We start from the raw sequence: 127,343 nt of genomic DNA on the forward strand, positions 1-127,343 counted from the left end.
GAATATTTAGAATATATAAATAGTTCTGTTACAGTTTAAGGGCCTGTCAAGTCTTTGCAATCAAAGCACATCTTCAATACATGCAAAATTTATATTAAAAAATTCACTTTTGAATACTGAGTGTAGACACTGAATGTTTACCATATTTGAACTTTCAAGTTGGAGTGAAAGAAACAATTATGGCTGTAATGAGGGACAGCAAGTGTTTTTGAACATTGAATAAAATTTTCCATACATGTAGTTCATGAAAAAGGACTGCATGTTGGACTAAATAATTATTTAGAAAAGCTAATCAAGTTTAAAATCTTGATTGAGAATTTATTTGAGATAACTCCATTTTTAAAAGTTGATTCCAGTGATGTGACACTTTCAATACAGATAAACTAGTAATGAAAACCGTTGTACAAATTATAAATAAGATCAATTTAAAATAGCTAAATCCATCAAGAAAAATACTTCATTGCATGAAGTTAGTTACCATAACTTGATACGAAAGAAACTGTGGAAAAAAAAGCAATGTTCGTTCCAGGTGGTCACAATTCCTAATTAATTTGGATAATCTTTTTGTAAAGTTAGAGTCTGTCAAATAAGCTAAGGCTGCCCGAAACAATTATTCAAGCAGGCTTCTAGAACTCTGAACCGAAGCTTTTCTTGTATTTAATTGCAGCATGCACACATTTTTCAAAAAAAAATACTTGGTTTCATTTCTTTAATATCCCAATCCTGCACATGTACACTGGTACATAGCAATACTTGTCTCTGCATTAACAGCACCGACCTCACAGATACAAAATCACTTTTGCTACTGCTCCACATCATAGAAGAAAATTCCAAATGGCACACATACCATAGTATACCAAAATAAATGTATAGCAGTCTGTAGAAATTTGCAATTTGAGCTTTGCAATGAGCTCCAAGCTCAATCAATTTCAGGCTTAGCAACAGTACTCAGAGGAAAGCTAACTTTTGGATTCCTCAACTTTTTGTCTTTTGGCTGCAGGTTCTTCAGATCTCTGTGATTCAGAAATATTGGCAACTGATTTCGTTCTGTCCATTGCAACCGTAATACCAGTAAGAATGTAGCCACCACCTCCACTCATTGTCAGCTTGGGATGAGTCCGATTTGGCAAAACCTGAAATATTTGGATAAATTAATTTTTATACATTGCTGTAAATTAGTGCTAGAAGTTTAGAATACTTTTCTTTAAACACACTATTTCTTCAGTTAATTATTCAAAGCTAATGGTAAAAAAAAGTGCAGGACCAGAGGGACTTAACACACACACACACACACACGAGTCATTCAAGGAGGCAGGACAGATTGAGAGCAAGGTTAATAAAGCAGACAGTGCCCTCAGCTTTATTAACACAAAGTACAAGAGAAAGGAGGGTATGTTGCATTTGTTCGAAACAAGGTGGCTTCAACTTGAGTCCTGTGCCCATTTCTGGGTGACACACCTTAAGGTTGTGAAGGCATTGGAATGTGCGCAGAAATTACGGTTACAAAGACAAATTGCAGATGTTTGGATTACTTTCTATGGAAAAACAAAAGGGCTGACAATAGTTTTGACAGAGGTATTCAAAATCATGAGAAGTGTGGACAGTCTGCAATAGATAGGGAGAAAATGCCACAGTTAATGGGAGGATCAATACTGATTGTACACGTTTAAAGTAATTGGCAAAAAAAAACTGTAAAAGATGAAAACAACATTGATGCAGTGAATGGTTAGGATCTGGAATGCCAACCTGAGGTGTGTGGTGGAGGCAGGTTTAAGCAAAGCATTCAAAAAGGAAATTAGCAAGTTATATAGAAAAGGAACAATGTGTAGGGTTATGGGGAATCTCTGGAGATTGTTTGTACTAGGGAGCTGGTACAAACAATGGGTGGAATGGCCTCCTGTAATGTAGGAGAAAAAGTGAGAACTGCAGATGCTGGAGATAGAGTTGAACTTGTGGTTCTGGAAAAGCACAGCAGGTCAGGCAGCATCAGAGGAGCAGGAAAATCAAGGTTTTAGGCATAAACTCTTCATCAGGATTCCTGATGAAGGGCTTATGCCCAAAATATCGATTCTCCTGCTCTTCAGATGCTGCCTGACCTGCTGTGCTTTTCCAGCACCACGCTCCCGACTCCTGTATTGTAACAACGCTGTGATTCCGTGGTGTTTATTAGGTCTCTCTTTGAAGACAATCTTCAGAAAAACTGAATTTGGGTGGACTAAAACTTAGTAGTTCCAGCATGTAAAATTAACCAAGTATTTTGTGCTGTTCTGTAGTATGGCCACAAACTTGTTGAATTTCTATGTTAAAATTAAAATGCAAGAATATTTCAGCAAAGTTACCATGGTAATCTGACTTTGAGAAACAAACAAGGTTTGATGGAATAAACATCTAATATAACTACATTGACAGAGCACATGCAACACATGGGGACCCTCTGGCGAGTTGAGTTAGCATGAAGAAAATTGGTTATATAACACCAAAACAAAACAGGAGAAAAATTTGTGGATCTGACCAAACAACAATTATTTGCATAAACTGAAGACAATCTTGGACAAATGAACATGGCTTGGCTCAGGAACACACAGCTAAAGAGAAACCACATGACTGAAAATGCCCACTGTATTAACAATGTATCTACCTAAGATAGGACATGCAGCAGCAGAGCTTAATAGGACACATTATTCTCAGTCAGATGATCATGGATGCCCAAAACCTGTTCTCTGAAGTCCTACATTAATGGTCAACTTGTTCAGAGTTTGGTTTAAGTTTACCTGATAGCCTCTCAGCCATGTTTCAGATAACCTCAGGTTAACAACTCCACCCCTTTCTCGTAGATTTGAATAGCACACAAGCAAAGGCTAGATGAAGGAAGAGAACAAGATAATGAACTGAACGGTGTTCTCAAATATTTAATCAAACCAACAATCCACTTTTATGTAGTTTATTTTACCTCTTTGTACTGGCAGTAGATGACAAATGGTCTAGATGGTGCCACAAACTCCAAAAGACAAAGTAATAAGGGGCTGGGATACAGGCGACTCGCTATAATTAGCCTTGAAGAAATAAAAACAAATTTAACTCCAAACAATTTCATTTACTTGACGTTAGCTAACTTTGAATTTCGAATAAAATGGCTGGACAGAAATATGGTATTATATTTAAAACTAAAGCTGGTTTATTCACAAATAAAATTTAGAGAGCACATTTATCACCATAAAAAAATCCTACAGTGTTACATAAAAATACAGTCTGACCAAAGTAAACTGAAGGATGCAATATTTGGCAGACATGTGGACTTTAGGGTCACATGGGGTCCCCATAACTAAGCCAGCACAGGAACACATCGGGGGTGTGGTGTGTCAGTAATACATCCCTTAGATCAGTGGGGCAAAGAATCCAGTTGTCTTTTCGAGGCTGCAGACAGCTTATCTTGCTCACAAATCTATTTTAGGGGATGGGGCATTTTACCCCGACGACCGTGCAGAATGGCACAGAGTTTCCACCTCTCATTAATTTCGGCCTCTGCACATGTTAATTGATTGGGCTACAGACAGCAAAATGCTGGTGAGCTGGTAATATTACTCCTCATGGGAGGCCTTATGTACACTGGTTGTTCATTTCCATTGTACAGGTGGCTAATCAGTTTTCCTGCTCAGCCTTGGGATCTTCAAAAGGGCCATGAAAGTGTGTTAGGCAGCTGTCCTGTCGTGGCTACCAGCTATTTTCCTGCAACGTTGTCTCCAAGCCGGTCACTCACTAAGGTGAAGAAAATTCAGATCATTTGGATGGTGACCAAAACAGATGGTTTTAAGGAGTTCACTGAAGTTAGAGGTTTCGGGTGTGAATTTCAGGATTTTGGACCAAGGCGATCGATAACATGTTAAAGAAGGTGAGACACGCTAAAGTTGGAGGATTACAGATTTCTGAGGGGACTGAAGGCTAAGGGGAATTTGAGCACAAGGATGTGAATTTTAGTAAAGGTGGCAGCCAAGGAAAAGAAGGTAACACAGATGAGCAAAAGCACAAGGACGATAGATGAATGCAACTTTGTGCAAGTCAGGATATGGGTAGAATTTTAGAAGAACTTAGTTTATGGAGGGTAGGAGCTGACTGGGGCAAATTTGGAATAGTTAAGCCCATAGGTAGCAAACAAAGAAACGTACAGAGACTTCAGGGGAAAGATAAATATTAAGAAATTGGTGCAAACCAAAAGGGAATATAACATGCACACTGCATGCAAATTTCCCAGGTCACTGTCTAGGAGGAAATACGACAATCGAGAGAGACTTGGAAATAGGAGTTTTTTTTAAAAAAAAAAGGCGATACAAGGAATGATCTGATAGAAGCAGTCCACTTTGAATGAGTCATACATACAAAATTATGTGTGCATGTAGAAGCAGAGAAACATGTTATTTTTATTACAAAGAAAGTTTTGAGACCGTGAAATGCACGCTCAGAAACTTCATGTCGCAAAGCTTAAGAATGGTTGACATAAGCATTTGAAGCAAAGGAAGATAACAGGAATAGGAGAACTGTCAGGCACATGGTGATAAGACTCCAGTTTATGCAGAGGATGTACATGTAGAATGGAATGGTTGGGTTGAAAGGCTTATTTACTTTTGCAATTTCTACAAATTTTAATTCATGCTGGATAAATGTTGATTACTATTGTACATATATTTTTATATGTCAGGGGCATTCAAACTATCACAGTTGCCACTTATAAAAATGATGTGCAACAGAATTATAATGGAGTTCATTTGTTACATCAGCTCACCCATCTGCATTTCTCTCTTGCAGCACAGCAGCAGCAGCCTGCAATTTCTTTAGTCTATCTTCTTGTTTACTCTTCCTCTCTTCAACCTGCGAAGAAACATGTCACCAAAGATGGAGTCCAGTTTGACTTTGGAAGACTGGAATTTGCACAAGAACAAGCATAAAACTAGATTAGAAACCTGGACTATACTGGGAAAGGAGAGAATTAAATAAAGGCTTGGTTTCAGATCCAGAGTTGCTTTAAAGTTTGAGAATTTTAAAACAATTGTTTTCCTACCAGAAGTATGTTAAAAAAAAAGTCATAGAGAGAAAGCAGTCAGAGCACAGTAACAAATATAGAGTCCCAAGTGAAAGGAGGGCATGATCAGAAAAGAATAGTATTTTGGTGCTTTTAAAAAAAAAATTGTATCTGTAGGTCTAGAAAGTACACAATAATAGGAGCTACTGGCTACTCATGTAGATGCAGATGGAGCTCAAAATTAATCAAATTTATGAAAGCAACATTTCAAAAAGTTAAATTTTGATATTGTGCAATTTGGTTTAACTGAAACAAATTACACATTGAGATCTTACAACAGTATTTTTATGTGAATCTTGGACAGGGGGAGAAAATTTAAATTGCTCATTTTCTTAAATAAATGTACTTTAAAGACATTAAGCATAATAACCTAGAGAGATCCGATGACAAACTTACAAGATAATTCATGGTTTAGAAAGGATGGACACTGGGAAATTGTTTCCATCAGGCGGAGATACTAGGACCCGTGGGCACAGCCTTAGAATTAGAGGGGGGCCAATTTAGAATGGAAATGAGGGGACATCTCTTCAGCCAGAGAGTGGAGGGCCTGTGGAATTCATTGCCACTGAGCGCAGTGAAGACCAGGACATTAAATGTCTTCAAGGCAGAGATTGATAAATTCTTAATCTCGCAGGTAATTAAAGGCTATGGGAAGAATGCAGTTAAGTGGCATTGAAATGCCCATCAGAGTGGCTGATTGAATGGCTGAGTGGCCTTACTTCCACTCCTATTTCTTATGGTCAGAAGGACACTTACTGGGATCTATTTTTGCTTGACAAGGACTGAGCAAATTAGCAGCATCTTAAATAGAGCACAATATCTAGGAAAAATAGAAATTTGCTAGTTTGACTGAAGTACTTGATTAAAGCAGAGCACAATGTCGAAACTCTTAGTGACAAAATAGTGACTTCCCATACTAGCAGCATCAGTAAATGAGCCTAAGATGAGTTGAACGATGTAGTATAAACAAACTTTACAAAACATAAGACAACAACTGGAAAAGTGGTGTCTAAAACTAAAAATGGACAAGTTATTAGCACAAAAATGTTACAATACAGCTAGTGACTGAAGCAAAAGTTTAAGCACCTTTTTAATTTAAAAAATGCAATGGCAAAATTATGCAGCACAATGTTTAAATAAGTGCAATTGTTTAGCATTTTGCTAGGTCACAATATCATAAAACCCTGCCTTAGTGAATCAGTTTAGTTCGTGACCATTTTCCACACAAAAGAAAAGCAAAGCATTAAAATCAATGTGCTTTAAAACATTGAGTATTGTCACTATTTTAGTGTTGCTTTACATCAATTAACAGAACCAGCTACCAACAGATAAGTCTCAAAACCTGGAAAAATTTCTGCTCACATACAGTAACTGTTTAAAATACCTGAGCCCTTGAAATTGGTTACATTCGAATTTAACATTCCACATTACCTCCTACAGGAACAAATCTTACATTGGATTTTCTGTCTGAATTTTTTTCTTTATTTTCAGCCTCCTCACAAGCAACATCCATGGCCTCAGTTTCTTCAGATTTGTTGTTATCCATTACGGTCTCACCACAAGGCATTCCATCACCCTGGCATATGTTCAGCAGGCTCCCATTACCTTCTTCCACCATAGCTTCAGTTTGTTTTTGCAGCGTTTCTTTCTCAGCCAAGAAAACTCCAGAAAGAAGGCTGTTCAATTTGTTGATAGGGAAATCATACAGATGATTATAGAAGGATTTTGGAAACCCAAAATTCTCCATCGCTGCCCTGATAGGCAAGCTACCTGGATACATGTGGATAACAGAGCCAAAACCTGCAGAAAAAGGTTAAACAGGAGACATAGCATAGATAGTTTATTATTATTTAGACACTGATAGCTAAGTGGTCACTTTGCAAATGAAAGATAGTCAGTTGGAATCCTAATTTGTCATTCTTGAACCAAGGTTGGCTTGGTAAGGTGGGTAATGTAAAGAGTAGTAGTTAAACAGGAGGCTCTTATGATGGCAGAGAGGATAATGAGCACCTCAAACAATAAGGATGGTGACTGATCGATTGGACCACCACAGGGAGTGGGGTGGAAGTAGATAGCAGAGGAAGATGAGAGTTGAGCTTGAGGTAGTCTCACCCGACCTGGTAATGGCGATTTCAACGGGGGTTAAACACTAGACATGCTCAATGCTTTTCCATCTGTATTACAGTAAATATGGGACCATACCAGGAATGACAGATGGATAACGCAGGCAAGAGGTTGACTGAACAAATTGATGGCCGGGCTGGAATTGTGTGGAATTGAAGAATTTTCAAATACAAGTAGCAAGTTTTGAGAAGATTTGTAGCTCAGGTTGAGGTTCTGCATGGAGGTTTGCTTGCTGAGCTGGAAGGTTCATTTTCAAACATTTTGTGGCATTCCAACCAGAACTCTATCAACAAACACGTTGACCTGAACCAGATTTCCCACACCCCTGAGAAAAAGAACAGGAAGTGGCATCGCCACAGGAAGTGCCATCACCAACCCAAACATATAAATAGAAAGCAGGAATCATCGGTAGTGCTTCACCTGCAGGCTCACTGAAGATGTTACCTAGTATGGTGACAAAATGTCTGAAAATGAACCTTCCAGCTCAGCGAGCAAACCTACATCCACATCTAAGTAACTCAGAAGATATTCTTACAGGGCAAAATCAAACAATATTAGAAGACAGAATAATTAGAATTTGCAAATCACAACAAACCAATAATATTTAATGTGAGATTTAGAACTGGAAAGTTGTGGCTTTCTTGACACAGGTGTTAAATCTATTAGCAGAACTAACACTGTCTGATCTTTCTTAATAATACTTTTGCTTGGTTTTATGCACACTTAGATATCCAACTGCATTGCCAATGATTCATTTCTAATGTGTAAATCATGAAGCTTACGTAGCAAGTGCTATAAGGGAGGGAAGTTCAATTAGGAAATTAAAACTTTTAATTTGTTAACAAAAATAATCAACATTGCATCAACATCCCTAACCCAAACATGCAATTCTTTGAAGTGAACTCTTATTTCTCTCACCGATCCACTGTTCACTCTGTACTCAGCAATTAAACATGTGCTACAAAATTTGAATTTTTTTTTAAAAAAGGAAAGAAGTGATATCAGCAGATGAATGGACATGATAGCGAATCAAGAATACAGCATGGATTAAAGAAGATATTCTGAAGTCTTCGTAACATTTGTACTTTGAGGTCCATTTGCACAAATATCCATTGTAGATCATGTTTACATTTCTACAGTACAGGTAGACAATTCTTTGTCCGAAATCCTGAAATCTGAAAAGCTGCAAAATTTGAAGTTTTTTTTGTGAAGTTTTTAATCTTACTAACAAGGTTGTTTGGCGTGCAAACACTTAACCCACGTCAGTCAGATGCGACGTAGGGGGCATGGCAGGCCTCAATTCTGTTACTCAGTGAGTCTGCTGTTTGGTAAGTTTTTTTTAAAAAAAGTGTCACTGTTGAACCATCACTTAATCTAAAATTCAAAAAATTCCAAATTCCGAAAACTAGGTGGTCCCAAGGGTTTCTGATAAAGGATTGTGTATCTGTACAGCATTCAATTTTGAACATCATTCCCAACTAAGCTTCTCAAATTGAACTTCAGTACGATATACTGCAAATAGATTAAGCTTCACTCAGTTAAAAGGTCAATGCAAATGTGAACATTCTGCAATCAACCAGGTCAGCTAAACTCACTACAATTCAATTAAGTTACAATGCATTAGGAATTCTCAGGCGAATATGGTGCAAATTTAGATTTTATTACCTCCTAATCTCTCCATTACAGCACCAAGCACCAGACCAGCACAGGTTTCTGCTACAATTACTTTGGAGCCTGCATGGATGTTCCCAAGAGTTAACATCTGAGCCAGTGTGTCATACCTTAAGTAGCTGAAAAAAATGGTTAGTTAATAATGGTTTTAATTCTGGTGATCTATTGGGGATACAGCAACATTAACAATGCCATTTAAAGATGCTTATGCAAGCAAGCCAGTCTTTTTCTCCCCCCTCCACTCTTTTCACCTCATCACAAAGTAGTCAAAAAGTAACACCACATTCAGCAAGTAGTTTTAATGATAAAAATTGAAGTGTAATGTTTCATAAATTAGAACAAGTGATTTGAATAGAATATCGAGATTCCTTTCCTTATGCCCAAAAAGGAAAAGGATCAGACATGCCTATTCACTTCCGAAGAGTTGAACATGCATATGAATTAATATGGGACTGTGTTCAGCAGGTGCTCAATAAACCCATTTATTGGCTCTAAATTTACATATTTTAAGTCAACTGTTCATAAATCAGATTTCGAACCAGCTAATTTCAGTAAACCAAGCTATTGCATTTGTTTAGTCACAGACATAAGCTATTAATGAAGCAGATTCAAAACAAAACTTTAGACCAATTATTGAAGGACAGTCAGAAGAATGGATCTCTTTTAATTCTTACTGAATTAAAACACGATTGCCTCAGTAAGTAACTTCATCCATCTCAAATTATCCCAAATGGTTACAACTTTTATCTGAATAATCCACTGTGCTATTTTAACATTACCCAGATTTTTTGAAAAAAATTGAACTCAAACTTCACCATCTGCCATGGCAGGATTCAAACCAGGGTCCCCAGAACATTATCTGAGTCTCTGGATTAACAATGCAGCGAGAGTCCCACTAAACCATCACCTGTGACTATTCCAGATATTCAGAGCCTATGGTCTTGCCGTTGAACCTACAATCTCACTTGATTAATGATAAAGAACTTCACAATGATGTGACAACTACTAAAGTTGTCTGACAAGTGATATCTTTAGAACACAGGAAAAAAAGAGTGACAAAGAAAGCTTTGCCATTCTAGCTCATGACTGATCATCTACCTCAAAATGTATCTATCCCTGTAACACTCAAAGTCATTAGAATTTAGACAGTGATCAATGTCTGTCCTGAGCATGCTCAATGATCAAGCTACCATGGCTTTCCTGGTTAATGAATCCCTAAGATTCACTATCTTCCAATTTAAGACATCCCTCATCTCAGCACAAGTGGCTTGCCCCTTATTCTGATGGGCATGTCTATATGTAATAGCTATCCTCATCACAGTATAGCTTAATGGCCTGGTGACATAGATTTGTATTTCATTTATAATGCTTCGGGAGGTTTGACAACGCAACTTACTTCATTGGTACTTGACACAATGAAGAACCTACTTGATACACGCAGAGAGCATTCTGAACAATATTTTCTGAAAAACTATTTTAATTAAAAAGAAACGATCTTTCGACCAAGATCAAAAGAAGTTTTATTTGTAAAATTAATAAAAATGGATCAAATTCAGTAGTGTCAAAAGCAAGATATTGCAACTGGAGGAATAATTGGCAGAACAGAATCCAAGTAGCTAGAAAAGATGGTCAGATTCAAAAAGCCATCCTTGATTTAAATTGTCATTGTAGACAGTAAATAATTCTCTATGACACCTTAATGCCTTGCCCAGTTCCAACAAAGCAGGAGTTAAAATCCACCTGTCAGACAGAAACCAAAGAACTCCGCTAAAATTCAAAACAGCTACTAGTCTGAATCATGCCTCATATCAAAAAAACAAAAGAGAAAGTTCAACTTTATTTACTCACCAAATTTTACCTGGCTCACGGGAATGATACATCATGGCCATTATGCGAGTGGTAGGCTTTAGGATAGTTATAAATGCTTCGTACCTATCAACAAGATTTAACTAAATTAGAAGGTGTTGCGACTTATTTCTCTGCAAGGTCTAAGATTAACATTTATTTGAATTCTAAACAGTTACATAACTGAATTTGTTCTGATAATCTGTGATGTCAAAGTGCACATTAAATAGTCAATCCAGTTAAGCACATTGATCCTGAATTTTGGTTACACTAACAGTTAGATATTTCTTTGCAACTGCAGTGCCTCAGACTGACTCGATTAGGATTTCACAATAAAAAAAAACTATAAGCTATTTGCCTGAGTAAACTATTGTTTTTAAAGAGAGAAAAAAATCAATTTAACTGACATGCCAGGATATCTCAATCAGGAAAAGTCTCTTTCAACCAAAATGAGACTCTAGAACACCATAAGAACAGAATCTTACTTTTTCTTTTTCTTCTTGATGTACTTTTCTTGAGCAAATCCGGTTTTGTCTCTAAATGTTGTGCTATTCTCTATCAAATGTTGAACAATATCCTGTGTAAAATAAAATCTCAGCTTTAAGAAGTTAAATATTTGGGGACACAAACAACAATTTTTGTGGAGAAAATTATTAGTAAGTAGACGTCACCAGTATAAAAGTCATTCCTCAGGCATCGTGGCATTGGAAATGCCCCCATCTCTGGGCCAGAAGACCTGGGTTCAAGTCCAACCTGCTCCAGGTTTAAAATAACAACTGAACAGTGATTAAAAATATCAAAAAGTCATCCCTACCTGACCTTTTAATCCCTGCTCTTTCAGTGCCTCTATGTCATCTCTGCTGAGCTTTTGGGACTTGCCATCATCAATGATGTTTCGATTATCAACACCAGCTTCATTTATTTCTGGCAGAATTAAAAGAAAAACAAGTCATGGACTGCTTTAAAACAAACTAAAAAAACCACACAAATCCATTTAACTTGCATTAACCAAGATCAAATGTAGCTACAGTGCGAGGTTGAAGATGTAATCATTCCACGTGAAATAAATGGCAAGCTTCAACACAGACCTGAGTGGTGAAGAGCCCTCAATATTATATTCCCCCACCCTCCTCTCTGACCTCCATCCCCACCCCCATTCACCTATCGTACTCTATGCTACTTTCTCCCCACCCCCTTCTCATTTCTCTCTTCACTCTGCAGGCACCCTGCCTCTATTCCTGATGAAGGGCTTTTGCCCGAAGCGTCGATTTTCCTGCTCCTCGGATGCTGCTTGACCTGCTGCGCTTTTCCAGCATCACTCTAATCTAGACCCCCCCCCAATATTATACCCAAACCCCCATAATTTAGTATCCACAGTCATCACTGCTTTTCAAACACGAGTTAAGAAACCGTTTACTGAAAAAATTAAACGCAAACTATATTCTTAACCGTAACTTGCAGAAAGGACAACAAATAACAATTAATTTTGAAAGTAAATTTTATTTTACTGCTTCATTAGCTTTGATACATAACAAGGGGAATATACATTTGTCTTCTCTTTCAGTTCAATAAAGGCAAGCATAGAAAGTGATAAAACGTAAAATGGAAGCCCAAGTCACTAACCAAGATTTAAATTTCAAGTCAGAAATAATTTAGTCAATTCTGGAACTATAAATGTAAAAGGTGCATTTTATCCAATTAAATCCTGACTGAATCACCTGGCCATATTTTATCCTATGGCAGAGGATGGGACCATACAAAGGAGTAAGCATATTAACAATCACTATGGACAATATAGCTTTACACAGCATAAGAATACTGAATATTATCCTTGAAGAGGTTTACAAACCTGGCATTTGTCAAACCTGACAAAGATTTATTAGAACAAACAGTGTGCATATGTATATACACTATCTGGTGGAATATCTACCTTCAGACAATTGTTTTATTTTTCAGCAATGTTGATATTAAAATGTCCATGATGCAATTTACAGATACAGATACAATATTACCTTTGGCAACTTCTTTAGTTTTTACTTTAAGTGGTTGGAGTACTCCCCCACTGGAAACCTCAAAAGTGGTACCATACTGCTGTCCAATCGCATTGTCCAAGTAAAACCACTGTTTCTCAAAGGTGATTTTTCTAGAAAGCAAAGTTTGAGATCCATTTAGTTCTAAATAGAATATTAAGTTCATCCCCAGTTATAGCAAAAATCAGTGACATATGTACAAAGTATTCTTAAAAATTTCAGATCTTTAACAGATGTCATGTGAATAGCCATTTGGATACAGAACTGGCTCAAAGGTAGAAGACAGAGGGCGGTGGTGGGGAGTTGTTTTTTAGACTGGAGGCCTGTGACCAGTGGAGTGCTACAAGGATCAGTGCTGCGCCCTCTACTTTTTGTCATTTACATCAATGATTTGGATGCAAGCATAAGAGGTACAGTTTACAGATGACAGCAAAATTGGAGGTGCAGCGGACAGCGAAGAGGGTTACCTCAGATTACAACAGGATCTGGACCAGATGGGCCAATGGGCTGAGGAGTGGCAGATGGAGTTTAATTCAGATAAATGCGAGGTGCTGCATTTTGGGAAAGCAAATTTTAGCAGGACTTATACACTTAATGGTAAGGTCCTAGGGAGTGTCACTGAACAAAGAGAGCTTGGAGTGCAGGTTCATAGCTCCTTGAAAGTGGAGTTGCAGATAAATAGGATAGTGAAGGTGGTGTTTGGTATGCTTTCCTTTATTGGTCAGAGCACTGAGTACAGGAGTTGGGAGGTCATGTTGCAGCTGTAAGGGCATTGGTTCAGCCAATGTTGGAATATTGCATGCAATTTTGGCTTCCTTCATATTGGAAAGACGTTGTGAAACTTGAAAGGGTTCAGAAAAGATTTACAAGGATGTTGTCAGGGCTGGAGGATCTGAGCTACAGAGAGAGGCTGAACAGGCTGGGGCTGTTTTCCCTGGAGCATCGGAGGCTGAGGGGTGACCTTATAGAGGTTTACAAAATTATGAGGGGTATGGATAGGATAAATAGGCAAAGACCTTTCCCTGGGGTCAGGGAGTCCAGAACTAGAGGGCATAGGTTTAGGGTGAGGGGGGAAAGATATAAAAGAGATCTACGGGGCAACTTTTTCACGCAGAGGGTGGTATGTGTATGGAATGAATTACCAGCAGAAGTTGTGGAGGCTGGTACAATTGCAACATTTAAGAGGCATTTGGATGGGTATATGAATAGGAGGGGTTTGGAGGGATATGGTCCGGGTGCTGGCAGGTGGGATTAGATTGGGTTGGCATATCTGGTCGGCATGGACGGGTTGGACCAAAGGGTCTGTTTCCATGCTGTACATCTCTATGACTCTATGAATGGCTCTGGTCCACTTAAAAGTAACCATACTCAACATACTAAAAAAATGTTTAATTCACCAGGTTAAACAAAATGATCGTTTTAAGACAGTGGAAGTCAAATATTTACAATGAATTTTGAAAATGTAAATAAAAGATGTTTATGGGTTGGCATAAACTGAAACACAATGAAGCGCCCTAAAGTGTAATACTTTTCCTTCTACTCCAAGTTTCCAATTTCAGGCATACTGCTGTGGGGACACTGAGTATCTTTCATACTTCTGGGTTAAAGAGTGAAAATAAAGCAGAAATAACAGGAAAAAGTCAGAATGGGGCAATAATTGGACTGCTCCATTATCAATTTTTGTGGCCGTAGGAAGCAAATATTTTCAGTGTGAACAGAAGAAAATTTTTTTTAAACATGTATAACTCAAACTCTTGTAACTGTACTTTAAACAAAATTTCTTGTTATATCACACAAGCAAGTAGTTTTTTTTTGTCAGTCAAACTGTACTGATATTTACAGGGATATGCAGAAACAAAACAGGAGTTGCCATTCTGCCAATTGAGCCTGCTCCACCATTCAATATGATCATGGCAATGTCTAACTTCTTGCAAGAAAATCCAATATTCTGGCCTCATTGGTTTGTGGCAGAAAATTCCACAGGCTCACCACTGACTGGGTGAAGGCATTTCTCCTCTTCTCAGTTCTAAATGGCTGAACCTGTATCCTTAAGACTGTGACCCCGAGTTCTGGACTGTCCAGTCAACAGCAAGATCTTTTTTGCATTCACCTTGTCTCGTTCTGTTAACATTTTGTAGGTTTCTACAAGATGCACCTCATTCTCCTAAACTTCAGTAAATATAAACTTAACCAATCCAGTCTTTCATGATATCAATGATGGATAAGTTGTTGGAGGGGATTCTGAGGGACAGGATTTACATGCATTTGGAAAGACAAGGACTGATTAGCGATATTCAACATTGTTCTGTGCAAGGGAAATAGTGTCTCACTGTCACCTCCAAAAACAAAACCCAGTTAAGTCAAAGAAGACTGATGAAGGCAGAGTGTTAGACAGTCCCCCTATGGACTTCAGCAAAGCATTCGACAAGGTTCTGCATGGTAGATTGCTTATTAAGGTTAGATCAGGTGGAATCCGTTTTGGGGTTGGGGGGGAACAACTGGACAAAATTGCCTTGAAGGTAGGAGACAGTGTAGTGGTAAAGGGTTGCTTTTCAGATTGGAGGCCTGTGACCAGTGGTGTGCCACAAGGATCAGTGCTGTGTCCACTGCTTTTCGTCACTCAAATGATTGTGCAGTGGCAGGTGGATTTTAATTTAGGTAAATGTGAGGTGTTGCATTTTGGTCAGGCAAATCAGGGGAGGACATAACAGTTAATGGCAGGGCCCTGCAGAGTGCTGCCAAAGAGATCTAGTTCCTTGAAAATGAAGTCACAGGTGGACAGGGTGGTGAAGATGGTGTTGGGCATGCTCGTCTTCATTGGTCAGTGCACTGAGCACAGGAATTGGGACATCATGTTGTGACTGTTTAGGACACTGGTTAGGTCACTTTTACAAATCTGATCTCGCTGCTCTAAGTTGTTAAACTCAAAAGGGTGCAAAAAAGATTTACAAGGATGTTGCTGGGATCAGAGGGCTTGAACTTTGGGAAGAGGCTGGATTAGCTTGTGCTTTTTTGCCCCTGGATCATTAAAGGCGGAAGGGTGAATCTTAGGTTTATAAAATTAGGAGGGCCTTGGATAGGTTAAATAGCCAAGGTCTTGTTGCCCAGAGTAGGGGAGTCCAACAGTCCCTTTAAAGTTGAGAGGGGCAAGATTTAAAAGGGACCTGAAAGGCAGATTTATTTTTATGCAGAGGGTGGTGCATATATGGATGGAGGCGCCAAGTACAATTACATTTAAAAGGCATCTGGATGGATACACGAATAGCAAGGGTTTAGAGGGATATGGGCCAAATGGGACGATATCAATTTAGGATATCTGGTCAGCATGGATGAATTGGATTGAAGGATCTCTTTCCCTGCTGTATCACTATGATTTATCCATCGATCCAGCCATCCCAAGAATCAGTCTTGTAAATCTTCACTGCACTCCCTCCATAGCCAGGCCATTTTTCCTCAGATAAGGAGATCAAATGCTACACATAAAACTCTAGACTTTGCCTCATCAAAGCCCCGTGCAATTGCACCAAGATATCCCTGTTCCTGTACTGGAATCTGCTCATTATGAAGGCCAACATAGCATCTGCCTTCCTCATTGTTTGCTGACTTTGCACACTTACTTTTAGCAAGCAGTATACAAGGATACTCTGATCTCATTCCACCACCCACCTTCCCAATACATTGCCATTCAGATTATAATCTGTGTTCCTGCTTTTGCTACTGAAGTGGACAGGAGGAAGTGAGAACCATAAATACTGGAGAGTCAGAGTCAAACAGTGTAGTGCTGGATAAAGCACAGCTGGTCAGGCAGCATCTGAGGAGCAGAAAAGTCAACGTTTTGGGCGTAAGTCCTTCATTGGGAGCTTGAAGGGGAAGCTTAAAGATAAATAGGGGGGCAAGAAAGGTTGGTGGGATGGTTATGGATGGATCAGGTAAGAGGTGATTTTGATATGTCAGAGGGGAGGGTGAAGCGGATGATTGGGAAGGAAGATGGACAGGTAGGTCAGGTCCAGAGAGCAGTGCCAAGTTGGAGGTTGGATGTAGGGAGTTTTGGAAACTGAAGTCAATATTGATGCTGTGTGGTTATAGGATCCTGAGGCAGAAGGTTAATTGTTCTCCTTCCAGATGGCGGGTGGTTTTGATTTGGCAGTGGAGGCAGCCCAGGATTTGCATGTCCTTTGGGGGTGGTAGGGAAACTTGAAGTGGTTGACCACAGGGCATTAGTTGTTTGGTGCATGCGGACCAGAGATTTCCCTGAACGGCTCCCCTTACATTTATCCATCTTATACTTTTTCTGCCATGCACTTGCCCACAACTTGGATCAAATCACACAAACACATCTGCAATCTCCTAAGTTCAACCTTCCATCCAGCCTTTTGGCTGAAAACCTGGGAGATATTACCTTTAGTTCCTTCACCTAAATCATTTAATATTGTGAATTGCCAAGGGTGAAGCACTGATCGCTGTGGTACTGCACAAGCCACTGGCTGACACTTAGCAAAGACCCGTTTATTCCTATTGTTTCTTGTTGCCAGCAGTTTTTTTTGTCTATGTCAGCACATTACCTCCCATGCACTTTAATTTTACATGCTAATCTCAAACTGGACCTTATTGAAATATATATATTGTGATTTAAGGCATTATACCCATGAATGTACATGAAATCAATCATACCAAAAGTTAATGTAACTGCACTTTTGGGAAGTAAAATTAATGTGGTACTTTATGATTACTAGTCAAATAATATGAATGAGTAACAATTACATTTGATTGCAGGTAGGTACATTAGCTGAACATTTCTTCAGAGTTTCTGATTTGAGATTCTTACAATGACTAATGTAAGCTAATGACTGGAGATAAATGTTACCTGAAAAATTCTTGAACTGTAAGCTCCCACTTAATTTTCAAATACAAACCCTAAGATTAATGTTAAAAAAAAATCTGATGGTCCATCAGTTCAGCAGCAATTGATAAGTTTTAAACTATCCAACATTTTCATTCATCTCTGCCTGAGACAAAGTAATCTGTCACCTAACCCAGTCGTTTGCCACACACATTATTTGCAGCAAGGTGGGTAGGGAATTCCTCCACAGTTCTCCAACAATATTCAGGAACTGATCAGATGAACAAGTACCCAATCACAATACTCTCGCTCAAATAATGACATTCAGTTTATTACAATAACCTCTTCAGTGCTGTTGGCCCCCAAAAGCTGTGAGTAACACTTTCTATAGATCATGGTATAACTTGTACTCATGCTATTTAAGTTAATCAGGAAAGTAATTGTTAATCATAACAGATATTGTTATGATTTGGACCAGGATGCCAAATTTGTGCCAAATGCAGTGATCAGCAGCCTTCTTTTAAAAATGTAGGCATAGAGAGAGATCTATGGGTTATACTATTCAGATAAAGGCTTAAGATTCCATTGTTTTGAACTGTGCCATACAGTTTCTTCCTGCATTACAGATGGTATTTGAGTACCCAGAATGAATGTATGGTCAATATGGGCAATTGACTTACCAAACGTCAAACAGCACACAGCGAAGCCAATCAAAAGAAATCCCGCATGAATAAATGTGAACAATACTATAAATTACAAATCATTTTGCTTGTTTTCCTAATCCCTAGTTGTATTTATACAATCAAGTCAAGTTGCCATAGTCTTACCAGACATAGCGCTACTCTTTCATTAGAGAGCAATGACCGGTGGTGATTTAACCAGAAGATCACCATGCCTCAAGGGAGGGTAGAGGCTGAGAAGGAGAATCCTTTAGTGTAACCTCAGCTCCGGACACCACACTGCTTTGCAAACAATTCCTTCAGCCAATAACACTCTTCGATTAACATACCAAGACATCTGATCCTCCTGCAACTTCTCCTAATTCCTGTGAATGTTGAAGGTGGTGCATGGGATATCAAGCAAGCTGCTAAATTCAGGATCACGTCAAGCTTCTTAAAATGCTTGTTGGTGCTTCACCCACCCAGGTAAATGTAAATTATTCTATCATACTCCTGGTCCATATGGGAAGATTTGTAGCTGTAACAGCTGCCCCTTTTGAGGTATTTTAAGTGTTTGAGGCGGTTTCCTCGAATTCCAGGAGCAGCAATTACTGCTGTATAAGCTGTTGCATTGTTTTGGAACTTAGGAGGTAAAAAGAAATTAAAACAACAGCACTTTTTAAAAGAGAGAAAGACAGACAAAGGCAGCGAGAACATGGTCTGTGCCAGAGAAGGAGGTAGGCAGGTAGTGCAAAAGTCTTCTGTGGCTATTCCCATTTCAAACAAGTATGCCGTTTTGGAAAATGGAGGGAGTGATGGACTTTCAGGGGAATGTAGCATGAACAGCTAAGTTTCTGGTATCAAGGCAAGCTCTAATTTAATGAGGGGAACATCGGGTTCCAAGTGATCAATTGTGATAGGGGACTGTCTAGACAGAGGCACAGATAGATGTGCCTGCAGCCAGAGGTGAAAAATCAGAATAGCACGTTGCCTCCCTGGTGCCAAGATCAAGGATGTCTCAGAGAGGGTGCAGAATGTTCACAAAGGGGAGAGGGACCAGCAGGAGGTCATTGTACATATGACATAGGAAGGGAAAAGGATGAGATTCTGAGGGGAGAATATAGAAAGTTAGACAGAAATTTAAAAAGGAGGGCCTTGATGGTAGTAACTTCTAGATTACTCCTGGTGCTACAAGCCAATGAGGGGAGGAATAGGAGGATAGAGCAGATGAATGTGTGGCTGAGGAGCTGGTGTATTGGAGAAGGATTCACATTTTTGAATCACTGAAATCTCTTCTGTATAAGAATAGATTGCACCTGAGTTGGAAGGGGACTAACATTTGGGAGATTTGCTAGAGCTGTTTGGGAGGAGCAGGGGTGGGACCCAGCGAGATACTGAAGAGATCAATGTGAGACCAGTACAGTTGACAAAAGAAGAGAGTCAAACAGTGAGGGACAAAGCAGAGAATAAGGAAGGACTGAAATTAAACTGCATTTACTTCAATGCAAGAGGCGTAACAGGGAAGGTAGATGAAATCATGGCTTGGTTAGGAACATTGGACTGGGATATCATAGCATTTACAGGGATGGACAGGACTGGTAGCTTAATGTTCCAGGATACAAATGGTACAGGAAGGACAGAAGGGGAGGCAAGAGAGGAGGGGTGGGGGTGGAGGAGTGGCGTTTTTGATCAGGGATAGCATTACATCTGTACTGTGGGAGGATATTCCAGGAAATACATCCAGGGAAGTTCTTTGGGTGGAACTGAGAAATAAGAAAAGGGATGATCACCCCAGTGGGATTGTATTTATAGACCCTCTAATAGTCAATGAGAAATTGAGAAGCCAATTTGTAAGGAGATTTCAGTTATCTGTAAGAATAATAGGGTGGTTATGGCAGGGGATTTTAACGTTCCAAACATAGACTGGGACTGCTATAGTGTTAAGGATTTAGATGGAGAAGAATTTAAGTGTCCAAGAAAATGTTCTGATTCAATATAGGGATGTACCTACTACAGAAAGGTTCAAAACTTGAGCTACTCTTGGGTAATAAGGCAGGGCAGGTGACTGAGGTGTCAGTGAGAGAGCACTTTGGGGCCAGTCACCATAACTCTTAGTTTTAAAATAGTGATGGAAAAGGATAGACCCAGATTTAAAAGTTGAAGTTTAAATTGGAGGAAGGGTAATTTTGATTGTATTTGGCAAGAACTTTCAAAAGCTGATTGGGGGCAGATGTTCACAGGTAAAGGGACGACTGGAAAATGGGAAGCCTTCACAAATGAGATAATGAGTGTCCAGAGAGTATATTCCTGTTAGGATGAAACAAAAGTCTGGTCAGTGGAAGGAATGCTGGATGACTAGAGAAATTGAGGGTTTAATTAAGAAAAAGAAGTAAGCATATGTCAATATAGACAGTAGAGATCAAGTGAATGCTTAGAGTATAAATGCAGTAGGCATATACTTAAGAGGGAAATCAGGAGGGCAAAAAGGGGACGTAAGCTAGCTTTGGCAAACAGGATTAAGGAGAATCCAAAGGGTTTTTATTTATACATGAAGGACAAAAGGGTAACTAGGGAGCAAATAGGGCCCCTCAAAAGATCAGCAAGGCAGCCTTTGTGTGGAGCCACAGGAGATGGAAGTGATACTATGAGTATTTTGCATCAATGTTTACTGTGGAGAAGGACATGGAAGATATAAGTATGTGGGGAAATAGATGGCAACATCTTGATAAATGTCCATATTACAGCAGAGGTGGTGCTGGATGTCTTTAAAGGCATAGGTAGATAAATCCCCAGGACCTGATCAGGTGTACCTGGGTTCCTTGCTGAGATATTTGTATCATTGATAGTCACAGGTGAGGTGCCAGAAGACTGGAGGTTGGTTAATGTGGTACCATTATTTAAGAAAGTGGTAAGGAACAAGCCAGGGAACTATAGACTAATGTGCCTGACATCAGTGGTGGGCAGGTTGTTGGATGGAATCCTGAGAGACAGGATTTGCACATATTTGGAAAGGCAAGGACTGATTAGGGATAGTCAACATGGCTTGCTGCATGGAAAATCATGTCTCTCAAACTTGATTGAGATTTTTTGTAGTAGTAACAAAAAGGATTGATGAGGGCAGAGCAGTGGATGTGATCTATATGGACTTCAGTAAGGCATTAGACAAGGTTCCCCATGGGAGATTGGTTAGCAAGGTTAGATCTCAAAGGAGAACTAGCCATTTGGATACAGAACTGGCTTGAAGGTAGAAGACAGATGGTAGTGATGGAGGGTTTTTTTCAGACTGGAGGCTTGTGATGGGTCCACTACTTTTATTCATTTATATAAATGATTTGGATCTGAGCAGAAGTAGTATAGTTAGTAAGTTTGCAGATGACACCAAAATTGGTGGTGTAGTGGACAGTGAAGGAGGTTACCTCAGATTATAACAGGATCTTGATCAGATGGGCCAATGGGCTGAGGAGTGGCAGGTGTAATTTAATTTAGATAAGTGAGAGGTGCTGCATTTTGGGAAAACTAAATCAGAACAGGACTTCTACACTTCACAGTAAGGTCCTAAGGAGTGTTATTGAACAGAGACCTTGGAATACAGGTTCATAGCTTCTTGAAAGTAGAGTCGCAGGTAGATAGGATAGCGAAGGTATGCTTCCTTTATTGGTCAGAGTATTGACTATAGGAAGTGGCAGGTCATTTTGCACCTGTGCAGGACATTGGTTAGGCCACGTTTGGAACATTGCATGCAAGTCTGGTCTCCTTCCTACTTGAAAGGGTTCAGAACAGATTTACAAGGAAGTTGCCAGGGTTGGAGGATTTGATCCAGAGGCTGGGGCTGTTTTCCCTGGAGCGTCAAAAGCGGAGCTGTGACCTCAGGTTTACAAAATCATGACGGGCATGGATTGGGTAAGTAGACCTGGGGTGGGAGACTCTGGAACTAGAGGGCATAGGTTTAGGGTGAGAGGGGAAAAATCTAAAAGGGACCCAAGGGACAACTTTTACACACAGAGTGGCGCGTGTATGGAATGAGCTGCCAGAGGAAGTGACGGAGACTAGTACAATTGCAACATTTAAAAGCTATCTAGATGTGTCTATGAATAGGAAGGGTTTAAGAGGGATATGGGCCAATTGCTGGCAAATGGGACTAGATTAGGTGGGGAGTTTTGGTCTCCATGGACAAGTTGGACTGAAGGTGCTGTACATCTGACTCTATTACAAGCATCAGAAAACAGGAAGTGATTTAAATGCTGTAGAATTACTAGCCTCTAATCTGCTCTTGTAGCCATAGTATGTGTGGGGTTGACTGGAAATTAGTATTGGCTAGGATGTTGACAGATGGGGATTTAGCAATGGTAATGTCATTGACATCTAGTGGGAGACAGTTTAATGCTTGATTACTGGAGTCAGTCATTTCCTGGCAGTTGTATGATGCCAGTTAGACAGCATCCAGGTTTGGGCTGATTAGTCTTTCTGCGAATTGACAGACTACTGCAGTTCTGAGTAGTGAATACATAGTGTTCCGAACCAATCAACAAACACTTGTATTTCCAGCCTAGTAATGAAGTTCATTAGTGACATAGCTGATGAGGATTGGGCCAAACGCATTACCATGAGGGACTCCCACAATGATGTCCTTAAACTGAAATGACTGACCTATATCTTTCGACTACTTCGTGTGAATAGCTACCTATTGACTTGAGTTTTTTTTAAGGGTAGAGTGTGGGGTGCTGGAAGAGCACAAGTCAGGCAGCATCTGAGAAGCAGGAGAATTGACATTTCGGGTAGAGGCCCTTCATCAGGAATGCAGCTTGTGGGCCGTTGGGGGTGGGGGTGGAAGAGGTAGCTGAGAAAGCGATAGGTAGATGAAGATAAGGGACAAGGTAATAGGTCAGCGGGTTGAGTCAGAGCTGATAGATCGGAAAGGTGATGGACAGGTCTGGAGGGCAGTGCTCAGTTGGAGGCTTGGGACTGGGATAATGGTGGGGGGGGCGGGGTGGAAATGACCAGACTGTTGAAATCCACTTCATTCAGTGTGGTTGCAGGGTCCCAAGGCAGAATAGGAGGCGTTTGGTGGTAACAGTTTGGTGGAGGCGGCGGCCCAGGACCTGCATGTCCTCGAGTGAGTGGAAGGGGGAGGTGACATTTTCAGCCACAAGACGATGGGGTTGGTGGGTGCAGGTTTCGCAGAGATGTTCTGAAACGTTCTGCAAGGAAGCATCCTGTCTCAATGTAGAGCACCAGAGTGCAATGGATACAGTAGATGACAGGCAAACTTCTGTCAAAAGTGGAAGGATCCTTTGGGGCCTTGGACAGAGGTGAGGAGACTGGTGTGGGCACAGGTTTTGCAATTCCTATGGTGGCAGGGAAAGGTGCCAGGAGTGAGGTATGGGCTGTTCCCGGGGCAGTGGACCCGACGAGGGAGTTGCAGAGGGAATGGTCTCTCCAAAATGCCGATAGCGGTGGGGAGGGAAATATACCCCTGCTGGTAGGCTGTGTTTGGAGGGGGTGGATGATGCAATGTATACAGAGGTTGGTTGGAAGGGGAGGACTGGGTAGTTCTTTCCTTGTTGCACTGGGAGGGGTGGGGTTCAAGGGCAGTTAGTGCGGGGAGTGGAGGAGTGCACTGGAGAGCACCATCAACCATTTGGGAAGGGAAATTGAGATTTGGAAGGAGGCCATCTGGGATTTTCTATGGTGGAATTGGTCATCCTGGGAATAGATGAGGCAGAGGAATTGGGAATAAGGGATGACATTTTTACAGGAAGTAGGGTGGGAAGCGGTGTCTAGGTAGCTGTGGGAGTCTGTGGGCTTGTAGTAGATGTCAGTGGTTAGTTGGTCACTGGAGATGGTGATGGAGAGAATCCAGGAAGGGGAAGAAGTTGTCTGAGATGCTCCAGGTGAATTTGATGTCAGGGTGGAAAGTGTTAGTAAAGTTGAAGAACTGTTCAAACCTCTCGTGGGAACACGAGGTGGCGCCAATACAGTCATCAATGTTGTGTAGAAACAGGCGAGAGGGTGGTGCTGGTGTAACTGCGGAAGATGGACTGTTCCACGTACCCGACAAAGAGGCAGGCATAGCTGGGTCCTGTGCAAGGTGCCCTTGGTTACACCTTTGGTAAGGAGGATGTGGGAGGATTGGGAAAGATCAGTTCAGCCATGCGGATGAGGGGGTCAGTGGAAGGGTACTGGGTGAGACGGTGTGAGAGGAAGAAACTGTGCTTGGTGGCCTTCATCCTGGCGGATTGATGTGTACAGGAAGTGGATGTTCATGGTGAAGATGAGAGATTGGGAGCCGGGGTAATGAAAATCTTGAAGAAGGTGAATGGCATGGGTAGTGTCCCGAACATAGATGGGACGTTCCTGTACTCAGGGGGACAGGACAGTATCAAGGTAGGCAGAGACGAATTCAGTGCGACAGGCACAGGTTGAGACAATGGGTCGACCAGGGAAGTCAGCTTTGTGAATCTTTGGTAGGAGGTACAATCAGATGGTGTAGGCTTCCCAGACTAGGAGGTTGCACCTGATGTGGTCTCCTCTACATCAGGGAGACAGGATGCCTCCTTGCAGATTGTTTCAGAGAACATATCTGAGACACCCGCACCCACCAACCCCACTATCTCGAGGCTGAACACCAAACTCCCTCCCACTCCATCAAGGACATGCAAGTCCTGGGCCGCCTCCACTACCAAACCGTTACCACCCAAAGCCTGGAGGAAGAACACCTTATATTCTGTCTTGGGATCCTGCAACCACATGGGATGAATGCAGATTTATACAGTTTGGTCATTTCCCCTCCCCCCACAATATCCCAGTCCCAAGCCTCTAACTCTGCATCGCCCTCCTGACCTGTCCATCTCCTTTCCCATTTATCCACTCCACCCCCACCCTCAAACCTATCACCTTCATCTACCTATCGTTTTCTCAGCTACCTTCACCCCCCCCCCCCGCTTATTTCTCAGCCCTTTGGCCCACAAGCCTCATTCCTAATGAAGGGCGTATGCCCAAAACTTCAATTCTCTTCAGATGCTGCCTGACCAGCTGCGCTTTTCCAGCACCACATTCTCGACTGATCTCCAGCATCTGCAGTCCTCATCTTCTTTAGGGTTCATTGACACCATATTCAGTCAAATGGTACCTTTGTGTCAAGGGCTTTCACCTCCCTTCCGGAACTCAGCTGTTTAATCAGTGTTTAAACAGACTGAAATGAGGTCAGGATCCAAGTGGTTCTGTTAGAACCCAAATTAAGTGTTAGTAATCAGTGTGTTTGCTGAGCAAGTGCCAATTGATAGCATTGTCCATGTCCTCCTCCATCATACTGCAAAAGATTCAGAATAGACTAATAAGACAGTAATTAGACAGCTTGAATTGATTTTGCTTTTTGTGAAAAGGACATTATCGGCAAACTTCCACATTTCTGGGAGAAATATGTAATCATTATGAACAGCTTGGCTCAATCTCATTTGTTTAATTACCAGAGTATTCACTACCATTCACAGCTAGATGTGGTAGGTATGAAAGCTTACATCTGCTTCTCCTTGCAGTAAATTCAGTTGCAGCACTTTGTCAAATGACTTCTAGAAAGCCAAATACTGTACAACGACCAGCTCCCCTTTATCTATATTACTTGCTACTCCCTTAAAAAGAATAAATTAGTGAAACAGGATTCCTCTTTCACAAAATCTTGATTACTTAGTTACATCAAGATGTTCAAGTGTCTTACTATATCTTAAGTGATTCCATTATTTTCCTGACAACAGCTGATAGGCAACTGGCTTGCAGTTGCCAGCTTTCTTCCATATTCATTAAAAAAAACTTGCACTCTGTCATCTGCAACATTAGGACACCCAGTTAACTACTTTTCTGGAATACTGACAGCCAGTTTGTAGACAGGAACCCCATATGTAACAGATAAAATAACTAAATTACTTTTTGGCAATGTTGACCAAACATTAAACATAGGCCAGAACACTTGTCTCGGAATTGAACCTTGAGATTTTTAATGCCCATCATTCTCACAGGTACAGTAACAGCTATTGGACAGACTAGACATCAGTTTCACAATACAAACATTCACTAGACACTTAAAACAAACCTCATGTCAAATGCAAAAACTTTTCTTTTATGGTAATAAAAGTGGGCTGCATGGTGGCTCAGTGGTTAACACTGCTGCTCCATAGCGACAGGGACTCAGGTTCGATTCCAGCCTCGGGCGACTGTGTGGAGTTTGCACATTCTCCCAGTGTCTGGGTGGGTTTCCTCCAGGTGCTCCGGTTTCCTGCCACAACCCAAAGATGTGCAGGTCAGGTGAATTGGCCATTCTAAATCACCCATTGCGTTTGGTGCATTAATTGGAGGATAAATGCAGGGTAGGGGAATGGGCCTGGGTGGGTTACTCTTTGGATGGTCAGTGTGGACTTGGCCCAAAGGGCCTGTTGGGAATCCAATCTAAAACCTGCAGCCGTGATAGAAGAGAAGCAAATTGAGCACACACGTGATTTGTAAAACAAGCACAAAGTGCCAGATATACACACTGAATAAGTTGGGGGGGGGGGTAAGAGTGCACATCGCACAGCACTAACAACATTAGTTTTCCTGGTGTCAGCTCGGTGTAGCCAAACCAGAGGTTCTTCAGGCACCTTACATCTGTGGACCTTTGATGGTACGGCATTCTGCTAAGACTTCAAGGAGTTTGTGAAAGCATCCCAGGTGCTGCCAAAGTGATTACAGGGATTAATAACTTGAGTTACAAAGATACTTCGGAGAAATTTGGGTCATCTTCCTTGGAGAATTAGAAGGGAAATCTGAAACCAATGATTAAAATGCTTAAATATTATCACAGCAACCGTAACTTTTTTTGTGCTTTAATAAACCCCACTGTCCAAGATCTAACGCATCTCGAGCTGAGACTTTGGCTGAGAGTGTGTGCGCGCAATGTGCAGCTCTCCGCAAACGTGGGCGCTCTCCTCTCGCCGTTTGGTCCAGTGCCTTACCTTCCTCTGTGCACTTGCACGGCCTTAAACACCTCTTCCCGCTTGAGCACCACATGGTCACCCTCGCTGACAGGCTGGGCTCCACCACCACCACCACCGCCGCCGCCGCCGCCGCCGGGAGCCGGCACCTCCCCGGGCCCGGACATCAAAACCACCGTCTTCCGCACTCTCCACACGCAGGACAGGCGCCTTCAATCCATTTCCCTCCTCCCGGACCAAAATTAATGCTGCCGGCGTTCGAGTGACAGCAACGACTACAAGATACTGACCCCCAGACCACCGTTCACAGCACTGGACTACTCCTCGGACTGACGGTTGAAAGCGGACGCACGAGACGCCGGAAGTGGGGAGGCGACATGCGCGCCAATGCTGGCCGTCCCCCAACCTCCGTCAACGGCTGCACGCATGCGCCCTTGCACACTTAACCCCACCCCCTCCATTCTGCGCCCACGCGCACGCATCCCGTTCCCGGCGTCGCCACACGCTTGCGCTTGACCCAGGCCGCCCATCGTCAGGCGCGTCGCCGAGTGCCCGTATTGCCCCCACCACGCACGCATGCGTGCGTGCGCGTCACCGTTGGGTTCCATCGCCCCGATTCATTCAAAACAATCAACGCTCGCTTTCCGGCACAAGCGTGTCCGCCCCTCACGCCCCGCCTCTTTATGCCTGCCCTCCCCTTTGACCCCATACCTCACACGTCAGCGTCACGCAGACTCCGCCCCTAACACGTACCACTGATTCGACCACCCTCACGTGCAAACGCCCTATAGGGCCTGCCTCGATGCGTTAGCGCTATGCAGTCCACGCCCTATTATGCACGAACGTTTATCTCCCCGCCCATGCGTACTTCCGATCGCTGCATCTTGTTGCAGCACGCATGCGCGGTAGTGGTACCCCCCCTACTCCCCGCCGGGACGCGGGAACTGGGAACTTTCAAACGGTTTGGCGGTTGTGTACTGGCCGAATGGGTTACTGCCTTGAAAACACGATGTCTGCAAAATAGGTTGGAGAGTGGAGAAGGGCTGCCTGTAGTTTGATTTGGAGAGCCGTAGCCGTGAGCGTAGTACCTGCGGGAGTAGGGACAGCCTTCCCTCGCCACCCCTTTCCTCTTGGGCTATCGGCCGCAATGAGCTCCGACTGGAGAGGTGCCCGGAGCTGGAGAGGGCCCAGAGGGGGTCCGGCAGGCGGATGGAGGGGCAGACCCTGGAGAGGGAGAGGACACTGGGACAAGTCCAGAAGAGGTGCAGGAAGTAAGTCCAGTGAATGTTACCTTGGGAGTCAACGTACCAATTCCTCAAGTGGTTCAACACTGGTGTTTTGGCTCAACTTGCTCTGGGTGCTGATCTATCTCAGGTGCTGCTTCCACAGCCTGGTGTCTCTCCATGCCCAGAGCTAGTCTAATCATTGACCTTGCAAGCTACCATCGTGTTTCTATCCTATCTTTCAGTTCCAGCATCCCCCAAATGTTATCTTTCTAACATCGTCCTGGTTGGATTTTTTTTTTCCCCAACAGGTTTCTGTGCTTCTGGTTTTAATGGCCTTGACTAACATCATGTCTTCGTAGAATCGCTACAGCGTAGAAGCAGGCCATTCTGCCCATCAAGTCCAACCAGCCATTTGAAGAGCATCCCACCCAGACCCACTCCTACTCTGCCTGTAAATTTTAATTTCGCATCCCTAATTCATGTAGCCTGCATATCTATGGAGGCCTCAGGGCACTTTTGATGAACAGTCACCTGACTCAATGTTAACTCTGCTTTCTCCCCATAGCTGCTGCCAGACCTCCTGGGTTTTGCCAGCAATTTATTTTATTTTTCATGTCTTCACTTTGTCTGTGATGTTAGTACTTTTTATTTCAAGTTTTGACACTATGTCTCTCATACCACTGTGCAACATTGCATCTCCACAATTGCATTTTCTGATATGTTTACATTATCTGCAAGTTATCATTTTTGGTGATAGCTTCCAAAACTATGGGTCCAGCTTCTTTATTTCTTTTTATCTACATTTCCTGATCTCTCTACTGTCTTGCCAGGCTAATCATCAGATATAATTCTTATGTCCTTCAGCTTAAAAACTGGAAAGACCAAAGACCTTGTCCTATGTCCCCAGTAAAAACTTCCTAATACCTTATCTGAAGTTGAACTGATCCCAATCTATTCAACCTTGCCTCATGGGAATAATTGGAGATATAACACCTGTTAAGCAAGAGCAAAACTTTACAGTGGGAAAAAAATGGCAAAGCTGTGATCTGATAGAGGGCAGGGATGATTAAATAACAGGATTTTATAGTAATGCAAGAGGAGTGCTAGTAAAACAAAAAATCAAAAATTGAATTGGAACAACTGAACATAGTGTAAAATGGCAGATGTCAACATGTCACTTTAAAATTACTTTTAGTGCAGTTCTAAAGTTGCATTGAGGAACAGTGTATTTTTCAGACTGCAAGGTAACATATAGTATTTGGTGCTGTTCTTTGCATTTTGTCTGGTGTCTCTGGGCAAAAGTATGACTAAGACCCTGGAAGGAACTCCAGCCACTGGACAAAGGAAATTGAGGAGGATACTTGCAATGATTTTTCCTCTGGCAGACTACCTTCAATCTAAAACAAAGTCTTCCAAATCATTGCACTCCAATAGGCAGATGACATATGTGCGTCTATGTCGGTGCGTGCGCATGTTTGTGTGGTTTGCTCAGAACCTAAACTCCAGATAATCGTTGACTTGTTTTGTGCAACCAATAAGGATATAGACTTTTCATAAAAAGTACTAACAATAAAATATCACAGATAAAGCGACTGCTGAACATGCACATGGATAGCACTGAGTTGAGGGGTGTGTAGGTTAAGTTACTATATCTTACATTAGGATTAAATCTTGGCACAACATCGTGAGCCAAAGTTCTGTGCTGTACTGTTCTATGTTCTATAAAGTGAAAATTAAAGACTTCTTCCAAACCACTCTCACTATCCTATCACTCACCCTTGTTAAGACCAGTGATGAGACCCTGGAAAATGTAGATAATTTTCCATATTTTTGTGAGTTGCTTGTCAATGATTACAGACATAGACCACACAATTCATCATTGCTTCCAGTGTGCAAACTCATGTTTTTACCAGGATCTCTAACCCAAGGCTCTAAATCCAGTGACAAGAAAGTTGATCTAACAACAGCAATCTCTCCCAAACCAACATGCCCTGCTTGGAGGTGCCTGAAGCAGTTCTTCCACTCAGCAATTGCTCACAGCCAGAAACCCACTCCAGGACAGGAAAAATGTTTTGTGTGTGTCCTCAAAGCATCACTGAAAGTAAAACATCTTTGCTGATTAACGAGAGTCTGTGGAAGTGTTCAGGAAGGCATATAAACCTTGGCGGCATGGTGGCACAGTGGTTAGCACTGCTGCCTCACAGCGCCAGCAGAGCCGGGTTCAATTCCCGCCTCAGGCGACTGACTGTGTGGAGTTTGCACGTTCTCCCCGTGTCTGTGTGGGTTTCCTCCGGGTGCTCCGGTTTCCTCCCACAGTCCAAAGATGTGCAGGTCAGGTGAATTGGCCATGCTAAATTGCCTGTAGTGTTAGGTTAGGGGTATGGATGGGTTGCGTTTCGTCGGGGCGGTGTGGACTTGTTGGGCCGAAGGGCCTGTTTCCACACTGTAAGTAATCGAATCTAATCTAATCTAAAAACCTTGAAGGCGTTTGGGAAGATTTGAGGTAAGAGATTGGAGAAATCACACAAACCTCTGCACAGCTCATCTTCCCCGTCATCCAAGCACCACTTGACCTACTTTTGACAGATCATGCATTGGCCTTTTCAGCCATCTCAGAAACTGTAGATCAAGAGTGGAAACAAGTCACCCTTCACCCTGAGGGATTGCCTAAGGAGAGAAAATGAGACCATAAGTTGTTACATTCTCTACAGACAATTGGTGAAGTTTTGCAGTTGCTTGTTTTTGATTGTAATAGTGACTTGCTTAATTACACCTTTTTTTAAAATAAAATGTCGATCTAGGACAAGTGATCTCCTCCTCTGGTGTTGTTTGATTCTGTTGGCATATGTGTCTTTGACCCAAGCTCTGATAAATTCTGCACTATTTTGTTGCAATTATCCTGACAATTCTGTGGTTATTCATGCTATTGATCCACACTATGTCTTACAGCACTTTAAGTCCATCAAGCAAAATTACTTTTACTTTTCTTTTACTTATCATTTATGGGCAAATGTATTTCATCTTAAAAGGTAAGCATGGAAAAGTTCATGATAATTAGAAAACATATAGATCCAATTATATTTTAAGTTACACTGACTTTTGTTTCATTCCCCTCTGCCCATCCAGACAAGAAACATTTTTCAGAGTGGAGGCGTGAGTTCCATTTGAACCGTACAGTGCCAGTTCTCAAAAATTATTGAGAGATGTAGGAGCAGAAGTTGGCCATTCAGCTCCTTGAGCCTGCTCTGCTATTCTAGATGGTGGCTGACCATCTGCCTAAATGTGTGTTATTATTGACTAGAAATACATCAGTCTTTGTTTTGAACATGGAGTCGTAGAGATATCCAGCATGGAAACAGACCCTTTGGTCTAACCCATCTGTGCTGGCCAGGTATCCTAAATTAACTTAGTCCCATTCGCCAGCATTTGGCCCATATCACTCTTAAGTCCTTCCTGTTCGTATACCCATCCAGATGCCTTATAAATGTTGTAATTGGCCCAGCTTGCACCATTTCCTCTGGTAGCTCATTTCATACAGGCACCACCTCCTGCATGAAAATGTCCCTCCGGTCCCTTTTTATTATCTTTCCTCTCTCACCTTAAACCTGTGCCCTCTAGTTTTGGACTCTTTTTCACTTCGGGGAAAACACTTTGTTATTTTCCCTCTCCATGCCCCTCATGATTTTGTAAACCTTTGTAAGGCCACCCTTCTGCCTCTGATGCTGCAGGGAAAATAGCCCTAGCCTATTCAGCTTCTCCCTATAGCACAAACCTTTTTCTGAACCGTTCCAAGTTTCACAACATCCTTCCTATAGCCTGGAGACCAGAATTGAATGCAGTACTCCAAAAGTGGCCTAATCAATGTCCTGTACAGCTACAACATAACCTCCCAACTCTATACTCAATGCACTGACCAATAAAAGCAAGCATACCAAACACCGCTTTCACTATCCTGTCTACCTGCGACTTGACTTTCAAGCGACTTCAGTATGAATCTGTACTCCAAGGTCTCTGTTCAGCAATACTGGCCAGGCACTTACCGTTAAATGTATAAATCCTGCTGTAATTTGCTTTTCCAAAATGCAGCACATCACGTTTATCTAAATTAAGCTCCTTCTAGCAATCCTCGGCCCATTGGCCCAACTGATCCCATTACACTCTGAGGTAGCCTTCTTGGCTTTCCATTGCACCACAACTTTTGGTGTTATCTGTAAACTTATTAACCATACCTCCTATGTTCACATCCAAATCACTTGACCAAAAGCAGTTGGATCAGTACTGATTGGTGGCGCACTGCTTGTTACAGGCCTCCAATCTGAAAAACAACCCTCCGCCACCACCCTCTGTCTTCCAACTTCAAGCCAGATCTGTATCCAAATGGCAAGTTCTCCCTGCATTCCATGTGATCTAACCTTGCTCACCAGTTTACCATGTGTTACTTATTGAATGACTTACTGAAGTCCATATCAATCATGACCACTGTTCTGCCTTCTTCAATCTTTGTTGTTACTTATTCTAACAACTCAAGTTAGTGAGACACAAAGCCATGCTGACTATTCCTAATCAGTCCTTGCCTTTCCAAATACATGTCAATTCTAACCCTCAGAATCCCCTCCAACAACCTGTCCATCACTGATCTCTAGGTCACCGGCCTATAGTTCTCTAGCTTTTTCTTAGCATTTTTAAAAATAATGGCTTCATATTAGCCAACCTCAGGTCTTCCAGCACCTCACCTGTGGCTATTGATGATATAGATATCTCTGCAGGGGACTGTGTAATCACTTCCCTGTCTTCCCACAGAGTTCTGGGGTACACCTGATCAGGTCATGGGGATTTATCCATGTTGATGTGGGATAGTAACTGTTTTACGTATCCAGCTTCAACCAGGATTTCTGCAAAACTGAACTTAAAATGAAGGCTTTCTTCAAGCAATGCGCTTTACCCCTCACCCGTAAAAAGAAACACAAGTTTAGAACCTTAAAATTGAATTCTAGCACTGAACTGTTTATTCACTCATGAACTCTGACAACTGAACCAAAACCATTATATTTGAGGAATCATCTCTCCCATACGGATTTGAGAAATCGCCATGGGTGTGGAAATGTACAACATTATTTCGTGATTCAACTTCCACAGCACTTTATGGTGGAGAATTCTAAAGGTTCATCACCCACTGAGTAAAGAGATTCCCCATTTCATTCCGTAATGGCTTGTATTTTATTCTGAGGTTGTATCCCATGGTTTTAGATCATTCAGCCAAAGAAAACAAATATTCAACATTCTATTGTTTTAAAAATGTACATTTGTGTCATCACCTCCAATTCTAAAACTCAGAGAATATTGGCTCAGTCTCCTTACAGAATTGTTGCACATGCCCAGGAATCAATCTGGTGACCTCCACTGCCATCCCTCTGTGGCAGGTATGTAGTTTGGTGCGAGTACCAGAACTGTATGTAATACTGTAGGTGTTGTCTCACTGGTGTTCCATGTAATACCATTGCTACCTTGATACTACTGCAACAAACTGCCTTAGCCCTTCTCTCAGAAGGTTTTTTTTTATTTCTCAATGTGGCCTTTCTAAATTAGATTGCTAGAAGTAGCAATTAGTTTTGTGCATTCCCACTTGGACATCAATACAGACTTTTCAAGAGCATGTCAAAGCCCAAAAAGACTTTACTTCTCTTAGTCTGGATAAACTTTGAGATCAGGAAAATCCATGTCAAACCAGATTCAAACTGGTTTAATTGACTTGGGTCACATTCACTTGTTCTTACCGGTAAAATAAGTTTTCATTTGTTATTGGGTAAAAGTTATTTGGACAGAAATTACCTTTGTGTAAGAAATTTTATGCTCATTTGTAGCTTTCAAATATTCCCGAACTTTCTTCTGATAGAGTTGTATGTGTAAAATTGAATTGTTGTTTCATACTGTCTTGTCGATTTTAAAATTGCTACCGATGTTATTAGTGTTTAAAAGCTGTAATTTGCCGTAGGAATTGCAGATTAAATGGTTGCGAAGTGTGAATGAGCTATTTGAATTACTCGGCAATTCTGACTATTAATTGACACGTTATGTTCTAGCTTTTCAACAGATAACACCTCATCCACGCCTAATTCAAGGAACCTTGGATCAGTTTATACCATATAAAGGATGGAAGCTTTACTTTTCAGAAGGTGAGCCTTCCCTTTCAAACTACTCGTTTTGGAAATAACTTCAATTACTGTATATGCTTATGTAAAAGTTGAATTTTCCAAACAAACGCTTCAGGCTAAAAATCAGGAGGTTGACCTTTACACTGACTTTGAGAGGTATGGTCTCCTAACATGAGGAGGTATGTAGTTGTGTTAGAGGCAGTTCAGAGAAGATTCTGTAGTTTGATTCCAGAGATGAGGGATTTATCTTCTGAAGCAAGACTGAGAGTTTTGGCTTAGATTCTTTGAGGTTTATAAGAATGAGAGTGGATCTGATTGTAGTAAATAAGATGCGAATGGGAATTGACAAAGTAGATGTCAGAAGGGCTATTTCCCCCTGCGGAGCAATCTTGAATGCAAGATCACAGTTTTAGGATATTGAGTAGCAGATTTGCAATAGTAATGAGGACAAATTCCTTCTTTCAAAGAGTTATGAATCTGTAGAATTCACTACTGCAGTGTGTGTGGTGGATGCCAGTAAATAAGATATATTTACAGAGGAGATAGATTTTTAGTTAGTATTGGATTGTAGGGTTGTGGGGAGCAGACAGGAAAATGGATTTGAGGCCAAGATGAAATCAACCTTGATCATATTAAATGGCGTAGCAGACTTGAGGGACTGAATTGCCTACTCCTGTTCCTTGTTCTTATCATGCATGGTTGATTTGACCCCAGATGAAATCCAAAACTGACCATTGCAATCAAATATAAAAACACAATAACGTGAATTAGAAGCAGGTATATGCTCCTTGGCTCCTTGAGCCAGCCCAGCCATCAAATGAGGTTACGGCTGATTGAATTGTAACCTCGACCCCACATTTTTGTCTCTCTCTTGTTAATCTTTAACTGCTTGCTTATCAAGAAACTGTCCAACTCACCCATAAAAATATTCAAAGATTCTGCTTGCGCTATATTTTGAGGAAGACAATTCCAAAGAATCGCACCCCTCTGCGCGAAAGAGTTTCTCCTCATCTACTATTTAAATGAATAATCCTGATTTTGAAATGGTGAACCCCAGTTCTACTTTCTCCCTCAACAGGGCATGATTCCCGCATCTTTCAGAATCTGACATGTTTCAGTCAAGACACCTTCTATTCTTCAAAACAGCAAGGATTTAAGGCTAGCCTGTCTAATCCTGCTTCAGTGATCATGCTGTGCATATCAGGTGTTAGTCCAGTAAACATTACTGAACTACTTCTAACACTCTCATGTCCTTCCGTAAATAAGGGGATCAATACTGCACACCATCTTCCAGATGTGGTCTCACCAATGCCCTGTAAAATGCAAATTTAACCTCATGAGTTTTGATTTCAATTTCCCTTCAAATAAACAATAGCATTCTATTAGCTTTCCTAATTACTTGCTATACCTGTACAATAAACTTTTTACGATCCATGCATCAGTGCACCCAGATCCCATTGCATCTCAGAGTTGTGCAGACTCTCATCCATTTAGATAATAGAATTGTTTTTGAATTCTTCTGTTCAAATGGACAATGTCATATTCTCCCACATTATGCTCAATTTACCAGATCTTTATTTAATTTCAACTGTGTCCATCCCTTTGTGACCTCCTTTTGCTGTCTCCCTAACTTATTTTCTGACCTATTTTTGTATCTTCAATTTCAACCCCATAATTTTCAGAAATGTTTAAAGCTAATCCTTTGACTGATCCTTGTGACACAACATTTGTTACATCTTGCCAATCAGAAAATGACCCATTTATACCTACTGTTTGTTTTCTACCAGCTAACCAATCCTCTTTCCAACCTATTAAGTCACCCCCTATACCATACACTCTTATTTGAAGAATGACCATTAATGTTTCGTGTCAAATGTTGGACAAGTTTAAAACATGCGTAAGTACTGTTAATATTTCCACAGAACTAATCACCAGGCAATGAGCATCTCCATCTATTAATGCAACTTGCTCTGAAAAATTGTCCAAACAAAATATGTGACCTTGTTTGATTCAAATCACTGGGAAATTTGAACAATCACTAATGCTAAGTACAGTAGTCCTCCACACCCCCCTGCCCCCACTGTACCCGCAGGGGATAAGTTCCAAGACTTACCACAGAAGCCAGAAACTGTAGATAGGTGCGAACCCATTCATTTAAATGGGAAATGTACTTTCCTGGCAGCCTCCTGATCCCTGGTTCTGGAACATTCCCTCGAATATGTTTGGGCTGCGATGACCCATGAGTAACTGAAACTGCGCAAATCTGACCTGTGAATATGGGGGGGGTTGCCCTGTGTAACATTTCAGTAAAATTTGGATGATCAAGGAGCTCTGGGAAATTGAAAATCATATTCAGGTTTAATATAAAATGCTGTAGCGCCTGAGCAAATGAAGTTCCTGATGCAAATGAAGGTGATTGTCAGAAATCAGGTCATTGAAATCTCAGGATGTGGGTGGAAGGGTATCATAATGTGAGCAAACTTTGACAACTCTTTCAATGACCTTCCGTCTTTTGTATGTTTGGGAATGTGGACTGTTTACTGGTTATTCCATGATGGTCAGTTTCATTGGCAACATCAGCAATAACAATATATTTGGCAGCCTTAGAGCAGAGCATGAGCCTTCCAGGTATAAATGACGCAAATACTAGGCTATGACTACAATAAGTGAAAAATGAACCACCTTCACTTGACTTCAAGTGGCACTTCTAACTACCCAGCATCATGGGGCAGAAGCCATCGTTTACCAACTAATCATTTCAAAACTATGACTGAATGAGTGGGGCAGGTGCAGGTTAATTGTACAATATAGGTAACAATTGCAAAACTGCTATCTCTAATATCAATAAAAGAGGGACTCCTTTCAAAGGTATCCTCACAGGAGGTTTTAGGTCATAACATCATTTTAAAATCTGTATTTGGAAAATTGGGATGATGGAATGCTGTGCAAGTGGAAATTTATGAAAACAGCATTTAATCTTGTAATAATACAGAACTTAACTGCTTAGCGTTATCCGATGGAACCATAATGTTCTTGTGATCTTAAACAGATTAAAAATTCCTTACTTTTGTTTGTGAAAGAATTTTTGTGATTCCTTATAAAGTTGGTATGTAGTTCTTTCTTATTTGGGAATATGAAGCATTTGAAGTAATAAAAGCTAAGGTGCAAATATTCTAGGTGTACCTGAAGTCAGATATTTTGTTTGATGGCTAGAACCTCCCTGCAAATTACTTTTAAAGTCAGATAATTGGTTTCTTTCTCGCATATTGAGAGTGCAGATGCATTTGTGACTTTGTCGCTGTCGAGTTTGGTCTGATTGCATATAAGTAACAGAGCATTACAAATAGAATAATGATCATAGTCCATATATTTGTAAAGTGAATTGATTTGTTTATAGGCTTGTAACATTATCTTCTCACCTTCACTGTGGGAAATTAAAGAATAGCTTTGAATGATTTAGGCTATTTCTAACATCTGGTTTAGAATACTTTAGAAGGTAGCTCCGAGTCCCATCTCGAGGTTTGGATAGTAGACAGACTGGTTCATTTCCATGAACTGAATTCCTGAAGACAGAAATGCTCGACTTTCAGTAATCATAGCAGTTTTACTTGTGCTTGGACCAACTATGTGTTAAAGTATTAAGGGATTTGGAACAGAAATTGATCCTCTGACATTTTCTTTTAAAGCCTATGTCGGGAGCTCCCCTTTTGTACAGAAGATTAGTGCATTTGAAAAATTTTTCACAAATCATATTGATTTGTATGACAAGGTAAGAATCCTGGTGCTGTATTTTTGCTAATTTCAATATTTACTGTTTGTGAATTGCCTTTCTTAATTATGATGGTCAATTCCATTGGCAATGACAGTATGCTCCAGAACTTGAGCCATCCAAGCCAAGAGTGACAAATGCAGGTAACATCAATGCCACAAATACTGAATTACCATCACCTGCAATAGTGGAAAGGTGAACCATCTTTACCTGACTTTACATGGCACTTGTAAATACCTGGCATCATAGGGCAGGGGCCATCATTGCCCTAAAATTATCAAGTTAATCAGTTCAAATCTACGACTGTATGAGAATCAGTTTGGTTAACTAGTGGAGGCTGGTGCTAAGGAAATAACATTTATAAGGTGTTATTATTTATTGTGAACTAAGTTTTTTCTACGATGTGTTAATTTTAATTAATGAATTGAAGGTGAGCATTTGGTAGAATTAAGAATACAACTTGACTTTTGCCATACTGTTTAAATGTTTCGCAGTAGAAGAACAGATTAACTTCACTATTTTGTATCTTGAAATGTATAACAATGCTGCAACAGTCAGCATAGTTTCATCAATGATATGCAGCACTCTTTGATACTATAGGCATATTAAGAAAAAGAAAATCAGTTATCTTGATGCTAGTTGTTACACAAATAGCAATAAAAAAAGGATGTGCAATTAAATTGAAAATGTCAAATATTTCTCCCCAAAGGATGAAATAGAAAGAAAAGGAAGTATCCTGATTGACTTTAAGGAGCTTGTAAATGATGAAGAGTTGAAAGCTCTGATGCCAAATTTAGCCACTGAATTGAGGGAAATGCCAGAAAAACTGTTGGATTGCTTGGGATTGGCAGTTCATCAGGTTAAGTATTACAAGACCCTTTTCTATGTAAATATACATCTCAGACAACACTTAAATTTATTTTTACAATATCATTTGTACATTTTGTATTGCTTCACTTACTTGGAAAAAATGTAAAAAGTTGTATTTCTTTCTTTGTTATTTATCTTGCAGCAGTATGAACTGCTTTCCACTACTGCAAAGTACCATCTTGAAAATAAAGTATTATTACACAGTTTTATTGTAAGTGAATTGAACTTTAGGCTTAATTTATATTAATTATATTGCACACATTTAGGTAATAACTAGAGACCTTGAAAAACAGGCAGCTCAGTTGGAGCAAGGACTACCGAATGAAGATGTTCCAATTATAAATGTCCCTTTCATTCACGCAAGGTAAGTTTAAAAAAGACGTTTTTTTGGCTATTTGGGAATATTTTCCGAAACAGAATTTCCGAATCATCTGAGTGCCTATTTGTCTGTTAAGATAATTTTTCCTGGCATCGGAAATTCATTTGACACTGAACAATTATTAATGCAGGTACACAATCCGAAATCCAGCTGTCTTAAAAGCAGACAGTTTTTGTGGATGTTGCTTGACATTTACAACATTTATTTAATTTACCTGGTCTATTTTTGGACAGTGGGAACAGAGTGTACACTCAATAAGATGTACTGTAACAATACACCAAGAGTCTTCACAAGATGGACTACAGCGGTTCAGGAGTGTGGCTGGGGATGGGAATCAATGTAACGCTACTTTTCATGATCTTTAAACCAAATAGTATGTCATCTTAACAAATAACTTGCACCTTAAGTACTGGTATTCAGCATCTTACCTGGACTGTGCATTTTATATCTAACCTTTTATGGACTGATTGATGTGACCTTTCACTGACAATGCATAATTTAAATTCAGGCCTACATTGTGAACTTGCACAATGTTTATTTTCGTTGGGTAATCTAAAATCTGGGAAAATCTGAAATCAATCACCGTTTTCCTCTTGTTGGTGCTGGATTTCAGACATTGACCGTGCTTTATCCATTCCACCATGTTATTGTGCATTAAAAACATTTTTGTTCTGGAAATGTTTTGTTGGGTCTTGTGCAGTTTGCTTTGTCGTATGCACAAGTGATGGAAGTGTCAGTAGATTCTAAGAAATTATGGCTTTCTTTGGTCTTTTTATTGCGACTCTCCCTGCAGTGCTCCAGATTTTAAAAGTTTTGTCGTTTTCAAGAATTCCGACTAAGCTAGAATTTGCCATGAACCTGGGGTGGCGGGGTGGCACAGTAGTTAGCACTGATGCCTCACAGTACCAGGGATGCACGTTTGATTCCAGCCTCAGGTGACTGTCTGTGTGGAGTTTGCACTTTCTCCCCGTGTCTGTGTGGATTTCCTCCCACAATCCAAAGATGTGCAGGTTCGGTAAATTAGCCATGCCAAATTGTCCATAGTGTTTGTGGATGTGTAGGTTAGGTATAATTATCAGCGGTAAATATAGGATAACAGGGGAGGGGAATGGGCCTGCGTGGGTTACTCTTTGGAGGGTCGGTGTGGATTTGTTGGGCCAAAGGGCCTATTTCCGCACTGTGGGGATTCTATGATTCTAAGTCTAGAATCATCACATTTGTTCTCTAACTCAAGATTGTAGCTATAGTTGTAATTCTCTACTGGTCTGAAGTGCTTCAGTGATGTGTAGATTTAGAGTCTGAAGTTTAGTTCTATGTTTAAAGGATGACATTCTGTATAGGAAGGAGAAAATCTATTTCTATTTTGTAAATACTTTGTAATTTATTTATTCTTTCATGGGATGTGGGATGTCATTGGTAAGGTCAGTATTTACTGCCAGTCCCCATTTGCCCTTGAACTGAATGGTATGCTAGGCCATTTCCAGCCACACTGCTGTGGGTCTGGAGTTGCAATCGGCCAGATCAAATCAGGATCCTGGACAAGTAGCTGGGGGCAGTGAAGTCTTTGAAAAAACAGCAGAGTTGTCAATGAGGTTTTCGCCTGATGGCTCTGGAAGGGGTTTAAAGTTATAACAGAGTAAGTGGTAAGTTTTTTTTTGTGATTTGTCAAGGCATTCAGAACACAAATGTTTGAACTCCTTTGTCAGATTAATTTTGAGGTGCAACACAAATTTGAATGTGTGGGATACAAATTTGTGTTTTAGATTCATTATTTTTATAATACAGAAAACTTTGTTTTTATTTTTTGTTTGTTTTCAGCTTGGTGATTGATTTACATCCAATTTGTCACAAACTCAGGGTTATGTTAATAAAATATCTGCATGCAAGATCTAATATCAGTATGATAATATCCATTTTTTTCTTTAAATTTTGTTTACTTGATGAAAATAAATACTCAAATCCCATGTTATGCATGTAAATTTTTAGAGTTTTTAACTATGAGCCTTTGACATCGTTGAAACATTTGAGAGCTAACTGCTATGGAAAATATGTTTCCTTGCGTGGGACAGTTGTTCGTGTCAGCAACGTCAAGCCTTTCTGCACTAGAATGGCCTTCATTTGTAATACATGTGGAGATACTCAGAGCCTCCCTCTTCCTGATGGAAAATTCACGCTCCCTACAAAGGTATATTTTTGTGCTGATATGTCTGAGAAAAGAAAATTACTTGTGTTCAGAGTTATTTGAGGAAACTAAGTTCAAATTCTTTCTAAAGTGTTTAGCACCAGAATGTCGCAGTCGGTCATTCACCCCGAATAGAAGCTCTCCTTTAACAGTTACTGTGGACTGGCAATCTATCAAGTAAGTGAATCTTTGATTAAAGACACTTTAGTTTTTGTATTTTTTAGTTTGTATAAATAAATAATTATTCAATTTGAATGACCAGAATTTCCTGACCTTGGAATTGTGATTCTCTTTGGCACTTTCAGTAGCACGGTATATAACAGTATTTATTTAACACTTACACTCTGCTACTAACTGATGGAGAGTTTGCCAGGCAAGTTCATAGTCCAGAAGAAATAAAATATTTGACACACAAATGAAATGCAACATCCATCTCTGCTTCGTCCATGGTCGTGTACATTAGATATCTATCTTCAGTCAATTCAATTCACACCATGTGATACAAAGAAACTGCTGATTATATTGATAAAACAAAGGCTCTGGACCCCAACAACATTCCGATAGTGGTATTGAAGATTTGTGCCTCAGAACTTGTGTCCCTAATCAAACCTTTTCAGTTACATCACTGGCATCTACTTGACAATACGGAAAGTTGCTTTCTTATGTCTTGTCCACAAAAGCAGGGCACATTTAATCCAGTCAGTTACTGTATTATCAATCCACCCTTACACCTCAGGGGAATAATGGAAGGTGACTTTGGAAGTGCCATCCAGCAAAAGTAGCCTGCTCACTTTAACTTCTGGTAGGGCCACTCACTTCCTGACTTATTTACATCCTTGGTCAAAACATGGACAAAAGCCCTGAATTCAAGAGGTGAGAGTAACTGCACTTGGCATCAAGATGTACCTGACTGAGTATGGCATCAATGAACCTGAACATAACACCATCAATCAGTAGGAGGCAGGGAAAAATCTTTCACTGATTAGAGTCATATCTGGTTCAGCAAAGAGCTTGTTATTGGAGGTCAATCATCTTAGCCCCAAATCATCATTCTAGGTGTTCCTCAGGGCAGTGTCTAAGGCCTGACCATGTTCAGGTGCATCATCAATGACTTTGCTTCCATCATAAGGTTAGATGTGAGGATGTTTGCTGATGCGTAGTAGAGTATCTGTACTACTGTCTAGTATCATTTGTGACACCTTAGCTACTGAAACAGTCCATGTCCATATATAGAGTCAAGAGTGTTGTACTGGAAAAGCACAGCTGGTTGGGCTGATTCCTGATGAAGGGCTTATGCCCAAAACGTTGATTCTCCTGCTTCTTGGATGCTGCCTGACCAACTGTGCTTTTCCAGCACCACACTCTCGACTCTAATCTCCAGCATCTGCAGTCTTCACTTTCTCCTCCATGTCTATATGTAGCAAGACCAGGACTACATTCAATCTTGGACTGCTAAGTGGCAAGTAATATTCATATCACCCATTTCCCAAGTTATGACTATCTTCAATAAGAGAGAATTTAACCACACACATCATTTACTGCATCCGCTGCACGAGATGTGGCCTCCTCTACATTGGGGAGACAGGCCGCCTACTTGCGGAACATTTCAGAGAACACCTCTGGGACACCCGCACCAACCAACCCAACCGCCCCGTGGCTGAACACTTTAACTCCCCCTCCCACTCCGCCAAGGACATGCAGGTCCTTGGCCTCCTCCATCGCCAGACCATGGCAACACGACGCCTGGAGGAAGAGCACCTCATCTTCCGCCTCAGAACCCTCCAGCCACAGGGGATGAATGCGGATTTCTCCAGCTTCCTCATTTCCCCTCCCCCCACCTTTTCTCAGTCCCAGCCCTCAGACTCAGCACCGCCTTCTTGACCTGCAATCTTCTTCCCAAACTCTCCGCCCCCACCCCCTCTCCGGCCTATCACCCTCACCTTAACCTCCTTCCACCTATCGCATTCCCAATGCCCCTCCCTCAAGTCCCTCCTCCCTACCTTTTATCTTAGCCTGCTTGGCACATCCTCCTCATTCCTGAAGAAGGGCTTATGCCCGAAACGTCGATTCTCCATCATCTAGGGCAAAGCAAACTACTTGATTGGCACTCCATCCAATACTGTGAACTTTCTCTGCCTCTGCACACAACATCTGAAATGTGTACCATCCACAAGATGCACTGCAACAACTTTAAAGTTTGGTAGAAGATTTGTAGCTCGGGTGCTCGTTGTTGTGGTTCTGTTCGCTGAGCTGGGAATTTGTCTTGCAAACGTTTTGTCCCCTGTCTAGGTGACATCCTCAGTGCTTGGGAGCCTCCTGTGAAGCGCTTCTGTGCTGTTTCCTCCGGCATTTATAGCGGCCTGTCTCTGCCGCTTCCGGTTGTCAGTTCGAGCTGTCCGCTGTAGTGGCCGGTATATTGGGTCCAGGTCGATGTGTTTGTTGATAGAGTCTGTGGATGAGTGCCATGCCTCTAGGAATTCCCTGGCTGTTCTCTGTTTGGCTTGCCCTATAATGGTAGTGTTGTCCCAGTCGAATTCATGTTGCTTGTCGTCTGTGTGTGTGGCTACTAAGGATAGCTGGTCGTGTCATTTCGTGGCTAATTGGTGTTCGTGTATACGGATCGTTAGCTGTCTTCCTGTTTGTCCGATGTAGTGTTTTGTGCAGTCCTTGCATGGGATTTTGTACACTACATTAGTTTTGCTCATGTTGGGTATCGGGTCCTTTGTTCTGGTGAGTTGTTGTCTGAGCGTGGCTGTTGGTTTGTGTGCTGTAACGAATCCTAGTGGTCGCAGTAGTCTGGCTGTCAGTTCAGAAATGCTCCTGATATATGGTAGTGTGGCTAGTCCTTTGGGTTGCGGCATGTCCTCGTTCCGTTGTCTCTCCCTTAGGCATCTGTTGATGAATTTGCGAGGGTATCCGTTTTTGGCGAATACTTTGTATAGGTGTTCCTCTTCCTCTTTTTGTAGTTCTGGTGTGCTGCAGTGTGTTGTGGCCCTTTTGAATAGTGTCCTGATGCAACTTCGTTTGTGTGTGTTGGGGTGGTTGCTTTCATAGTTTAGGACTTGGTCTGTGTGTGTGGCTTTCCTGTAAACCTTTGTGGTGAATTCTCCGTTCGGTGTTCTCTGTACCATCACGTCTAGGAATGGGAGTTGGTTGTCCTTTTCTTCCTTTCTAGTGAATCGGATTCCTGAGAGTGTGGTGTTGATGATCTGGTGTGTGTTCTCTATTTCTGTGTTTTTAATTATTACAAAGGTGTCATCCACGTATCTGACCCAGAGTTCGGGTTGAAGTTGTGGTAAGACTGTTTGTTCTAACCTTTGCATTACTGCTTCTGCTATGAGTCCAGAGATCGGTGAGCCCATGGGTGTTCCGTTGATTTGTTCGTATATTTGGTTATTGAATGTGAAGTGTGTTGTGAGGCACAAGTCCAGTAGTTTAAGTTTGCCGTCTTTGTTGATAGGTTCAACGTCCTGTTGTCTGTTATGTCTGTCCAGCAAGTTGGCTATTGTTTCTTTGGCTAGGGTTTTGTCGATGGAGGTGAACAGTGCCGTTACATCGAATGAGACCATAGTTTCTTCCTTGTCTATGTGTATATTTCTGATGATGTCCAAGAATTCCTGTGTCGATTGCATAGATTGTCTGGATCTGCTGATCAGGTGTTTCTGTTTCTGCTGTAGTTCTTTGGCCAGTTTGTGTGATGGTGTCCCTGGTAGTGATACTATGGGTCTGAGTGGGATGTCTGGTTTGTGCACTTTGGGTAGTCCATAGAATCTGGGGGTGTTGTTGCTTTCAGGTTTCATTCTTTGTAGGTCAGACCTGGTTATCTGTCCGTTTTTTTGTAGATTCCTCAGTATGTTGTTTATCCTATTGGTGAGCTGTGGGGTGGGGTCAAACTCCCTCTTTTGGTAGGTGTTGGTATCTGCAAATAGTTGTTGTGCTTTTTGTATGTACTCTGCTTTGTCCAGGATGACCGTCATTCTGCCTTTGTCTGCTGGTAGTATAATTATGTTCTTATCGTTTCTTAGTGATTTTAGTGCTTCCCTCTCCTTGGTGTTTGTTTTTTTCTTGTTATCAGCGGTACAATACTTTGTCTCACAGTTTGTTGTGTCTCTTCTGTCAGTCCATTGTTCCATTGCAACAACTTCTAAACCTGTGACATCCTTCATCTAGAAAGACAAGGGCCTAGGCTTGTGGAAATACCACTGTCTGAAAGACCGCTCCCCCCCCCCCCCCCCCCAAATCATACAACATCTTGACTTGGAACTTTATCTCTATTCCTTCACTGTTGCTGAGTCAAAAACGTAGAACCCTCTTCTGAACAGCACTGTTGGAATACTTACACCAAGTGGACTGTAGAGGTTTAAAAACGTCTCACCACTATCTTCAGTTGGGAAGGATAACAGCTGCTGGTGCTGTGAGTGATGCTTGCATCCTTCAGCACATTTCCCAGTCCAGATCAAATGCACTTTTCAGATCAGTAAGTGTTAGTTTGTAGAGATAATTAAACTAAGACGAGGAGAGTTTGTTCATTCCTTGGGGGTGGAGGTGAGGGTGTGACGTGACCTCACTGTTGGGGGAAGGATTGATTGTTTCAGAGCAAGAAAGAGGTAGAATGCAAAATTCGCTTCAGATATGAGTATTTTAGAAGACAGCGTTTGCTTTGGAGAATGGGGTGCTGGTGGTATTGAGTATTGCTTTTTTTAGTTGACCATGTCATGTAATGGTGTGCTCATATCACCAGCAAGACATTAAGTATGTTGTGGCCATGAGCCATTTCGAATAAACGGTAGTTTAATGGCACATGTAGGTTCAAATATTCATCTTCCTACTTAATGATTGTTTCAGTGATGTAAAAAATCAGTGTTGGTACCTATGTCTGGAGCATTGTAGTTTGTAGCAGAGGTGCTGTAGAACTGATGGGTGCCCATGAATATATTTGTTTTGAATAAAGTTCAAATTTACTTCTGTGCATAAATAGCTAATTGTTTTAACGTTGAAATAGTTATTCCTCTGCTTGGGTAAAGTAGTATGTATACTTTTTTTTCCCAGATTGCAGGAGCTTGCATCAGATGACAAGAGAGAAGCTGGAAGAATCCCTCGCACTATAGAATGTGAGCTTATCCAGGACTTGGTAGACAGTTGTGTTCCAGGTGATATGGTAACTGTCGTAGGGATTGTAAAAGTGGCAAACAGCAGTGAAGGTATGACCAAAGTTGGCCTGAATTACAAACCTGTTTTGTTTGCTGTCCTAGATATTGCCATTAACCATCAAATGCCTGACCACTCTACGTTTGTCCACCATCCCCTTGCCTTGTGTTATATGATCTTGATCTCTTATTTCATCTTGGATATCCATAGAATAGACTTATGGAAATAGTTTAAAGGAATTTAAATTAATACATTGTGGAGTAAATGTTCTCATCCATGAAAATCTTTTCAATCTATCAAAATTCGGGATTTGTTATTTTTCAGAACTAATTTCTGTTTTTGTAAGAACTGCCAGTTTAAGCTTTACCTGGCATTCTTCTAATGATGGTGATTACTTGTGTGTCCTGGAGTAACAATGCTGGTTACCCAGAGCTAGCAATTTGAGGCATGTGACCTGGAGGCACAGTAGGTGCTGATAGTTTCCTATAGTTATGAAAATGATGCTCAAGATTGAGCTGCAGTGGGAGTGACCCTGCCTCAGGGTCAGAAGGCTTGGGTCCAAGACCCACTTGCTCCAGAGGTTAGTTATTAATTGCGTGTCTGAACAGTTGATTAAAATGATGTGTAAGACCCAATAACTATTGACAGTTTTGAATTAGGTATCCATTAGCAACATCTGTCAGTTATGTATCAGAAAATGGATCATATCAAATTTTCACTGACTGATTAAAGCCCTCAGAATTCAGTAATTCTCTGCATTTTGGCTGTATTGAATTTCTATATTCTATACATTCAGTATTCTGCTCTACTTGACTTTTTAGGGAAGACTAGAAACAAAGATGACAAGTGCATGTTTTTTTTGTACATTGAGGCCAACTCTATCAGTAACAGTAAAGGACGGAGAATTGTGAGTTCTGAAGAGGTACCTGGTGAAACAGCCTCAATGGAATTTACACTTAAAGAGCTTTACGCAATTCAAGAAATTCAAGCTGAAGAGAACCTTTTCAAGTTATTTGTTAAGTATGTTGTTTCTAGATTATTCAATTTTGATGTTTGGTATCATTCCGAAATACAACTACAGAACTTCATTTGTTTTGCAGCTCCTTGTGTCCTGCTATATATGGTCATGAGGTGAGTGTCATGATACAATAAGAAAGACACTTTTTAGTCTGTAAGTGAATAATGATTTTTCTTTTGTGCTCAAACAATTTGCTTACTTTGTCTGTCAAATTAAACTTTCCAACAAAGGATTGTTTTCTTTGTAGCTCGTCAAAGCAGGATTGGCATTGGCACTTTTTGGAGGCTGTCAAAAATATGTGGATGATAAAAATCGGATTCCAATCAGAGGTGATCCTCATGTGCTCATAGTTGGTGATCCTGGACTTGGAAAGAGTCAAATGTTACGGGCAAGTAAAGTTATCATGAAGGAAATGTTTCCTTCTAAAGGGACGATGTAAAGCTTTTAAAAATCCCGATAAATAATTATTTTAGTTTAGAAAATGCTTTATCCTCTTAAGATATGGGATGTTAATGAGGAACAGTTGAAGAGTGGCCTCTAATATTTTGTCCAAGTAGCCAAATAATTAGAGCAAGGGAGACATCTGACTGACCATTCAAATAGATTGGTATCTACAGCAGACAGTATCTGAAGCAGATTTCGTCCAGTCTCCTCCTGTGCCCCATTGTAATATCTTGATCCTTCTGTGCCTCACACTGCTTATTCTGGCAAATGAGGGAAATCTTGGTGCTTTCTACTCATCAGCTTAGTCCAGTTCAACAGTGCAACATTTCATTTTCCAAGCGAAGCAATTTCCAGCTGAAGCTGATCCTGATATTAGGTGTGGTGGGCAAACGAAAGCTGTGAGGCATAAAGAACACATCCTTACTCAGTGTTTTTTCGTTTGTTATATCCCTGAGTTATTGAACTTTCCTGTAAAATAAAATAATTCCTGCCGTTTGATGCTTTATATGAATTACTTTCACCACTCGAAAAGAAATAAAGGAAGATATTACATTTGAGTTGGTTAAATGCTCATAATTTGGGAGTAATATGTCGTGGATTAAAAAATATTTTATCCTAAGGGGTGAAAGACAATTATATTTTCAACAAAGAATATAAATGGATTTTTTGATTGGCATCACATCTACAAGCATTCACACCCTCCACCACAGATGCTCAGTAGTAGCAGTGTGTATGATCTAAAAGATGAATACAGAAATTCACTCAAGATGTTTAGACAGCACCTTCCTAACCCTTGACCACTTCATCTAGAAGGGCAAGGGCAGCAGATGTATATAGGAACATCACCAACTGCAAGTTTCCCTCCAACCCACTGCTTTCCTTCATTGTCGCTGGGTCAAAAGTCCTGTAATTCCCTCCCTAATAGCATTGTGGTTCGACCTACAGCACATGAGCTGTAGTGGCTCAAGAAGGCAGCTCACCACCACCACCTCAAGAACAACTCGGTATGGGTAATAAATGCTGGCCAGCCACTTCCATGTCCTAAGAGAGAATACAAAAGAAATTATTTACCAATTTTGTGGATTATCCCCAATATAAACTGATGGGATTTGTTGGTAACAGGAATATATAAATGTATATTACACATAATTCCTTTTACTCATTTCATGAATTGTTCCGTTTTTCGACAGATATTTCCTGTTGGATAAACTTCTCTTTGAAGTAATTATTGCTGGTGATTGTATTGGAATTGTTGTGTTGTCCATTAATTTAGCATGTTAGTTCAGAGATAACATGCTATAACATTTTAAAAATTATAATTAGTGCTCAGAGGTACTGTACTTTCCAACAAAAAATCTTTTACGCTTAAGTATCCATTTGCAATTTTGTTTTTAGGCAGTGTGTAATGTTGCTCCACGGGGAGTTTATGTCTGTGGTAACACCACCACCAGTTCGGGACTTACTGTAACTTTATCAAAGGACAGTGGATCAGGAGATTTTGCACTGGAAGCAGGGGCTCTTGTACTTGGCGATCAAGGTAATTAGCACTGAATATATTGGGATGGCAATAGCTATTTTGCAGTATCCAACCGCAAAGTACAGAACCTAGAAAATATCTAATTTTGGTACGTGGCTAGAGGTACTTTTTAAATTAATTGTCAAATTTATTCACTCTCATCAATTGGTCTGTGCAAGAGTATGTTTATTATGTGGCAATTATTGAAAGGTATTGATGCAATGTGCATGGAGTAGAGGATGAAGGTGCAGGCTCAGTAGCAAAACATGTCGCATTCTTGATCATAGTTGGTTTGTCACCAAGGGAAAGTGGGTACTATTTACATTCTGAGAAAATTGCAGCACTGGTATGTATATCGCTACAGCAAATGTATTTGTATTTGCAGTGAAAGATTTTAAGTGTGCGTTGAAGTATTGGGTATTAATTTGAATTTATGGCACTTTTGATTTTAAATGGTTCAAAGTCAGCCTTGCTTACATTTATTGTAGGTTCTCATAATTGAACTGCTCAAATCAGCCACTGGTGTTGGATTCTGAGACCTAACACCACCAAGCTATGTACTGTCATTGCATTCATTCTTATTCTTTGACTTTGATTTTAAATCCAAGGTAAATCTATAATACGTTTTTGTAGCTATTTAATTACTTGCAATTTGTGATCAAGTGAATCCTCTATATTGTGGAGTATGCATTGAACAAAGTATTTTCTGTTCTTGCCATATGATATCAAACTGAATTTTCAGTATAATTGGCCAAGGGATAGGAAGCAGTGTGATGATAGACAGGAGATTGTGGACTGGAGACATGTATGCATTGCATTGGTCCATTGCTCCTCTTCTTGTAAATAAATTACCTTGACCTGGCAGTATACGTTCTTGAAGCTTGTGGATGAAACAAAATTTGACACAGCAGTAAGTAACAAGTAGGACATTAGCAAGTTCAGAAAGGAATAAACTCGTATAATAGGCAGTCATATTCTAGATACAAGTTAATGTGGTTAAATGCAGACTTTAGGAAGAACAATGTGGAGAGGCATTGTAATCTAAATAGGATTGTATTGAAAGGGGTACAAGAACAATGAGTCCTGGTGGTATGTGTTTGCAAATTCATGAAGCTGTTGAGACAAGTTAATGAAGTTTAGAGGAATATGGGACATGTGCAGGCAAACAGGATGAATTTAGTTTGGGGAAACTTGGTCGGCATGGCCAAGTTGGACCGAAAAGTCTGTTTCCGTGCTGTATAGATCAGTGACTCAAAAGTGGTTCAGGAACAGCATTAAATACAGAATTGAGAAAGTCAAGCGAAGGTTTTTTTTTGAGATCACGAGTTCAGTCTGCTGTCCTTAGAGTAGGGGAGGTCTACTTGGAGGCATGCACAATTCTGAGGAATTTTGACAGAAGTGTACAGAGACATTGCGGCTTTTGCCCGAAACGTCGATTTCGAAGCTACTTGGATGCTGCCTGAACTGCTGTGCTCTTCCAACACCACTAATCCAGAATCTGGTTTCCAGCATCTGCAGTCATTGTTTTTACCACATTGCTTCCACTGACCAGTGAGCTGGTAACTAAAGGGCAGTAATTTAGAATAACTAGCAAAGAGAAAAGAAATAAGGACAATTTTCTTTCATAATAGCTTTGCTAATTCTGGCCTTGAAGCATCCTTGATTTTAGTTCTGTTCCATTGCTGGCTGTACCATCTGGTGTCAAAGTCTCAGGCTTTGGAGGTCACTTTTTGCCCCTCAGGGTACTTCTTGCCTCCCTTTCTTATTTTAAGATGCTCTTTAAAACCTTTAACTTCACGTAGGCTTTTGGTCATCTGCTAGAAAATGAGGACTGAAGATGCTGGAGAGTTAGAGTCAAGAAATGTGACACGGGAAAAGCAAAGCAGCTCAGGCAGCATCTGAGGAGCAGGAGAGTTGATGTTTCGGGCATCATCTTTTAGTCATCCACCACCATTAAAAGACTAAATCTTGCTCCTGTGAAGCATCTTGAGATGTTATACTAACATTGAAGTTGTGATGTGAATTGTGGCTGTTCAAACCCTGAATACGTAGAATCAAATTCTATAGGAGATTTGAAAAGGAAATTGGACATGAAGATAACTAATTTGCATCCTTGTCTAGAAATATCTGGATGTGGAAATTTCAAATTGAAAAACTTTTTAGCACAGGTGCTAAAGACTGAATGGCTTCTTTGGTGCTGGAAGATTCTATCTCTGCTCATCGTATATGTATAGGCGTGAAAACTTATCTCTTCTGAACCTGAGAAGTTGGTTGCTTTTTAATCAGGCTTATGACTGAGCTTGGTAATCAGGTTGGGTTTGATTATTACCCAAATTGTAATTAGAATAAGTGCTTTTTTCAGCATATTCCAAAGCAATGGCATCAGTATTATTTTGCAGTTGTGGTTTATTCAGAAACTGCTGAAATTACTGATTTGTTTTGGTAGAATTGACATTTCTGTTATAATTGTGAAACAATACTTTTTAATTCTCTGATCGGTTTCAGGCATTTGCTGCATTGATGAATTTGATAAAATGGGTAACCAGCACCAAGCCTTACTGGAAGCCATGGAACAACAGAGTATCAGTCTAGCTAAAGCTGGAATTGTTTGCAACCTGCCAGCTAGAACTTCAATTCTTGCAGCTGCTAATCCAGTCGGGGGCCATTATAGTAAAGCTAAAACAGTTTCTGAGAATTTGAAGTAAGTTGTGATTCTATAATTAACATTATGATTACCTGAAAAGTCAATGCAGAAAATAATGTTAAAACTCCAAAATTTATGGTTTAGTGTTAATTTACTCTCAAAGCTTGGCATTATTTAAAAGCAGAATGTGTATTTGTTTCGACAATTTGACCTGCAGTCTCTGTGTTATATCAGCTGTACTGTTAGAGGAACACATCACCTGGCGTTTGAAGGAAAGGGAATGTTAAAACTAGTAAATGTGAGTTACTTGATGTAAATCCTAAAAATTAAGAATAAAAGCTATTAAACTATTAGTTCAATATAAAATTGTCAAATCTCTCTGAAGTGCTGCATTATATTTGCTTGCAAATTTACCTATTGGAAATGGTCTTTCTCAGATGTAGTCAGCAATGTGTTGCTGATCAGTCTGAGTTATAGATTGTATAATGAATGCAAAAATACCTTTAGTAACAATAAATATTAATGTCTGAGGTAGCATTCATTATATTTGCTGTTTCAGAATGGGAAGTGCCTTACTTTCAAGATTTGATTTGGTATTTATTCTGCTTGATACTCCAAATGAAGATCATGACAACCTTCTTTCAGAGCATGTCATGGCTTTGCATGCTGGGAAGAAAGCAACCTTGAGCAGTGCCACAGCTTTACGTCAAAGCACACAAGACGCTAATACATCAATCCTTGAAATTGCCTCAGATAAACCATTATCAGAAAGATTGAAGGTACAGTAATGTTCAGTAATGGTGACATAGTGAGACAAGAAATGGTATGTTTGATTATATTATTAGTGTATTTCATAATATACAATAGTTATAACAAAGAGAGCATCTTGACAGTGGCTAAGCTTAAAGTATTAATCTCTGACTGTCCAATTGTCCAAATGAGTGATACGGATTCACCATTTGGTTGTGCCAAAGAATTCCTAAATCCCAAAATTCCTCTCAACAAATACAGTGAAAACATCAACATTTACAAGGGGGAGGAGAAAGAAAAGGTTACACTTAAACTCTTCTGATGTCTGTGCTTCACCAATGCACCAATGGCAGCATTGTAAAATAGCCTGCAACACTTCAAACCATCCTCATTGGCAAATTCAACAGCTGCTATCAAATATCGAGAGAGCTCAACAGCAACATTGCAGGAGAACAATTGTCGGATTGGACCTCTATATGATCGAAAAGTTGTGCAAACAGCTTGCCAAATTCAATTCTACTGTGTGAATAAAAGACTACTCACTTATACTTTGTTTCATGGCAGAGATGTATTGATAGGCCCCTGACAAATGCAGCTCATCTTTTCCCTCACCTAAAAACTCCCAACCCTGACATGGATTAATCTTAAATGCAAGGCCAAACGATGCTGGGGTCTGCACAGCAGCAACTATCTTGCTTGTAATAGATACTCAGAATTGTCACTAACGATCCACCTCACTCTGAGAGTGACAACCGTTTTGCCCAACTTCTCAAATTGGCAGTCACCAAATTTTATCCCGAAGGTTCCTTTTGGATTCCAGAATGTGAATTTCTCCTGAGGAATGCAGAAAGACCCTGATGTGGTACCAGCAATTGAATTCTTGAGTCCCTTAATGAAGGATGCCTCCTGGATGGCAGGAAGCAGCATAGGGGATTGACTCCCTGTACTTAAGCTGAGAAGTATGAAAACTCTTGGGTCGCTTGCAAGTAACCAAGCAACAAACACACCAAAGACCTAATATCAGTGCTGCTGCCAGTGCTTCAGAACTGCTCATAAACACAAAGGTGGCCATTGGTCGGCAAGAGCAATCAGCAGTAAAAATAGACCTGATGTAATCTCTTGACTTCCCTAGAGTGGTCAGTCTTCTCAAGTAGTTATACACCAGAGAAATTCCTGAAGAGCAACGGATAACAGGGAAGGAAGAAACTACTGAAATAGCACATCAGCTCAGACACCAATCCAAAATGGTATCTGTTGTCCCATAAGGGAACCTCCTCGACTTTTCTCACAGCTAATGCCCCATCACTCAATAGCATACATGTTGCTGGAATACTATTTGATAAACAGAGCACTTTGGACAGAGCAATGCTCCCCTAATAAAAAGATTTCTGCAATCTGCATACTCTAAAATTGCACCATGCAGGTCCTGACACTGAAAAACCTGAAGATAGGAAACACTTTTGTTGACTAATCCTGTGCTTTTGACACTGTATAACATGCAAGCACTCTGCTGAAACTCTATATAAATTAATCTGTTTTGTGAAAGCTTACAACTATCTTATTCATTGATTAGCAGTCAACAGTTCAGTTTGCACCTTGGAGTTACGCATAGCCAACTCCAGACTCCTACAGGAATTGGCCCTCTGACTGGCTCTGTTCAAAATATATGCCAGTGACATCTACTTCACACAATTGTGGCTCGTTGCATGTGCCAACTGTTTGGACCTGATTATAAAACTCTAGAACTCTGAATAATTCAATGAGGTAGATCATATCTCTATTATTGTATTAAAGGTGAGAGATGAGATGTTAATTTTATGTAAACTCAAATTACAAAGTCTCTGTCAATGCAGTGCTTCCATGGTTTTTAAAATTATCTGCTCATTTGCTTGTGAGGGCAAATGTCTTTAATTCGGAGCTGAATATCCACTGAGCAAAAATGATCTAACGTAGAAAAGCTGAACAAAAAATGTATTGAATATGTTAAAAAATACAAAACTTAGAATTGAGGAATAGTTGTTTGTAGTACGTAACTTGACCATGACTGGAAAAAAACACATCTTATCAAAGATTTTCCTCTTGCACTGATCAGGGAAAATTTTAAAGGTGACTGGTACAATCTCCATGGCAACTTCTACCAATCACAGTCCACATGCCAATCAATCAGTACTTTCCTCATACAGTATAAGTGTTGGTTTCCCTTGAATTAGTATTCTTGCTAATTGTCCTGAAGAGATCAATATAAACAAGCTCTGACAAAATCTGTCCTTTTTGAGGAAAACTGAGAATAACTCTGGAACGGGTATGAGGTTGGTTAAGAGTTTCCTTTCAGTCTTGGTGTGTGGGTTTAAAACAATCCCGTCATATCCTGATCCTATGGAGTGAGTTACTAAAGGATGAGGGTCCACAGTTTAAGTTTCCCTCAAGGATGAGATGGGAAAAAAATCTCATTGATACTTTGTTAAGCATTCTAAAATCAAGGTGAGGGTAGATAATCAGTAAAAGGATTGTTTGTATTTAACTGTGGCTCACTTCAGCTGGACTGCTTGCTGCCATCATTAAATGTAAGTGAAAATGTTTCTCTTCACAACTCTAACAATGCCGAAGTTGTCAGAAATACACAATTAGAAATGCAAATAATTGAATAGGAACATCTGTAATGTGTTTTTAATGTATTACTAGACTTTAGGTGAGAAAAATGTTGATCATGAAGCAAATACCTAGATGTCTTGATAATTTAAAACAATGCTTTCTCTGATTAGACGAACAAACACACATCAATCGTTTGTGCTCTCCACTGCATCTTAATTCTGATCCAAAGTATTTTGTGTTTAAAAGGTTTACCCTGGAGACCACTTTGATCCTATTCCTCATCAGTTACTAAGAAAATATGTAGGTTATGCGCGTCGATATGTTTGTCCAAAGTTATCTGCTGAAGCAGCTCAAGTACTCCAAGACTTTTACCTAGAGCTAAGGAGACAAAATCAAGGTCCAGATAGTACACCAATTACTACAAGACAGCTGGAGTCTCTTATAAGACTTACAGAGGTAAATATGAATGTATGGTTAAAAATACCTTGAGCATTGGCTGAGATATAATTTAAACTTGACTTAAGTGAGCATTTATAAAGCTTGTTCCAGAATTGTTTCATATTACTTTTTTTTGTTTTAAGAACGTTGCATGCTAATGGGCATTGTTCAAAGTAGGAATTAGTAACTCACTTGAGTAAATTCAGATATTTTGCACTTCTGACTGGAAGTCTTGCTCAAGGGGAGCACAGTCCTAAATATCTGTTTTTTTTAAAATCATTTTAGCCTTTTGAGTGAAGTTGCCAGCAGAGAGTGTGAGTGTGCTGATTTTATCTGAATAAATTCAATAATCATGCAGCATCCTTTCATCACACAGGCATCAAATATGTTTGTCATTCTTTATACTGAAAACAAGGTAACTCTATTCAGGAGAGTAAATGACCTTGATGGTCCAGTTTGTAGTAATCCCGGAAATTGCATTCTGTGGCCAAAAAGGTGGCAAATGATCTTGTTCCGTGAAGTTGCTGACAAGGTTTTGGGGTTTTCTCTTGCAGCAATCAGAGTTCAGCAACTTGCTGTCCTCTGGCCGAAGCTCTGGTGTCAACAATTTAGGCATGATGTTTAAGACTCATATCAAACACACATTTCTACCTTTGTTCTACCTTTACTCCATGGTAACTGTCTGAGATTATGTCAGTCTGTTTGCAACCTTAGTATTTTGATCTGAAATGTACTTCTGATTTGTGCCATCACTAAGATTGCCCATTCTCAGCATATCTACTGTTGAATCATTCATTTGTGCCTTTGTTACCTTTCGTCTTGTCTGTTTTAATGCTTTTAGTATTCTATCTTCCATAAACTTGAGATTACCTTAATTGGGAACAAGTCCTATTTTCCTCCTATATCACAACTGTGCTTGCTGCCTATATTAGCTCCTAGTCAAATAACATCTTTATTTTAAAATTAACTTCCTTGTTCTCAAATTCTTCCTTGGCCCTGACCCCGATTCCTCTATAATCTCCTCCTGTCCCACAATCGTCTATGATATCTGTAATTATGGTATCTTGGGTGTTGCAAGTATATTCACTGTACTATTGGTAGCTTTATCCCTGAGTTATGAGTCCCCCAAGCAGAAATACCCTCCCTACACTTCTGTGTCTCACTTTCCTCTTTGAAGATACTCCTCTAACTCTTTGGTTAGGCTTATGTGGTCATCTCTGCTCATATGGCTCAGCTTTGTTTCATAATGTTTCTGTGAAGTGTCTGGGATAGTTTGATATTTAAAGATATATAAATTATTCAGATAAAATTTCTGTTTTCTGTAATTTGAAAGGCAAGAGCAAAATTAGAACTCCGAGAAAATGCAACAAAAAGTGATGCAGAAGACGTTGTGGACATCATGAAACATAGGTAAAGAAGTTTTTCAAAATTATCTTAATATAGTTAATGCATAATGAGAACTGGCAAATAAAAAGCATAAAGAACAAAGCTTGCAAATCTACAACATAAGAACAAATAGTATACAATGAACACAGACTAAACACAGGAGGGTTGACAAGGAGGTAAGACATTTCAGTAGCATGCACATCATTTGGAGGGGAAAGGATACAAATCTTCATTTGATTACGATTAGTTATTTTATTTGTGTAGCACTTACTGCAAATAAGTTCATTCTTAAAATCTACTTCAGGAACTTTTCCCCAATAAGTTCATTCTTAAAATCTACTTCAGGAACTTTTCCCCAATATTATTACTGAAAGAGTTTATCAGATAAGGAGGTATCTACTTTTATGAAGTAAAGCATAAATTTCTTCTATTTTACAGGCCAAAATGTTTTCTGGTGCCATGGGTCCAACAGGAAATTGCATATTTGAAGCAATAGTATTTGGCAAAAACCAGCTCATAATTCTCAATTCAAAAGCTTGCATGGAGTGATTTTTGGCAAAATTTGTAGCTCGGGTTGAAGTTCAGTTTGTAAGTTTGCTTGCTGCGCTGGCAGGTTTGTTATCAGACATTTCGTCACCATGCGAAGCAACATCATCAGTGAGCCTCCGGTGAAGCACTGGCGTTCTGTCCCACTTTCTATTTATGTGTCTTGATCTCTTAAGGTAGGTGATTTCATTTCCAGAAATGATATCACCCACCTGAAGAGACCAAGACACACAAATTGCAAGCAGGACAGAACACCAGTGCTTCACCAGAGGCTTACTGATGACATTACCTAGCATGGTGACCAAATGTCTGACAACAAACCTGCCAGCTCAGCGAGCAAACTTACAACCTGCTTGCTTGGAGCTTCATGACAATTTGGAAAAGTCCGTCTGGATCATTATAATCCCAGTTGATGGTAATACTAGGAAAGTCTGATCCCGAAATAAAGTCTGATTCAATAAATCAAGTTTAATTTTGGCAATTCTTACCGTGATAGTGAGTCACTCAACATATCCGGTGTTCTTTAATAAATGAATGCAAGCTTATTATTCAGGAAAAAAAAGAGATTTTTAAATTGCCAAAAAAGAGAAATTTTAAATACATGTTTATTAGCATTAGGAGCAAAACAAAGTTTTGACTGGTTTCCCAGCAATCTCTCTTATAGATAATCAATTCTAGTGAAGTGTTTCACTTAACTTCACTCTTAATTTATTACTTAACTGACTCTTTGTAGTTTTGGTCACCTAACACTTATTTTCAGTTCTGATGACCTAAGCTTCTTTTCAATTCTGACAGCTCTAAAACTTTTGTATAATCTCTGAATTAATAAACTAAAATCCTTTTGTTATGGTGGAATTGTTCTCCTAAACTGAACTCAAATCACAGGGGATCATTGGTCTGCTTTCTGGCTGTCAAAAATGTTCAACTTTGTAAACACTTTGTCAATTAACATCACAGGTATCCTGTTGGGCACGAAATTGAAATCATATATTTTCTCAGAAATTATGTCTTTAGTTCACGGTTCCAAATGACTTCCCAATCTCTTTAAAAAGTTGCCAGAACTGAAATCCCAGATCTAGTTCACCTCTGCTATAAAAGCCATGTTCCAAATCATCATCAAATGTTTTATATGTGTATGCCTGTATCACTGTTAGTAATGGGATTTATCTGAATAGAGTCAGAGATGTATAGCATGGAAACAGACCCTTCGGTTCAACTTGTCTGTGCCGACTAGATATCCTAAATTAATTTAGTCCCATTTGCCAGTATTTGGCCCATATCCCTCGAAACCCTTCCTATTCATATACCCATTCAGATGCCTTTTAAGTGTTGTATTGTACCACCCTTTTCACCACTTCCTCTGGCAGTTCATTCCATACATGCACCACCCTCTGTGTCAAAAGGTTGTCCCTTAGAACCCTTTTAAATCTTCCCCCCCGACCCCTCACCTTAAACCTATGTTGTCTAGTTTACAACTCCCCTAAACTGAGGGAAAGACCTTAGTTATTCACTCTATCCATGTCCCTAATGATTTTATAAACTTCTGTAAGGACACCCCTCAACCTCCAAAATTCCAGTGAAAATAGCTCTAGCTTATTCAGCCTCTCCATATAATTCAAACTCTTCAATCTTGGCAACATCATTATAAATCTTTTTTGAACTGCCTCCAGTTTCACAGCATCTTTCCTATAGTAGGGAGATCACAATTTAATGCAGTATCCCAAAAGTGGGCCTAACCAATGTGCTGAACAGCTACAACATTATCTCCCAACTCCTATACTCAATGCACGAACCAATAAATCAAGTGTTGAAAAGTGTGGTGCTGGAAAAGTGCAGCAGGCCAGGCAGCATCCGAGAAGCAGGAGAATCGACGTTTCGGGCATAAGCCCTTCTTCAGGAATTCAACTCTGGTCTCCAGCATCTGCAGTCTTCAATTTCTCCTAATAAATCAAGTGTACCTAATGTCTCCTTCACTATCTTGTCTATCTGCGTCTCCACTTTCAAGGATCTATGAACCTACACTGCAAGGTCTGCCAAAGGTGGGAGACAGAGTGTGGTGGCGGAGGGTTGCTTTTCAGATTGGAGGCCTGTGACCAGCGGTATGCCACAAGGTAGTACTGGGTCCACAAATTTTTGTCTTTTATATAAATGATTCGGGTTTGAACATGCGAGGAACGGTTAGTAAGTTTGTAGATGACACCAAAATTGGTGGTGTAGTGGACAATGAAGGAGGTTACCTCAGAGTATAATGATCAGATGAGCCAAGGAGTGGCAGATGGAGTTTAATTTAAATAAATGGAAATGTCACATTTTGGTAAGGCAAATCAGGTCAGGACTTATACACTTAATGATAATGTTTTGAGGAGTGTTGTCAAACAAAGATACCTTGGAGTGCAGGTTCATGAGCCCTTGAATAATAGGGACAAGTTGAAAGGTTGCTGGAGCGGTATGAATGGTGCACAGATCATCACATTAAATCCAGTGAGAAGGTCGACTGGAAGATTAGAAAACATCATTCAATTGCTTCAGTTTTGTGAGTCATTTCGATAGTGAACACTTTTCAAGGAATAATTCTTTCATGGGATATGAGTGTCACTGGCAGGGCCATAACTTGTTGTTCATCCCTAATCACTCTTGAACAGTTAAGAGTGAACCATGTTGCTTTGGGTCTGGAGTTACATGCAGGCCAGACTGGGTAAGGATGGCAGGTTTCCTTCCTTAAATGACATGAGTGAACCAGATGAAATTTTATAACAGTTGATGGATAGTTGTCATGGTAACCATTACCAGCTTTCTATTCCAGATTTTAATTGAATGTTAATTGCATTGGCTGTCATGGTGAAATTTGAACCAGTGTTCCAGAGCATAAGTCTGGATCACTAATTCAGTGTCATCACACCATTCCCTCTGTGACTACCTGGTCAGGTCCACACCCCCCTACGACCCACCCTCCCATTCTGGCACTTTCCCTTGCCACCGCAGGAACTGTAAAACCTGTGCCCACACCTCCTCCCTCACCTCTATCCAAGGCCCTAAAGGAGCCTTCCACATCCATCAAAGTTTCACCTGCACATCCACTAATATCATTTATTGTATCCGTTGCTCCCGATGTGGTCTCCTCTACATTGGGGAGACTGGGCGCCTCCTAGCAGAGCGCTTTAGGGAACATCTCCGAGACACCCGCACCAATCAACCAAACAGCCCCGTGGCCCAACATTTCAACTCCCCCTCCCACTCTGCCGAGGACATGGAGGTCCTGGGCCTCCTTCACCGCCGCTCCCTCACCACCAGACGCCTGGATGAAGAACGCCTCATCTTCCGCCTTGGAACAATTCAACCCCAGGGCATCAATGTGGACTTCAACAGCTTCCTCATTTCCCCTTCCCCCACCTCATCCTAGTTTCAAACTTCCAGCTCAGTAACTGTCTCCTTGACTTGTCCGGACTTGTCCGACCTGCCTATCTTCTTTTCCACCTATCCACTCCACCCTCTCCTCCTTGACCTATCACCTTCATCTTCTCCCCCACTCACCCATTGTACTCTATGCTGCTTTCTCCCCACCCCCACCCTCCTCTAGCTTATCTCTCCACGCTCCAGGCTCACTGCCTTTATTCCTGATGAAGGGCTTTTGCCCGAAACATCGATTTCGCTGCTCGTTGGATGCTGCCTGAACTGCTGTGCTCTTCCAGCACCACTAATCCAGTATTTGGTTTTCAGCATCTGCAGTCATTGTTTTTACCATTATGCCATTGTTTAGCAGATATGGAAGCATTATGTTTCTTTTGCTGCAGGCGTTAAGATTGCTAAGCATTTTCTGGCTATCTTTTTACAATAATGGAATCTAATTCATTAGTATCCATTTCTACTGATACATTTCCTGTTGCAATTGTAATGACATAGCTTGTTTCCACACTTACTCTTTATGCTAATATGCTTTTGTTTAACTTATTTGCTTCTGGATTTTCAATTTGGTCTCCAGTGTAGGTGGTAATATTCTTGCTTTTTGACATCTTCTAGTTCCATCTCTAATCCAGTAACACTATGCATTTAAACTTTAAATGTTTTTGATTATTTCTGTTCTTTTAAAATAAGTAAAATGTAATATTTGAGTACTCCAGAATTGAAAATGGAGGTTGATTACATAGCCAATTAAAAGTAAGCAACAATCTTCTTCTTAACCTCCTTCTTTCTCTTTCTTTAACTTACCTTTAATTGCTTTCATAAAATAAATATATCGCTTTAACAGCTTATTGGATACTTTCTCTGATGAGTTTGGAAGATTGGATTTTCAACGCTCACAGCATGGTTCTGGGATGAGCAAACGGTCCCAGGCAAAAAGATTTGTGGCTGCTCTGAACAGGGTAGCAGAACAGACTTATAAGACTGTTTTTGAATTTCATCAGCTCAAGCAATTAGCAAGAGAAATACAGATACAGGTAATTTGGAGCTACTTCATTGCTAATTTAGAAGTACTTCATTGGCCACTAAGTGACTTTGAGTATTCTGAGATTGTGAATGTTATTTATGTAGATCCAAGTTTATCTAATTTTTCTTTCTTCCCTTTAATATTCTTGCTTTCTCTTGATTTCCCCTTCCATCAACCTCTATCCATAGAACCCTCCAATACTTGTGATCTCCTAACTTGGGTTCTTGTGTTTTCCCTGCTGCCTTGTCTCAAGTTGAATATCAAAGGTTTTGTAATTTTGGTCCAAGTCCAGAATGACCTCACTAAATTTCCCCAGTGCCCTTGTCCTCTTTAAAACAAAATCTCTAAGTCCATCTCTAAGGGCGGCATGGTGGCTCAGTGATAAGCACTGTTGCCTCATAGCACCAGGGACCAGGGTTCGATTCCCACCTTGGGTGACTGTCTCATGTCTCCCCATGTCTGTGTGGGTTTCCTCCGGGCACTCTGGTTTCCTCCCGTTAGGTGAATTGGCTATGCTAAATTGTCCATAGGTTAGGTGCAGTAGTCAGGGGAAATATAGGGTAGGGGAATGGGGTCTGGGTGGGTTAGTCTTCAGAGGGTCAGTGTAAACTTGTTGGGCCAAATAGCCCATTTCCACACTGGAGGTAATCTAATCTAATTAATCTTTTGTACCTAGTCTTCAGTCACCTCTCGATAACTGTCTGTAGGCTCTGCAAGTTTTTCTTTATAAAGTGCCTTGTACATTAAAGGTGTTATGTAATTGCACGTTGTTATAAGAATGCACCACACCACAGAAAATGTTTAAATTCAACTTTATTTCTGTGTTTAAATATGCAGGTGTCTGACTTCGAGGGATTTATCCATTCTTTGAATGACCAGGGCTACTTGTTAAAAAAGGGGCCAAGACTTTATCAGCTCCAGACTGTGTGATTGCAGATTGATCACAAAAATATCTTTGTACGGTTATGCTAACTCCCTTTAAAGGAGAGCAAAGGCAAGGAGAACTGCAATGAAATCTACCTTTGGTGATATTATCATTATGTTATAAATGTTTCAAGTCAGTAAAATAGTATGAGATTGTTGAGCCATTGAATAATAATCTCTGGATACAAAGTAGTGTTAACTTTTCAGGTTCAGGGAACTTTCTGATGTGAAGATTTGCTTTCTCTCCACAGATGCTGCTCGACGTAAGTTTATCCAAAAATTTCTGTTCTTATTTCAGATATCCAGTGTGCACAGTTATTTATTTTATTTTATTATAATGCTAGATTTGAAAAAAATACTCATTCTGGCTTTTAAAATGTAACTAGCCCAGTCAAGCAAGATAGATGCACAAATTCGCTTCATTTCATAAAGTTTAGAAAGTGTTGATAGAAATAGTTAGTCCTCATTATTTCTCCAACCACATAAATAAAAGTTACTGTTGTATTCTAAATTTGAGCTGGAGTAGGATGTTGATATTTTGCTGTATTTTCCAAAGATGGGCTTGAACCTACAGCCCGTGTATTGCACATAACAAGTTTTGGTGTTGGCTGTAGTTTTGAAGAAAGAATACAAATCAATTCAGAAACATCAGAAGGAAGAAACAAATTGCAGTACATTGTTTCTGTGTACTTTTCATCTTGTTGGTGCATTGCATCCCACTTGGAAAAGTGGAGAATAAAAAGCTGACAGTTGAATTGTATAATGCGTTGGATGGAGTTAATTGAACCAGTGTGTGTGGATGTACTGTAATTGTGATTTTAAAATTGCGCAATTCTGTCTTTATTTACTACTTGGTATTATCAAATTATTTTACTTAAGTTCTATGATGGAAACGTCTTATGTAAACTTGCGACTTTATAGCTGCACCCTCCCAGTGGTAGTATTATAGAATCTCTGCTGGTGGCAAGATGTGAATATATATGTTAATTTTACATAAGTTTACATCACAAAAGCCAAACCTAAGAATTTATAATGGAAGAACATTGATTTAAGTTTAAGATGAAAGAATTTTAAGAATCATAGAAATGAATCAGAATAAAACCTGTTGGAGCTCTATTAATGTGTCTTTGTTGGGTATCTGAAATTCAAGGAATATCTTGGTCCCTAGGGTGCTGATTACCTTATTTGAATTTTATCTGTGCTTGTCACAAAATACAATGTGGAAGTATTGGATTTCTGTGAATTTAAGGCATTATTAATAGGGATAAGGACCTACTCAAACCATCTCCACAGACGTGTAGTGAGAAGTCTTTGAAGAAAGAAACTTTTCAGTCTATAAACATTGCTGTTAAGTTATTCTTTTTTTTATTTTTGTAGGTTCTTGCATTATTTAAGAAGTGTTTTCTCAATTCTTTGTAGAAACTTTACTTCACATGTTCAGGAAAAGTGTAATTTATGCTAAAAATCTGTAATTCAGTCATACATAAAGTATGGAAATTTCTGTTGATGTAATATATCTACTTTGAAAATTGTAGTGATAAATACTATTGAAATTTTATTTTTAAAGCATTAAAAGAATAAATGCAATGTACATATCATTTTGTTTGTGCTGATACCTGTATTGAGAATTTTATGCTTCATTTTTATTCTGTCATGGTCTGTGTATTTTATTTTTATTCATTCCTAGAATATGTTGTTGGTTATGCCAACATTTGTTGCCCGTCTGAATTTGTCTGGAAAATTGTACAGACGATATCGCCCAAATTTTGAAATGCATCCAGAAATGAAGGAGCGTTGAAACGTTTGGTATTCAAGTAGCCCTTCTTTACATGTGACCTAGAATAACTGTGTAGCATGCAGTTCATTTGAGACATAAAATACTGGAAAACATCCAAATGTCTGGTCAATACGTGCAAATCAAATATTATAAAATAAACCCGGTTGCTTTCAGCCCAGAGGTAGGATGCTGCCGGCAGTGATTGTAATGAGATCAGCTAGGTGGGTATCACAGAATGAGTACCCTAACTGAAGCTGTTAACATGGTCTAAGGAAGCTGGACCAGTTTCCAGTACTATGCATAAGTAAAATTAAAAATCACAACACCAGGTTATAGTCCAACAGGCTTATTTGGAAGTACTAACTTTCGGAGCACTGCTCCTTCATTGGGTAGCCAGTGAGGTAGGATCATAAGACAATTTATAGCGCAAGATCATAGTGTCATGCAACTGATATGTATATTGCAGGTTTTGATTCATTAATATGTAAATCCCAGAACGGACTTTATATGCTCGTATGAAAAAGAGTTGATGTGCCACCCTTTTTTTTCTTCTGTTGTACAAATTGTTGCGAGAATCTGAAATCTGGCATTCTTGTGTTTTGTCTGTTTGAAGGCAAGATAGAAAGCTTTCGCAACGTGTGCTTAGGAAAAGAAGCTTTCCCTCCACCCCCACCATCACCACCACCGGTTTGGTGTCTTTCCCCATCTCTCCCAAAACCACAACTTCTCAGTATCCCCGTCCTCCATGCCCTCCCTTCGTCCATTTCATCACTTCTCCCATTTTATGCCCCCCAACCCCACTTTATACCTTCACTCCCAAACCCAACTTTGCCATCCTTCCCCCAACCCCCATGTCCACTTTGCCACTCATCCCCTGCATTCCCCCAACCCCCACTTTATGCTAGCTCCACAAACTTTCACTTTGCCACCTAACCCCTCATTGCCCACAACTGCCACATTATTCCAAACCCCTTGCCACCCCCATCCATTTCCCCCAACACCCACTTCCCCCAACAGTCCACTTTGTCACCAACCCCAACTTCTACTTTGCCACCCATTTCCTTCACACACATCTATTTCCCCCTACACACCACAACACCCATTTCCCCCACATCTATCTCCCCCCTGCACTGTGGCTCTTTGGTTAGCAATGCTGCCTCACAGCGCCAGGGACCTGGGTTTGATTCCAGCATCAGGCAACTGTGTGGAGTTTGCACATTCTCCCCATGTCTATGTGGCTTTCTTCCCCCAGTCCAGAGATGTGCAGGTTAGGTGAATTGTCCTTATTGTTCTGGGATGTATAGGTTAGATGCATTCGTCAGGAAATGTAGATTAACAAAATAGGGGAATGTGTCTGGGTGGGATACTCTTTGGAAGATTGATGTGGACTTGTTGGGCCAATGACCTGTTTCCATACTGTCGGTATTCTATGATCCCGCACCCAACTCCGTCAACTCCACCACCCCCGCCCCCATCCCATCTCCCCCTGCTCTGCCACCCGAACTCCCCACCCAACTCTCCCCACTCTGCACCCACACCACCCTGCATCCATTTCCCACCCCGCTCTGTGCCATCTCCCCCTGCCCCGCACCCATCTCCCCTGCGCCCATATCCTTGCCCTACCCTGCCCCATTTCCACCCCCCTGCACTTTGCAACTTCTCTTCCCAAGTGCTATGCCACCTCCCCCCCATGCCACCTCCCCTCTTACTCCCCCATGCCACCTCCCCTCTTCCCCCCCATGCCACCTCCCCTCTTCCCCCCCATGCCACCTCCCCTCTTTCCCCTCCATGCCACCTCCCCTCTTTCCCCTCCATACCATCTCCCCTCTTCCCTTTCCCCTCCATGCCACCTCCCCTCTTTGCCCCCATGCCACCTCCCCTCCCCCCCATGCCACTTCTCATCCTCCCCCCCCCATGCCACCTCTCATCCTCCCACCCATGCCACCTCTCATCCTCCCACTCCCCCATGCCACCTCTCATCCTCCCACCCCACCCATGCCACCTCTCATCCTCCCACCCATGCCACCTCTCATCCTCCCACTCCCCCATGCCACCTCTCATCCTCCCACCCCACCCATGCCACCTCTCATCCTCCCCTACCATGCCACCACTCATCCTCCGCCATCTCTCATCCTCCCCCCCCCCATGCCATTGGTGTACTGGCATCCATCCCCCCCCCCCCATGCCACTCTCATCCTCCCCCCCCCCATGCCACCTCTCATCCCCCCCCATGCCACCTCTCATCCTCCCCCCCCCCATGCCACCTCTCATCCTCCCCCCCCCCATGCCACCTCTCATCCTCCCCCCCCCCATGCCACCTCTCATCCTCCCCGCCCCCCCCCATGCCACCTCTCATCCTCCCCCCCCCCCCATGCCACCTCTCATCCTCCCCCCCCCCCCCCCCCATGCCACCTCTCATCCTCCCCCCCCCCCCCCCCCATGCCACCTCTCATCCTCCCCCCCCCCCCCCCATGCCACCTCTCATCCTCCCCCCCCACCTCTCCTCCCCAAAGCTCACCCTGGTGGCTGCCTGCTGCCAGTACACCAATGACTTTAAGAGGTTGGTTTACGGCCGGCTAACAGCACGTGGCGGCCTGCCCCTTTAAGCCGCAGTTGTTGTTGTCGGTATCGGCTCGAGAGTCCACCACTAAGAGATGTCTCCTCAGGCCGACCTGCGGAGGGGGGCACAGGGCAGCGGCCGGGGCCGTTCGCAGTGACTCCCTCCCCCCACCCCGGGCCATGTTCCTGTGGAGAAGCCGCTGGGCGATCGGCAGGCGGGCGGCGGCGGCGGCGCTGAGACTGCAGGCGGGGCTGGGGCCTCCCGGGTGGGCCCCGCGGCGGCGGCCGTCGCTCTCCTTCCCTTACCCCGGGCCCGGGAGGAGGTGCCTGGGCCTCGGCCTCGGTCTCGCCTGGTGGCCTCCAGCCCGAGTCCGGCGGAGGGAGGCCGTACCGAGCCCCGGGCTCGCCTGCAGCCGCCGCTATGGAGCCGCAAGGCCGGCGGCTAAAAGGGAGGCCGCGGATCCGTCGTCAGGGGCCGGTGAGGAGAGGGCCGCGTGTCCGGAGCTGGTAAGGAGGGGAGTGTGGGTCCTCAGGGCTGGGGCTCAGTGATCCCAGAGAGAGAGAGAGAGACACTCTCTCACTGACATGATCTGCCTTTACATTACCTCCCTGTCCCCCTGTGTTAACTCAGGCTCTGCCATTAACACCATCCCGTACATCACGTTCACTCCCTCAGGCATAAACTCAACTACACTTCACCTCCAATTCACTTATTCATGCATCCACACAAACTCACTCAATCACTCTGTCTTTACCCTTAGAATAGTTCAATCTCTCACACTTGTCTTTGCTCTTACATAAGAACTCAAACTTAAATTCAATCATATTTTTATCCTTGTTGTTATTCAATCATGCTGCTGTCCTGCTCTCTCTCTCTCACTCTCATTCTCATTTCTTCCTCTCTCACACCCAAACTGAACCATCCTTTACTCTCTCTCTCTCTCTGTCTCTCTTTCTCTCACTCTCACACACACACTTCCACACAAACTTATGCACATCTTTCTTCTCCTCAACACTTTATTCTTACTCCCTCATATACACAGGCTCAACCAACCTTACTCTCTCATGTGGACTTGTACGTAAACTCAATCTCTCACACTTTCTCACAAGGATGCAGACAAAAACTCTTTCACACGTTTTCTCTCTCTGTCTCTCACTCACACTCACCTTTGTGGACTTGTACACAAATTCAGTCGCACACATCATTTCTCTTTCTCTCAAATTCCATTCAGTCTATTGGCTTAACAGCTGGTTTGCAAAGCAGAGTCATGCCAATACTGGGATTAATTCCTGGATCAGTTGAAGGATTCTCCTTCACACCCCTCTCCTTGCATAACACCACCATATGTCTCTTTTTCTCTGATGCAAGAGCAGCCCTATGGTCTGTTAGGACTTTGGTAACTTTACGTTTTTGCATACACATCCTCTCTCACATTCATACACAAACTCAAATCATACAAGTCCTCACTCACTCCCGTTTTCATACAAAGCTCGTTTGCGTTTGTACCTACTCTCTCACTTGCTCATACATAAACTATTTCACGCGTTCTCTCATACACATGCTTAGTCTTTCACATTCAGACACAGTTAATCACACAAATTCTCTCTTTCACCTGTTGTCATACACAATTTCAATCAGACAAGTCCTCACACTTGTACAATCAATCAAATATTCGATTACTATCACATATACAACCTCACTGTCAAACATAAATGACACACGCATCTTTTTTCTTTCACAGATACACACAAACTGTAACAGAAATGTCTTCATTCTTACTCTCCTAATAAACTCAAACACGTTCTTACTTTCACTCTCACGTGCACTAATATAAACTCAGTCACACATGCCCTTACTCTCTGTTAGGCACATAATCACTCATTGAATCAAAGAACACTACAGCACGGAAGAGACTCTTCAGTCCATCAAGTCTATACCACCAAAGCTCAGCTAAATCTACGCTAGTGTCACAGAGCTATGTAACACAGAAATCGGCCCTTCTGCCCAACTCGTCCACGCCAGCAAGGTTTCCTAAACGAAGCTAGACTCATTTGACCAGGTCTCTTTAAACCTTTGTTATCCAAGTACCTGTCCAAACTTATTTTAAATGTTGTAATTGTACTTACCTCTACTTCTTCCTCTGGCAGCTTGTTCCATATACACACCACTGTCTATGTGAAAAAGTTGTCCTCCCGTCCCTGTTAAATTTTCCCCTCTCGCCTTAAACCTATACCCTCCAGTTTTGGACTCCTACCTTTGGGGAGAAGACCTTGGTTATCCACCTTCTTTATGCTCCTCTTGATTTTATAAATCTCTATAAGGTCACCCCTCAGCATCCTATACTCCAGGGAAAAAAAAGTCCCAGCCTAAGCAGCCTCAGTTTATAACTCAAACCCACCAGTCTAAGTAACACCTTTGTAAATCTTTTTTGCACCCTTTCCAGTTTAATAACTTCTTCCTATTGTAGGATGACCAGAATTGTATGTAGTACTCCAAATGTGGCCTCACCAATTTCTTGTACAGCTGTAACATTATGTCCCAATGCCTGTACTGTATGTGAAGACCTAAGACCCTCAAGATGGGCCTCTTGGTTCAAGATCGGTCAAAAGAATTGACAGATGCTGTCTATTCAAAAAGCAAGGGTCATTAGTTTATTGAATTAAGATGAGGCGTTCTTCCTCCAGGCGTCTGGTGGTGAGGGAGCGGCGGTGAAGGAGGCCCACGACCTCCATGTCCTCGACAGAGTGGGAGGGGGAGTTGAAATGTTGGGCCACGGGGCGGGATGTGGACGAGATGCGTTGGAGGGCATCTTTAACCACATGGGAAGGGAATTCCCGCACCTCCGCCCTCAGACCCCACCCCTCCAACCGTAACAAGGACACAACACCCCTGGTGCTCACCTTCCACCCTAATTACCTTCGCATAAACCAAATCATCCGCCGACATTTCCGCCACCTCCAAACACACCCCACTACCAGGGATATATTTCCCTCCCCACCCCTTTCCGCCTTCAGCAAAGACCGTTCACTCCGCGACTACCTGGTCAGGTCCACGCCCCCAAACAACCCACCCTCCAATCCTGGCACTTTCCCCTGCCACTGCAGGAACTGTAAAACCTGCGCCCACACCACCTCCCTCACCTCTATCCAAGGCCCTAAAGGAGCCTTCCACATCCATCAAAGTTTTACTTGCACATCCACTAATATCATTTATTGTATCCGTTGCTCCCGATGCGGTCTCCTCCACATTGGGGAGACTGGGCGCCTCCTAGCGGAGCGCTTTAGAGAACATCTTCGGGACACCCGCACCAATCAACCAAACCGCCCCGTGGCCCAACATTTCAACTCCCCCTCCCACTCTGCCGAGGACATGGATGTTGTGGGCCTCCTTCACCGCCGCTCCCTCACCACCAGACGCCTGGAGGAAGAACGCATCATCTTCCGCCTTGGAACACTTCAACCCCAGGGCATCAATGTAGACTTCAACAGTTTCCTCATTTCCCCTTCCCCCACCTCACCCTAGTTCTAAACTTCCAGCTCAGTAACTGTCTCCTTGACTTGCCCGGACTTGTCCTACCTGCCTATCTTCTTTTCCACCTATCCACTCCACCCTCTCCTCTTTGACCTATCACCTTCATCCCCTCCCCCACTCACCCATTGTACTCTATGCTACTCTCTCCCCACCCCCACCCTCGTCTAGCTTAGCTCTCCATGCTTCAGGCTCACTGCTTTTATTCCTGATGAAGGGCTTTTGCCCGAAACGTCGATTTTGAAGCTACTTGGATGCTGCCTGAACTGCTATCTACTTGTGATCCCACTTTCAAAAGAACTGTGTACCCGACAATACTCCCCAGGGCCCTACCAGTAATTGTCTAAGTTTATATCTGGTTTGTCTTGCCAAAATGCAACAATTCACATTTATCTGCATTAAATTCCATCTGCCATTCCTCAGCTCACTGTCCTAATTGATCAAGAAACCATTGTACTCTTGGATAACCTTCTTAACTGTTCACTATATCACCAATTTTTCCATCATCTACAAACTTACTAATGATGTCTCCTATATTCTCAACAAATCATTTATCTCGATGACAAACCACAGTGGATCCTGTAACAATCCTTGCTGGTTATAAGCCTTCAGTCTGAACAACAACCCTGTACTACCACCTTCTCTCCCCTACCGTCAAGCTAATCTTTGGTTCCCATGTGATCTAACCTCATTAACCAGTCTACCATGCGACACCTTGTCAAAGATCTTTGCGAAAGTATATGTAGATGACGTCTACTGCACTGCCCTCATCTATTGCCTTGGACTCCGTTTCAAAACACTCAACCAAAGTTGAGAGATACAATTTCCCATACAGAAAGTCATGCAGACCATCCCGAGTCAGTCCTTGCATTTCCAAATGCATGAAGATCCTGTCAGAATGTCAGAATCCCCTCCAACAACTTACCACTGACATTAGGCTCACCTGTCTGTAGTTCCCTGGCATTCCATTGCAGCCTGTCTTAAATAATGGTGCAAACTTAGCCACCCTCCAATCTCTGTCACCTCACCTATGGCTGTTGATGATAAAAAAAAATCTTCACCAGGGGCCCTGCAATTTCTTCCAAGTTTCCTGTAATGTTGTGGGATACACTTGATTAAGTCCTGGAGCTTTATCTACCTTTATGTATTTTAAGACCTCCAGCAACTCCTTGCCTGTAATGTGGACTCTTTTTTTTTTCAGGGCATCACTATTTACAGCTTTGAGCTCCTGAGTTTCTGTCTTTTTTTCGTGGTAAATACTGATGAGAAATATTTATTTAGGATCTCAGCCACAGATGATCTTGCTGATCTTTAAGGGACCCGAGTTAGTCTTTTGCCCTTAATATAATTGTGGGATCATAGAAAATTACAGCGCAGTACAGGCCCTTCGGCCCTCGATGTTGCGCCGACCGAAGCCTACCTAACCTACACTAGCCCAATAACCTCCATATGCTTGTCCAATGCCCGCTTAAATGACCATAAAGAGGGAGATTCCACCACTGCTACTGGAAGGGATCAAAAGGGATCTCTTTGGATTTCCCTTTACCTTATTTTACAAAGCTACCTCATGTCCCCACTAGTCCCACCTCCAGCATCAGGCCCATAGTCTTGAATGTTATGATATACAAAATGCTTATCCATGTACTTTTTAAAGGTTGTGAGGTTACCCATCTCAACTATACTCCCAATCAGTTCATTTCCGATTTCCACCATCCTCTGGATGAATATAAAAATTTTCTCAAATCCTCTCTCAACCTCATGCCTTACTACTTAAAATTACACCCCCTTGTTATTGACCTTCTGACTAAGGGGAACAGCTGCTTTTCACTCTGTTCATGCCCCTCAATCGCATACACTTCTATCAGGTTTCCCCCTTAAACCTTCTCTGCTCCAAAAAAAAATGCACTTTCACACAAACATGGCCACAAACATCCTTCTTCTCGCATTCGTATGCAATCTCAATTGCTCACTTTTTCACGTAACTGTAATGGATGTGGGGAATATGTTTCCCCCTTTGGGAGGTCTTAGAATTTGGGGTCATCATTTTAAAAATAAGGAGTGGCTGATTTGTGGCAGAGGTGAGAATTATTTTCTTTGTGCTAAGAGTCTTCGAAATTGTCATCTTCAAAGCTGTTTGAAACTCAATCTGAGTATTCTATAGACAATTAGCTGGTTTCTTGGTAAGAAGTGAGGTGAAAGATTATCAGGATTAGGTGGAAAGGTGGAGTTCAGCTTGAATAATTAGGTCAGCCATGATTTTATTGAAGACTTGTGAAGCTGAGTGGCCACCTGTTGCTCCTAATTCATATATTTAGAAAAACATTGTCTCTGAGAACTCTTTATCCATTTCTCCTGGACAGGGGGGACACATCTTCCTCCTCCCTTGATCTAGCACATGTGTACACCCCTCTGTTGTGCAAATGCACCCTTGCTTTTGCATGTATTCATACACTCAATCATACTCTTACATACTCATTCTCAAACAGATATCTGCTAGTCAGCCTGTTCAGAGATGTTATTACACAATTCTGGAGCCCCTGGGACTTGAGCCCAGGCCTTCTGGCTCAGAAATATACACTCTTATTCTGTAACGTACTGATTGTCTCATAATCACATCCTCATTTTTTACCCTGTTGAGTTTCAATAATGCAAGATGCAAAATTTATCACATAAATTGAGACCATTACATTAGATGGTGAGAAATTGAGCTACCTTTGGGTTGCTGGCCCTGTACCATAACCACTTGGTTAATAAGAACTTGGTTGACATTTAAAACTGGATGTAACGTCTGGTGTTTGCTGCTTTTGAAGTAAAGGAAGATCATATGGAGACACATAATGGAACTGTTGAGTGAAATATTTCAAATTCATCTTCCGGCTAGGTTTGACTTCATTTGGAAAAACAAACTAAAGACTTTCTGAGAGCTGAGTTTTTCCATTGAGAAAATAAGTGCACTTTTGACAGAGATGGCAGTCCTTTTGAATTTGTGCATCTGAATGTTGGAAGGCTCTGGTCATATTATTTGACCAGATGTTTGTCTGGTTCACTGGCTATCACTGAAGAAAAACTTCAGTGATATAATTATATTGAAACAGCAGCTTGCATTTATGTTCACCTTTAATGTGGGAAAAGGCTTCATAGAAGCATAATCAGACAAAATTGGACATTGAGCAGCAGAAGGTAGTGAATTATCAAGACAGGTGACCAGAAGCTTGGTGAAGACGCCCAATTATAGGAAGGATATTATTAAGCTGGAGAGGGTTCAGAAGAGATTTACCAGGATGTTGCGCATATGGAAGGTTTGAGTTATAAAGAAAGGCTGGGACGTTTTTCACTGCAGTGTAGGAGGTTGAGAAGTGACCTTATGGAAGTTCATAAATTAATGAGTGGAATATATAGAGTTAATGGAAGTTGTCTTTTCCCTAGGATGGGGGATTTCAAGATTAGGGGGTGACAGGCGAGAGATTTTTAAGGAGAGATTTAAAAAGGACGTGAGGGGCACATTTGTAACACACAGGATGGTTGGTGTGTGGAATGAATTACCAGAGGAAGTGGCGGATAGAGGTACAATTACAACGTTTAAAAGACATTTTGGATAAGTACATGAATAGGAAAAGTTTGGAGAGGTATGGGCCAGGAGCAGGCAGGTGGGACGAGTTTAGTTTGGATTATGTTCAACATGGACTGGTTGGACTGAAGGGTCTGTTTTTGTGCTGAATGAATCTGTAACAAGGTATGTTTTAAGAAGAAGCTTAAATAAGGAGCTACAGAGATTTAAGGAGCAAAGTTGAGAACTAAAAACCTAGACAATCTCATGCCACAGCCTCTAATGCATTGGGGATGCCCAAGAGATCAGTATTGGAGGAAGACAGAGTTCTTGGGTTGTAGTGTTGCTTTTGGAAAGGATACGACAATGATGGTGTTTTAACATATACAGTTTAGAAATCAGAAATCTTAATTAAATTTGAGAAAACAAAAATGTGAAAGAAATTTCTGTAGACTGTACACACTGATGTTTTAATGTCAGTGTTATGAATGTAAGGACAATTAGCATCTTCCTGCAATGACAGTGTCATATTCCTGGAGCAGTTATCTTGAGATCTTGTCTTTCAAGGCTGAGGGGGTCAATTAAAGGTCTTTATGAAGCTTGTCAAAAAGGTACAAAGGACAGTTTTGTAGGAATGTTTAATAATGCTATTGCAAAATGTGAAATACTAGCTTGTTTTTGTTACATCATTAAATTTTATTGTGGAAGTATGTGAAAGATACATGTCTATATCCATCCCCTTCCCCCTAAACAAAATGAGGCTTTCTTAACTGGTAACCAGGAATATGTTTATCTAAAAATAATACATTATCAATCTTTCTTTATAGTATGAGAATCCATGGACAATTCCAAATTTACTATGCGTGGCAAGGATTGGCTTATCACCGTACTTGGGCTACTTGATTGTGGAAGAAGAATTCAATCTAGCTCTGGGTCTTTTTACTCTGGCAGGAATTACTGATCTGGTGAGTAACTGGCTGTATGATAATTGAACACCCTTTGCCAACTTAACACTGTTTAAGAAGAATGTACCTCTCATTTGCTAATAAAGTGTACAATTGGTTTTTAAGCAAATGCCTCTGTTTTGCATGTTACACCACACCCGTTGAGAATGAAATCTTTTCAGCTTTTTTTATGACAGCTGTGTAGATTTTGTGATCGCAATGATTAATTTGTCAGCTGTTGCCTTTTACTAGAAATATAAAACCCAGTTGCAACTTCTGATAATTGCACATGTCCTGTTAAACACAATTCTTGAAATTGTCAGGAATTCTTGCGTATCTTACAAAGGGTGCTTGAGAAATCACTAGGGTTGACGTGAACTTCAGCTTTTTGGCTGGTAATCTTGGTGTAAAAGAAAAGTCTGCCATGTTGAATGAGGTCTCACTGGAATGTTTAATTATTCATTATTGGTGATAAATAAGTTATCTGATCTCAAAAAGCAAATCTTACCTTTATCCAGTGTCTTGATTATAGCTGAATCATACAATGCCTACAGTACAGTTAGACTGTTTGGTCCACTAAGGCTGCACTGGCCTTCTGAAGAGCATGGTAATTGCAGAGTTCCAGGGATAAAATCGGGTGGGGTATGCACCGAGCCTTCACATCACTGGATACTATAGGACAATTTAGCATGGCCAATCCACCTAACCTGCATATCTTTGAACTGTGGGAGGAAACCCATACAGACATGGGAAGAAAGATAACTGCTGTGCTGCCCTACATACTATAGAAATTTACATTCTATAGAATTTTAACTTTTTTTAAAGTTGGATATTTCATTTTCTAATCTAAGTCTCATTGCTGTCTCTAAAATAATTATAAACGTGAAGGGTAATTTGTGCTTTTTGTTCCCTGGTGTGATGTCTGTGAGACTACATCAAAATGGTTGGCTGCTTAGCTTGTATCATGACATGCTTATCGAATCCCTACAGTGTGGAAACAGGCCATTCAACCCATCCAGTCCACACTGACCCTTCAAAGAGCATCTCATCTAGCCCCACCCTGTCCCTGTATTTCCATTATTTAATCCACCTAGTCCATGCATCCTTGGACACAATGGGTAATTTACCATGGTCATTCCGCCTAACCTGCATTTCTTTGGACCTTGGGAGGAAACTGGAACATTGGGAGAATGTACAAACTTCGCATACAGTTGCTCTAAGCTGCGATCGAACCTGGGTCTCTCACGCTGTCAGGCGGCAGTGCTAACCTCTGCGCTACCATACTGCCCACATAGTTGCTGGATGCTGGTGGTCCTGTTAAGCTGATGCAGATTTAATTAATGTTGAGGCGAGGGAAAGTTACTTCATGATGATTGTGAGGTCTTTGTGAGCAGCTTTCCTTGAGTGCAAGTGCTGTCTCTGTTGCTGAAGACAAAATCTAATCAAGCCATTATTGATAGAAATTTCATCATGGGCATAATAATTAAGTCATTATACATTACTTCAAAAATAACTTATGAAAAGTAATGTTAGATATTCTGAAGAAAATGCATCTTCATAAAGAGTTTTGCATCTGAAAAGAGGAATTTGATTCATAGAAACATAGCAGTATTGGACCATTCAGTTTGATTTTACTCACTATTGTAGATGATGGCTAATTATTTATCTCATGCCATTTTCCCAGACTACCACTATGTCCCTTGATGTTATTACTATTCCAAAATGTATCAAACTCTGTCTTGAACAAACTCAATTACCAAGCTTCCACAGACCTCTGGGTTAGAAAATTTAAGTATTCAGTACCCTCTGAGTGAAGGAACTCTTCCTCATCATCTGCCCTAAATAGTTTCTGTAACTAGCCCTTGAAAAATTTTTGTATGCTTCAGTGAGAACATTAATTAGAGTCATAGAGTCATAGGAATGTACAGCACAGAAACAGAGCCTTCGGTCCAACTCGTCCATGGGTGAACAGACCTCCTAACCTAATCTCGTGCCATTTGCCAACATTTGGCCCATATCCCTCTAAACTTTCCTATTCATATACCCATCCAGATGCCTCTTAAATGTTACAATTGTACCAGCCTCCATGAACACTCCTGGCTGCTCATTCCATACACGCCACCCTCTGATTGAAAACATTGCCCCATAGGTATGTTCTTCTCAATTGTAGAAAATACAGGCCAAGTCTTTGTTTTTGCCAAGTCTCCTTAATGTCATCTCATAGGACTGCCCTGCCATCTATGGAAATTAGTCTGCTGAATCTCTGCTTACTCACTCTATAGGAAGTGTATCCATCCTTAGGTAAGAGGACCAAAACTGCACATTGTATAAGTTGAATTTTATGTGATTAAAACAATAAATCTTTACTCCTGTAGTCAAACCTTTTTTCAATAAAGGCAACATACATTTGCCTTTCTATTTATCTGCTGCCCCTGCATGTTATTTTTCTGTAATTAATGAACAGGAACACTCAGATCCCTTTGGACATCAACACTTCCCGATCTCTCATGATTTTAAAATGCACTGTGCATCTCAGTTCTTCTTATCAAAGTGGATAACCTCCCAATTAACCATTAATATTCCATCTACCATGTTTTTGCTAATGTAACCTGTTCTTGAAACCTCTTTGCATCATCATGATGACATAACTTTCCACCAGTTGTCTGTGTGCGCAAACTTGGAAATGTTGCATTTAGTTTGCATTTCATCCCTACCTCCTTTCTTTAAGTGGGATTACATTTGCAGCTTTCCAGGCAACATTCCAGAGCCTAGAATTTGAAAGATGACCACCAATGCATCTACTATCACTACAGCTAGCTCTTTCAACACTCTGGAATTAGGTTTAATTCAGTTAACTTCTTTAATTCAGTTAATTTTTCACTCGGGTTAATTTATTTTAGTTCTTCATACCTGCTACTCCTTTGGAGCTCTTATTTATTCACGGGATGTGAGTACATTTACACCTCATTCGTAACTGCTCTGGGGAGGATAATGGTGAGCTGCATTCTTGCAATCCTTGGGGTGTAGAAATACCTGTGGTGTTTTTCGGGACAGAGTTCCAGGATTTCAATCCAGCATCAGTGAGGGAACAGCAATATAGTTCCAAGTCAGCATGACCTGTACCTTGAAGGGGAGTTTGCAGGTGTTGGTGTTCTTCTGTATTTGTTGCCCCTGTTCTTTCAAAAGATAGGATTAATGGTTTTGGAAGGTGCTGCTGGTAGAGCCCTGGTGCATCTTGTAGATGGTGCATACTGCTGCCACTGTGCATTGGTTGTGAGGGTGCCCATCAAATTGGTTGCTTTTCCTCAATGGTGTCAGTCCTCTTGAGAATCTTTGGAGCTGCTCTTGTCCAGGCAATTGGAGAGAATGCCATTGGGCTTTAGACTTGTCTTGTAAAGGTGGGACAGGCTTTGGGAATAGATGACCGGCCACTTATTTTTGCATTTGTATTGTTGCTCAAGTTTAGTTTCTGGTCAATGGTGTTGATAGTGGGGATTCAGCAATGGCATAGAATGTCAAGTGAGATTACAGATTTGATGTGTCTTCCTTTGTGAAGACCAGCACATGTCAATTATTTCCTTTTTCTTTATTATTAATATCCTGTTTGTAGCCTGTAATGAACCCACATTTGTCTTTGTAATTCCTTTCCATTTGCATCCCTGTAGAAGTTTTAATTATTCTCATTTGCATTCATATTTTGTAATTCTGTAATTTTTATTTAATCACCAAGCTTGTTCAACATGAATGTACTACTCCTCCAACTGTAACAAGGACAGAATCCCCCGGTCCTCACCTTCCACCCTACCAACCTTTGCATAAACATCATCATCTGCCGACATTTCTGCCACCTCCAAACGGACCCCACCACCAGGGGTATATTTCCCTCCCCACCCCATCCCATCCGCTTTCCGCAAAAACCGTTCCCTCTGTGACTACCTGGTCAGGTCCACGCCCCGAACAACCCACCCTCCCTTCCTGGCACCTTCCCCTACCACCGCAGGAATTGCAAAATCTGCGCCCACACCTCCCCCCTTACCTCCATTTAAGGCCCCAAAGGAGCTTTCCATATCCATCAAAGTTTCACCTGCACATCCACCAATGTCATTTATTGTATCCATTGCTTCTGATGTGGTCTCCTCTACATTGGGGAGATTGGGCGCCTTCTTGCAGAGCGCTTTAGGGAACATCTCCAGGACACCCACACCAATCGCTGAGGACATGCAGGTCCTAGGCCGCCTCCACTGCCGCTCCCTCCCCAGCCGACGCCTGGAGGAAGAACGCCTCATCTTCCTCTTCGGGACACTTCAACCCCAGGGCATCAATGTGGACTTCACCAGTTTCCTCATTTCCCGTCCTCCCACCTTACCCCAGTTCCAATCTCCCAGCTCAACACCATCCTCATGACCAGTCCTACATGCCAATCTTCCTTCCCACCTATCTGCTCCACCCTCCTCTCTGACCTATCACCTTCATCACCACCCTCATCCACCCATTGTACTCTTTGCTACCTTCTCCCCACCTCCAACCCCCTCCCAATTATCTCTCCACCCTGGAGGCTCCCTGCCTTCAGTCCTGATGAACGGCTTTTGCCCAAAACATTGATTTTCCTGCTCCTTGGATGCTGCCTGACCTGCTGTGCTTTTCCAGCACCACTCTAATGTAGACTCTGATTTCCAGCATCTTCAGTCCTCACTATTGCCTAATATCCTGTCGGAAAAAACATCAAAATTTATTTTTATTTTTGTATGTCACGAATTGATTTCTTATGTTTAATTCTGATCAAATTGCTTCTGCCACAAGTGATGATCACTAAGTAGCTAGTATTTCACTGTGTGGAATGTTTCTTCATATACATCCCAAGTTTAAAATAACAAATTCAGTTTTTCCACTGTTTACATTACTATGTAATGTGATGATATATATCAAATTTTCACCTGTTCATATTACATTTCATTAGAAGTTTAGTTATTATGATATGGAAACTTTATAAAAGCACTTCCATTAATTACGAAGTTTTGTTTTTAAAAATAGCATTAGATGAACTATTTCTATATATAAAGTATGAGCTTGTAATTTGTCGATTAACAGTGATATGCAAACTGAAAAAACCCAGATTAAAATGAAAATTCTCATTCCTGTATATAGCCAAAATGGGAGTACACAAACAGTAATAGATCAGTTTTCAATTTCAACGATCTTAAACTTGGATCAGGCATAGTAGGAAGTAATGGATTCCTCAGTTTATTCTGGAAATGAGTTTTCAGGTCCTTGGAACAAGCTGGGATAATTTGCTACTTTCCACTCTAATCTCATAGATCGTTGTGTGTGATGGTGCTTCAAATCTTTAAAATCAGTAATTACCTATTGCCTGTAAAAGGGGCATTTTGGAATTCAAGCAGTTCAAGTATATATTAAATTCACAGGCCCCTTTTTCACCCAAAATGCATTTTTCACCATTGAATCAGTGGGTATATTCTATTCTTGACGAATGTCAGAGAATTGAGTAGCATGATTTGTAACTTTGCTTGTAAAGCTGGATACACCATGATGTTCTATTAAATACCATTTCGATTGGAATGTTTAAACTGTTCTTCATAACTGGCAGATGCATGTAAATATTTTCTTAAAAGTACATGAATACAGTGCCTTTCATAACCTCAGGACGTGGTAGTATCGTATTTTAGGAAGGGTAAATCTGTTTTCATTTACCCTGTTTGGGGGTTACTTAATGGTCAGGTCATTGGAGGGCTCTTACCTACTCTTCTTCAAAATAAGGATATCGTATCTCCAGCTGAGAGGGCAGTTAGGACCTTTTAACACATCATCCAAAAGACAGCAGTTTGGCAACAGGCAATGGTTTAAAATTGGTAATCTCAGCAACAGCTGAAGTAGCAGATTATATTGTTCAATCTAAATAAACAAGTGTTAGATCTTTGTACACCAGGTTTCCAATTAATATCTTTGGAAAAGTATTACTTTCCAGACATCCTTTGCCTCATTGTCCAATGATCACTGATTGAATTACATCTTCAGGCATGTGCTGAAGTTAAAGCATAGACGTTGGTTCTATCAAGCGGCTTGTAATCAAATTGCCTCCTTAATTTTGAAAAATGATCCAGGTATTTAACTACTTCATACCTTGATAGGGTAGTCAGTGAAGCTCTGCAGTGATCACCACTTGATATTATTAATGTTACTGTAAATCACAGATGTAGTGCAAAGAAGCCGAGTTAATATGGTAAAACATTTTTTAAAACTGTAACAACTTTTATCTCTCATATAAAGGGTGGAATGTGCTTGCAGGTTGAAACCTGCATGCTTTGTTTTGAGTTTATACATAACAATCAATCCCTGTAAAAAACTGATGATGTTTCCAGAGACCTCAACTTATAAATTATGCATAATATAATTCATGTGATTATGAATGTAGTTTCCCAGTCACCAAATGCTATTTGTTCATTGTTTTTTCTTATGAATCTGGAATGAAACATTTGAGTATCTATTTAAAAATAAAAGTATGTGCTATCATGCAGTTTCATGCTTTTAAGTGTGAGCTTTAGGGCTTGTGACGATGCTGTTCTTTTTAACATGGTTATGCTGTCCTTGGCTTCCTTTTTCAGAGAGCTCGTAGAAGCAGTGATTCCGAAAAATGGGTTTAACTAATTCAGAATGCTTTCATATTAAAAAGACTTGTACAATGAAAGGGGAGTGGCCAGTTCTCCCAGATCAGCTTTACTCTGGTTTGGTTTTAGCAACCTGGCTGTTCACCGAAAGCAGATAGTTGTTGTGAAGCTGCTAGATCCAAAGAAGCAGGTCCATGCTTAAGCTTAGAATACCTACAGTATGGGAACAGGCCCTTTGGTCCAACAAGTTCACACTGACCCTATGAAGAATAACCCGCCCAGATCAAGTTCCTTATTTCTGTACATTTCCCCTGACTAATGCACCTAACACTTTTGGCAATTTAGCATGGCCAATCTACCTAACCTACACATCTTTGGATTGTGGGAGGAAACCAGAGCACTCAGAGGAAACCCACACAGACACAGGGAGAATATGCAAACTCCACACACACAGTTGCCCGAGGCTGGAATTGAACCCAGGTACCTGGTGCTGTGAGGCTGCAGTGCTAATCTCTCTCTCTCTCTCTCTCTCTCTCTCTCTCTCACACATCTCCCCTGTCCGATTTCCTTTCTTTAACAAAGGGATGTTTATGGAAATTGTTACAAATATTTGGAACAGCATTAAGCTGGGATAATCAGTTGCAATTTCTGTTATTCTGTATTCTTTTCTGTTTTGGCTGTGTTTCATCGGGTAGTCTTGAAAATAAATTATGTTTTGTTTACAAGGTTTGACCAGCTGCATCACTACTGGAATATCCATTTTCCACCTGCTTAAACAACCAGCAAAGTTAGAGTCTGGGCTACTTTCTTGAAAAGTTTTGAGGGTGTCTGGTCTGGTCCATAACAGCCCTTATTTTTCCATTGGCTGATTTTTGTGTCCTTTCCATCTTGTTTTCTGTTTGAGCTTTGGAATACTTGAACAAATGATCAAATGCTGCAATGAATCCCTAGTTTCAGTAAAGAGTTATTTTGGCATTCCATGGAACAGATAATTAAATTAACGCAAAGAACTTCAGAAAGCTGAAACACATTATAAGTACCTGAAGGGTCATTGGACTCAGTGTTAACTCTGTTTTCTCCCCTCAGATTACGCCAGACCTGCTTAGTTTCTCAAGTGATTAGTTTTCTTGTTACTAAATTAATAGTTTGCAAAAACTAATAGTTTTTAATTTGTTACTATTGATGCCACCACAATATGATGAAAGTCAATACTGGGATCAAAAGGAAAAATAATCATCCCAGTGATAATGTGTGTTGTTAGGAATGTTAAACAGAGCTCGCAAAATTATTTGTTATCTCTTATTATTGACCCTGAGCATACCATAAACATGTGCTGAGTGGCTGAAACATATAACCTCTCCAGTATTTTAATACATGGCTGTAAGGTTTGTTTAAAGCAGGATATTTCGATGCAATGAATTTGCAATCCTTTTCGAAAAGAATACCTCACCCTAAGATGTGACACCATCCATGGAAAGTTTGCCTTTGTTTGAATTTGATATGTATCTGTGCTAATTTATGCAAACCATGTCTTATTTGCACCTTGCATCAACTTCTATGAATGCACTAAGGAAGAATACGCTTACTACTTCATTATACAAGTGAAAGAATCCTCCTCCTTCAACCACTGTCCAAGCCTGTTAGAATTTGAAGTAGGGTTGTTTTCTAGGCAACTGCTGAGACATTGTGAATCCCATGTCTGATACCATGTTAAAAATAAAGGTTTATTCAAGCTGCCCAAACAGCATTCTGCAGTCTTAATCTAAGGCCCAATTGCAGTTGCATCAATATGACCCTTTCTACTCAAGGGTCCTGGCATCAGGAAGGAGGGAAACCAATGCCTATAAACTCCCTTTTGGTGAATCTATTCTGGGCTCTGATGGTGCTGCAGCTCTCGGAGATATGGGGGGGGGGGATCCTGAATTCTGGAGAAGGACCAATATTGGTCACTTAAGTGTCTGAAGGGCATCTCTCTTCTTGAATACTCCTGATTATTTTGTTTGATGTGTTACAACGGCAAGTGAAAAACCAAGCTTTGAACTTGCCAACTCGGCTATTACTGTGCAGAAATTTTTATGTTAGCCCCTACATTAGTTAGTTTTTTCGAACCATTTACAGCACTTTCATACATTAGGAAGTAAATGTGGAGCAGAACAGTGCTATTTTTTGAAGAAGTTAGAAGGAAAGCTTCTACTAGTAAAAGTTTCCATTATCTTAGGAAATACAAGAATTTTAAAAAAAATTTCAGTATTTAAATTTATTTAAATGGTTCATTTGAAATCAATGTATCTTATACACGTTTTGAAATGTCTTTTTATAAATTACATGACTTGAATTACCACTGAAATTGATGAGATGTAAACAATACTAAAATATTGCTCTGAAGAGTTGTTTTGCTACATTTAGGCATCAATTTTAAATAGAATTGTGTTTTGTTTTAAATTGTGGCATCAGGGAATCTCTTCAGAATCTGCACTTATTGTATCAATTGTTCTTGGATCTTCCATTTCCAAGTGATTGTCAAATGCTGGATTTTGCAAAGTTAGAGGATCCAAGCTTATACGAGAGAAGTCCGTTAATCGTTCCTTTTGACGAATTCTGCACAGGCAAACTGATAATATAATCACCAATATGAAGAGAATGGCGATAATTACAGTGGAAGCTATATAAAATATGTTGTTGTAGTTTGGCTTAGTCTTGAAAATATAGCAAGGGCCTTTTGAAGGCCAGATACTGCTTGCAGCACTGGATCCTGCTTTATTCACAGCCACCACACAAGTGTGGTATGTGCTGTCCGATGTAAGATCATGTAATGTATATCTTCGATATGTAGGATTGATATTGTCTGTCTTGTACAATTGTCTGTTGTCATCTGATTGATAGATAATATAGTAATGGAGGACTGTAGAACTGGGGGCACACCAGTAGATTTCTGCTGAGTTGTCTGAAATCTTAATCACCCTCTGTATTTTCACTGGGTCTGGTGGGATATCTGGCCCAGATATGCCAGGACAGCTGCAGCCTGTCAAATGTTGCAAGTCATGGCATGGTACTTGCCAGTGTCTGCATGGGTCATAATTGCAATCACCACCCTGCATGAGCCTTGTAGTCTCCACTTCTTTTAGGGACTCCAAATTGTCATCTTCAGTTATTATAAATATGGGTCCCTTTTTAATGACAGGAGCGATCGAGGGGAATTTTGGGAATGCCAATGATGCTGTTGTTGCGTGATGTTTTGCCCCTGATGGGCGTGTTGTGCTGGTTGGGTAATGCTTGGTTGTGTATGGATAATGCTTGTTTGAAGTTGTGTCATGTTTGATCCCAGTTTGATCTTTGGCAGTAGTTGACCTTGTTTTTGAAGCTTTCACCCTTGATTTACTTTTAGCCGAGCTTTGATCATTTTGTCTGCTGCTTGCTTCAGTTTGTAATGTACCTGGATTCGAACTGGAAAACAAGCCATGGGAAGCAAATGTATTCAAGAGGTCAGTACTATTTGGAGATGGTGGGCTGATACTAAATTGGACTGGTAACTTGCTGCTCGTTGTTGTGTCTATGTCACCTAAAGAATAGTGGAATCCTGCTATTGTTAGTTTTGGGAGTTGAGTATGTACAGTACTTGCTTCAAGCTGCAGTTCCTGTGTTTGATTTCCATTAATATTGCACTCGTTTATGAGAGCTGTCAATAAAATTTCTCCCTGTGCGCCATTCTTGAGACATCTGGTGTCACTTGTCCTGTTATGGGTGGAGAGAGAAAGTTAAAATATCAAAAAAGTGAAGCTTAAGCTTAATGATTTGATCATTGATTAACAGTACAAAACATTAGGTTTCAGCTTTTTTTTACAACAATTAAACTTGTGCAGAAATATGGTGCAATTGATTTACTGAACAGTAATTTGTGCCGGGGAAAGTGAGGACTGCAGATGCTGGAGAACAGAGTAGAGAGTGGTGTGCTGGAAAAGCACAGCAGATTAGGCAGTATCCGAGGAGTAGGAGAGTTGATGGTGTGCCACCCTTGGACATAGCATTCTTGTCAAGATTATTGAGTTTGTGAAGAATGTCGATGCCAACAGGAAATAGAAAAGCAGTCAATGCCCACTACTCTTGCAAAAAAAAATCCAAGGATGTTACCAAGAGTTAGGAGGCTTTGAGCTGTAGGGAGAGGCTGAATAGGGTTGGGCTATTTTCCTGGAGCGTTGGAGGCTGAGGGGAGATCTCTTGGAGGTTTACAAAATCATGAGAGGTGTAGATAGGGTGAATAGCTGTGATCTTTTCCCCAAGGTGGGGGAGTCCAAAACTAGCAGGCATAAGTTTAAGGTGAGAGGGGAAAGATTTAAAAAGGACCTAAGGGGGAACATTTTCACGCAGGAGGTTGTATATGTGTGTGTGTGTGTGGAATGAGCTGCCTGAGAAAGTGATGGAGGCTGATACAATTACACAATTTAAAAGTTATCTGGATAGGTATATGAATAGGAAGGATTTGGAGGGATATGGGCCAAATGAGATAAGATTAAATTTGGATATCTGGTCACCATGGATGAGTTGGGCTGGAGGGTTTATTTCCATGCTGTACAGCCTCTATGACTCTTACTATAGGAGCTATAAGAGTCATTCACTACCCAAATTTTCTGTTGGCAATTTTGTAATTAGCACTGGAGCTTTAACTATTAATACTTTGTCTTGACCTTGTGTTGCTCAATGCTCTGCTCATAGAATTGCAGAATTAGATCATTCAGCCCATCTTGACTGTGCCTGCTCTAGGCATTTTGGCTTTGTGCCAATCTCCTGTCTTTTCCTCATAACCCTGAAAGTTGTGCAGTGCTCACACTCTATACCATTTGTATGTTGCATTAAGGCCACAAGCAAAAGCATGGGATATGATTGCATGATTATTTTATAAACTGAATATTGTGCTTTACAGAAATTTGAACAATTTTATTGTTTTAAAAAATGTTCTAAGTCAGTGCTATACAGCATAGTAGTACCTAAGCTAAAGGTGATTATTCTAAAGAGTGCTCTTCAGAGCTGTTACATTTGCTTGTTGTTTACCTTGTCAATTTTTAAAAACATCTTGTCATTTCATATGTTTATACATGGCAAAACTTTGAATGGAAACAGCATTAAACTGTAGCCGCAATGTTTAAAACCATTTATAGATTGTTGGTTGATATATACTAATGGAAAATATCTTTTGGGTTGCATAGTAGAATGTTTGTATTGCTTCAGTCTTCCGCTATGGGAATTAGTCCATTTGAGGAATCTTTTTCCATAGTTAAGTTTTTTTTTTAAAAGCCTGAAGCAAAGTTACATTAGTCAGTATAGATGTCTTTCATGGATATGATATTGCTTGTTAGAATTATTCACTCTGGTCCTGCTGTTATCCTGAAATGAAATTGTGGGCACTTAAACAGCTAGCACACATTTGTTAAAGGCAAGTCAGCTATGTTAAAAGTAATTACCTGAAACAAAACAACAACACATCTGTATGATTATGCTCATGCTTTAACACCATAGAATTATATTCAAAATTGTAGAGTAAAAGCACAATGGTTTCTGTTGGTCATTGTTCAGACCAGATACATATTTTCCATTTATAGATAGTGCCTTTAACAATCTATTATATTCACTATATATGGCTACCTTTATGATTATTGCTATTTGTTAAACGATTAAATGTTAAGCTGGTGCAGTTGTTGTTATTCAAACAGCATGACTAGCAGACTGCTTTCACTACCTCCCTTAAACTCGTCTTTGTCAAAAGCCTGGATTTTACTTGTAAAAATTTTTTGTGTGGTTTTCCTTACTTTCGCCTTGTACCCAGGTGAACTGACTTGCTTTGAGTTTTGGATATAACATTGCTGCTATTTCTGGTGAAGCTAAAAAAGATTCTTACCTTTTCAGTAGTACTTTATCTGGTTGAGTCAACAGCCAGGTGAGCTCACAGCTACAAACTAGGGGATTTTCAGAGAGGATTACTCTGACAGTTGAATTAGTGAAGAAATTCCAGGGTCTGAATTCTGTCAGGTTACAACTGAAATGGAAGAAAGTAACACGTTTTCACATGTTTTTGTTGACTGGTTCAATCTTTATTCATCCTATAAGATAAATTGCATGTTTTACCTGAGAGTCAAAAGTTCTGAATGTGCAAATCATTCAATGTGTTGTCAACCTATTGGAACAGGTTTAATTCAAATTTAGGAATGCAGGACAATTTTTTAAAAACAAAAGGTCTTTCAAAGGATATAGGGACCAGTGATATTTATTGCCTATCTCTAAATTCCTCTTGACCTGATGTGGCTTGTCGGAGCCATTTCAGAGGGCACTTTCCTGCTTACTAATCCAGTGACATTAACTCAGAAGTCCAGGCTAATGCTGTGGGGATGTGGGCATGAGTCTCACCACAGCAGCTGGTAGAATTCAGTTCACCAAAAAGAAGCTAACTGACTCTTATGAGCAGACCGTTTTATAGACTGTCACTTCCAGACCCTTGAAAACTTTCTTCTGGAATAAGTGAGTGCATTTTCACGTGAGCAAGAGGGTAGGAGTTAATTTTATGTACAAATTCCACTACAACTTGTCATCTGTTCACAACTCAATTCAAAGTAGTCTGGCTTAACTATAAATATTTTCTGAATGTATTCTTCAGACAGTAGTAAAAGCAGCAAGGTTATAGTGTATATAAAGTCTGTTTTGCTAACATGAGTGAAGGAAGTAGTGCCTTAATTGAGAAAATGTGCTCCATTATTTGAAAACATGACGCTCCGTAGGAAATTCTGAATTAATAACATGGATAGAAAGGACATTTCCATGGTGCTATTTCAAAATTAAACATGTTGCGAAGAAATCATTATATAATTGCTTTTGCTTTGGGTCACCATTTTAAAGTGTTAGCCAGGAATATAAAAACAGTTGGTCACATAGAAAGTCAAGACTGGAGGATTAATAATAGAAAATAATGAAGTGGCAATTGAATTGGACAGATATTTTGCATCAGTCTCCGCTAACGAGGACACAATAATATCACAGAGGCCGAGCTGTGATCAGATAATGGAGGAATTTGAGGAAAATGTCAATCACCAAAAAAGCAGAATGAGGTGAATTTTGAAGATGTGGTCTGACAAGTTTCTGGGTCTTAATGCACGTGATCCTAGACTCTTCAGAGAAATGGCTAATGGGATAATTGGTGCATTACTTTTAATCTTTTAGAACCTCTTTGGTTTGAGGGTAATCCAATTAGATTTAAGGTAACAAATTTAACTCCTTTGCTCAAAAGGGGAGGGACACGAAAGCAGGAAACTCCAGGCCATTTACCTTACCATTTATCATTAGGAAGATGTTAGTAGCTTTTGAAAATAAGTTACAGCTGGGCACTTGGATAAGTTCAAAGCAATCTGCAGCGTCACCATCATTTTGTGAAAGAGAAATTATGTTGGATCAAACTGTTGCAGTTCTTTAAGGAGGTAATGTACTATGGATAAAAGGGAGCTGGTATATCTACTGTATTTAGATGTCCAGAAGATATTTGGTAAAGTGCTATATCAAAGCCTTTGTGAAAGAGAAAAGCTAGGGGCTTAGAGGGTTACATTTTGGTATGGATAGAAAATTGGCTACAAGGGAACAGAGAATTTGTATAAATGGGTCATTTTTAGGTTAGTGACATGGAAAGTATGGTGTGCCACAGAGATGAAGGCTGGGACCAACCTCAACTGTTTTAAATTTATATAAATTGAAAGAGGGATGAAGCAACGGAAGGTACGGTGGCCAACTTTGCTTATGACACTAACATAGGTAGGAATCTAACTTGTAAAGAGGCTACAAAAATATGAGTTAAGGTAATGGGTGGCGATGTGCCCAATGTAGTGTGATGTGGGGAAAATACAGAAGGGGGAGGTTGTCTTCTGAAGAAAAATTGGTCCAGTTAGGCTTGTATCTCTTGGTGCTTACAAACTTAAGTGGTGACTTTACTGAAGCATGAAAGACTTTGAGGGATCTTGTTAGGGTAGATGTGGAAAAGATGCTTCCACTGGAACTCGGAGTCATTGTTCTAAAAGCCAGGAGTTGCCAATTTTAAAAGCAGGAAGTGTGATTTATTTTCCTGAAAAGTTGATAGAAGCAGAGTCCTTTAAATATTTTTAAGGCAAAGGTAGAGAGATTGTTGAGAAGCAAGTGATGAAAGGTTATCAGAGTAGATGGTGAAGCGGATTTGTGGTCATAATCAGATCAGCCATGATCTTACTGATAGGTAGAGCAGGCTTGAGGGGCTGAATGATTTACTCCTGGTCCTAAGGTCGTACGTAAGTCTTGTCAGTGAGTATAAATCATTGAAAACATTTAACTGTTATATTTAGCTTTGAGAAAGGTGTCTTTTCTTGACAACAGCATTAAGTATTGAATTGATGAATAGCTGCCAAGGTATCATGAACCTGCAAGCAAAATCCATGGAAATATTTATGAAGGTTATTCCAAATATGACAGAAATAGCTACCTAGTGTGAACAGTTCTTGCTAAAAAGGTGCTTTCTTGTCCTGCAGATCCAACGGTGAAAACTTGTGGCCACTAAACATGTATGTATATAAAGATATTTTTATGAATAAAGCATATTTTTGAAATAAAAAAAACTTGTAAGACTTATAGTTCTGTGAATTATATTTTTGTTTTGTGTTGCAATGTTTCCTGGATGCTGTAATACCTTGCTGTCCATTTAGTAAGGAAGCATGTGTGTAAGTACTTATTTGCTATTTACGGTCTCCTACCATCAGTAGACTCTTCACATATGAACATTATATACTGTACTGGCTGAAATGTGCTTGTTTCTAAATTTGTGATACAGATTGTTCTCTTTGTGTGTCACAATGCTGGCTAAATGTATCTTGTTTGGAATGGCTCTGTTGCTTCCTTCATGTAGTTTATAAGGTGCTATAGTATTGTGGAGTTCCCTGTTTTAACCAGCACAACCTGCTAACAGCTTGTTTTCAGTTACTAGATAATTTCAATAAATAATTTTAAAGAAAAGTTTAATTCCATTTAAAGTATTTGAATGATGGGATTTTGTTTTTTTCTTGTGCGCTGTTACCAACAAAAGACAATGAATTTGAGGAAGGAAATGTTGCATTTCTGTAACATCTTTCACAGGCTTAGTGCTGTTCAAAATACTTTACAGCCAATTACGTGTTTTTGAGTATCGTCACGACTGAAAAGTAAAAACCTGGCAGCTTAATTTGAATATAGAAATCTCCTACAAACAGTTCAGTGATTTGTTGATATTATTTAGGAATAATTATTTCATTCTTCAAAATCAGTACCATGAAAATCTTTTATGCCCACTTGAGAGAAGATGGCCTCTGTTGTTAATACCACAACTGCGTATACCTGACTGTTTAGCACTCCTGCAGTGCAGGGCTGTTGGCCTAACTTAAGTGCTATTAACTAAGAGGGTAATATGTGTGTATTTAGTGTTGCATAGATTTTAAATAGAATGCATTTGGTCATTTTCATTAGTAAAGACGAACAGCGACCCTATAAAACTTCTGCATTATGCTCAATTAAGACTGGTAAAAATGTCTATCAATGCAGCTTAGATTTTATTCTTCCATACATTGTGGTTGCAGAGAATGATGACTATAGGTTTCCCACTGCTGACATGACCAGGTTAAAGTCATGATTTAAGATAGCATGCAAGAAACATTTGGACCTAAGTATGCAATTTTGAAATCATATATTTATGTCAATATAGTAAAGATATCAAATAACATTGAGTGTATTTAATATATTATAAAGAAATGTCAAAAAAGTAAGACATCGCTATGACAAAAATCCATCCATTTGCTATCGTAGAGTCATACAGCATGGAAGCATGTCTAACCAGTCTATGCTGACCATAATCCCAAACTAAACCAGTCCCACCTGCCTGCTCCTGGCCCATAACCCTCCAAACTTTTCCTATTCATGTACTTATCCAAATGTATTTTAAATTTAGGGTGTAGGTTTGCTCGCTGAGCTGTAGATTTGATGTCCAGACATTTCAATACTTGGCTAGGTCATATCATCAGTGGCGATCTCCAAGTGAAGTGAAGCTGTTGTCTCCTGCTTTCTATTTATATCTTTCTCCTGGATGGGGGTTCCTGGGGCTTGTGGTGATGTCATTTCCTGTTCGTTTTCTGAGGGGTTGATAGATGGCATCTAGATCTATGTGCTTGTTTATGGCGTTGTGGTTGGAGTGCCAGGCCTTAGGAATTCTCTGGCATGTCTTTGCTTAGCCTGTCCCAGGATAGATGTGTTTGTCCCAGTCGAAATGGTGTTTTTTTTTTCATCCGTGTGTAGGGCTATGAGGGAGAGGGGGTTGTGTCTTTTTGTGGCTAGCTGGTGTTCGTGTATCCTGGTGGCCAAACTTCTTCCTGTTTGTCCTATGTAGTGTTTGTGGCAGTCCTTGCATGAAATTTTATAGATGACGTTGGTTTTGTCGATGGGTTGTACTGGGTCTTTTAAGTTTGTTAGTTTTTGTTTGAGAGTGTTGTTGGATTTGTGTGCTACTAGGATTCCGAGGGGTCTCAGTAGTCTGGCTGTCATTTCTGAAACTTCTTTGATGTATGGTAAGGTGGTTAGGGTTTCTGGCTGTGTTTGTCTGCTTGTCGTGGTTTGTTCTTGAGGAATCTGCGGACTGTATATTTTGAGTACCCGTTCTTCTTGAATACGTCGTATAGGTGGTTCTCTGCTTTCCTAAGTTCGTCTGTGCTGCAGTGTGTGGGACTCGTTGGAATAGTGTTCTGATACAGCTTTGTTTGTGTGTGTGTTGGGATGGTTGCTGGTGTAGTTGAGTATTTGGTCAGTGTTTGTCAGTTTTCTGTATACACAAGTTTGTAATTCTCCTTTGTCCTTTCTTTCTACTGTGATGTCCAGAAATGCGAGTTTATTGTTAGTTTCTTCCTCCTTGCTGAACTTTATGCCTGTGAGGGTGTTGATGATGTTAAATGTCTCTTCTATCTTGTTTCGTTTTGTGATGACAAAGGTGTCATCTACGTAGCGGACCCAGATTTTTGGCTTGACTACTGAGACTCCTCGGAATTCTAGTAGCACACAAACCCACCAACACTGTCAAACATAAACTAACAAACTTAAAAGACCCAGTACAACCCATGGACAAAACTGACGTCATCTATAAAATTTCATGCAAGGACTGCCACAAACGCTATGTAGGACAAACAGGAAGAAAGTTAGCCATCAGGATACACTAACACCAGCTAGTCACAAAAAGACACGACCCCCTCTCTCTCATAGCCCTACACACGGATGAAGAAAACCACCATTTCGACTGGGACAACACATCTATCCTGGGACAGGCTAAGCAAAGGCATGCCAGAGAATTCCTAGAGGCCTTGCACTCCAACCACAAAGCCATCTATAGATCTAGATGCCAGCTATCAGCCCCTCAGAAAACGAACAGGAAATGACATCACCACAAGCCCCAGGAACCCCCTTCCAGGAGAAAGATGTAAATAGAAAGCAGGAATTCTATTTCGCTTCACTTGGAGGTCGCCACTGATGATATTACCAAGCCAAGTATTGAAATGTCTGGATATCAAACCTACAGCTCAGTGAGCAAACCTACACCCTAAACCTCAACCTGAGCTACAAACCTTGTGTATTTTAAATGTTGTAATTGTACCTGCATCTATCACTTGCTCAGGAAGTTCAATCCACAGATGAACCACCCTCTGAAAAACAAATTTCCCCCTTATGTCTTTTTAAAATCTCTCTCCTTTCATCTTAAAAATGTTCCCCCTAGTCTTGAAAACCCTCATGCAAGAGAAAAAATACCTATCGTTAGCTCAACTATACCCCTCATTATTTTATAAACCTGTAAGGGTTGCCCCTCATCCTCCTATGGTCCAGTGGAAAAAGTCCCAACCTATCCGGCCTTTCACTATAACTCAGACCTTCTATAGTATACATTAAATATTTTGTAAAATAGTCATGTTAAATGATTACCTTTTCAAGGAAAGAAACTCTAGATGAATGAGGAATTCAAACATACTACTTGTCATAAAATGTAGCCGGGAATTTCGTTCCAAATTTACATAAACAAGGTTTGGTGTTTGGACAAATAGGTCTGCAGGCAGAGACTGAAGAAAGGGCATTTGCCTCATCCAAAGGAACTGGAGGTTGTTTAATCCCTCAAACCACTGTGGATCAACTGCAGATTGTAAATAAATAGTTAGATAATATATTGTTCTGAAGATTTCTTTTGTATGTGAATTACTGATATTCAGAACTGTAGTTCATAATATACATAAATTATACCAGTAATTATAACGCCATCAGTAATGAAAATCATATTCTAAAATTATAATATTTCTGTGAAGTGATTTGAAGACCGTTAAATGAGAACTGAAGAGAACGGTACTGTTGTTCTTGTGGGGTCATTTATTACCATTCACAATAGCTAACCATTGCAAGTGTAGATTTTAAGGCTATTTATAGTAGATACAGTAATACACTATAAAATGCTTAATTGCTGATCTTTCACTTCTCTGACTTTACAAAGTTTGTCCAGATGCAATTGTTGCTGGCTGTCCTATTTTGTCAAAACAAAATTGGTTCAAGCAACCCTTTGGTTCTGACCAGGAGAAAATTATTTTAAAAGGTGTGGAAGTGAGTTTTACCATTTGGAGAAGTTGTGGTAGAAAAATGCTAAACTTGTACTTAAAACATTAATATATAGAAATATCTATGGTCATTTTAGATGCGAAAAAGCTCAGTTTTCAATCTGCAATTACCTTTTGGTTTTGATTATACAAAAATTGGGAGATTATGAAGTCTCTGTTTTTGATTTTATTTCCCAAGCTTCCTAGACAACAGAAAAATATATTTGGCATGTGTCCAGTGTAATGATTTTTAAAAGATATAATTTAAAAATCTTTTTGCGTGGAATTTTGATATTAACACACTAGTCTCACCAATTATATCTCTGTTGTTATTTGAAAAGATTTTAACAATAGTATAGGCACTTTGTTTTCCTATTTCAGTCTACTTCTATCATCAGTGACTGCCTTCTTAACAACTTCAGTGTAATTTAGTCATTTTTCAATTCACATGTTTCTGTACTTAACTAATTTGGTACTTAATTTCTTATTAAAATCTGGTTTATGTATAAGCCAGGTGGTTTCAATAAACATAGGTTAAGCCTGCACCGACACAATAAATTATACCATTTCTAACATTTGTCAGTGACTACAGAAATATTAGGTGGTTCAAACTTCTGGCAACTTTATTTGGTAACCCTTGACTTTATTTTATGAAACTGTTTGTTTGGACAATGCAAGTTTACCACAAAATCCTAAATCTCAGCTACGGTAATCAACATGTTTGTATTATTTTAATTAAGTTTCTTGAAGATCAGGACCTTCATGTGAATGCTTTCTTTTTAGGAGAGGCATGAAACGTGTACATTTTTCGTAATTTGAAAAAATTCTAAATGGCTCACAGCGGTACTTACTGGTTTTGAATATGTTTGCACTCAGGTCAAGTACTTTAAGATTTTCCATTCCAGAGGCAAATACTTTGTTTTTGCACACTTCCAAAGAAGTCATGGACAAGTTTAAGCTATGAAGCTTCGGAAACTGAGAGAATTCAAATGGATTGAGCTGCTTCAAAGGGTTCCCTTCAAGCTTTAACATGATGAGATTAGGTGTTTGAAATTTCCATTGTAACTTTGTGAAGTTATTGTAGCTTAGATCCAAAGACGCAAGTTGTGCGAGCACTGACTCTGAAGGAACAATTTCTGAGATTTTGTTGTGACTTAAAGTAAGAATTTTTAAGCTGTGAAGTCTTGTAAACTCTGAAAACTTAATCTGCTGGATCAAATTCTTGCTCAAATCCAGAAATTCAAGAGCTGCAGGTAAACAGGATGGGACGTTTATAAGTTGATTGCTGGCAGTGATTAGATGCCTTAATGTTGCTATGCTGAGGCATCCACAGGGCAGACCATCATATGTCAGATTGTTGTTTGACACGTTGAGTATTTCCAGGGCACTGAAATTTTGGAAGGCGTTGATTGGTATATCGCTGATGTTCTGATTGGACAGATTGAGCTCCGTCTCATTTTGAGAGTACATTTTCATCTGGTAAATTAGAAAATGATGTGGCTGATCAACCGGTATACCATTAAGTCTCGGAAATAATAACACCACCTCCAGCAGTAGGAAGGAAAGAACCACCATTTTCATTTTTCTTACAAAAAGTACAGTTCCTGAAACAGATCACAATTAAACGTTGAGGTGGGGTGACAGTCCTTGCAATTTTATCTTTAAATCCAAACATATTTTGAACTTTCTTCATTCTTAGCTTCAGTGTACTGTTCTGTCCAAATTTCTGTTTTAGTAACTGATATACATTTGCAGTTTCTGCAAATTTAGCATGCAATCTCCAAAATGATTTGCACATCCCGAATAAACATTTGACAGTTTGTGTTGTGGGCTAAATCTGTGGTCTGTAATACCAGCCTGACTGATATTTATTATTTGTCAGAATGTCTGTTAAATATTTTGTACTATTGCCTTATGCTAACTTGTTCTGAAGCCGATATTGTCATCTTCAGGACGTGGTTCGCTTACCCAGAAATCAGATCCAGATTCTTAAGACTCAAGTGTTATGAAATTCTGTGAGACTGCAACAGTTTAACTGCAATTATACATCTGTCCCTAACCACTGATAAGTTATCCCATCCTTGCTGCCTTTTCCTTCAAATAAAATTCTACTTGAAAATCAAATTTGCGACATGTTGCAGTCTATGTATCAATGTGAGAGAGGCTAAAATTAGAAATCTGAACACTGCACACTGACTTAAATATTTTACTTCTGAAGTTGAAAAGAACTTTTGTCAAAGGACTAGCCCAAAATTTCATGTCGTTTTACAGTGCATTAGAGAATTGAGCACCATGCTCTCAACACTAGTACAGCCTAATCTCTTAAATAGTCAAGATTGGATTTTGGACTTTTGTTATGCTAGGTTTTAATAAACTTCTAGTTAAGAATATATGCATGCAATTAGTTCATTGGTTGACTTTCACTCTAGGCACCTAGAATTTGCATATCTTTTAAAACACTGTTATAGTTGGTTTATTTGTTTAGGCATGTTTCTAACCTTAAAAGTGTTGCAAGCTGCATTTAGGTCTGATATAGATTTGCAGAGCAGTGAATTGCTGTGCTGCACCAATGCCAGCCAGTTGTCTGTAACCATTAGTCCTTACTTTCCTTAATTTCAAGAGTCTCGTGCAAGTAAAATGCATATATTAAAAACAGTTTACCACGCATCATTATTTTGTTATGATTCCCAGAGCATGAATTGAATTCTTTTCCCAGATAAATAACTCAATAACCACAGAAAAACTAAGTTTTAATATTTCCCATAAATTCAGGTTGAATAGTACACATTTAACTTAATGTATGTTTAGTTATTAAGTGCATCTGGATTAAACTAAATTGTGCACATGCACTGGAGATTAAGTATGATTCCCACAAACCTGAAACCATTCACAATCATGAGTAATAGCTTAAATTTCCTTTCTTGATTTGTGATTTAAATCTTTATAGAAAAGACCTCTCTATCATCAAAATCGTACATTTACTCATTAGAATTGTCTTTAGTTTCTACTAACCGTTGTTACATTGATAAAACATTTTAAACGTAACTAACTGTTGCACTTACCAGAACTGATTGGAGCATTATCTGGGTATTTTCAGTGCGTTGCCTTCAGACTGCTATATACAATAGTTGTCCCACTTTTTTATACATTATATGATTTAAATGATTTTTTAACCCCTACTGTTCGCTCTAAAAGCACTTCCATGTGATGTAAAGGAGAAACTGGTGGATGTGTGCAAGAAGTGCGTCTATTAGTAAGCTGATGTGGACTTTGGGCATGTACTTTGTGTCTTTCATCTGTCTGCTTTGTTTCTTTTGTTGAAGATATGCATTCCTTTAACAGAGCTCTTGGAATGTAACCTGCTTTTGATCGTTGAAAGTTTGGGTGAGGGCTGGCAGACTGTAACCGGCTGGAATGTTTGATGGATACTTTCAGGAGTAATAATAACTCTTTGAATTTAACAAAAAAGAAATAAAAGTTAAGCAAATGGCTGTGAAATTGTTTGTTAGTAGATTACTAGCAGATCAGTAAAGCTGCTTTTTTAAGATGATAGAGAAGACTAGAACCCTTTTCATAAGACCATGTGACTGGTTCGGAGATAGGACATTTTAACATCAGCATTGTGGTTAGTTATGATTTGTGAAGACAGAGGGTTTCTGAATCTGCATTCCAAACAAGCCTTGGTGAGTGGTTTTGAAGGAGTAATTGATAATGATTAAACATTTAAAGTGTGCTTTGCAAGCCAGTGTTGTCATTACTGATTTTTGTCTTTGTATTCAACAAATAGATCTTGAGGTTTTATGGTTTGAATCTGAACTGTCCATGGGAAGATCAAAAAATGCTGCAAATATAACTTTCTTGAAGATTTAGAAGAGAATCTTGTAACTGCTCTGGTATTTTCTATCCATCCCGCCTGTTATTTTGTGGGTTGTTTTGCAGTTCATTACCAGTCCAGCTTTTGTTTATAACCTCTGCTTTGTGCCCTATTGTTACCTTGTATAATTTATTGCCGATAAAACGTGACATGAAAATTGTGTATTTCAATGATGAACATGGTTAGTGACTGTGAGATGATTCTCTGCACCCAACCCCCTTTTCTTGTTAGTTGGTTTCTCAATTCTCATTCCCTTGGCACAAAAATTGCGTATAATGTTTAAAAAGCTTTTGGATAAGTTCGTGAACAGGAAAGGTTTGGAGGGATATGGGGCAAGTGCACACAGGTGGCACACAGTTTATTTTGGGATTATTGCTGGTGTGGACTAGTTGGAGCAAAAGGTCTCTTTCCATACTGTGTGACTCTTATGACTATAACTGGAGTCCCATGAGCAGAAGTTTAACTTTCTGTGCAGCATATCTAATATATGTCTGTTGCTGTAAAAGAGCAAATAAGAAATAGGACAAGACACATTGTACTCCTCTGATATTTGTCATTGCTGAATTTTCCACATTTTTTAACAAGAACTGTACTATTGTGAATTACATACAACTTTGATCCCTTCATACTATGAAAAGGAATACAGATGTGTGACACGCAATTAAGTCAACCCACAGTGAAATATTTATGGTATCCAGATTAATAAATCAGATTTCTTTTCACATTTATGAAGGAGGTTGTTTGATATCGACCTTAAATAATTCAGCCACTATCTAGAAAGTGCTAAGTTGGGTATCAACTAAATAGGGCAGATGATCGTAGTTAGTGGCTCCAACTTTTACTTAATATTTAATAGAAGAAGGGTACGCAGCCCCATCAAGCCTCTTCCACCACTCATCGAAACAACTTAGAGTGGATTTAACACAATGAAACATCCTATGGCACTTCACATGGGCATTGTAAACAAAAGTATGATGCCGAGGCACCTATGGAAATGTTAGGTCAGATAACCAAAACCTTAGTCAGAGAGAGAGGTTTTCAGTGGCATTTTAAGTTCTAGCGATGAAACTCCATAGATTGGGGCAGAAGCCTTACCTTTGGTTGCTACGCTAGTGCAATTGAAATCGAAGATGCATAAAAGGCCAGAAATTCAAGGATAGCTCAGGATTGAAGTAGATTTAGGGGCTGTGTGGGGGGTATGCAGTGGGGTGGGGGTGTGGTTTGTAATCCAGTATGAAAGTTTATAAAATTGTGACATTGCTTGGAGCTAGTGTGAGCATGGTGTTATAGGGGAAAGGTTTTTATGTGAGAGTTCAGACATGGGCAGCAGAGTCTTGGATGGCCTCAAGTTATGATGCATATAAATGTAGGAGACCAGCCAATGTTGGAATAGTTTAGTGTAGAGGTAATAAAGTTGAGGGTTTTAGCAGTGCGTGAGCTGAGAGAAGAAGGGTGTGGTGGGAATATTATAGATTTGGAAAAAAAAAAGCACTTTCAGTGAAGGTATGAATATAAGATTAGAAACATGCTGCAGAGTTCAATATGATCCCAACATTGTTAACAATTCAATTTGATCTCCGATTGTTGTCAGAAAAAATGCTGGAATCAGTAGCTGGGGTTTAGATTTGCAAAAATAGTAGTTTCAATCTTCCAATATTTAATAGAGGAAATTGTGGCTCATCCAGTAATGGATGTTGGACTACAATCTGATAACTTACCAACAATGGAAAAGCCAAAAGAGAGGTCAATGAGGTTGCCATCAGCCTAAGTACTGACTCAACATGTAGATAAGAAAGAAACAAGGGACCAGGTTTTGTTCTTGAGTGATACCAGAAATCAACTGGAAGTAACAATTCAGTAGCAGAAAGGGATGCTACTGCAAGTAATTCTCTGGCTATGAATATATAGATAAGTTTTTGGAACCAAATAAGATCAGCTGGATAACAGTAGAGAGGTATTGAAGGAGGTTGATGTGGTCATCTGGATCAAAGGCCATAGAAAGGTTGCGAGCGTTATGGGTAAGGAAGTTTACCTTTGTCACTGTCACACAAGTTGTAATTTGATAAGAGCTGCTTTGATACTGGAGAGATACAATCATGTTCTTGAGAAGATGGAAAAGGGTTTTGGAAAGGAAAGGAAAGGTAAGTTGATGACTGAAGCTAGTTTCCAAGGACAGACCAGTCAAGGGTGATTTTTGAGAAGAGTAGTGATAAGTTTAGGAGTGAAGGGCGAAATAGGAAGGAGAGAACATTCGGTAATATCATGGCTAATCTTTAACCTTCACTTCACTTTTCTGCCCTGCTGTTGTGTCCTTGATCTTCCTCTTCCCCAAAATTTAATCAGTTTCATTCTTCAACAAGCTTGTCAACTGAGAATCCACAGTCCTCTGGAATTAAGTTACAACTTCCTGAGTGAAGAAACTTCTCTTCTCAGTCCTGAATAGAGTTGTATAACTTGGAAACAGACCCTTCAATCCAATTTCTCTATGCTGACCAGTTATCTTAAACTGATCTAGTCCCATTTGCCAGCATTTGACCCATATCCCTGTAAACCCTTCCTATTCATGGACCCATCTAGATGCCTTTTAAATGTTGATATTATACCAGCCTCCATCATTTCCTCTGACAGCTCATTCCATACACGCACCACCCTCTGTATGAAAAAGTTGCTCCTTAGCTCCCTTTTATATCTTTCCCCTCTCACTTTAAACCTATGCGCTCTAGTTTTGGATTCCCCTGTCCTGGAAAAAAGATCTTGGCTCTTCACCATATCTATGCTCCTCGTGATTTTACAAGCTTCTATAAGGTCACCCTCAGCCACTGATGCTCCATGGAAATAAGCTCCAGCCTATTCAGCCTCATCTCTCCAGCTCAAACCTAAATGGCTGAAACCCAATTCCCCAAACCTGCGTTAACTGGTCAAACATCTCAATCTAGAGCTTGCATGCAGTCTAAAGTTTAGTCTATTGTTGATAGACAGTATACTTATAGTATAAAACTCCTCATGTTTACATTGTACATAGGCATAGTTCTGGGTCAGTCAATTCCTTGAACAAATTCCATCAACCATTTAAGTCATGGCTGATCTCCATTTCAATTTGACCAACCTGTGCTGATTCTGAAGCCAAGGTGGCTGAGGGTAGAATAAGAGTCCAATGGAGAAGTAAATTAGCAAGCAGCCAGAAGATCAGGGTCACATCCAAGTAGTGAAAGGAGGTGTTCACTTTATGTTTGGCCTACTTGTAGAGAACTGCATCATGAATAGTATTATAAAGTAAATAAAGTATACAACTTCCCTGTTTTCCTTGGAATAGGTTTCTAGGTCCTGGAGGAGGCAAAGTTACTTTTTACACAGCACCAGGTTATAGTCCAACAGGTTTAATTGGAAGCACAAGCTTTCGGAGCGCAGCTGATGAATTTGGTGCGCTCCGAAAGCTAGTGCTTCCAATTAAACCTGTTGCACTATAACCTGGTGCTGTGTGATTTGTAACTTTGTACACCCTAGTCCATCACCGGCATCTCCAAATCATGAAAGTTATTTTTCTTAGACTAAAGACAGGACAAAAATGGAATAGTGTAGGTTAGATGGGCTTCAGATTGGTTTCACAGGTCAGCGCAACATCGAGGGCAGAAGGGCCTGTAATGCTCTAATGTTCCATGCTCTACAAATGAGCCTCCACTTGCTGTGGCCTGCCAGTTGCTTGGAGTAATACAACCTAGTGGGAAAAGTGGTTAGCTAATTATTAAGCTGGTGATTTTTAAAAATTTTCTTCCCTTCTCCACTCTGAACGTACTGAGTCATGCTACAACAGTATCTCACCTGAGTGACCCTTTCTTAAACAAGTTTTGAATGTTTTATGTGGAAAGAACCAGAGGCATTTTTATTTGTTCATTTTAGCTGGGTAGAATGCTGAGCAGAGCTTGTAACTTATAGGCAATGGGAAAACTGCTCAGTAAAAGGAGTAGCTTTCCTTGAGCCAGTGCAGAGATGATAACCAGACGTGTTTGGAGTTAAGGTTGCTGTCCTAGCAGTGTAAGTGTGCCTTTTGGGGGAGGAGGAGGGTATCTGAAATTCTTCTGCCATTATGAAAGAAACAGCAGCAGTGATAGTTTGTACCAACTACAGATGGCTCTAAGAAAGCACGTTCCACCAGAGAATAGAATATACAAAGGAGAGATGTATCCAAGCTGTTTGTGATGACAGAAACTGACCAACCGTTTTTTGTTTTAAATAGTTGGAACTTCTCATGAGGGATGATTGACCAAAAATGAAAATGGGCATTTTGGTTATTAATATTGCCTGTACTAAAGCTAATCTTAGTGTGTTGGAGTAGCACCATTTTAATAGCAACATAGAATTGTGATTGTGTTTTCACAGTTTGTAGGTGAGATGGGGGTGGAACACTAAAGTTTAATGTTGCATTTAATTTTCTTCTAACCCGTTCCACTTCTCTTCTTTTACAAGTTTAATTAAATCTGAATCTGATTGTTGACTACTTTAAAAGGAAAGTTAACTAAAACTTGTTTTTGTCACTTCATGGTCTTCTGGCAGAGCAAAGTTTAAAAATATACAAACAAAAATAATTAAGTTTTAGATGGCAAGAAGGAAAGTAGTTTTCAAAAATGCTTAGAGGTTCCCTTTTTTTAATTCTTGCATTTTAAAATATCTCAAACAAAAACCTTGATTTTTCACTGCTTCAAGATATTAGATATTCATTCACTGGTACTGGGTGGCAAATCCTGTTTCCATTACATATTTCCTTAACTTTGTGTCACATTCAGTAATGCTTCTTGCTTTTTTTATACTCTTGAAACATGTACTTTATTCTTTGCAAGCCTTTACTAGACAAATTTGATTGGTTACACCTAATTTGAGTTAGTGACCTCAGAAGAAGAACTTGCTTCCTTTATATAGCATCTTTAACATCAGGAGGTCCCAACGCTTTACACCTCATGGAAGAATATTTTGAACTGTCATGATTTGGAGGAACCAGTATTGGACTGGTGTGGGCAAAGTTAAAAATCGCACAACACCATGGTATAGTCCAGCAGGTTTATTTGGAAGCATTAGCTTTTGAAGTGCTGTTTCTTCATCAGGCTTCTTTATCATCAACAGCCACCTGATGAAGAAACAGTGCTTTGAAAGCTAATGCTTTCACATAGACCTGTTGAACTATACTGTAGTGTTCTGCAATTTTTAATTTTGAACTGTCGTGACTAATTTAGCAAACACAATCATTGTTGTGGACGCAGCAAAGCTACAGTAAATAGTAATGTGATAACCTGTGAAGGAGATTTATTGGCTTCATTCGGAGGAGAAACATTGACTGGGGAGAATTCTCATGCTCTTCAAAATAGTTTTTTTCACATTATCATGTGTAGGTAGTTGGGCTCTGTTTAATGTCTCATCTGAAAGATGTCACTTTGGATAGTGCAGCACTCTGTAACGTTAAACGTCAGCCTAGATCTTGTATACAACTTCCTGCAGTGGCATTTGAATCCAGTGATATAGAGATAAGAGTGCTATTTACTGAACCAAATCAACTCCCGGTCCTGACCTTCACGACCTCTGGATTTGTAACAAATCACAAATAATTGTTTAACAGTTAAAAATAGACTAAAAGGAATTAAATTGCTCTACGCTGATGTTAGGTTTTTTTTAAAAGTTGAATTGACAGTTGCTACAATTAGAATAATTTCTTTTTTTACCTGCTCCACGTCTCAAAATTCTCAAAATTACAAATCAACCTGTGATACTGTCTTTTTCAGTTCTCCTTTATTATAATTCCAGATTGATCAGTTGGTGAAAAATATCTTCTCTCCCCCCACCCTAAACAAAGTTAGGGATCCGAACTCCAACTTGACTTGAAGTGAACTCCTAGTTCATCTCAAGGTTCTGAAGCAGGTACACCTTGGCTTCAAGAGTCATATACTTAGGTTCCATTTTAGATGGCATAATCTGTACATCTTCAAAAAGTGACACATTCCTGTAGAAATTGAAAGCAATCTTGCAACGATTGTTTCCAATATGTTTTTACAATTTACTTTGACTTACCAGAAATAAATTGTTGGCAAAAGAAGAGTTGCACCGATATGGAAGCATCCTGTGTGTTATAAGCAAGCTGTGTCTGAAGTTTTTTTTTAAAATAGGTATTTTTGATAACTGTTGCTTTCATTCAGTGTTGTTGATTGACTGTTAAACATTTTTTTTCTCTTTGCATTTTGCAGTTGGATGGGTACATTGCACGAAACTGGGCTAATCAGAAATCCGCTTTGGGGAGTGCCCTGGACCCACTGGCAGATAAGATTCTGATCAGTGTCCTATATGTCAGTCTGACTTGTGCTGAACTCATTCCAGGTACTCTCTCTTTGTTATCGTTTTGCTCACTTTACTTGGATAGTGTTCAGAAAAGGAAATAGCATGTTTAGTTTCTGAATGTGAGCAACTATATGAAAAGCCTTAAATTTATTTTGCTTAAAATAGCTATCCGTGTAGATGCCTTGTGTACCTATGCATTATGAGTTTTGAGATTGCAGGACTTGATAAGTGTTTCAGGAGAAAGTGAGGACTGCAGATGCTGGAAATCAGAGCTGAAAATGTGTTGCTGGAAAAGCGCAGCAGGTCAGGCAGCATCCAAGGAACAGGAGAATCGACGTTTCGGGCATCAGCCCTTCTTCAGGAATGAGGAAAGTGTGTCCAGCAGGCTAAGATAAAAGGTAGGGAGGAGGGACTTGGGGGAGGGGCGTTGGGAATGCGATAGGTGGAGGGAGGTCAAGGTGAGGGTGATAGGCTGGAGTGGGGCGGGGGCGGAGAGGTCAGGAAGAAGATTGCAGGTTAGGAAGGCGGTGCTGAGTTCGAGGGATTTGACTGAGACAAGGTGGGGGGAAGGGAAATGAGGAAACTGGAGAAATCTGAGTTCATCCCTTGTGGTTGGAGGGTTCCCAGGTTGAAGATGAGGTGCTCTTCCTCCAACTGTCGTGTTGCCATGGTCTGGCGATGGAGGAGTCCAAGGACCTGCATGTCCTTGGTGGAGTGGGAGGGGGAGTTGAAGTGTTGGGAGGCAGGCTGCCTACTTGCAGAACGTTTCAGAGAACACCTCTGGGACACCTGGACCGACCAACCAACCCAACCACCCCGTAGCCCAACACTTCAACTCCCCCTCCCACTCCACCAAGGACATGCAGGTCCTTGGACTCCTCCATCGCCAGACCATGGCAACACGACGGTTGGAGGAAGAGCGCCTCATCTTCCGCCTGGGAACCCTCCAACCACAAGGGATGAACTCGGATTTCTCCAGTTTCCTCATTTCCCCTCCCCCACCTAGTCTCAGTCAAATCCCTCGAACTCAGCACCGCCTTCCTAACCTGCAATCTTCTTCCTGACCTCTCCACCCCCACCCCACTCCGGCCTATCACCCTCACCTTGACCTCCCTCCACCTATCGCATTCCCAATGCCCCTCCCCCATGTCCGTCCTCCCTATCTTTTATCTTAGCCTGCTGGACACACTTTCTTCATTCCTGAAGAAGGGCTGATGCCCGAAACATCGATTCTCCTGTTCCTTGGATGCTGCCTGACTTGATAAGTGTTTAGCCAAACACTCTCTTCCCAGTGTGACTGCATTTTGTCAATCAGTGGGACATGTGGAGGCATTGAGGGTCCTGTTCTATCCATTACAGTGGGAGCAAAACTGTTATCCCTCATTGCTGACTTGAGCTTATGGCCCTACTTAGGAGGCCCTGGAGTAGATGAATAAGAAAAATAATTGCTATTCTTATAGCACCATCCTAGGAGTTTAGGGAGAGTTTCCATGTTGCTGATGATTATGACTGCAGGAAGTGTCTTTGGTTGAAAATCCTATGAGATTGGTTGGAGTGGTAGTTAGAGACAATAAGGAATTTATAAGAGCCAGGGTGTGTGATGAATGGCAGTTATAGGAAGAGAGAAAAGCCACAGATGTACAGCCAGGTAGATGGGTTAACTCCAGGAAAGGTAGGAGAGGTAGGCAGGTGGTGCAGGAGCCATCTGTGGCTATCCCTATCTGTGGCTATCCCTATTTCAAACAAGTCTGCTGTTATGGAAAATGTAAGGGGTAATGGACTCTTGAGAAGGTAGCACTGACAGTCAAGTTTCTATTATTGAGACTGGCTTTAATGTAATGAGGGGGACACCTTGAACCAAGCGATCGATTGTGATAGGGGACTGTCTAGTCAGAGGAACAGACAGACGTTTCTGCGGCCAACAACGAAAAATCAGGATAGTGTGTTGCCTCCCTGGTTCCAGGATCAAGGATATCTCAGAGAGTGTACAGAATGTCCTCAAAGGCGAGTGGGACCAGCAGGAGGTCATTGTACACATTGGAACCAACAACAAAAGGGTAAGATTCTGAAGGGAAAACATAGAAAATTAGGCAGGAATTAAAAAAGGAGATACTTGAGAGGAAGGAATAGGAGGATAGAGCAGAGGAGTTGGTGCAGGAGAGAAGGGTTCATATTTTTGGATCATTGGAATCTCTTCTGGGTAGTAGTAACCTATGCAAGAAGGATGGATTGGAACCGAATTGGAAGGGGACTAATGTATGAACTCGTCCATGCCGACCAGATATCCTAACCCAATCTAGTCCCACTTGCCAGTACCCGGCCCGTATCCGTCAAACCTTCCTGTTTATATCCCAAACCAGATGCCTTTTAAATGTTGCAGTTGTACTAGCCTCCACCACTTCCCCTGGCAGCCCACTGCACATATGCACCACCCTTTATATGAAAAGGTTGCCCCTTAGGTCCCTTTTATATCTTTCCCCTCTCACTGTAAACCAATAGCCTCGAGGTCTGGTCTCCCACATCCCAGAGAAAAGATCTTGTCTATTTATCCTATCCATAGGGAGGATATTCCTGGGAATACGTCCAAGGACATTATTGAGGTGGAACTGAGAAATAAGAAAGGGATGCTCACCTTATTGGGATAGTATTATAGACCCCTTTAATGGTCAGCAGGAAATTGAGAAACCAACTTGTATGGAAGTTTCAGTTATCTGTAAGAATAATAGGGTGGTTATGGTAGGGGATTTTAACTTTCCAAACATAGACTGGGACTGCCAGAGTGTTAAGGGTTTAGGTAGAGAGGTAGTTAAGTGTGTACAAGAAAGTGAATAACAAAAAAACTATGTGGATGTACCTACTAGAGGAGGTGCAAAACTTGACCTACTCTGAGTTGTCAGTGGAATGTACCTTGAGGGCCAGTGACCACAATTCTATTATTTTTAAAATATGATTTGGAGGGAGTGGTGTTAGACTGGGGTGGACAAAGTTAAAAATCCCACAACACCAGGTTATAGTCCAATAGGTTTATTTGGAGGCAAGAGCTTTTGAAGCCTTGCTTCGAACGACCTGATGAAGGAGCAGTGCTTTGAAAGCTCGTGCCTCCAAATAAACCTGTTGGACTATAACCTGGTGTTGTGGGATTTTTAACTTAGTTTTAAAATAGTGATAGAAAAAGATAGAACTTCAACTTTTAGATCCAGTCTAAATTGGAGGAAAGCTAATTTTGACAATATTAGGCAAGAACTTTCAAAAGCTGATTGGGGGCAGATGTTCACCAGGTGAAGGGGCAGGTGGGAAATGGGAAGCCTTCAGAAATGAGATAATGAGAGTCCAGAGACAGTATATTCCTGTTAGGGTGAAAGGAAAGTCTGGTAAGTGTAGGGAAAGCTGGATGACTGGAGAAATTGAGGTTTTGGTTAAGAAAAAGAAAGAAGCATATGTCAGGCATAGCCAGGAGAGATCGAATGAATCGTTAGAAGAATATAAAGGCAGTTGGAGTATACTTAAGAGGGAAATCAGGAGGGCAAAAAGTGACATGAGATAGCTTTAGCAAATAAGGAGAATCCAAAGGGATTTTACAAGTACATTAAGGACAAAAGGGTAACTAGGGAGAGAATAGGGCCCCTCAAAGATCAGCAAAGAGGCCTTTGTGTGGAGCCGCAGGAGATGAGGGAGATACTAAACGTGTATTTTACATCAATGTTTACTGTGGGGAAGGACATGGAAGATCTAGAATGTAAGGAAATAGATGGTCACATCTAAAAAATTGTCATTACAGAGGAGCAAGTGTTGGATGTCTTGAAATGCATATAAGTGGATAAATCTCTAGGACCTGATCAGGTGTACCCTAGAACTCTGGGATGCTAGGGAAGTGATTGTTGGACCCCTTGCTGAGAGAGTTGGGGTGCCAGCAGACTGAACGTTGGCTACCATGGTGTCACTATTTAAGAAAGGTGGTCAGGAAAAGTCAAGGAATATGCAGACCGGTGAACCTGACATCGGTGGTGGGCAAGTTGTTGAAGGGAATCCTGAGGGACAGGATGTACATGTATTTGGAAAGGCAAGGACTGATTCGGGATAGTCAACATGGCTTTGTGCGTGGGAAATCATGTCTCACAAACTTGATTGTGTTTTTTGAAGAAGTAACAAAGAGGATTGATGAGGGCATAGCAGTAGATGTGATCCACATGAACTTCAGTGAGGCATTCGACAAGGTTCCTCATGGTAGACTGGTTAGCAAGGTTAAATCTCATGGAATACAGGGAGAACTAGCCATTTGGATACAGAACTAGCTCAAAGGTAGAAGACAGAGGGTGATGGTGGAGGGTTTTTTTTTTCCCAGACTGGAGGCCTGTGACCAGTAGTGTGCCATGGGGATCGATGCTGGGTCCACTGCTTTTCGTCATTTATATAAATGATTTGGATGTAAACATAGGTATAGTTAGTTTGCAGATGACACCAAAATTGGAGGTGTAGTGGACAGCGAAGAAGGTTACCTTAGACTACAACAAGATCTTGATCAGATGGGCCAATGGGCTGAGGAGTGGCAGATGGAGTTGAATTTAAATAAATGCGAGGTGCTACATTTTTTAAAGCAAATCTTAACAGGACTAATATACCTTTAATGGTAACATCCTATGAAGTGTTGCTGAACAAAGACCTTGGAGTGAAAGTTCATAGTTCCTTGAAAGTAGAGTCGCAGGTAGATAGGATAGTGAAAAAGGCATTTGGTATGCTTTCCTTTATTGGTCAGGGCATTGAGTATAGAAGTTGTGAGGTCATGTTGCAGCTGTACAGGACATTGGTTAGGCCACTGTTGGAATATTGTGTGCTAGTTTTCTTCCTATTGGAAAGATGATGTGGAACTTGAAAGGCTTCAGAAAAGGATTTACAAGGGTGTTGCCAGGGTTGAAGGATTTAGAACATGGAACGTTACAGCGCAGTACAGGCCCTTCAGCCCTCGATGTTGCGCCGACATGTGAAAATATTGATGCCCATCTAATCTCCACCGCTCCATTATTATCCGTATGTATGTCCAATGCCCTTAGCGTTGGCTAGTTGACTACTCTTGCAGGCAGGCCATTCTGTGCCCCTACTACTGAGGAAAGAAACTACCCTGAATATCTAGGATTCATGTAATTGGACACTCAGGTTCATCTGAATGCATGCATTTCTCAGTTTCTCACCATTTAAAAAAAGTTTTGCTTTTTTAACATATTTACTACTAAGAAAATATTTTCATATGGCATCACATTGTATTCTATTTTGTATATTCTTGCTCATTCAGTAAACATCCTTATTACATTCGTCTTGCATCCATCTCACTCCTTACTTTCCTGCCTAACTTGACAATTCAGGGATTGGATTAGATTAGATTAGATTAGATTACTTAGTGTGGAAACAGGCCCTTCAGCCCAACAAGTCCACACCGCCCTGCCGAAGCGCAACCCACCCATACCCCTACACCTACCCCTTACCTAACACTACGGGCAATTTTTAGCATGGCCAATTCACCTGACCTGCACATCTTTGGACTGTGGGAGGAAACCGGAGCACCCAGAGGAAACCCACGCAGACACGGTCTAGAGAAACAATGGTGAGGTAGAGCTAGGGAGCGGTGACCTTACAGAGTCTTGTAAAATCATGGGGGGGGAATGGATAGGATAAGTAGACAAAGACTTTTCCCTGGGGTGGGAGAGTCCATAACTAGAGGGCATAGGTTTAGAGTGAGAGGGGAAAGATATAAAAGGGACCTAAGGGGCAACTTTTTCACGCAGAGGGTGGTACGTGTATGGACTGAGCTGCCAGAGGAAGTGGTGGAGGCTAGTACAATTGCAACATTTAAAAGGCATCTGGATGGGTATATGAATAGGAAGGAGATTTGGAGAGATATTGGCCAGGTACTGGCAGGTGGGACTAGATTTGTTTGGGATATCTGATCGGCATGGACGAGTTGGACCAAAGGGTCTGTTTCTGTGCTGTACATCTCTATGACTCTATCTGTCCTAAATCTATCACCCCTTAATTTAAAGACATGTCCGCTCATGTTAGCCTTCACCATCCGAGGGAAACGGCTCTCACTGTCCCACCTCCTCCCTGCCTCCCCCTCCCCCCCCCCCCCAATCTAACCACCTGATTATCTTATACGTCTCCATTAAGTCACCTCTTGACCTTCTTCTCTCCAACAAAAACAGCCTTTCCTTATAAGATCTTCCTTCAATACCAGGCAACATCCTAGTAAATCTCCTCTGACCCCTTTCCAAAGCTTCCACATCCTTCCTATAATGCAGTAACTAGAACTGCACGCAATAGACCAGGTGCGGCCTTAGTATCTTGTCCAGCTGAAGCATGACTTCGTGATTCCAAAACTCAGTCCCCCTACCAATAAACGCCAACACCATATGCTGCCTTATCAACCTGGGTGGCAACTATCATGGATTTATGTACCAGGACAACGCTATCTCTCTACACTGCCAAGAATTTTACCATTAGCCCACTACTTTGCATTCCTGTTACTACTCCCGAAGTGAACTACCTCACACTTGACCGCATTAAACTCCATTTGCCACTTGTCAGCCCAGCTCTGCATCTTATATATGTCTCTCTGTAACCCACAATATCCTTTGGCATTATCCACATCTTTGCCTACCTTAGTATCATTCGCAAATTTAGTAACCCATCCTCAAGGAAGGTAAGGACCAGGGGGCGCCTGTCCTTGTTGCAGTTGTGTTGAAGTTTCCCAGAGAGCTTCAGTGGGTAAGGGAGGACTCAACCTTCCCCAGTACTTTCCCTGAGATCCTTCAATTCCCAATGCCATCTCTATATTGAGAAGACAGGACGCCTACTCACAGAGCGCTTCAGAGAACATCTTTTGGGACACCCACACCAACCAACCCCAGCACCCCATGGCTGAACACTTCAACTCCCACTCCTACTCTGCCGCGGGCATGCAGGTCCTGGGCCGCCTCTATCGCCATTCCCTTACCACCCGACGCCTGGAGGAAGAACTCCTCATCTTCCGTCTCGGTACCCTCCAACCCCAGGGCATCAGTGTGGGTTTAACCAGTTTCTTCATTTTCCCCCCACCTTACCCCCAATTCCAACTTTCCAGCTCAGCACTGCCCTCATGATCTGCACCATCTGTCCATCTTCCTTCCCACCTGTCTGCACCAGCCACCGCTCCAACCTATCACTTTTACCCCCACCTCTGTCCACCTATTGCACACTCAGCTACCTTACCCCAGCCCCAGTCCCTCCCATTTATCTCTCCACCACCCCCCAGGCTCCCAGTCTCATTCCTGATGAAGGGCTTTTGCCCGAAACATTGATTTTTCCTGCAGCTTGGATGCTGCCTGACCTGCTGTGCTTTTCCAGCACCACATGTTTGACTCTAATCTCCAGCATCGGCAGTACTCACATGCGCTTAGAGGGATATGGGCCAAGTCCTGGAAAATGGGACTAGATTAGGTTGGGGTATCTGGTCAGCGTGGACAAGCTAGACTGAAAGGTCTGTTTCCGTGCTGTACATCTCTGACTGTACAAATTCTGAAAGAAGTCTGAGCACATGAGCATTGAAGGTAAATCCAGTGTTACCCATCTTTGATTGCCCTTGACAAGCTGGTGAGCCACCATTTTAAACTGCTGTTTTAAAAAGTCAAAGTCTCTGCTTCTTCAGCTACCTTAATACTAAGCACTTCAGTATAATTGCTTCAACAGGTTTAGATTTGAGTCATCCGTGACTTATTTTAAGGAGTATACAGTTACGGATTAGATATTTTCTAATAAATCAGAGATCATATTGCTCACCACCTCTATTAGGTGGGACTTGAACCTGGGCTCCTGGCACAGACGTAGGGACATCACCTCTGTGGCACAAGAGACCTTAACAGACAGAGACTATGATAGCGAGTTTTGACAAGTTTTGTAGCTCAGGTTGAGGTTCTGAGAGTAAGTTTGCTTGCTAAGCTGGGAGGTTCATGTTCAGACATTTTGTCGCCCTACTAGTTAACATCATCAGTCAGCTTCTGGTGAAGCGATCGTGTTATGTCCCACTTTCTATTTACGTGTTTAGGTTTCCTTGGGTTGGTGATGTAATTTCCTGTTATTTTTCTCAGAGGGTAGTAGATGGGGTCCAAGTCGGTGTTTATTGATCGAGTGCCAGTTGGAATGCCATGCTTCTAGGAATTTTTGTGCGTGTCTGTTTGGCTTGTCCTAGGACGGATGTGATGTTCCAGTCAAAGTGGTGTCCTTCCTCATCTGTATGTAATGATACTAGCAATAGTGGGTCATGTCTTTTTGTGGCTAGTTGATGTTCATGTATCCTGGTGGCTAGTTTTCTGCCTGTTTGTCCAATGTGGTTTTTGCTACAGTTCTTGCAAGGTATTTTGTAAATGACATTAATTTTGCTTGTTGTCTGTATAGGGTCTATTAAGTTAATTAGCTGCTGTGTTTAGAATTTTGTGGGCTACCATGATGCCAAAAGGTCTGAGTAGTCTGGCAGTCATTTCCGAGATGTCGTCGATGTAGGAGGAGTGTGGTTAGGGTTTCTGGATGTGTTTTGTCTGCTTGTTTGGGTTTGTTGCTGAGAAATCAGCAAACTGTGTTCATTGGGTATCTGTTCTTTTTGAATACACTGTATAAGTGATTTTGCTCTGCTCTTAGTGTGTTGCAGTGTCTGGTGGCTCGTTAAAGTAATATTCCAATGCAGCTTCGTTTGTGGGTGTTGGGATGATTGATTCTGTTGTTCAGTATTTGGTCCGTGTGTGTTATTTTCCTGTAGACGCTGGTCTGAAGTTCTCCATGAGCTGTTAGCTCTACTGTGACATCTAGGAATGGCAGTTTGTTGTTGTTGTTTTCCCTCCTGTTTTGAATTTTAGCCAGTAAGGATATTATTGATGGTCTTGAAGGTTTCCTCTAATTAGTTTCATTTAGTGATGACAAAGGTGTCATCCACGTAGCGGACCCAAAGTTTGGATTGGATGGTCGGCAGAGCTGTTTGTTCAAGTCTCTGCATTCCTGCCTCTGCTAAGAACCCTGATGTCAGAGATTCATAGGTGTTCACTGGTTTGTCTGTAGGTTTTGTTATTGAAAGTGAAGTGAGTGGTAAGGTGTTGGTCCACTACCTTGACGATGTTGCCCCATTTGCCGATGAAGTTGGTGGTGTTTGATGTATGTGTCTTTGGTTCTTCTAATAGTGTCGTCAGTGTTTCTTCGGCCAGGTTGATGTTGATGAATGTGAACAGGGCTGTTATGTCAAAGGAGACCATTATTCATCCTCTTCTATCTTGGTGGCTTTGGTCTTCAGGAACTCTTGGATGGAGCGGTGTGAGTCTTGTATTAAGTGTTTTCGTCTTTGGTGTAGTTCCTTGGCTAATCTGTATGTTGGTGTTCCAGGTAGTGAGTATGGATCTGAGGGGACTGCTGGTATGTGAATTTTGGGTAATCCATTGAAGTGTGGCATGTTAGAAGCATGTCCTGTTCACAAAAAAGGAGAAAACAACAACTACAGAGGAACCTCGGTTATCTGAACAGGATGAGTGGGTAGTATTTTGTTCGGATAATTGATTATTTGGTTCATTGATTCAATGCCTCTTCTATGGGGCTCTGAGTTTTCTGAAGTTTCCTTTTTCCATGCTCTGCCTGCCTTGCTCCCTCCCTCCCTCTCTCTCAGGGTTTGTTTCTGAGCAGAGACACACTTGTGTGTACGGGTCCTGCTGCATTGCTGAAGCCCCCCCCCCCGCAATCAATTCAATGGGATTAACACAGCGAGCACTTGCAATGTCCGCTCCCCATTCAGGAGACTAGGCAGCAGCACACCCCGCATGATCCCCACCCCTGCCACCTTGTCCATCCCCCACCCACCATCTGCACCCCAGACCCTGTCCACCTCCACTCCCACCCATCCGCTCTGTGTGCTTCTGCAACAGTGCCCTCTGCCCCCCCCCCCCCCCCTCCCCCCTCCCCCCGGTTTCCCACTCCCCCTTCCATCTGGGGCAGCTGGACTAGACACCAACAAGACTGCTGCTGCTGCCTTTGGGGGGGTGAGTCTCAAAATAGCACATATACACAGCCACACACATAACTTCTTACTGCAATCTTTTGAAAGGTTCCACCTTTGCCCTGTACAGGACAGTGTTGGAGAGATTACTTGGGGAAGGGGGCTTTGGGGTACACCCCTGTGTAGAACTCCAGGGAAAGTGTGGGGGGAGAGAGAGGGTGGGAGGTCTGTCATTTGGATTCGGTGCCTGGGCTCCCATCGATTCCAGGACTGTTCTTGGCAACATTTCAGTAAGCTGAATTCACTTGAAATAATTGTAAACAAAAGACGCGATCAGTATTGGTAACATCTCTTTGATGTAATGTTTCTATCGGGACCTGGAGATCTTCTTTGGATAATCCAAAATTCGGGTAATTGATATTCGGAAAATCGAGGTTCCTCTGTACTACCCTCTGAGAAAAAAACAGGAAATGACGTCACCAACCCAAGAAAACCTAAACACATAAATAGAAAGCGGGCCATAACACCAGTGCTTCATCCAGAGGCTCACTGATGATGTTACCTAGTATGGTGATGAAACATCTGAAAATGAACCTTCCAGTTCAGCAAGCAAACCTACATCCACAGACTATGATCATGAGTGACTTTAAGAGGTGTGTTGTTTTTTTAGTTTCTTTTAAAGAGAGATTGGGAGACAGGTGCTGAGCAGTCTGAGAGATATCTGATATTTCCCTTTACAATAAGAAAAAGATCGGGTCTAGGCTACCTTCTTAATATACTTTTGAGGGGGGTCAGGTCTGGTCCATAACAAACAATAACTAATTTATTTACAAGTTAAATAAACTATGGTGTACATAATGGAGATATAAAAAGGACCTTCGAGGCAACGTTTTCATGCAGAGGGTGGCGCATGTATGGAATGAGCTGCCAGAGGAAGTGTTGGAGGTTGGTAGAATTACAACATTTCAAAGGTATTTGGATGGGTACGTGAACTGGAAAGATTTAGAGGGATATTGGTCAGCATTTGGCCCATGGGATAAGATTAATTTAGGATATCTGGTCGATATGGGTGAGTTGGACTGAAGGGTCTGTTTCTGTGCTGTGTACCTCTGATTCTAATCAGTAGTATACAGGTTTGTTTTCCACGACTCAGTCCTTGCCTCCTCAATATCTATGACATTGTCTCTTCATGTTCTGTTGATTGATGACCTTTGATTTTTCTTTCAATGTCCCAAAACACCTCACCGTTTCTCCTCCTTTCTTTTCTAGTGGATGAGATTGATGGCATATTCCAAACTTTCTCACCTGATTGGTTTAGTCTCATATTATAATCTCTCTATTTTTCAATCTATGGAACTCTGCAGATTTTGTCTGTTCAACTGAACAGTTCTTACAAAAAGAGTCCAAAGGTCATAATTCTGACTAGCATTTCCTAGTTCAACAAATTCTAAACATGTTATAAGGTTTGTAACCACATTTTTTTCCCCCCCAAGGCTTGATGCATATAGTTAGACTATTAACTAACTTCAAAACATAATGATTTGATTCTTAAACCTTAACACATGTTATAAACCACAATGTGCTGTAATTGCTGTTTCAGCATTAGGTGTTAGCCAGACCATGATTAAGTTTGTCAGATGCCTAACTGCTTTTGTCCTTATCACAGCTTGTTTAACCACATTATTTAACCACCGCACTTGCTTTAATCACATTATTTAACAACCACATCTTGACATTTTCTGGACAGGATTACCATCATTGTTTGAAACTTGGCCTTGGCATAAAGATAACAAAGATCATAAGATGATAAGTTCACCATAGAAAGGCAACTAAACCCGAACAGTCCATCGCTCTACCCCTCCAGGCTTCCATGTAAACTTGTAAAAATGTCAGTCACTTTAAGAACTATTCCATGAGCGTTTACGTTGAAGAATTCCAGGAAGCACCACACATATCCTTATTTGTGAAGTTCCTTCCACATTTAGAACTTGCTTTGATTTGGTTGATGGCCAGACAAACGTTCATCAAGAAATTGTACTTGCTGTTCCTGCAGTGTAAAACTAAAATTAAGTCAATGCTGCTACTTTTCTAACAGTTTATTTTAATTGAAGCCACAAAGGTGAGATCATGGCGCAGAGCACCATTAAAATGTTGTGTGGGATGCTGATAAAGTCCCTACATACTAAAGGCCTCCATTTTGGATCAGCAATACAAGTGACTGTTCGCTTTCAGTGGATGAGACTGCATGTTGAACTGATTGAATTGTCCATTCTCTCATCATCTGTGGAGAGAACTCACAGTTAACGGTTTGGGTCTAGTGGCCCTTCCTCAGAAGCTGTTCTGAGGAAAGGTTGCTGGACCTGCAATGTTAACTCTGATTTCTTGCCACACATGCTGCCAGACCAACTGAGCTTTTCCAGCTATTTCTCTCTTTGCTTCTGATTTACAGCATCAGCAGTTCTTTCAGTCCTTTGTTTCATTACATTTTTCTTAAGCAATGCTTTCAGTACTTGTGGAAATATAGTAGAATTTTCTTCAGTTCCATGGTTTCGAACACTTAGCTTCTGGCTTTATTGAATTGGCACTAGCTCATGTTTTTGGTTCATTTTTGTGATTCTGTTATTTGTGGTGAAATCACCCGAGACTGGAATTGAACCTGGGACCCTGGCACTGTGAGGCAGCAGTGCTAACCACTGAGCCACCATGCCACCCTAATGTATAATACCTAATATCATCTCCCCTAATATCTCTTTATATGGATTGGTGTCTAATTTTGTTTAATATTGTTTTAAAAATGGGATGCTTTATTCCAGTAAAGGTGGAATATTCTAATCTGTGGTTAGAATATGTTATTTACTGTTCACGACAACAATTAAGTTGCACTTTTTGCATCCATTTGAAGGTTCTGTGTGGATTTGCATAGAACGCTCAGTTGTTCATTTTAAACACCTAATATTCTAACTTGCACCACGCATACTTTACTTTCTATTTCTCATGCGAAGATGCTATTTATTATCCTTCTGATCAGTTAATACTTCCAAATGTCTTGGCAAATTTACACCCTTTGTGGCTGTGTTGGTGAGGTTTTTCACTGGTAACACAGAAGCTGTTGTTCATTAAAATGTCTGCATCCCATTTATGATAAATGTATAGTATAAGGCATATTACTTGAAAGTTCTTTATGAATTTACAGTAAAGAGTAATATTTGAATTGTCACACCTTTAAAGCTTCCTGACAAGACCAATTTTAATGACTAACTTTGTGACTGCAGTATAGCTTCAAATGTGCAGTAGTTTGTGATGCCATTTACTCACACATTTCCATTTTTACCTGAGTTCCTTTCAGTTTCTCTCTTGCGTATATTTGTAGCTTCTAAAGTTTTATTTCAAAGTCCACTTCTTGCTTTTTCTCCATTTATTGCGAACTGTTTTCTGGTTAGTAGAGAAAAAAATGAGTTAAAGTGTACAATATGCGGTTTAAAGCTCTCTCCATTAAAATTGGAGAAGCCTGAGGCATTAACTACACTGACCACTTCCTTCTAAGGACAGAAGAACATTTGGACTAAGAATAGAATATGTTTGTTTGCTCCTTCCAGGATGTGTGTATATAAGATTTTCTCTTCTTACTGTTGAATATGTCCGCATTCCCCTCTGTGACCCAAACCCTAGCTAATAGCCATTTTAATTGTTCTGTTTTTCAGCTTCTCTTACTGCTATGGTCCTTATGCGAGATATCATCTTGATTGCAGCTGGGTTTTATATTAGATACCGAACGGTTCCACCGCCAGTAAGTACCAAAGTTTATCTCATTTTAACTTCTCCCTCTTATTCTTCCCTTTCTCTCTGATGGTCTACCATCTCTGACATGTGCTTGGTGCCTGCCTAGCACATGCTTTGTCTGGCACCTACCCAACCCTGCACCCTTGTGTGCCGCACTTGCCTGCTTGCGCTCACCTGCCCTTATTCACTTGCCCGACCCACACCCACCCTCCCTTCTGCCCCCTCTCTTTCATGGTGGCTTGAATTTTCAGTGCTGTGATTTTTCATCAAATCAGAGGTATGTCTGAAAGGCTCTGTTTTGTCATGTACTGATTGAGTCTTTTATTTTACTTTTTTTTTCCATCCTATTTGATATGTCCTTTTGGATGAATTTATTGTTGTTCCTTAGGTTTATTCTTTTGGAGGCAGCTAATAAATGAAATTATGTCTTTCATACCTTATTTATGAGAGAGTGGCAAAGAGGGAAAGATAAATGAGAAATCTTTGTGACTGTGAATGATCTGAACTCTTACCTTACAAATGATGTCCCAGATGAACGTGATCACTCTGTGGCGTATTTCAGCTGGGAGCATTTCTAGGATTTTTCCCTACACTGCAGGAGAATGGGATAATTGTACAGAGTTGACCCTAAACCTCTGCCCCAATGTATATTTTAGTAAGTTAGCATTAGTATCAATATTAACTTACTTTGCTTTGGTCTGTCATGCTCCCATAAAGTTACATACTTTGTGACTTGTATGCAGACAAAAATGAGAAAATTTCCTCCTTGTTTCTCCCTTCCTTTACCCATATTGCATTGTGAAACCTTTTGACTTATTTTCAGTTTTGTAAAATCGGTTGTATACAACTAAATAACTTCTTTCATCTCTCGTAGAGGACTCTCAGCAAATATTTCAACCCGTGCTATGCCACAGCACGATTAAAACCAACATTTATCAGCAAGGTAAGATGCATTTTTCAATTATTGGATCCCTTTTCCATATAATGAGGGAAGTTTGATTCTTACGGTTTTCTATGTACTGTGGGCAGGTCTTATTGTCACTCGTAGATGTAGCTTGTGAAGCGCTATTCCAACTTACTTGCTTTAAGGGGTATCTTTTAAACTCCTGCATGTTTTGGAGCAGATGGAATATTTGAAAAACATTTGTTCTTCTAACAACTTGCTATCACCTACAAGTTGATAGTGAGAGTGCAGGCTGCCTGCTGGCACCAAAGGAAGTGTTTCCTAACAAGCAGGTGAATTGTAGGGCTGGCTTATCAGTAAGGTGTTGCAGGTTGTGAGGATGGAAATTAGACAACAGTTTTCAGAGTAGGTAATCTGCAGCAGCTCATCCAATGATGCTTAAGATAACATGCAAATCAAATTCCATTAACACCCGAGGTTATTGAATTGCAATAATTGTGAGGCTTCTGTCTGAAACCTCAGCAATGTAACTACAGTGAGCAGTCAAAATGGTGGCTGGCAGGGTTCTAGTGAAAAGATGATTAGTTATTGTAAAAACTTCTTGTGCCTTATTCCTGCTTAGCAATTTTGGCTAATATTCTGACCTGAATTTTGGTGAATGAAGGAATCTAGTGATCTGAGTGTTATTTGTTTTATATCCAAGTGGAATCTTATTAGTATTTGAGACAGGTCTATTCAGTTGCTGATTTTCAGTTGAGCATTTGGTGGAGCTTAGGAATGAATTATTTATCTTGGATTGACAGCAAAATTTGACCCATTTACCATCCTCCAAATTCTTTGGAGTGACCAGTGTTCCTTTCCTGATGTTGTGTGTCTAGACAGTTACTTGTAAGGGAAAATAAGATCTTCGTGGAATTGTTGAAATGTTTTAACAGACCTTTATCTCTATCAGAACTATCAGACTCTATCGGAATGCCAGTATTCTTGCCTGTTAATGATAGTGCAGTATAAAGTCAAGTGTAGCCAGTGCTGTGCACAAGATGTAATAAAACAGTAACACTGCGTAAGGAAGAAAGCTGGAGTTTTCACAATTTATTGCTAGTATACTGTTTTCTTGGGAGCTTAGACTTCTTATCGCAGAGAGGATTTAATGATGTTAGTCATAAGTAATTTCTCTATGTATCATAACAGCAAATAATACTCAACAGTGTTTGCATTCGTTCCCAGATAGATTAGTAGGTAGAGATTATTTTAACTTTCTTGTTTAGTATCCTCCAGTTCTGGTGTGACAATATTTCTTTGAAGCTTTAAACTGATCACATTTATAGCTCATTCTATAAGATATGAAGGACATCAAAATGTGAGAAATATTAAATCCATTCAAATATCTTGACATATTCAGATGATCATTAAATCGGGACAAACAATCAGTTAGTTAGCAGTGACTAATGCAGGTTAAGTGTTTGCTTGTGGAAGGTGGATGTTTTGATTTTACAAATCCAGAATTACCTTACCGCTTAAAAATTTCTCAAACCACGTTGCTTAAATTCATGCTCCATCCCGGCATTCAAAAATCATCCATTGCCATTTCTGACACCTCCAGCAGGATGCCACCATAAAACACATCCTCCCCTCCTATGCTTAGTCAGCATTCCACAAGGACTGTTCCTTCTGTGACATGTTCATTTTCTCCTTCATGCCTAACACTCCCTCACCCTTCAATGGCACCTTCCCACGCAATCGCAGAAGGTGTAACATTTGCCCATTCATCCCTCCCTCCCTCACTGTCCAAGGCCTCAAACATACCTTCCAGGTGAAACAATGTATTGCCTGTACTCCTTTTAATGTAATCTTTGGTATTCATTGCTCAAAATGTTTTAAATTGATGAGTCCAAACAGAGATTGGCTGACTGCTTTTGGGAACACCTGTGCTTTTGTCTGTAGGAATGACCTTGACCTTCCATTTGCTAGCCATTTCAATAAACCACTGTGCTCCCAGGCTAACATTTCTGTATTGGACCTGCGACAACGGTCCAACAAAACTCAGCGCAAGCTAGAGGAACAGCATCTCGTTTAGGCATCTTATAGTCTCTAGGTTTTATTGTTGAATTCCATAACTTTAGAGAATGACCTCCACGTGCTTGATTTTTGCTACCCCCTGTGCACATGCACAGAAATGCGTGTGCACACTTGTAGCTGTAACTTTGCTTTCAGCAGAATTGACCCATTTTCTCCTTTTCGCACCTTTGTTTATGCACTATCTCCCCCTTCATCACCATTAGCAGTCTCTCTGTTTTTGGCTGTGAACCACATCACAATTGTTCCACTTGTTTCTTCTCTGTCCACAACATAAAACAGTTTTCCAACCCTCTCACGTCTGAAGAGGAGTCATATCAGACTTAGTGTTAAATCTGTTTCTCTCTCTACAGATGCTGCTAGACCTGTAGAATTTCTCCAGCACTTTGTGTTGTTTTTAGATTAGATTAGATTAGATTCCCTACAGTGTGGAAACAGGCCCTTCAGCCCAACAAGTCCACACTGACCCTCCGAAGAGTAACCCACCCAGACTCCTTTCCCTCTGACTAACGCACCTAATACTATGGGTAATTTAACATGGCCAATTCACCTGACCTGCACATCTTTGGACTGTGGGAGGAAACCGGAGGAAACCCATGCAGACACAGGGAGAATGTGCAAACTCCACACAGACAGTCGCCCAAGGCTGGAATTGAACCTGGGACCCTGGTGCTGTGAGAGACTATTTTAGTTTTCTTTTGCACATAGCACATTTGAGTCCTTCAGTGTGGCTTTTACAGAATAATGTCCAGTACTGACCAGTATGTCAGCACCATGGTCTGATTGTATGACATAACTCGTAATATAGTGAAACTGAAACAAAGAACCCCAGACTGTTGCTATATTAAATATAACATTTTATTTGGCAGTAATTTAATTCATTGACTTTCATTTATGTTGCAGGTTAACACAGCAGTTCAACTTGTACTCGTGGCTGCATCACTGGCAGCCCCAGTTTTTCAGTACGTGGACAGTGTGTTCCTTCACTGTTTATGGTGAGATTTGCCTGAAACATTATGTAAATAAGGAATGTGTGTATTTATAGACCTTTCGTTGCAGTAAAATGTCCCTTGACTTCAACTAAAAGGAACTGTTTGCATAGCATGTAGGAGTTGGGGAAGATTGGAGTGGTTGTGGTTCTAGGCACCGAGTAACCTATGAGGAGAGTATTTGGTGGTGCAGAAATGCCCAGGATTGGGAATATGATGTAGGCTGTGCCAACAGCGCCAGGTTAGGGATTTGCCTGCCCATACTAAGGAGCAAAGGAGGCAAAACACAGCAAAGGCTGCAAGATCCACGTTGAAGTGTGGTGATAATGTGGATAGATCTATAAACAAATAGAAGCATCTTGATATAATTAGAGAGTAGCAAAGCAATTTGCTGAATAGAACTTACTACTGGATAGGATTCAAGCAATTAATCCATTCTGATACCACAATTACTCTTGAAAATTGGCCTGCTCCATAAGTTACAATTAGTCATCCACTTAATCAGACAATTTTTTTTTAGGCTTTCTGCTTTGACATTTAGTCCATGAGGAACTCTTTCAGGATGAGGTACTGATTTATATCTAGGTAGATATTATCTATCTTGCATGTGGTGCAGTGTTTATTAGTTAAACATTCCACCCCTTCTACCCTTGCCGATGGGTATTTTCATTCCTTTTTTTTAAATACCAAATGTCCCTTTGGAATTGTTGATCTTGAATAGGCTATTTATCTTTCTGGTGATTCGTCCAAGCAACATTGGTCACTGCCACTGGAGTCTTCCAAGCTTATAACCAAAGTAAATGTAGCTAAATCCTACTATAGGCTGGTGTCAGATCATCTTGATGTCGAGTCTCCACTGCCAATTTCTGGATTACTCAAAGCAGATCCTCCTGCATATGCTCTGTATTAATATAGAATGATGTAAATAATAGATGCAAAAATGGTGATTTTAGTGGAGGGATGTGACATTATTGACGAAGCCAAGATTGGTTGTCCAGGTGATTTACATGACTTTGCTAAAGTCTTTGACAAGGGATCTAAGGTGAGTTGGTAAACTGGATCCAGAATTGGCGTGCAAACAGGAGTACCACAGGGAATGGAGCTGGGATTCTTGTTTTTTGTGTACATTAATTGTGTACATTATCAGCCTATAGTAGGATGTAAATGTAAAAGGTATGATGAGTAAGTTTGCAGACTTCATGAGAGTTAGTGGTGGTGTTGATAATGAAGAGGATGATTTCAGACTGCATTCTGATATCGATCAGCTGGTAAATTGAGCAGAACAATGGTAGATGGAATTTAACCTAGATAAGTGCAAGGTAAAGTACTGGGAGGTTCAAGAAAGGAAGAATATACGCAATTAATGGTAGGTTCCTATGACGTACTGAAGAACAAAGGCCTTTGGTGTACAAATTTGTATGTATAAAATTATTAAAGGATTGGACACTCTGGAGGCAGGAAGCATGTTTCTGCTGATGGGTGAGTCCAGAACCAGAGGACACAGCTTAAAGATAAGGGTTAAGCCATTTAGAACAGAGTTGAGGAGAAACATCTTCACCCAGAGAGTGGTGGGTGTATGGAATGCTCTGCCCCAGAAGGCAGTGGAGACCAAGTCTCTGGATATGTTGCAGAAAGAGATGGATAGAGCTCTTAGAGATTGTGAAATCAAGGGTTATGGGGATAAGGCAGGAACAGGATACTAATTGTGGGTGATCAGCCATGATCATAATGAAAGGTGGTGCTGGCTTGAAGGGCTGAATGGCCTACTCCTGCACCTGTTGTCTATAAATCCATAGATCCCTGAAATGTGTCAGCACAGATGGTCAGGGTGGTGAAGAAGGCAAATGGATGCTTATCTTCATTAGTGAGAGTGTAGAATTTAGGAGCAAGGAAGTCTTGTTGCAATTTTGTTTAGACCAAAGATGGAATGTGTGTTCTGTTCTAGTTGCCACACTCTTGGAAGAAAGTGATTGCACTGGAGAACATGCAGAGGGCATTCATCAAGATGTTGCATGGGATGAAAAGTCTGAGGAGAGACTGGATAGGCACAAGTGGTTTAGAGGAGATCTGAGAAAACTTTTTCGACCAGAGGTTGGTAGAAATACGGAACATGCTGTCTGAGAGGGTGGAAGAGGCCGCTACTTTTGCAACATTTTAAAAAGCATCTGGATGAGTACTTAAAATGCCAGGGCACAGTAGGTTATGGACTAAGTGCAGATCAATGAGGTTAGTGTAATTTGGTGTTGGTCAGCATAGACCTGGTTGGCTGAAGAGCCTGTTTCTGTACTGTATGACTCTGACTGTGTAAGGTGAGGCAGAACCGTTGCTGTCCTGAACCTTCGCCGTTTGTGTTGTGTCAGGATGTCCATATTTCTGAGAGGGAGGGAATCCCAGGATTTTCTATTCACTGACTGTGTTGGAGCAGTAAGATCCTTCAAAGTCAGAATGATGAGTGGCTTGGAAGGGAACTTGCAGGTGGTGGTGTTCTCATGTGCCTGCTGCCCTTGTTATAGAGTTATAAGATTATAGAGATGTACAACATGGAAACAGATCCTTTGGTCCTACTCATCCATGCTAATCAAATATCCTGAATTAATTTAGTCCCATATGCCAGCCTTTGGCCCATATCTCTCCAAACTCTTAATCAATGTCCTGGAAATCTGAATCACAAATATCTATACTGGTGAAACTGGTTCATTATTTTAATTTGGACTGATGACAGTTAGGGCGGCACAGTGGCTCAATGGTTAGCATCATTGCCTCAAAGCGCCAGGGACCCTGGTTCAATTCCAGCCTCGGACGACTGTCTGTGTGGGTTTCCTCCGGGTGCTCTGGTTTCCTCTCACAGTCTAAAGATGTGCAGGTCAGGTGTGTTGGCCATGTTAAATTGCCCATAGTGTTAGCTGCATTAGTCAGAGGGAAACGGGTCTGGGTGGGTTACTCTTCGGAGGGTCAGTGTGGACTTGTTGGGCTGAAGGGCCTGTTTCCCCACACCCTTGTTTTCACTGACCTGTACTGGCTCCTGGTGCAACAATGTTTCCGTTTTAAAATTCATATCCTCCTAATCAAATCCCTCCAGAGCGCTCTCCTCTCAAGCATTGTGACCACCTACAGCTTTCCAGGGATCTGTATTCCTTCTAATATAACTTCTCTTGTGTCCATCACATTATTTCACACTTTTACTTCCTTTCAGTATCCCTCCCTAATCCCCTGCCATTCTTCAATTATTTATTTCTCTCTTTCCTGCTTTAGGATACTCCTTAAGGTCTATGTGTTTGACCAAGCTTAATGTTCTAGTGTCTCCTCTATCCACTTGTTATCACTTTTTATCTGATAATGTTTCTGCGATGTGCCTTGGGGCATTTTCAAACCATTGAAGGTGGTATAGAAATGTAGCATGTTGTTGACTCTTCCTAAACAATTGAAGAGATCTTGCATTAGTTCTAGGTTAATAATTTTGACACTGCTGCAACGTTTAGTGACTATCGATAATCTGACTATCGTATTACCTTGTTATTTCAGGTACATTACTGCATTGACAACAATGGCATCTGCGTACAGCTATTACCTCCACGGCAGAAGCGCAGTGCAAGTTTTAAACCGGATGAAGTGAGATAAATCTGTTCATAATTGTCCAGCGTTTTTTGAAACCGTGCAATGAGCTAAGGAAGGACTGGACCTTGATTTCTCTGCTGAAAAGGACATTGATTAAAATAATGTAGATACATGGACTTTTTCCGGACAACATTGTCAATTTAATAATAAAAGTGAAAAATTATAGATTTTTTACATTTAGTTTTAATATTTTATTTGCACTTTACATGATTGAGTTTCAGCCACATACTGTGCGATAATCAATTAATGGAACCCAAATGATATAGTCTAGCACTTAAATGCTGAGATCCATTTGTTTTCTTTTGATTATATTATGCAGTATACTTGTAAATAATGTAACAATTACAGGTTGGGACAGCTAATGTAAAGAGTAGATGCTTATGGCATATTTGTCAGAAGGTCAGGAATTCTTTTATGAATGGGAGCTTTCCAGTCTGCTTTGCACAAAGGGATTTTTGTCCTGTTCGTGTGGTCTTTGCCTTTAAGGCTGCAGGCCAGGGTTTTCTGGTTATGTATTCACGAGACTGGCTTTCCCCATTCATTTTAATAGTCTAGAA

The 127,343-nt window shown here is 40.7% G+C and overlaps 4 protein-coding genes across 6 annotated transcripts; 2 read left to right on the forward strand and 2 right to left on the reverse strand.

Annotated features, from left to right (window-relative positions):
- Positions 1 to 297: 297 nt before the first annotated feature.
- On the reverse strand, positions 298 to 27,598 carry trmt6 (tRNA methyltransferase 6 non-catalytic subunit). 2 transcript variants are annotated; one of them, XM_072581451.1, is made up of 12 exons: positions 27,228 to 27,349; positions 26,330 to 26,512; positions 12,727 to 12,857; positions 11,529 to 11,638; positions 11,200 to 11,291; positions 10,718 to 10,801; positions 8,864 to 8,988; positions 6,528 to 6,874; positions 4,778 to 4,863; positions 2,951 to 3,053; positions 2,772 to 2,858; positions 298 to 1,133 (listed from the first exon to the last, which is right to left on the reverse strand). In XM_072581451.1, the coding sequence occupies exons 2-12, from the start codon at positions 26,332 to 26,334 to the stop codon at positions 960 to 962; spliced, it is 1,344 nt and encodes a 447-aa protein (XP_072437552.1). In that variant the 5' UTR covers positions 26,335 to 26,512; positions 27,228 to 27,349; the 3' UTR covers positions 298 to 959. The 2 variants fall into 2 exon arrangements, with proteins under 2 accessions (XP_072437552.1, XP_072437551.1); XM_072581450.1 differs by lacking the exon at positions 26,330 to 26,512 and having other exon boundaries at positions 27,228 to 27,598.
- Positions 27,599 to 28,101: 503 nt separating this feature from the next.
- mcm8 (minichromosome maintenance 8 homologous recombination repair factor) lies at positions 28,102 to 65,157 on the forward strand. 2 transcript variants are annotated; one of them, XM_072581452.1, is made up of 18 exons: positions 28,102 to 28,477; positions 34,513 to 34,605; positions 38,271 to 38,353; positions 39,063 to 39,212; positions 39,490 to 39,587; positions 41,589 to 41,787; positions 41,876 to 41,961; positions 46,834 to 46,985; positions 47,754 to 47,952; positions 48,033 to 48,063; positions 48,198 to 48,342; positions 49,794 to 49,931; positions 52,416 to 52,611; positions 53,114 to 53,333; positions 56,143 to 56,352; positions 57,668 to 57,744; positions 62,513 to 62,702; positions 63,530 to 65,156. In XM_072581452.1, the coding sequence occupies exons 1-18, from the start codon at positions 28,354 to 28,356 to the stop codon at positions 63,620 to 63,622; spliced, it is 2,484 nt and encodes an 827-aa protein (XP_072437553.1). In that variant the 5' UTR covers positions 28,102 to 28,353; the 3' UTR covers positions 63,623 to 65,156. The 2 variants fall into 2 exon arrangements, with proteins under 2 accessions (XP_072437553.1, XP_072437554.1); XM_072581453.1 differs by lacking the exon at positions 28,102 to 28,477 and adding an exon at positions 33,789 to 33,852 and having other exon boundaries at positions 63,530 to 65,157.
- A 2,803-nt stretch (positions 65,158 to 67,960) lies between these two features.
- Positions 67,961 to 126,956, forward strand: crls1 (cardiolipin synthase 1). Its single transcript, XM_072581454.1, has 7 exons — positions 67,961 to 68,459; positions 75,856 to 75,993; positions 105,335 to 105,464; positions 119,124 to 119,209; positions 120,077 to 120,145; positions 123,086 to 123,177; positions 126,694 to 126,956. Exons 1-7 carry the CDS (start codon positions 68,133 to 68,135, stop codon positions 126,782 to 126,784), a joined length of 933 nt encoding a protein of 310 aa, XP_072437555.1. The 5' UTR covers positions 67,961 to 68,132; the 3' UTR covers positions 126,785 to 126,956.
- On the reverse strand, positions 84,922 to 98,479 carry LOC140482620 (leucine-rich repeat neuronal protein 4-like). Its single transcript, XM_072580136.1, has 5 exons — positions 98,296 to 98,479; positions 96,085 to 96,837; positions 94,578 to 94,782; positions 88,486 to 88,623; positions 84,922 to 86,327 (listed from the first exon to the last, which is right to left on the reverse strand). Exons 2-5 carry the CDS (start codon positions 96,812 to 96,814, stop codon positions 85,046 to 85,048), a joined length of 2,355 nt encoding a protein of 784 aa, XP_072436237.1. The 5' UTR covers positions 96,815 to 96,837; positions 98,296 to 98,479; the 3' UTR covers positions 84,922 to 85,045.
- Positions 126,957 to 127,343: the final 387 nt, after the last annotated feature.

Source organism: Chiloscyllium punctatum, chromosome 11 (assembly GCF_047496795.1).
Source record: "Chiloscyllium punctatum isolate Juve2018m chromosome 11, sChiPun1.3, whole genome shotgun sequence".
In the NCBI taxonomy this organism is placed as follows: domain Eukaryota; kingdom Metazoa; phylum Chordata; class Chondrichthyes; order Orectolobiformes; family Hemiscylliidae; genus Chiloscyllium; species Chiloscyllium punctatum.

What these genes read in the sequence shown, in the direction of transcription:
- trmt6 (XM_072581450.1), bottom strand. Translation starts at nt 27,373, where the DNA reads ATGTCCGGGCCCGGGGAGGTGCCGGCTCCCGGCGGCGGCGGCGGCGGC. An exon ending in AACTAAAGAAGTTGCCAAAG is followed by an intron (nt 11,639 to 12,726) that starts GTAATATTGTAT and finishes TAATTCTGCCAG; the next exon opens with AAATAAATGAAGCTGGTGTT. An exon ending in CGTGAGCCAGGTAAAATTTG is followed by an intron (nt 8,989 to 10,717) that starts GTGAGTAAATAA and finishes CATTTTTTTCAG; the next exon opens with CTACTTAAGGTATGACACAC.
- mcm8 (XM_072581452.1), top strand. Translation starts at nt 28,354, where the DNA reads ATGAGCTCCGACTGGAGAGGTGCCCGGAGCTGGAGAGGGCCCAGAGGG. An exon ending in ATATTGATTTGTATGACAAG is followed by an intron (nt 38,354 to 39,062) that starts GTAAGAATCCTG and finishes TTCTCCCCAAAG; the next exon opens with GATGAAATAGAAAGAAAAGG. An exon ending in ACAGTTTCTGAGAATTTGAA is followed by an intron (nt 52,612 to 53,113) that starts GTAAGTTGTGAT and finishes TTGCTGTTTCAG; the next exon opens with AATGGGAAGTGCCTTACTTT.
- crls1 (XM_072581454.1), top strand. Translation starts at nt 68,133, where the DNA reads ATGTTCCTGTGGAGAAGCCGCTGGGCGATCGGCAGGCGGGCGGCGGCG. An exon ending in TGGCAGGAATTACTGATCTG is followed by an intron (nt 75,994 to 105,334) that starts GTGAGTAACTGG and finishes TGCATTTTGCAG; the next exon opens with TTGGATGGGTACATTGCACG. An exon ending in TTGTGCTGAACTCATTCCAG is followed by an intron (nt 105,465 to 119,123) that starts GTACTCTCTCTT and finishes TCTGTTTTTCAG; the next exon opens with CTTCTCTTACTGCTATGGTC.
- LOC140482620 (XM_072580136.1), bottom strand. Translation starts at nt 96,814, where the DNA reads ATGAAAATGGTGGTTCTTTCCTTCCTACTGCTGGAGGTGGTGTTATTA. An exon ending in TGCAAACATATTCAAAACCA is followed by an intron (nt 94,783 to 96,084) that starts GTAAGTACCGCT and finishes TACAATCTGCAG; the next exon opens with TTGATCCACAGTGGTTTGAG. An exon ending in GAGTTTCTTTCCTTGAAAAG is followed by an intron (nt 88,624 to 94,577) that starts GTAATCATTTAA and finishes CTTCCATTTCAG; the next exon opens with TTGTAACCTGACAGAATTCA.